The sequence below is a fragment of the Mesoplodon densirostris genome, chromosome 1, assembly GCF_025265405.1.
Source record: "Mesoplodon densirostris isolate mMesDen1 chromosome 1, mMesDen1 primary haplotype, whole genome shotgun sequence".
NCBI lineage: Eukaryota > Metazoa > Chordata > Mammalia > Artiodactyla > Ziphiidae > Mesoplodon > Mesoplodon densirostris.
Genome location: NC_082661.1, coordinates 228,432,310 through 228,576,488, shown reverse-complemented (window position 1 = coordinate 228,576,488; position 144,179 = coordinate 228,432,310). Strand labels below are relative to the sequence as shown.

Here is a 144,179-nt window from a genome sequence, read left to right as displayed (position 1 = left end):
TCAATTGTGTAAAAACAATTCTTGAAAAAAATAGAAGGAAACAGGCAAAACTACTTAATAGTGGTTGCGTTGGAGTGATGGGATTATATGTACCTTTTTTTTTTCCTGCTTAATATTGCAGATGCTGTTTTCAAATTTTCTATGAGAAACCATTTTATTCCTATTAAATTCCTATTTTATTCCTATATTTTATCAATATAATGATTAAGGAAGAAATAGAGAGAGGGACTTTCCAAAGTCAAAATACTAGTTAGAGATACCATTCTTGCCCATTTTTTTCCCCTAAACATATGGTTGCTAGGAAAAGATGGACACAGTGACCATCTAAGGCATAAAGAAAAAACACAGTCGTCATGTTACCTACTGGAGAGACAAGACACAGAAAGACCGTAGTTGACATGTATTCAACTGCAGCAAAGTTGATATGTATTTAGTTTGAAAGAGGTATAGGGAATAAAAATTTGACAGAGAAAATAATCTTGTTACAGACACTAACCATGTGCTTTACTCTTTCCAGTATCATTAGTTAGTGAAAATATTAAATATTCTAAAGTAATGTAAAGGAAAATGTCTTCAAATTCAGAAAAGCATAGGCTTAAACATGTTATCCCTAAGAAGATTCATATTCTATACCTGTGTCATTTGAATTAATGACCTGAAAAATCAAATATGAAAAAGAACCCTCAGATGACTATAATTTTAAAGATTGGTATCTATCTATCCACATGTCAACTATCTGTTTATGTATATCTTGAATGTTAGACCCGATGTATCACTACTTCTTTTTGACAAGGATCTATAAAATATGTTAAAATTGATATACATTAAGCCACAAAACACTCAGTAAATTTTTTAAAAATCTGAAACTAAACAGGTCACATTCTCTAAAAATAATAAAATACAATCAAAATTAATAATAAATGGTCAGGGACTTTCCTGGTGGCGCAGTGGTTAATAATCTGCCTGCCAGTACAGGGGACATGGGTTCGAGCCCTGGTCCGGGAAGATTCCACATGCCGCAGAGCAACTAAGCCCGTGAGCCACAACTACTGAGCCTGCTTGCCACAACTACTGAAGTCCGTGCGCCTAAAGCCTGTGCTCCACAACAAGAGAACCCACTGCAGTGAGAAGCCTGTGCACTTCAACGAAGAGCAGCCCCTGCTCGCCACAACTAGAGAAAGCCGGCGCACAGCAACAAAGGCCCAACGCAGCCAAGAAAAAGAAAAAAAGATGGATTCAGAGAGCACGTTTAAAAATAATAATAATAATAAATGGTCAAACAAGAAGGAAAAACGCAATCCTTTGGAAACTGAGGAAGGAAATTATTCCAAATAAGTCTTAGAACAAAAATGAAATCAAAACTACATAGATTCTTTACAAAAGAAAGATATGAAATAATAAAACTAATGGGATGCATACAAAGATGAACTCAAAAACAAATTCATTATTAAATATTTTCAATATTTTTAAAGAGCCTAAAAGTAAATGAACTAAGCATTCAAATCAATGTTAGAAAGAATTTTTAAAAAATGAGAAAGGAAATAAAGGTAAAACCAGAAAATAAAGGATTATGAAATAAAAACTATTAGAATTGTAAATAGACCAAGAGTTATATATTTGGAGGAAAAATAATACAAAAATACCCTGGGAATTTCTAATTAAGGAACACACACATGCAAGCACACATTAATATATTAAGAATGAGAAAGGGAATAGAAACACAGGTTGAATATAATTTTTTTTTATTATAAAAGACCTCCATTTCCCATAATATGCAAGGCCACATTACTTAGAACAACCCTCCCAGCTGGAGGGAGGAACAACTTAAAATGATGGATAGCACATAAAAGCAAGTTCTTTAAAGCAACAGGCACTTGATGGGATCATAAGAAATTTCCAGGCCAAAATCTAAATAGAGAAGGGACCCCGGAAATATAAGCAGGGCACTTGAACGGCTTTTGCCTTAGGAACATTTGCTAAACCAGGGAAATTTTGGCTTTAGTAGCTTTGTAGAGCATGGAAAAAGAAATGAAAGCCAAGGGTTTACCCAAGGTGAAGATCTAAAAGGAGATCCTTACCCCATAAAGCCAAGATACCAAAGGGAAGGACGAGCCAGCAGTGAACATGCCCACTTCTGCAAGGAAAGTTGCCTTGGCTCTGACCAGAGCAGGGATGGGAAATAAAAACCATTTCTGAAAAGTTGTAACCATATGAATGCTTCAGATCAACACTGATGGATCACAAAAACATAATATTTAGTGAAAGAATCTAGATATAAAATACTTTATGCTATGGGCCTCCCTGGTGGCGCAAGTGGTTGAGAGTCCGCCTGCCGATGCAGGGGATACGGGTTCGTGCCCCGGTCTGGGAGGATCCCATATGCCGCGGAGCGGCTGGGCCCGTGAGCCATGGCCGCTGAGCCTGCGCGTCCGGAGCCTGTGCGTCCGGAGCCTGTGCTCCGCAACGGGGGAGGCCACAACAGTGAGAGGCCCGCATACCGCAAAAAAAAAAAAAAAAAAAAAAAAAAAAAAGAATGAATGATAAAAGTTATCAAATGTCTTTCTATCTAAAAAGATGGTCATATGGTTTTCCTCCAATGATCTATTTGATTTAACATTTTACATTATATTTATAAGGTATAAATACTGACAAGGTGTGACCAAACTATTTTCATTTCCTGATAGTATTATTGTCTACCAAGAAAATTAATTTTTTTTTTTTTTTTTTTGCGTTACGCGGGCCTCTCGCTGTTGCGGCCTCTCCCGTTATGGAACACAGGCTCCGGACACGCAGACTCAGCGGCCATGGCTCACGGGCCCAGACGCTCCGCGGCATGTGGGATCTTCCCAGACCGGGGCACGAACCCGTGTCCCCTGCATCGGCAGGCGGACTCTCAACCACTGTGCCACCAGGGAAGCCCAAGAAAATTAATTTTAAAACTATTAGTTAGAGAGTATCATCTGAGACTCTCGATAAACCTTATCAGCATCAGGTTAGTCTTCATTCTTTCCCACAGGAACACATGGAGTTAATAAACTGTGACACATTCTTAATTAAGTCAAACTAAGATTTGTGTGTTCCTTCCCAGAAAGTAAATTATACGTAATGCAACATGAGAAGATCATTTAATGTTTAAAATATTCTTGTTAAAGATTTTATTTGTCTAGAAATTATGCTTCTTGCTATTTAACGCTTACAGTTTAGGTATACACGTTAGCCCTAATGAGGTTAAGGTTGTTTCTGGAAATCACCACTGAACATGTTTCACTGGTAAAAGTCTTGAGACTGAAGGATACCTTGAGCACACAGGTTCTGACCCACAGGCCGTAGTAACAGGGGTCAGCACCACCCCTTTTTGTGATGAGTAAGGCAGTGGTCCTAAGACACCGCTTCTTCACAAGAGGACTGGAAGCAAGAAAGGGATTGTCTGAACGTGCTTGATCGTATTTGATGAGGAACGAAAGGGGACCAGAATCCCTTGATTGGTCTCCATTTCTTGGTGTCATAAAATTTCCACACACTGTGACCAGATTTTAGAGCTGGAGTAAGGCCTCACCCAAGAAGGGGTAGCAGTTGGTAAGTTTGACAAGCTTTTTACATAGAAACTTTACTCAGGAAGCCAAAATAAAACAAATTGATAGACATGGATAACTTTCCTTTATAACAGCAAAGCTAGTTAGTAGGCATGATAAAAAATACCTTATTCACAATATCAAAAAAATTTGTACATAATAAAGATGGCATCACAAATAAATGGGGAAAGGAAGCATTATGTAATCAATGGTCTCGGGAAAATTGGTTAATTAGGAGGGGAAGCAACAGCAAGGCCTTATGTGAAGCTAGGTTGTCACTGCTCATCCTCTTTGAGGTGCCTGGTAGAAAACAGAGAAGACGGCAGGTTTTTTTTTTTAATTTTTATTGGAATATAGTTGATTTACAATGTTGTGCTAGTTTCAGGTGTACAGCAAAGTGAATCAGTTAGACATATACATATATCCACTCTTTTTTTAGATTCTTTTCTCATATAGGCCATTACAGAGTATTGAGTAGAGTTCCCTGTACTATACAGCAGGTTCTTATTTGTTATCTATTTTACATATAATAGTGTGTATATGTCAGTCCCAATCTCCCAATTTATCCCTCCCCTGACTTATCCCCTGCTAACCATAAGTTTGTTTTCTATATCCATGACTCTACTTCTCTTTTGTAAATAACTCATTTGTACCCTTTTTTTTTAGATTCCACATATAAGCGCTATTGTATGATATTTGTCTTTCTGTGTCTGACTTACTTCACTCAGTATGACAATCTCTAGGTCCATCCAAGTTGCTGCAAATGGCATTATTTTGTTCTTTTTTATGGCTAAGTAACATTCCACTGTATATATGTACTACAACTTCTTTATCCATTCCTCTGTTGATGGACACTTAGGTTGATTCCATGTCCTGGCTATTGTAAATAGTGCTGCAATGAACATTGGGGTGCATGTATCTTTTTGAATTATGGTTTTCTCAGGGTATGTGCTCAGGAGTCGGATTGCTGAGTCATATGGTAGTTCTATTTCTAGTTTTTTAAGGAAACTCCATATTGTTCTCCATAGTGGCTGTATCCATTTACATTCCCAAGGACGGCAGATTTGAGAGTCTTCTGCCTCAGTTATCAAATCTGCCAGTAATGTGTGATTCCTAGATCTACATCTATCTAATTTAGTTATTTAAAGGTTGGAAGGGAATACACAGTGTTAGCAGTGGCTATCTCCCAGTTTCATAATGTTTTCACTTAATATGCAAAGAGCACTTTTTTACTTTTTTTCAATGAAAAGTAACATTTAATAATGACAGCAGAGACATACTCTGCTTCTGGTTTCAACAAGATGATGATGTAGCCTTGTTTCTCCCTGCCCCTCCCTGCTAAGGACAACTATAAGCCCCAGACACAAGGCAAGACACAACCAAAGGAAAACTCTGGGAATGTAAAGAGGGGATGAGCTGATTTAGGACCCAGGAGAGGAGGACATCTAACACCTTTCCCCAGTTTTTCTTTGTTTTGTTTTAAATCAGAGAAGTCTGTTTCTAAGTAGCTCTAAGAGCAGGTAAACAAATTTACTGCAAATAATTTTTTTTTTTTTTTTTGCGGTACGCGGGCTTCTCACTGTTGTGGCCTCTCCCCTTGCGGAGCACAGGCTCCGGACGCGCAGGCTCAGCAGCCATGGCTCACTGGCCTAGCCGCTCCGCGGCATGTGGGATCTTCCCAGACCGGGGCACGAACCCATGTCCCCTGCATCGGCAGGCGGACTCTCAACCACTGCACCACCAGGGAAGCCCACTGCAAAGAATTTTTAAGAAAAAAAAAAAAAAGCCTAAATTAGGGTTGCCAGATCCAGTATTTGTATTTGTTGTTTATCTGAAATTCAAATTTAACTAAGCATCCTCTATTTTATCTGGCAACCTAACCTCAACTTAAACGCATTTTGAATTTACAGAATTTTGATGGTTACGTTATCACAATTATTTCTTAGGACAGTAGTTCTTAACTTTGATATCAGATTATAATCAACTAGGGAGCTAGAGTCTCGGGGTGGGGGCACAGGGTATCAGTAATTTTAAAATTGACCCTTCCCCACCCTCTCCACCATATACCTCTCTCCCAACCAAGTGATCCTAATGTGCAAAGCTTAGAAAAACTGATCAATGTTTTCAGGTGCTTAAATATTCTCTAGTTTACAGAAAGTTATGAAAAATCAAATTTCCAAGATAATTACCGTAATCTAATTTGATGTCTTTAAGTACATTGTCTTAACTGGATAGTAATATATGTGATATATGTGACATGACCACATCACTCTATAGGCAGCCTGTTTTTCACTATATTTCTCTGGAAATTTCAATTTTTTTTCTCCTCATTTCGGAGAAAAATTGCTAAAGATGATGGTATAAAAGCAAGTAAAAACTCTTCCCTAAGCGGAGATGAAAAGCAATTCAATGTAGTATTTTTTAAATTGTATTTGGTGACGGACTTTTATTTCAAAGGAAAAGGAAAGAAATTTATAAAAAGCAGATTATGTTAGAAGTATGAGCCCTTGCCTTCTAGCATAATTCAATATTTATCAAATTCTTTGTGTATTTCTGCTGAGCTTGGAAAGAGTAGCTTTGGTCTCATGACTAATATTCAACTGTCTATGATAAATATTCTTAGTCCCATTTACACAAAATTCAAGCGTCCTTATTTTCTTTCCTTTCAATTTCACAAGAAAGGGAGACAAGACTGAACTGCTGAATGTTTCTTTTTTTGATCTTATGTACTATTTCAGCTTGTTGGAATAAATGAGAAATGTCTGCATTCCATTGTCTGTGTTAGCCTGTCTTCCTACTGCTAAGTGTAGGCAACTACACTTACAAAAGGATCAAAAGTTGTGAGTTCAATTGCTCCTTCATTTTCTAGTCTATTGACAGTTCTTGGGAATATCAGCCAATTTTGTTGAAAATGGTTTATTATAAACCTTGAAATAACCCTTTCCTATCTCACATCCTAAATCATTATTTCCTCCCTAGGGATAGTTGATGAGGTGTCTTCCAAATATCTCATGATCATTGGTTAATGCAAACTGCGGATCGGAAAGAGAACTTACCCTAAAACTGGTGGTCTCATGGAGAAAGCCTGGGGCCACCCTGAAGGGTAGGTACTGGGGCACCACCTGGGGTGAGTGCTACACACTCCATCCAGAGCCAGCCCTTGACCTCACAGACTTGATTTATAATCTCTCAGGTGAAGACTCAGGTTAAACACACTCTTACAGATTAATGTGTGTGCCCAGAATGCCAATTTATTGATCGGTTATAAAAATATAACATAGACTTGTCAACAATTCTCTCTACAGGCAAATTTCCATTTGGGTCCAAATTTCAATCAGAGGAGGAGTAAGATGATATTAAAACCTGAAATGCAGCTCCATTTGGGGATTTTATCTTCTACATTGCTAGTCACCAGATTAGAGCCAAGTGTTGTCAGATAAGGGTATATCTCTTATCCCTGTGGTGATCTTGCATTATTGATGAACTGATGCTTTATAAGCTTTTAAATATTGGGCTGGTCAAAAAGTTCGTTTGGTTCTCCCATAATATCTTATGGAAAAACCCAAACGAACTTTTTGGCCAACCCAATAGTTTACTCCAGAGTTTAGCTATATTTTTAACTTTTTTTTTTTTTTTTTTTTTTTGCGGTTCGCAGTCCTCTCACTGTTGTGGCCTCTCCCGTTGCGGAGCACAGGCTCCGGACGTGCAGGCTCAGCGGCCATGGCTCACGAGCCTATCCGCTCCGCGGCATGTGGGATCTTCCCGGACTGGGGGCACAAACCCGTGTCGCCTGCATCGGCAGGCGGACTCTTAACCACTGCACCACCAGGGAAGCCCTAGCTATATTTTTATCTTTTCATATTCTGAGGAGCATCTCGACTCTAAGCTGCATGAGAACAGAAATCTTGTCTGTCTCAGTCACAATTCTGCCCGAGAGCCTAGAACAGTGCCTGAAACATAGTAAACACTAACAATGATAATAATAATTGAAAGAGCAAAGCCTGTTGTCTCTTAGGTGTTCTTACACTACACAACTGTTGTTAGAAAAAAGAGCATATACTAAGTACCCGTGGATTATTCTGCTTTTTGAGAATAATCTCAAAGAGAATAACTCACAGAGCATTTGCCCTTGAACGATCAATTTAAATTAGACTTCCCCTCCCCCACCCACCCCTTTATTATTCTCTCTCTCATCCTTCTTTTCCTTCAGCACTTACCGTAATCCGTAGTTTGCCATTTATATGTGTTTATTTATTTAAGGTCTGAATCATAAGCTCCAGAAGGCAGGGACTGTGTCCGTTTCATATATCACCTGTATCTATAGCCCACCTGTATGCTGTGGGCTTCATGATATTTAATGAAAATCGCCTTGAATTTTATGAGCTGCATCTATCTTGCTTCTAGGAGAAATCACTAATGACTTGAGGACTTTGGATATCAGGCTAGTTGGAGGATGAGCTATTCTGGAAGGCAGGCAGCCCTCCCAACACCCCGAAATGCCACCCTATAGGGAACTGCTGGTCATAGGCAGACTGTGGATCGTCAGTGTTCCCAAGCTATCTATAGAAGGAAAGAGCAAGGAAACAATTTAGTTCATGTTCATTTTATAAATCGGAAAGTTAAGATTAATTTATCATTTGGATAGGAATCTAGCTGCATCCTTAATAATCACTAAAATTTGTTCATCTCAACTAACATTCAGTTAATGGTGCACTTTTGCCTTGACTATTAAATTTCATATATTTAAATGCTATTTACATCTAGCTTTACATTTTTATTGTGTGTTATGATAGGCAATTCAGTGAAATAAATCACGTGCTTAGAGGTAGTTAAGTAAAATATAAAGGTAGTGATAAAAACGGTAATGTAATAGAACAACAGTGTAAATGTAAACAGTGAACAGGAGTCCAATGCAAATATTGAATGTGAGGCTGTATATGTTAGAACAAGTGAATCTTGATGAATATGTGAAAATTGGATTTTATCAGACCAGCAATCAATTTGCCTCTAGTTTCTATTACATTGTCTCTTACAAAACTTTGTTAAAGAATGGCAAGAAGCCACAGAGGCTTTTGCATTGCTTTCAAAGTATCATGACCTTTCTGATAAACCAATTGAGTTTTTCCTGAACAAGCACAAAATAATGCTTTCTAATATGAAATTGATAAATTTTGTCATTTAAAGGTGGAGAAGAGACCAAAACTAAAGAAACATTCATCAAAGTTGTACACCAAACAAAACAAAACACACCAACCAACCAATAAACAAAAAAACAAATATAGAAGTCACATATTGCTAAAAAGTTTACAAATCCAGCTATAAGGCTAATGATAATTACCATGCTCAGGAAGAAATTTTAATTAGCTACTGGGAATTTCATGATCCAAGTGGAGTGTTGAACATCGTATAATATTAATGGCATTCAGCAAAGAAGGGCCATGTCTATCATGAGTGCATACTGGTAGATATTTGGCCTACATTTGGAAAGGATCAGATGTCCTGAGTATCAGTCAATGCTTGGCAGAAATGTGCAGAAATATATAAAAGGGAAGTGCTCAGTGACCTACTGGTTAGTTTATTGCTCCACCCCCACGCTAGAGGAGATTTTTTCATGTAGTTGACAATTATTTTGTGAACCATGTTGTAGGCTGGAAGGATACTGCCAGCACCAGTTATGAATTCAAGGAGGAAGTGCTTACTTATTTGGATAAAATGCTTGTATCCTTATCCCTTGCTTCCTCTCCAGAACATAGTTGGTGAAAGTAGTTAATACGTTTAAACTGTGGTCACCAAGTGTTTATCTTTTAAGCATGCTTTGTGAAGAAATTGGCAGTAAGTACAAGCCTTCTTTTCCACACAGAAGTAAACTGTTTATCAAGATGAAGGTGTTTCAACAAGCTTTTAAAATCAGGGAGGCAATAAAAGCATTTCTTCATGACACTAGTAATGCCATTTTTTAAAGTAGTTTTTCAAGTAGTATATTTCAATGATATATTCTGTTTTTAAGAGCCTTAGACTATCATGTCAGAGTATAAATTTTTATCATTTTAAATATTGTGGTGCTCAGGATGTCTTAAGAAGATCATACTATAGTATAAATATCTTAATCAACAAGTTTGGTTTTAACACGTGATTTTTTCATTCATCGGAGAAATCCAAGACATTATGGGATGTGCTTATGTGTTATATCTGTAAAAATAAGATAAATAAAAGAAACTAATTCAAATGCTATCCCCAAGCCTGGAGAAACACTGTGCAGAGCCAAATGAAATCAAAGTGGAGACCTACTCCATTTACCATCATCTCTGACATTGCAACAGAGAACCTTCCAGGTATTACATGTGGTGTTTTTTTTTTTTTTTTTTTAATTCTAAAAATTTTTTTTTATCCTAATGACTGACTGCTGAGAGAGAAACCACAACATACTTTCTGGGTATATGTTTGAGCCATAGATTTAGAAATATCAGACAGAGGTCGTGAACAATTTTGCGAGTTCTGATGACCAGTAATTATGGTTAGGATTTTCTATTTCAGTAGAAATGAGTAAGAAAAAAATCTGGAGCGTTCCCTGGTAGCCTCGTGATTAGGATTCTGGGCTTTCAGTTCCGTGGCCCGGGGTTCCATCCCTGACTGGGGAACTGAGATCTTGCAACCCTCGCAGTGTGGCCAAAAAAAAAAAAGAATCTGACTGGATGTGGGCTCTAACCTGTGCCTCCTGTGCTCCCTCTTTTAGAGGGTTAACGAAACCTTGGTGAAAGATTACAAACAGTATTGTCCCTTTCCCTGATACAATAATTATTATTATTCGCTGAAACTATTTTGTTTGAGATGAACCTTACAAACATTACGTGAAGTGAAATAAGCCAGACACAAAAGGACAAATATTGTATGATTCCGCTTATATGAAGTACTTAGAATAATTTATAGAGACAGAAGGTAAACTAGAAGTTACCAGGGATGCAGGGGTTGGGGGAGGGCAGTGGGGAGTTCATGTTTAAGGCTTCAGAGTTTCTGTATCAGGTGATTGAAAAGTTCTAGAAGCGGATGGGAATGATGGTTGCATAACAAAGTGAGTGTACTTAATACCACTGAACTGTACACTCGAAATGGTTAAAATGGTAAATATTATGTTGTGTGTATTTTACCACAGTGAAAAACAATGTTTTATTACTATTTTAGATCTTTTTTTTTTTTTCTTTTGCCACACTGCACAGCTTGTGGGATCTCAGTTCCCCGACCAGGGATCGAACCCATAGCCCCTGCAGTGAGAGCACAGTCAGACCACTGGACCACCAGGGAGTTCCCTTATTACTATTTTAAAACTGTAATAAAAATGCATTTCAACATACCGCACATGCTTAGTCTCGCGTGGAGCAAATGCCCAACGAGCAGCCTGTGCTTACCGGAAGCCAGCTCTGGAAATTCCCACTACGGCCCTTTGAAACATCAGTGCTACAGTCTAAAGGAAGTGAGAACTGATTGGCAAAGGCCAAGAGGAGGTGGCCTTGAAGAATGAAGGCCCGGAGGTGAAAGTTAGAGCCCCGGGTAGTTTGCTGTGGAGAATCCACTCTCCTCTGGAGTCCAAAGAGAAACTGAACGTTTGGTTTCCTCCCCACTGAGAATTCTGTGCAATGTCAGGCAACAGAAGCACATTTGTTGCTGTTTGTCTGATAGTTTATTTTGCACTTTAACTCATTAGGCATATTCAACTGAAGGCCTTTGGCTGTGGAATTTCTTCTTTAGGCAACTGCAGTCATGGAAACAAGAGACCTTTGAGACTTAAAGAGGGGCATCTCCTAGGCCTTTACTGGAAGACAGGCTCCTAGAGTGAGCCATGGAATGCTAATAAGTGTTCCATGAAAAAAGGTATCTGTGGTCCAGTAAGTAATTGCTGCTGCAGGTTTCTCCACTGCAGAACTTTCCAAAGTGGTTTTCGAATTGACAAATGGGTTAGTCCTTTCTTTTTGTTTTTAAAATTTTTATACAATTTTTAAAAGTTACTTTCCATTTACAGTTTTACAAAGTATTAGCTATATTCCCCATGTTGTACAATACATCCTTGAGGCTATCTTACACCCGATAGTCTGTACCTCCCACTCCAGGTTAGTCCTTTCTTAAATGTTGCTGACATTGTGGTAGGTCTTAAAGTCAACCTCCTTTATTTTTTTCACAGGGTATTTTGTGGCACGTGTGTTCTGGGGAACACACCCTGGGGAAGGTTGGCCCTAAGGAATTGTGATACTGTGATGAGAAATATGTATTTGGCTTTCCTCACCATTTCTGGTGCAGAGCTCTTAAAGCCCCTGGTATTTTCTAAGTGATAAGAATGATAAAGGTGTCTTTTAAAAAATTTAAGTACAGTTGATTTACAATATTGTGTTAGTTTCAGGTGTACAGCATAGTGATCCAGTTTTTTTGCAGATTATACCCCATTATATGTTATCATAAGATAATGGGTATAATTCCCTGTGCTCTACAGTATATCCTTGTTACTTACCTATTTTATTTATCTTATATAGAGTAGTTTGCACCTGTTAATCCCATACCCCTAATTTGTCCCTCCCCACCTTCTATCTCCCCTTTGGTAACCACAGATTTGTTTCCTGTAGCTGTGAGTCTGTTTCTGTTTTGTAGAAACATTCATTTGTATTATTTTTTTAGAATCCACATGTAAGTGATACCATATAGTATTTGTCTTTCTCTGACTCATTTCACCTCATTCGCTAGGTCCATCCACGTTACTGCAAATGGCAGTATATCATTTTTTCAGGCCCACCCCTTGACCTCTGGAGGTCGCATCAGTTGTCAATGGCCAATGATTTAATCAACCCTGCCTATGTAATGAGGCCTCAAAATGATAGGGTCAGGGCTTCCCTGGTGGCGCAGTGGTTGAGAGTCCGCCTGCCGATGCAGGGGACACGGGTTTGGGCCCTGGTCCAGGAGGATCCCACATGCCGCGGAGCGGCTGAGCCCGTGAGCCATGGTCACTGAGCCTGCATGTCCGGAGCCTGTGCTCCGCAACGGGAGAGGCCACAATGGTGGGAGGCCTGCGTACCGAAAAAAAAAAAAAAAAAAGATAGGGTCAGAGAGCTTCCTTGTTGGTGAACATGTGGAGATTTGGGGATAGTGGTCCTCTCGGAGGGCATGGAGATCTGCATCCTTTCCCGGTCTCTTGCCCTGTGCATCTCTTCCATATGGCAGTTCCTGAGTTATACCCTTTTATAATAAATCAGTAATATAGTAATTAAAATGTTTCTCTGAGTGCTGTGAATTGCTCTAGCAAAGTAATTGAATCTAAGCAGTGGGGTCGGGGCGGGGGGTCACTGGAATCCCTAACCCCTAACATACAGCTGGTCAATCCGAAGCACAGGGCACAACCTGGACTTGCACTCGTGTCTCGTGGGGCAGTCTTGAGGAATGAGCCCTTAACTTGTGGGATTCTTGGTAGATAAGTGTCAGAACTGAGTTAAATTGTAGTACACACAGCTGGTGTTGGAGAATTGCTCGCTGGTGGGTACAAAACCCATACGCTGGACCTGGTGTCAGAATTAAGAGAATCATTTATACTGTTATTTCTTTGCTTCTCGCTCCTGTTTTATATGATCCCTGCAGGTTATCTGTCAGTGGCTCAGTTGCTCTCAAATACCTTAACACTTTTTGTTATATCATAAGTTTAAAGTAACATTTACTGTTTTTTTCCTTATTAGAAAAAGCAATGCAATCTTATTGAAGAAAAATTGTAAAACACAGATCAGCAAAAAGAGTAAGTAAAACACCCACCTAGAGGTAATCACTGTTAACAACTCTTAGTTATCAAATCAGCTCTCTTCTTATTATAAATATATACACATTTATTTATTACAGAGAGGCCATTCGGTATACATTTATTTAAATCTGAATTTTAAGTTAACTGTCTACCACAAACTTCTTCCCTTTCCAATAAATAGCCATCCACAGTATAATTTTTCATGGCTAAAATATTCCATATTTATAAATGTATATGCATAATATTAAAATGCATTTCTGAACTATTGGCACAGAGTTTGTAGGTTTAGGAAATACATAAATGCATTCATTTATTTTGTCTCTTCTGTGCTGCACTTTAATGCAATTATAAAGAGAGGATTTGTCCACCTTTCCTAATCCCTCCACAGATGCATTTTGACTGTTTGGATATAGCCACAGCTGATCAAGGTTTTGTATGTTGCTATTTTTGCCTATACTGTAGTTCTCAGATGAATCATGGAAAGTGACTATAGTTTCTAGAGACACCTGTTAGCAGTTCACATGTATTTATTTATGCACTGATCCTCATCTCGTTGTACACTCAGGACTATAGATGGTGGTTAGCAACTGAAACGCAAAGTTCAAAATGGAAAATGGGGAAAATATAAAACTTCTGCCAGGAAAGGAATTTGGCTGTTGAATTGAAACCTGTAGAGAGCACCAGCACTTTTCCAAAGATGATGCTACCTAAGTATATTTCCACTTGCTACCCAAAGACTATCTGTAATTATGTTCATATTTCAAAGGCCCTCAGAGATCAAAAGGGATTGAGGACTGCCTTCTGCTGGCAACCCCCTGTTTCTTGGGAAAGAAAGAATGTCGGTGAAAGGAGCCGCTTCTCTCTTGACTTTTTTCAGTGACCCAAGTGAGTCTCCTCCCCTTGACAATCATGTCTCCTCTTTTCTCACTGCCTCAATACCATGCAAAGAAATCACAGTAGAGCAACGTTTCCTGTGAGTTCAGCTATACCACACCTGAGTTCCCACTCCATCCTTGGTGAGAGGGACCGCTCCGCTGGTGAAAGAAAAAGTTCCCTTCGATTTGAGGACCAAGTCAGCCACCAACTAGAAGCTCGGAAGTCTAGAGCATTTAGTCTGATGTAGAAATTAAAATTATGAACATAATCAAAGATATTTTGACATTAAATTAAATTAAATTAAAAATGGAGTGTATATCTTTATTTTTTAAATATATAGGCAATAGATTCACTGGGAGATATCACCGTTTCTAAACCATAAGCATTTCTAATCACATACCAGACTAAGCACAAACTGATAAACAAAGGACCAAAGATCACACACTTCAAGAAACAGAGCTAGTCTAATTCTAAAATCTATTTTGGTTTATTTATCACATGTAACTTTCCCCTTTCAATTTTCCAAATCATGCAGGCCATTTCTAAGGGTATTTCTATGGACTTAGAAAATAGATATTGTTTTTCCCCCAAAGAGGGTTTTTGTTACCAGTAAATGAACTACACACACACACACACACATATGCATGCACACAAGCACACACAAGCTTCCATCCAGTTTCCAATAATATTTCCAGAGCAGTTGTTAACACTGTTGCATGCTAACATTTTAGAAACTTTCACAATTTAAAACGAAGCCAGGATTCATTTAAAAAGTCCCAATTGAAAAAGTCCCAAAGGAATACTTAATTAATGCTCCAAAAAGTAATTGTTGATTGAAACCCTGTTCTTCAGTTAACGCATCTCCCAGAAACAATGAAAAATGTGTATTTGCTGACATAGAAATATATTTCTATTTTCACTTAAAATGACCCATCTTACTCACGTGTTTAGTCATTTTTTAAAAAATTAATTTATTTACTTTATTTATTTATCTTTGGCTGCATTGAGTCTGTTGCTACATGCGGGCTTTCTCTAGTTGTGGTCAGCGGAGGCTACTCTTCGTTGCAGTGCATGGGCTTCTCATTGCAGTGGCTTCTTTAGTTGCGGAGCACGGGCTTTAGGCACGTGGGCTTCAGTAGTTGCAGCATGCAAGCTCAGTAGTTGTGGTGCATGGGCTTAGTTGCTCCGAGGCATGTGGGATCTTCCTGGATGAGGCTCAAACCCCTGCATTGGCAGGCAGATTCTTAACCACTGCGCCACCAGGGAAGTCCCACATGTGCTTAGTTCTCTCTCTTTTCTCTCTCTCTCTCTCCCCCCGCCACACACACGCACACACAATTAGATAATAAGTACCCCCCAAATATTTCTGGAACAAATGATCCTTTCTTAGGGTAAGAAAGTATATGCACATGACCTGAGCAGAATTATTTCTTAAATCAAGACCCTTAAGAGAGACAAGACTTTTAATGAAAATGTATAAATTTTGAGAGACCTTTAGAGCTGGGAAGGACCTAACAGATCCTTTCATCCAACTCCTTCCCTGTATAGATGAAAAATGCTGCCCAGGAAAGCTAAGTTGAGCTGCCCAAGGCCATACAGCCATCTGTTGGCAAAGCTGACACTGAAACTCCCCAGGCCTCCCAGGTGTCCCAACACCCATGCTGAACACTTTTCACTCCTACTGTATCATCTTTCATGCAGTGTATGTTTCATGAAATCTATATATGCAATAATAATATACATACATGTTTATAAAATATACAATGTCATTTATTGAAAATTATGCTACTCATGAGTCAGTTCCTTAAAGAAGCCTTCACCTACCTCTCAGACTTTGTCAGCAAGCCCCTATTCACTGTCACAGATTGACATCCCACTCCTTCAAAGCACTAACCACAGATGTAATTTTACATTTACTTGTCTGATCATAACAGTGTAAACTCTATGAGGGCAGGAAATATATCTACTTTTGCTCACCTTTATATCCCAAGCATCCAGCACAAAATAGATCTTAATATATTATATGGCACAAAATAGTTGCTTAATTAACTACTTATTGAATGAATGGTGATCATTTGTGCTAATGATTAAAAAAATTAATGCTGACTTAACATATACACACATAATTATATATCTATATTCCTCTCTCTATATATATGTATAAAATCTTCCTATTTTATATATAATATTCCTATTATATATAAAATAGGAAGATTTTATATATAAATATATATACATATATAATAGGAATTGGCTCATGCATTATGAAGGTCAAGAAGTCCCATAATCTGTTGTCTGCAAGATGGAGAACCAGGGAAGTTGATGGTATAATTTGGTCCCAATCTGAAGATCTGAGAACCAGGAGCACCAGTGTTCAAAAGCAGGAGATGATGGGGCTTCCCTGGTGGTGCAGTGGTTGGGAGTCTGCCTGCCGATTCAGGGGACACGGGTTCGTGCCCCGGTCCGGGAAGATCCCACATGCCGCGGAGCGGCTGGGCCTGTGACCCATGGCTGCTGAGCCTGCGCGACCGGAGCCTGTGCTCCGCAACGGGAGAGGCCACAGCAGTGAGAGGCCCGCACCTCATAAAAAAACAAAAACAAAAGCAAGAGATGATGGATGTCTCAGCTCAAGAAAACAGAGCATATTCACCCTTGCTCTGCCTTTTGTTGTATTCAGGCCCTCAACAGTTCAGATGATGCCCACTCAGATCGCTCTCTCTTACCTCTGCTTCCGTTGTCACATCTTCTTCTCTGATTCTTACTCTCTTTCCCTTATAAGAACCTTTGTGATTACATTGGGCCCATCTGAACAATCTCTCCATTTCAAGATCTTTAACTTAATCATATCTGCAGAGTCCCTTTTGCCTTGTAAGATAACATATTCACAGGTTCTAGGGATTAGGACGTGCCTAGCAAAATTGATGGAATCAATTTAATAACTCCTAGAACTATCATTGTGAATTTAGCACAACAAAGATAGAAGATTCCAAAGGCTTCCAGTGGTGAAAAATAACAGGTCATCTAAAAAAGACTGATATGATAATCAGGCTGGCACCAGTTTCTCACCAGCAGTCCTAGATAACAAGGAAAAACTCTATCAGTGCTTTCAAAGTTTTTAGGGGGAAACTATTTTCAACCTGGAATTCTGTACCCAAACTGTCCATCAAGGGGGAGAGCAAAATGTAAAACATTTTCTCAAAGTTTACCTTCATTTTTTTAAAAAGGAAATAACTTGTAGTAGAACTCCAACAAATTGAGGAAATTAACCAATAGACAGGATGATATGAATCCAGGAAACATAAGTTCAACTTGAGAGAGCAGTGAAGGGAAGTCCTGAGAAAGTGGCTGTCTGTTAGGAGCTAGAGAGTGATGTCTGTGGATTGGAAGGGGAGGGAAACAGCTCCAGGAGGGAGGGCTCCAGAAAACACGGCATTTGGTGGACTAAACAGTCTGATGAAAACACTGGTAAATTTTGAAGTTGTGATAAAGGAACAGAAGGGTTCAAGTAGAAAAGCAGAACCAGTTTGAGATGATAGAAGATTGACAGATGACAGATTAGACAGATAGATGGATAGATAGATAGATAGATAGAGAGGTAGAAAGAGAGAAGGATAGATAGACTGATTACAAAGGAATTGGCTTACATGATTGCAGGGGCTGGTTACAGAAGTCTCAAATCCATAGGCCAGGTTATCGGGAAGAAAATATCATGGCAGGCTTGAAACCATAGGCACAGACTGAAACTGTTGTCCATAGGTCCAAAGAAATTCTTTTTCTCTGAGGGAAACGGCACCCCACCCACTTTAACCTCCCTTACTTAGAATCAACTAATTGGGGACTTTAATGATCAAAATCCCTTCAGAGCAACACCTAGATTAGAGTCTGAATAACAGAACTCCAGCCTAGACAAGCTGACATATCAAAAACCTCATTCCATGTAGGCAAAATAAAAGAGAAGAAAAGGAATCAGAAACTACAAGAAAAAAATTCATATCATCAGAAAGTTATCGTCTACTACTGTACAGCACAGGGAACTACACTCAATTTTCTGTATTAACTTATATGGGAAAAGAATCTGAAAAAGAAGGGATATATGTATATGTATAACTGAATCGCTTTGCTGTGCTCCTGAAACTAACACATCATTGTAAATCAACTATACTCCAATAAAAATTAAAAAATAAAATAAAATTTTGATTATCTAAAAAAAAACCAAAGAAAGTTATGGTCCAAGTAAAAATCATACTAATATTAACTGTTATTTTGATTACACTGGTAGAACACAGAAAAGGAGAATCCATTTGAACTTGACTGTAGAAACATTTTCCATTCAGGGGCACAGTTGTTGTGATATTGGAGGAAGCCTGGTGATCTAGGCTCACCACTTGGCTCTGGATGGATACTATTTACCTAGTTATGATAGTAAACATTGTTTATTGGCTTGGAACATGTAGAATCAACCTGTGGGCAAATCACAGGAGACTTGACTCTGTTTAAGGAACACAGTGTAAATGCCATCAACCTTGACATTTTACCAACAGAGGTTCAGGTAGCAAGGCTGGGAGGAGAAGCTAAGGGCGAAGTGAAGGAAGCAAGAATCGTGAAATTGCTACACTGGGACTGTAATAGGGAAGAACAAATCTGACTCCATATTGGATCCATTTCTTTTACTTTAACCTTTGTGTTCTATTGCTTCCGCTACAAGTTAATCACTAAATGGATGTTGCCTACAATTTAAAGTATACATAATGGCCCATCTCCTGGAAGCCTTCCTCCCTGTGCCTGAGCATTAAGCTAAAATACCTTTGTTTAAGCTCACAGGAAACATCCTCACCAGGCTCACCTGCTAATGGCTAATTTATCAGCCTGTCGTGTGGGCGAGCAGTACGAGCTTGGACTCAGTAACAGGAGGAGGCAGGAAGGGGTTGTGGGAGCCATGTTGACTAGCCAAGTCCTCTATTGCAGTGAGAGGGATTCAGGAGGATAATCAAATAGTCACCTTGGAAACCCCATTAGGGGATTGCAGATAGGGAGGGAACGTTAGGGGGCTTTGGGAGACCACAGTAAGATTAACGATCACTCAAGAAAGTAATGGAAAAATCCTGAAACAATGTGGGCTTGCTTGACTCATAAAGCAGAATAAGTCGCTTAGCATCAAAGCCAGATTGGCTTGCTTAACAGCAAAATAAAGCTAACTTGATTAGCAACAAAATTGCACAACAGAAGCACGAGACATGCCCCCAAACAATAAAACAATGGTGGCATGAGACCTACATCCTGCCCAGTGAGCTCAGTAAGTTAATGACCCCCAGAACATGCTCTTTGACCCCTAGGACATGCTCTTTGCACACTGCCCTAAAAATAATAAAACAATAGTGGAGAATAAGGCCTACAGCCTGCCCAGTGGTGTCATCAAGTTAATGACCCCCAGGACATGCTCTGTGCACACGAAAAACAATCATTTATGGAAAGGTGACATTTCAAAGTGAAAGACCCTCATTGCACTGAGACCTGAAATAGTTTTTCCAAAGTGCCGTGACAGTCCTGGCCTGACCATGTAGGGACAAAAAACCCAACCTGGAGGAGGAGCTGATGTTGAAAGCATGATGTCTACTCAAGAAAGACAGGGCTTCCCGGGTGGCGCAGTGGTTGAGAGTCCGCCTGCCGATGCAGGGGACGCGGGTTCGTGCCCTGGTCCGGGGAGACCCCACATGCCGTGGAGCGGCTGGGCCCGTGAGCCATGGCCGCTGAGCCTGTGTGTCCGGAGCCTGTGCTCCACAACAGGAGAGGCCACAACAGTGAGAGGCCCGTGTACCGCAAAAAAAAAAAAAAAAAAGAAAGAAAGACAAAGAAGGTCCTCTCCCCCTCCCCTCTCTTCCTTTCTTATAAAACTGTAACCCACTAAGTACTCGGGGGCAGTGCAATGCTTGCCTGCCCCCTTATAAGCCTCACAATCATCCTATTCTAATAAATCACTTCTTATCCATCACTTTGTCTCTTGCTGAATTCTTTCTGCGCTGTGACACAAAGAGGCTGAGCCTCAGCAAGTCCAGACATCAGGTGAGTGATTCTAATTAAAAGACCATGGGTTCAAATCCCAATCTGGGTTTTGGCTGGGTTCAAGTCCCAATCTAAGTCACATCAGTTTCAACGGGAGGGAATCAATAAATGAGGTCTAGAATTGATTAATCAAGACATAGAAGTAGAAGCTTATTATTTAGAGCTGTGGAGATGGCAACCAAAAGAAAACAACAGATGCAACAGTGGTTACGCCTGGGCAGCAAAATCAAGAAACGGGAGGGCAGAGTCCAGGATAGTTGCTTTGCAATGATGAGTCCTTCTGGACTATTTGATTGTTAATTAATCATGTGCATTTTAACTTTATGAAAAATCTAAACAATTGTATCTGTAAACAGAATCTCAAACCAAAACAAAGGGCCATGTGAGGTTTGTAAGAGATGAAATTAGACACAAGAGAGCACTGTGGTGATCACAGTATTTATAACAGGAATCTAGGATGACCGCCCAGTCTTCTATTGCCTGTGTCCTCAGTAAAGTCCCCCAGGATTGGTGTTTGGGGGTGAAGGTTCAGCATGGTGGTGCACACACACAGCCTGGAGAATGGGGAAGAACAACAGAGAATAAGTCAAGTATAATGTGGTAATAACATAATATCTGACCCCTAACCAGTATCGGAGGGCGTTTCTCCAATCTCCCGGCTTCTCAGGCCATCTGCCTTTTGGCTGCCCACACAGACAGTTACCTCAAAGCAAACAACTACTTGACTACCGTGTGAAGGAACCTGGGGAGAGGGGACCGTTTTGGTAGTGACCCCAATTCTATTAGCGTGTCACCCCACACTGCAGGTGATTAAGGCTCTCCTTGAAACTGTCCCAGGTTTTACTTCCTCTTTGCAATTTCCCGGCAGCCCTGCTCCAAGGCTTGATGAAATCTTGACTCTTGCCAGAAGCCATTTTCAGTAAACATTTGCTGGGTAAATGCTCACATACATGAATGAGTGAATGATTGATTCGAAGCTAGAGGAAGAAGCTTGCAAGAGGGGTTTAGAAGCAAGCAGGGTAGCAAGTGGGCACCTGAGTCTCTTTGAGGCTGTGGGTACCTGGTGGGCTCGTGAGGCATGTGGGGAACAGGCAGCTGGGGGCAGACAACAGTCTTCTCCTTTTCCTCTTTCTGCTGTCAGCTCTGAACTCAGCTCCTGTTTCTCTCCTGCCTTGGGTGGCTTTGCCCCTGGCCTGGGCTTCCAGGGCCCTCCTGTTCTACTCCATTCTGTTCTGCATTTGCAACGTCCACGCAGCTGTCCCTCTTACATAGGTGATGCTAACTTTATTTCTCCATATTTACATAAAGTTCCTATCATTTCCTTTCTGGCCTTTCTTCTTCTGAAACATCTAGGCATTTTTAGGGATCCCTAGAGAGAGAGGACAGGTGTTTCAGAATGATAGTGACATATCTCATGGGAGCTTTTTCTCCCTCTCTCTCTCCCTCCCCTGATTGATTTGAGCCCTCTGAGTGAGACTTTTGTAGCAATAATTCCAAGTTTTCAGTAGAATCAGGCAGTTGTGCAACCCGGGAAGAAACTCCTGTTCTTTAGTATTATTTAAAAGCCAAGGGAAACGGGGTTGGGGGAGGGATGGAGTGGGAGGTTGGGGTTAGCAGATGTAAGCTATTATACAGAGAATGGGTAAACAACAAGGTCCTACTGTATAGCACAGGGAGCTATATTTGATATCCTATGATAAAACATAATGTAAAAGAATATTAAATAAGAACGTATATATATATATATACATATATGTATGTATGTATAACTGAATCACTTTGCTGTACAGCAGGAATTAAACAACATTGTGAATCAACTATACTTCAAGTAAAAAAAAAAAAGCCAAGAAAACCAGCATGTGACAATAGACCATTCTTGTCGCTTTTGACAGCAATTGCACCAGGGCAGTAATTCTAAAGAGGGTCCCATTCCACGAGGAGCAGAAACACAGAACCTCTTTTTTACCATCCCCAGCCAAAGAGCCATGATGCTCCTCTTTCTAAAAGCATAAAAATGGAGTCAAAACAAGAATTTTCCTGGGAACTTCTCATGGTAATTTCCAACAGAGAAAACAAAGTAATAAAATTCATAGTCCCTTTCAAAGAGTTAAATAGCTTGGCTCATGTCTAAATAAAGCAAGTCATCACAATTTTAGAAACCAAGAGCCTATGAAACTGCAATTTTAAAAGCTCAAACACAGCTCAGTAATTTTATTATAAAATTTGCATTCTGACCTGTAGGACAAATATAAATGAAATTTAAAAGTGCCTCCAAAGTTTGTGTGGGGAAAAAATGGAGGTATCGAATAGCACTTAATGGTAGTACAGTTATATAATCTTGGTGAAAAACAGAGATCAAATGTAATGAACATATTATTTACCCCCAGTTTTAAAGTGGTACCCCTTGATATTACATTTAATTTAGGACAAATGGGATCCTGCCATCAGTTGGAGAAGCATTGCTAAGGAAACTCTCAGAGCATCAGGCCTCTCTTAAGGGATGGCAATATGGCTAAGGGGAGGGAAGATCCCAGAGTCTGGGTTCTAGATGCAGGTTATGACACCAAGGTGCCGTGAGGCCTTGGACAAATCACCCAACTGCTCAGGCCTCAGTTTATTTCATAAAGGGAGAGGGGTTGATAGTGGGCTGTATCTTAACCTTTTACTGGTCACAGATGGTTTTGAGAATGTAGTGAAATCTACAAGCCCATCTACCCCCAGGGAAAAGACACCCTTCCAGGAAAAATATATGTTGGTGCATACACAAAGCATTTTCTACACGATTTCAGGGGTTCATCACCGTACACCTAAAGCCCATACTTGGACCATCTGAGGGCCTGGGGGCTACATGATCTCCCGGTCCCTCGAGCTCTCTCCCCTGTGACTGTCTGCTGGGCTGCCTCAGCTTAGCTGTGAACCAGGCTGGGCCACAGCCCCCACTCTTGGAAACCCCATTATAGTGTTATGGTCACAAACACCCTCCGTAAAAGCTTGTTGAATTTAACATACATAAATAGTCACTTGCCTCCATTCATGTTTTTACTGAACAATATTCAAAAGAGGTAGAACATATGAATCCCAAGGAAAGAAAGTCCAGCTCTCACATTCAGACTCAGTGAGCTTTCCCAAGGGAACTGAGTTCAATTCTCAAAGGATAAAAATGCTATTTAAAATAACAGCTTCTGGGATACCAGTTTACTCCAGCAAGAAGAGTTATGAAGCTTTCGGTGAATTCATTCTCTCATTCAGACAAGCATGTACTGAGTGGCTATTATATTCCAAGCCTGGGGATAGTAGCCCCGGGTGGGCTAATATAAGTAAGATACAGTCCTGTAAGCAAACAGCAGCTAGATGAGTGGAGAAGTATGATGAAAATTACACTAGAAATGTTGACTGCTTAACATGGGGGTCTGCTGAGGGTAGTGCAATGGGAGAATAAGAGAGGGGCACCCAGCACTGCCTGAGACAGACATCAGGGAGGCTACACAGAAGAGGTGATGCCTCAGGATTTCTTGATGATGAGTTAGGATTTTCCAGGCAGCAGAAGGGCCTCTCAGGGAGGGGCTGTGTAAGAGCAAGCCTCTGTCATGAGTGAGGATGACAAGTTTTCCAGTGTGACTGGAGCTTAGGGCCTGTGTGGGGACATACAAGGGAATGGGAGGGCCTGTGTGGGGACATACAAGGGGCTGGGAGGAGCCAGACTATGTAGGGTCTCTGCCTGCTCTGCAAATAGTGGCACTTTATTGCTTCCATGATTATGCACATCATATGCAGCAGTAAGGACCTACCGGAGGATTCCGTCAGAGTAGAGAGGTGACAGTGGTATTTTAGAAGGTGGAGAGGATGGATTGCAGGTGGGGGAGGCTGGAGGCAAGTTCATTACCACCCTTCACACACAGCTCTCTTCGCATACTCTCTGGATAAATTTTGACTCACCTAAGCCCCATGCTTTTACTCCAATTATTGATGCTGATAATTTGTTTGTTAGTAATAGTTTGCTGGGAGTCATCTGACCTCATGTTCATCCATTATCATTTTGTTTTAACCCCAGTTTGAACAAGATCTCACTTTTCTGGGCTTTTATGCCCTACACACATGCCCACAAATAAATAGTAGTTTAACTAAAACACCACACCTAATCGGAAAAAAAGAGCTTGCAAAATATTGTGCATATCACTTTCAGTTAGCACTAATTTGCAGACTCTGAAATGGTGAGCACGTATGCCATCCCTGCCATGGTATTGGTTCAAGTGTCTTAATATATATATATATATATATATATATATATATATATATATATATATATATATATATATTTTTTTTTTTTTTGCAGTACACGGGCCTCTCACTGTTGCGGCCTCTCCCGTTGCGGAGCCCAGGCTCCGGATGCGCAGGCCCAGCGGCCATGGCTCATGGGCCCAGCCGCTCCGTGGCGTGTGGGATCTTCCCAGACTGGGGCACGAACCCATGTCCCCTGCATCGGCAGGCGGACTCTCAACCACTGCGCCACCAGGGAAGCCCTCAAGTGTCTTAATATTTTATTTCATAATGCAAAACCTTACAGTTTTAGATACGCTCAAATGATGAATGCTCTTTACATATCACCAACCAGATGCTTTACCTTGCCTTATCTTATGCATTCTTTCATTCCACAAATATTTACTGGGCCCCTAGCATATCCCAGGCAATGTTCAAGGCATGGAGGATACACTGTGGCATAGACAGAAAAGGTCCCTAATCAGGTGGTGACAAGCGCTAAAGAGAATTCAAGTAGGTGGTGTGACAGCGAGTGCCTCCGGGCCACGCCTGCCAGAGAGGTCAGCAAGGACCCTGGAAGTAAAACTCAAGAAGGCGCCAGCCTGCAAACAGCAGGGAGGAAGCACTGGAGCAGGAAGCGTTCGCGGAAGAGGAGGGGCTGGTGCAGAGGAGGTCAGGGGGACGGAGCTTGGTGTGTTTGAGGATTTGGATTGGGGTGGGATGAAGTCAGGTGGGAGACGTAAGCAGAAGCCAGTGCATGCAGGACATTGGCTCTCAAACTCGAGACCCAATGCCTCCTTAAAAATATATACTTCTGGGCTTCCCTGGTGGCACAGTGGTTGAGAGTCCACCTGCCGATGCAGGGGACATGGGTTCGTGCCCCGGTCCGGGAAGATCCCACATGCCGCGGAGCGGCTGGGCCCGTGAGCCATGGCCGCTGAGCCTGCATGTCCGGAGCCTGTGCTCCGCAACGGGAGAGGCCACAACAGTGAGAGGCCAGCGTACCGCAAAAAAAAAAAAAAAAAAAAAAAAAAGAATATATATATATATATATATACACTTTATATTGCCCTTCCTCCTGCCTTAAAATGAAGTTCTCAGATAATATGGGGTTTTTTCCACCTTAACTGTTTTTTAAGTTTAAAAACATATTAAGAAGACAAAAGCTATCTAATTCTCCTAGGAAACAAAATTGATGTTAAAACTGAAATTCCAGCCCCTAGTTTGTGGGTGGTCCATAAATTAATGGACCTCATCCACAATTTTTCTCATGAGTAAGACCCCTCCTACGTGACCCATGTCAGTTATTGGTTATTCTGTTATAAGGTTGTTATGACAACCATACTCCATGCATTGGGAAATAATTTGTGCTTCATATCCAAGGGCCCTCATCTCATCCCTCAATGGATGAATATGATTAGTCCAAAATTTTTACTCTTAAGCCCAGACTGGTGTCATCAACCAATGACTAATTCATGCTAAAGGAATAATTTTAAAAAGCAGTTTATAACAAAGTACTACTTTTGTATCATAAAAGTAGCAATTAATGTTTGCATTAAGGGCAGGATACATAAGGGACAGCTTGGGCTCCTGTTCTCATGAAAAGCTACAGATGAAGTCCATTAATCAATACTTACTGGTCACCTACAGAATAGGCCCTGAGATTTTTTGGTTTAAAAATCACTTGTGGGCTTCCTTGGGGCGCAGTGGTTAAGAATCCGCCTGCCAACGCAGGGGACATGGGTTCGAGCCCTGGTCCAGGAAGACGCCACATGCCGCGGAGCAACTAAGCCCATGTGCCACAACCACTGAGCCTGTGCGCCACAACTACTGAAGCCCGTGTGCCCTAGAGCCTGTGCTCCGCAACAAGAGAGGCCACCGCAATGAGAAGCCCCCACAGGGCAACGAAGAGTAGCCCCGGCTCGCCGCAACTAGAGAAAGCCCGCGCCCAGCAACGAAGACCCAACGCAGCCAAATAAATAAATAAATAAATAAATTTATTAAAGAAAAATCACTTGAATGTTTTCTAAGGGAATGTGATAGATCCCCTTTTCTAAATTTTAAAAATCTTTCTTTTTTGTACCTTTATTGAGATGTATATACAATTTTCATACCATACAACTTTAATATTTTTGAATTTGAAGGCAGTTACAGTGAATTTTCAAACAAACCTAAATAAATTAAAAAATAAATCACCCCGCCGACTCAATCAAACATAATAATGGTAACTACTGTTTATTGGGCATCAACTCAGGTGACGGGTATGGCAAGCAGCACTTTACATAATCATTCCTAATCTTTACGACATCCCTGAAGAGTTTGTTTCCCACTTTACAGAGAGAAAATCTGTCCTCAGAGGATCTGGAGAACTTCACAGAGGTCACCACAAAGGGAGCTCTGGGGCCAGGATCAGGATGCAATTCTCTGACTCAAAGCCTTTCTCTCTCCCTTACTTCATCCTGCACCCAGTCTCCCCCAAAACAGAAGCTAGAGGCTGGAATATATATATAGAAATCCTCCACCCATTTTAAACATAGCTCAATGTCACTCCCCATCAGGACTGGCTTCTCAAGGGCTCAAATTTTAAAGCATTTTAGTGTCCTACAGGGATTAGCTTCAGAGACATTTCTTAATGGTGTTACCTTTAATGCCTTATGCTTAAGCAGAATTACATATCCTATAAAGGTTAAATTGGTTTATCTTGTCTCCTTCCTCTCAAAAGGACCTATGTTAATTGAAGTTTCTAAATATATTTAGGCAAGCAAGGGGGTGGGGTAGGAAAATTGGTAGGGCCCTGAGTTAATGGATTTTACTAGATACAAGTGAGCTATTAATATCTGATGACTGGTAAGGGTAGAATCTGCTGTGTACTTAGGCAGACACCCAGGGAAGAGTGACTGCCAGTTCACCCAGTTAGGAATCATACCCTTCCAGAAGTAGAACAGGAGCCTTCCATGTCCAGACCAGTGGAGACAAAATTACACTACCAAAATAAATCCTTGCCTACAAAGGGATAAACAAGAATCTGGAATGTGGCACTACACAGGAGGACAATGGCTGAAGTTGTGGCAGAGGATGAGAGTGTACCTAGGATGAGAATGCCCAGGGGCGTGTTCTTGCAGCAGATGAAGTAGAATCTGGGTGAAAGCAAGCACGGAAGAGTGGCTTGAATCCTTTGGAGTTAGCAGCACCCTAAGACTGGTGGTGACAGTTACAGGTCTGAGGTCAGGTGTGGCCAACATTCAAGTAGAAATGGAACCAGGAATAAAGAAATGTTTTTAGAATTAGACATCACCAGGCTAAGAGATGTCCTACCAAGGAGTTAGTCTCTAAATGAGGGGTGACATAGGGAGTGACGTAAATGAAAATCAATATTTATAAGCACCTTGACAGCACAAGTATTTAGCAAATAGAATAAAACTTTCCATAGAGTCACCTCAAGCTTCTTCAGTCAAGAATCCACAGATGGATATCACTCATTTGGAATCTAAAATATACAACAAACCAGTGAATAAATCAAAAAAGAAGCAGATTCATAGATACAGAGAACAAACTAGCAGTTACCAGTGGGGAGCGGGGAGAGGGAACATAGGGGTGGAGGAGAAAAGGGGGTCATTATGGGATTATATGAAATCATGTGTATGAAACTTTTGAAAATTGTAAAGCACTATAGAATTTAAAGAATCTTTCATTTGGGGCTTCCCTGGTGGCGCAGTGGTTGACAGTCCACCTGCCGATGCAGGGGACATGGGTTCGTGCCCCGGTCCGGGAAGATCCCACAAGCCGCGGAGTGGCTGGGCCCATGAGCCATAGCTGCTGAGCCTGCGCATGCGGAGCCTGTGCTCCGCAACGGGAGAGGCCCGCGTACTGCAAAAAAAAAAAAAAAGAATCTTTCATTCAATCAAAAAAAGAAGAAAAATGCAGAAGAACAAAACAAAACAAAGACTCCACAGATGGGATTCTTGTTGGAAGCATCAGGGGGAAATGGACAAGATTTATGTTTTATTAACATTAGTTATGCTACACCCTGGGCATTTCTTTTTTTTTTTTTTTTTTCCTTTTCCAGAACTCACTGCATTTTTCTTTACTAGAATGTTTATCATTGTTATGGGGATTTGAAAAATTCTTACGGGTTTCAGGTCATCTACCAAATCCCAGAGGTACCAAAGAGCCTACCACCCCCCTTCATTGAGAGGCCTGCATTTATGAAGCCCACTAGGTCAGCATCACCAATGCCACCAAGCCACTACTAAGCATTCACAGCGTGCCTGGCTCCACACCAAGCATTCAGTGTGAATCACACAACCTACGAGAACATGGCTATTATTTTCCCATTTTACAGACAGTGAGACTGAAGCTCAGACATTAATTCACTTGCCTGAAATGACACAGCTCGAAAGTGATGGAGCCGGCATTAAAAACAGGTCCCTAGAACTCAGGTGCCCTGACTCAACAATCACATCCACATGGGATGGAAATAAGGTGGAGGCGACTCGGACCCAAGACCAAGGGAAAGAAGAACATTTTCTTCCTCAGATTCTCAAAGGGTATCTAGCCCTAAAGGGTAACAGCAGCTCAATTTCAATTTTTTTCTTCTCTCTTTTTTTCTTTTTTAAAACTTACTCTATGTTGAGGGATAAAGAGAGCAGAACTGTGTTACTTGGATTTATTTGGTTTTCCGATCAAGGGGGGAATTTACACATTGTCAGCTTTTCACAAAGTCTTCCTTAGAGAAGTCAGTCCCGACCTTTTAAATATAATACAGCCCTGCCTGTTAAATATCATGTTACGTTTCAACTGGAGTGGATTATGGCCTCTCAATTGCCAGCACGGAGCTTCCAGATCTGCCGAAGAGGTTTTCAGTTCCACTGCTTGCAAACTGCAGCCCTCAGGATTCCCTACAGCACCCTCTTTGGGGACCACTGCCTTGAAAATCATTTAAGAATGATAAAAGTCACCAGACTCAATAAAAATAGACTTTTCAGTAAACTGCCTACAATTTTTCCAATCCCACTTCTCCCAGAAAAAAATAAGAAATGTATAGGGAACAAATAAATCAACTAACATGGAGGCTAACAGCTCATCTAGTATGTTGGGGGAAACGTAGTAGTGAAATCTAAATCTAGTACAATAACTTGCAAGGCTTGGGCAAATTCTTTCTTTTTAATAAGTTCTGCTAGTGTGAGAAAACACTGTAGACCCAATGCAGGCAATACACGAAACATATTCTTTTAAGAAAAACCTACTGCTCTAAATGATTCAGCTGGTATTGTATCAGCCCAGAAATTACCCGAAGTTTCCACACCCATGGTCCCTAGAGCTGGCAGTGGGCAAGCACCTCTTCTACTTTCCTCTTCTTTCGCCTGCTGGAAATCTGGTGTGCTCTGGGAAGTGGAGGAGACTGCCCTCACATTCTAGAGCAGCTAGGATCGCCATCTTCCTGTCCTGCTATTGTGTCCGTCCCACTGCCTTCCATTCATTCCGCTTGCTGACCCTGCTCTTATTATGCACATTACCATTGACGTCATATCATCTGGGGAAGCAACTAGTCTATAACCTGAAATACAAGAAATAAGACACCCAGGAGCCCAGAATTCTATCCCATGAGCTTCATCAACTTCATTCCTCCCCACACCTGTTTCCTCTTTCTTGAATTCCTATTTTATTTAACTGTATCACGAACCCTATGAACTGAGCAAGAAATTCTTCAGAAATCCTTTCCAAAACCTCAGGCACAGGGAATCTTTAAAAGACACAGATGACGTAAATTTGTGTGTGTGAAATATGCCAAGCACTGGGGAAAAGGAAGCTTTTCACCTTTCGCTTTGCTCCCTCTCGGATCCTGGGATGAATCGATAGAGGCTCCTAAGTCTCTCTGGCTTTCTTTCCCATTTGTCTTCCCTTGAAGACTGATGTTCTTCTGGATTTTTTTTCTCACTACAATAGTTCTGCTGGTCCCTTGCCCTAATTCCACTGTAAGCCCCTACACTGTCTCCTCCATCACCCTAAATGACCTCAGTATCCATGCTGTTAGACCATATCATTCATTCATTCATTTTTTACGGAGTACCTATCACGGGTTAAGCAGTATCTGGTGACACAATGATGGGCAAAAACACTTGTTACCTAGTCCAAGCTCTTAATTGCTCACCACACGACAGGCCAATCGAGAGACGAGGTGTTGGGGCAAGGAATAGTGACTTTCGTTGGAAAGCCAGCAGACCAAGAAGATGGTGGACTAGTGTCCCAAAGAACCATCTTCCCCAAGTTAGAACTCAGGCTTCTTTTATACTAAAAGGGGAGGGGCTGTGGCTGGTTGTGACAAACTTCTTGGTGCCGGAATCCTTTGTTCTTGCAGCTGTCCATGTAGGTCCGGCCATGGTGTTCCTATAAACCTGCAGCAAGACAAATATTATTCTCTGCTCTGCAACTTTTTCTCTCTATGTGAATAGAAAAGTGTTATCCCTTTAAAGGTCAGAGCCTTGAGGATGAGCTATCCTGTATATTTCAGGCTCCAGGCAACATTCTTAACTCCTAGCAACAACAACAGAGTACAAAGTCAAAGAAACAGATCCAATATGGAGTCAGATTTGTTTTTCCCTATGACACACTTAACTTCTCTCAGCCTACTTCTTGGTTCCTTGATTTTGTTTCCTCCAACCACGTTCACAACTCTACCCCACAAAGCACCCTTTATGAAGGGCCTTGGTTCAGGATTTATTGTCTGAGATGCAGCATTTTCAAATTTCTCTGAGTGATGGAAGGAGAGCAGGCTGTGGTCATTCACACCAAACATGCTCTCTGGTCTCATCCCAGTTTCCCAGCGACTCCTGCTTGGTTTTTCGTTCCTCATTTGCTTCTTAGCCTGGACCACCTAGGCCACCGTTCCAATGATGGTCATTAGTCCCCTTGAGTTTCCCAAGGACTGCCTTGTCAATAATCAACTCTGGGAATTTTCCCACCATCTTTTTCTCTAATCCTGCCCCCGATTCCAGAGCCTTTATGGAATCATGAAGATGGGATTGACTTCCAGGCCATGTCCCCCACCTCGGCTTTGCCAATGATGCTCTCCCAGGGCTCGAGCTTATTGCTGGTTGAGTCCTCTCTTCAGCACCTGCCGTGGCCTTTCCACTCTTCCTCAGCCCAGCTTTATCCTCTTGTGGTGGATGACCTCACCGAAGAGGCACACATCATCTCACGGGTATGCGATAGCTCTTTGCTCTAACACAGCCTTCCTCACATCCTCCTCTCTCCAGCCACCATATTCACTTCCTTGTCTTCTCCACACCACTCAACTTTTCTAGATTCAATGCTCTTTGCCTCCATTTTTTTTTAGTCCAGACTCTCTAACACTTATCTGTTGGCTTTGTGCTCCACGCCCCAAAACTTCTAAGGTCGCCAGAGACTTCTTAAGTACCAAGCGTAAACCTTTTCTAAGTTCTCCCCTTTCTGCATCTGTTCTCTTCATGTCGTTCTTTAAACCCTTATTGACATGCTCCCCTTGGTTTCTATGATTCTTTTCTACATCGTTAGCTCCTCTCTGCTCCTTGTGTGTATGCCTCACTGTAGATTCTCTCCTGGACTCTGGACTGTCATCACCACTTCTAGGTTGAGATCTCTAGGAGCTAACATTCTAGGGGGGAAATCCCATTTTTAGTGTTACGTACACAAGATCTTCAATGACCTGGCCCCTTCTTTCCCCTCCATTGTTTCCTTTACCATTGCAAATTGCCCTACACTCCAGCTGCACTGCATTTTTGCCCCCAAAGGTGCCAGGCTCTCCCACCCTCTGCCCCTCCTGCCTGGCACACAACCTTCCCCACCCATCCCATGCCCATATCATTCCTAGCCAGCACACTAAGACTGAGCCTGGAGGCACCATCTCCTGTTCTAAGTCTTCCCTTACTCTTCTGGCCCCGTTTATATCCCCTTCTGGGCCCCTCGCTGTCACAGCACTGTGTCATTGCCTATTCACTTGTCTGACTCTATCAATAGAGTGCAGGCTCCTTGAGAGCAGGGCTGAGGATTCGTTTACTTTTATCATCCTGCATGGTGGCTGGCACAGGACTGGTGCCAGTAACTACTTACCAAATGGAGCCAATCGTCATCTCTCTAATAAGACCAAACTTTAGACCTGAATTTCCTATAGCCTGCTGAGTATCTCTCTGCCAGGTTATCATAATCACCTAGTTCAAGGATAAACTTACTTATCAAGGGTTAGTACAGGTGACTTTGTTTCTTCTGTTTTTCTTGGACTTTTAGAATCTTGCGTGAACAAGAACTGCTTTGGTTTAAATTACCTATAAAAATGATCTATCTTTAAAAAGTCAAGTGTGTTCTTACTTGTATTGCTTAAGTCACATTTGCTTGCAGGTAACAAAAATGCAAATCAAACTACATGAAGCAGAAGAGGGGATTCTCCCTAAAGGTTCTGGTGTGTCCCAGGATAGCCAAGAACAGGAACATGGCAGCACTTGGGAAATCCTAGACCTAGGAACCAGGATTCCCTGAGAACCCTCTCTCTCTCACTTTTTGTCTCCAGCACAGGTAGCAGAAGAGATGGCAGGAGACAATTCCCAAGGTTTACCAGAGCTTCAGCCAGGCACAGAAAAATGCTCTTCCTTATTTCCAGTCCCAGAACAGGCCCCTGCCTGGACCACATGACAGTAGCCAGAAGGGACATCACATTATACTGTATGGTAAATCCCACAGTAACCCTGTGGGTTGGAGATGGGTCTTTAGAAATTGGTGGGCAGATGCTGGGGTGTTCCAAACAACAGGTGACTGTCACACGTACTTCTACTCAGACTGTTCTCTTGCCTCAAAGTTTCAAAATGCTTCCGTCCTTCAAGGTTCAACCTTAAACACCACTCTCTCTAAAACCTTCATTGATCTCCACTCAGCCGTGTCCGAACATTTTTCTCTCCTCTGTTCTCCTCTATGCTTTTCATTTTGCCTTATTTTATTATTACAATTTTTAAAATTTTTATTCATTTATTTATTTTTAGCTGCGTTGGGTCTTCATTGCTGTGCATGGGCTTTTCTCTAGTTGTGGCGAGCGGGGGCTACTCTTCGTTGCCCTGCGTGGGCTTCTCATTGCGGTGGCTTCTCTTGTTGCAGAGCACGGGCTCTAGGCGTGCGGGCTTCAGTAGTTGTGGCACATGGGCTCAGTAGTTGTGGCTTGTGGGTTCTAGAGTGCAGGCTCAGTAGTTGTAGTGCACAGGCTTAGTTGCTCTGAGGCATGTGGGATCTTCCCTGACCAGGGCTCGAACCCGCGTCTTCTGCATTGGCAGGTGGATTCTTAACCACTGCGTCACCAGGGAAGCCCTTGCCTTATTTTATAGTAAGTTTACATGTCTGCAAACTGACAAGAGTAAGAATATAATGGAATTAACTCTAGATTTTAATTTTTTTTTTGGCTGTACTGCGTGGCATGTGGGATCTTAGTTCTCCGACCAGGGATTGAACCCGTGCCACCTGCAGTGGAAGCGCAGAGTCTTAACCACTGGGCTGCCATGGAAGTCCCAACTCTCGATTTTTAAATCAGATCAGAATTGAAATTGTGATTCCCATACTACCTAGCTAGGTGACTTTGGACAAGTTATTTAGCTTCTGAATTAGTTTCCTCATTTATTAAAAAAAAGGACATGAGTCAAGGACATTGTAGCTGACACATCCTTGTGAGGATGAAAGACAATGTGTGGAAACTTCAGTCACAGAGCCTGGCTCAGTGGACACTCAAAAATTGCTAGTTTTCTCCCTTCGGGTTTCTCTCACTGAGCTGTAAAATCCTTTAGGTCAGGATTTCCCACTGTGCTTATTAATAATTGCCTTAAAGGTAAGTAAGTCTTCCTCAAATGTCTGTTGAATTGAACTCCTTTTGGATTGTCTCCTGAGCCATATTTAATCAGTAGTATTAATACTCATTGAGAGGTCCCTAAGTGCTTTGAATGTATGGACTTAATCTCTGAGATAACCCATGAGGTAGGCTTTATTGCCTGTTTTTTAAAAAATAAATTTATTTATTTTTGGCTGTGTTTTTTTTTTTTTTTTTTTTTTTTTTTGTGGAGCGTTGGGTCTTTGTTGCTGCGCACAGGCTTTCTCTAGCTGCGGTGAGCGGGGGCTACTCTTCGTTGTGGTGCATGGGCTTCTCATCGCGGTGGCTTCTCGTCGCAGAGCACGGGCTCTAGGTGCACGGGCTTCAGTAGTTGTGGCATGTGGGCTCAATAGTTGTGGTTCACGGGCTCTAGAGTGCAGGCTCAGTAGCTGTGGTGCATGGGCTTAGTTGCTCCATGCTGTGTGGGATCTTCCTGGCCCAGGGCTCGAACCCATGTCCCCTGCATTAGCAGGCAGATTCTTAACCACTGAGCCACCAGGGAAGTCCCATTGCCTGTTTTTACAGATGAGGAAATAGGTGCAGAAAAGTTCAGAAACTTGCTGGAGGTCTAATTCTATGAAGCACTGAAGTGAAGCAGTGGCTTCAGGGCCTCCACTTCTAATCATCCCACCTAGTGCCTTCTTAGGGGCAGAAAACATGTCTACTATGAAACAGTTCACATTGCCTTTTTTGTTTGTTTGAACTAGCTTCAATTTTTTCTAGTAATCCAAACAAATGGTTGCTTTGACTTTTTCATTCCTTTAATTAAAAACTTCCAGGAGACTTAAAAGCCTCCTATGGCTGATGACAACAGTCCTAGGATTTCACCAAAAATACAAATAATTGCAGTTGTATGAGGACCACACTGCCAACTCCTAGGGTCGTGGACCCAGTACGTTTCAATCTCTTGGACAATCTGGGGGTTTCACCTGGTAGATCTCCAAGCTGGCTGCCAGCATAGCTACACCAATTAACCCCTTGCATAACTGTCCTAGCAGGCAGCCCTAGGAACTCGGGGAAAGCAAAACATAGCTGTCCACCAGGAACAAGGTGAGAAATCCTGACCTGAGTTCTTTATTCTTAGACAATTTCCAGTTATACTTCATTGCTGAAGCCTGATAGTTTTATTAATCTCCTTTTATCACAGCTCACCAATCACCATTGTGTATCAGATCACCTGTGCCAGGAATGGTAGCAGGTAAATGAGAAAACAGAGGACGGGGGTGGGGTCAAAGGAAAGAGTGAGCCCATACTTGCATGGCAGTTATGTTTGCCAGGTATATTCAAACACATTTTTCTTCCAATAGATCCTCCCCTCAACCTGTGATGAAGACACAAGGACATTATCTCCATCTTACAGATGAGGGCACAGAGGTTCACAGAAGTGAAATGCCCTAGCAAAGCATGAACGTGTGTTATAACAGAGGTCCTCCATTCAGGGCTTTCTACACTTACACCGTGATGCTTTTGGAGACAGCAAGATGTAGCAGAAATTTCTGCTTGGCCATAGTTTGGGAAGTAGAAGGGGCTGATAAATACCTCTGGGAAAGAGGTACAAAAATGTACAGGAGCAACAGTGGCATCTATGTGGCCAGGGAAGAATCTGAGTCTCCCCAAATCTGTGTCCTTCGTGGGCAAACTCCATTTTGGGGGTGAGCTGGGGCTGAGAGAGAGAGAGGATGGGCTCATCCCAGTCACAAGTAGATGCAGATGCGATCATCCTGTCTTGCTGCAGTTTTAGTTCTCCTTCTTGGCCCAATGTTACATCCTTTCACATTCACCCTTGCATCCTCATCTGAAGTTTAGAAATTGGGACTTTTGGTGGACTGAGAGGCATCCACCAAGAATGGCTGCTGCTGACACTGCTCACACGAGAAAGCTTGTATGTTTAGATCTAGAATTCCAGGTTGTGCAAGTTAGCTTTTCCTTAATTTTTAAAGTTCCATATGTCTTTTCTTTTCTGATTGAAAGTGACTCTGCTCTTTTCATGATTCAGCCTGTCTCTGCAATTTAGGTTCTCAGTCATCTAGTTTGTTATGTTTGGCAAAGAATATTTGAGAAAAATCTCTCAAGAGAGTGGTGAACTTTATTAATCTTAAAATCTTGTGTGTGAAGAAAGGAAACAACAAATTTTTAATCAAAGTAAGCAATAATGACAGGTTTATTTAAAATTTCCAGTAGAGAAAACCCACTAGTTTTGGAATAAAAGTACTCAATGTACGAGAGCGTAAGTGAATATAAAAGATTAGCAGAAGAAAAATAAAACCAAACACAGTACAAAAAAACTTAAAAAGTTTGAAATGGATTTAAACTGAGATGTTCCTTAAATCCTCCAAATATTTAACAGAGTTACTAGGTTTGGCAAACAATTCACTTGAAAATTAAAGCCTATTTCTGTATTGTAAACTCCATAAAAACCCCTTATTAAATTCAAGCACTCCATACAATTGGTACTGAAACATACAGGTAGTCAGTTTCAGAATAGTAGGAATTATTCATTTGCTCTCACAGTTATATGAATTAACCAGCTGTATAACTGTTTTTTGGAGAGGATAGGACAGAAGATGGAAAAAAAAAAAAGGTAGGATAAAATCTCTAAAAAATTGAAACACAGCAAAATCCAGGCATCAGTTTGTTTCTTTAAAGCAACAAACTGAATTTTTACAGTATATTCTACATTTGTCATTTCCCTCTCCCCCCGCCCCCTCCAATACTCCTAAATCCACTAATCTAATCAATTCTTAACCTCCAAATATTCTGTACATATATATTTAGCAAAGAGCATATGCCTAACATTATTCTGACAGCATTATGGTCAGCATACAATTTTAGAAAGATTACTATGTATATCACCAAGATTAACCTTTACTTAAAAAAAACGAACAAACAAAAACCATTGCTAAACAAATAGTTTTAAAATATTATGAACACCCACGCGAGAAGACCCCACGTGGGCTCTAAACCTGATAAAAACACACGTCAGAAAGACTATTAATGCTCAGCTTCTGCCAAACGATGACCTTAAAGTGCCGACCACAACAGAATCTCTTAGGACCGTTTTCCCAAAGGATGATTTGTCCCTGGCTTGGCCATCTCTCCTTTAACTATACACGAAGTCCTGCTAAAAGTATGCATTTTAGTTGATTTTACAATAGAATGTTACAATGTAAACTAAACAGGTTCTTGATATCAACAGCATGTTACCCAGGTTTTGAAATTTCTGAATCCAACAGTTGGTCACAGAGGTCAAGTATTATCAAGGCTCCTTTGTCAGTTCAGATGGTGTCTGACTCATCCATCCTTCAAGTACATGCAAGGCTCAATAGTTCTCAAGAGGCAGAAACCCGAGGCCGTTTTAAGACACAGAGGAAATAGGATTATGAGGTGAACCCATCTGGGTAAGAACTTTATCCAGCCACTGGAGCGGGCCATGCAGATGGATCTCAATCCAGCAGGGGGTGCTAGTAACATCCTGGCGGTGATATTCTGCTCCCCAACCCTAGAAACAACATGGGAGGTGGTCATTTAACTTGTTTGACTCAGTGGTTACACTTATGAAGTAAAAAGAGCTCACATAACCAGACACTCCGATTAAAGATCCGGTTCTCTCCACAAGACAAACGTGCAGAAATGTGCACACATGATTTGGCAGGCAATTTCACGGCTCCCCAGAGGCCATCCATGGGTTCCAGATTAAGAAGTACTGGTCTTGGGGAATGAACGTTTTAAACTACATTATAAGGCTGTTGTAATAAAGACACTTTCTAACTTTCATTTTTATTGCCCATTATCTCACCGATAATATTGTGACAGATGTTAAATTCTCATTTCAACATCAAGAAAATAAGGAAAAAGGTATGTAAGACAAACTGACATTCTGTTTCTTCCTATTTAGCCACTGAAGTCTCTATAAACACAGAGCTTGACCTTTCAGTCTCTAAGCAAAACTGGCAGGAGCACGTAAGTTTCCAAAAATCTATTAGCGACACCTAACCATTGCCTTGAATCAATTAGTAACACCTAGCCATTGCCTTGAATCATCTGTACAAGAGGGTAGCTTGCCAGGCACCTTCAGGATTACTGAATTAGGACATGAAAGCTGACAGAAGCAAGTCCCTGTACAAAAGAGAAAAACAGTTTTGCCACTGCAGAGATCAAAACCTCACTGGGATGGTGGAGGATGGCATACAAGGTCCTGATAAACCCTTGTTTCCTGAGGGTGTCAGACAAGGCCAGGTTCTATTTATCTCTGCTATCTACCTACCCCCAGAATTTCAAGAAATGTATCTAAATATCAGAACTTTCAGGAGAAAGTTGTGATACATGAACTGCGTATGTATAAACATCCATGCATTTGTACATATATCAACAAACTGCTAAGCTTAATCAAAAGATTTATGTGCATGTTTCCTCCATTAGATAGTAAGTTCTTTGAAGGCAGAGACCAGATCTTATTTATCTTTGATCTCAAACATCTAGCACAGTGACTGGCACAAAGCAGAAGCTCTAGAAACACTTGTTCAGCTGAAATGACTTGGGTTTTTCAGATATGCGGAGTTTACTGTGCAAATAATTTATAAAGTATGTGTTTTATATTAAAGTCCAAAAATGATCATCTTTTAAAAATAGTACAAAATTGGCTATTAATATTAGTAAAACGTTCTATATCCTTTCTCTAAGATGCTAAGTGTGAAAGGGCAAAGTATGCAGTCCTTATGATAATAAAGAAAATGTTGTACCATGTGTAAATTTTTTGTTGCTAACGTACAATAAAGTAGCTGCCCGTTATCATGTCAGCAGGGGGTTTAAAATAACATGTTTATCTTTAACTCTCCAAATCCAGCTTCCTAGCTGTGTCCATTATAGCCTGTATAACCCTTCCTTCCAATACTTACCACTTTATATTATAATTAAACACAGACTGGGCCATCAGCATCTTGAAGCTAGAGACTTTAGGTGCTTTTTCATTTTGTATTAATTCTCTGGAATGGTGCTAAAAATGTTCGCTGAATAAATGAAATCTAATACATTTTTAATGCATATCTTTGCATTATAAACACTTTTTAATCAGCGTAACGGTGGTTTTTACTTGTGTAAAAGTCAATAATTAAAAATGTGTAAAATTGATTGGGTAATCCATAAGAAATAAGTTTGAGGAGAAAGCCAATTGGAGCATTAGAGTCATAAATTCTCCTAGAGTGGTCCTTCAATAACAATAGACTTATCAAGGGACCTCAGTAATGATCACCACAGTTCCCCAACTGCAGCCACCCATTTTAAAGATAACGAACGTGGGGATCAGGAAGGAATCCCGGGGCCTTAATCACACACACAGAACTAGAACCTGGATCTCCTGACTCTCAAGAGGTCTGCTTTCCTCCGTATCAATGAAAACAACAAACACGGGCTTCCCTGGTGGCGCAGTGGTTGAGAGTCCGCCTGCCGATGCAGGGGACACGGGTTCGTGCCCCGGTCTGGGAAGATCCCACATGCCGCGGAGCGGCTGCGCCCGTGAGCCATGGCCGCTGAGCCTGTGCGTCCGGAGCCTGTGCTCCGCAGCGGGAGAGGCCACAACAGTGAGAGGCCCGCGTACAGCAAAAAAAAAAAAAAACCAAAAAACAAAAAACAAAAAAAACCCAAAAACAACAAACACAAACAATGCTGGCAAGTCACTGTCCTCATTTTAAAATTCATTTCAGTCAAAATGCTAAGTCAAAAATTAAACAGTGCACATTAGTAAAGGATGAGAAAGCTCTTTGTAGTCTCATAGGTACATAGCATATAGGTAAACCTCTTGAAAAGGTAAAAAAAAAACCTCCTTCAATACTAAAAAGTTCCGGACTCAGCTATAAGAAACTGTTGAATTGTGTTTCAAGAAAACACACTGAAAATCTGCTAATGTGACTCAAAGAAGTAGGGAAAAAATGATATTCGGGGAAAAATATCTTTGACGTAAAGGATGATTAACAAAGTAAGGTTCCAAAGTTACCCTCTGTAATAAATACATCACAGAACAGGTTTAACAACAAGTTCTGTGAGCTTCTGAAGAGAGGATAGGAAAGACGATTGCCTCGCCCAAATATATAATTAGTTTTGTTCCTCAGAGTAACAGAGGAGGAAAATCTATCTTGGAGGATTCAGAGCCAAGTCAGTCAGCCACTAGAATAAGTTTCTGACTCATAAATTTAATCAGACATATGAGTTTCTTTTTTCCATTTCGATGGCATCTTAAAACTTTTTACTTCTCAGAGGCAGAAGAGGAGGCAAAAAAGAGATCAATTCTTGTGAGCAATGTCCGTAACCTTCACTCTCCTCGCACCTCACAGCACAATCCTGGCGCTGAGGCAAGGGCCTTATTAACTCTTGAATATAAGAAAATCGGGGGAAGGTGGAGGCTGGGATGTAGTGAGAGAGTAGCCTTGCCATATATACACTACTAAATGTAAAATAGCTAGCTAGTGGGAAGCAGCTGCATAGCACAGGGAGATCAGCTCGGTGCTTTGTGACCACCTAGAGGGGTGGGATAGGGAGGGTGGGAGGGAGGGAGGGGATATGGGGCTATATGTATACGTACAGCTGATTCACTTTGTTGTATGGCAGAGACTAACACAACATTGTAAAGCAGTTATACTCTAATAAAGATGTAGTTAAAAAAAAAGGATGAGTGTCATATAGGAGAGAGCCACCCCCAGTGGCACTCATACTAGATCAGTACATCCCTTGCCCACCCATACGTACCTGAGAATAAATTACTGTTGTTTGGAAAAAAAAAAACAAACAAACAGAAAATCACAAGCTTTACTGGAACCACTAAAAAACTGACCAATCAAAAATAAATCCCAGTGTGATGAACTTTTACTTTCACACACAAAAAAAGACCACTTGCTTATTGTTGAAACAAAAGTAACAAGTGTCACCATCCTAAAAGTACTAACAGGCATAGCATTAAAAAAAAAGAGGGGTGCGTTTACAGAACTGATCTCTGGGAATTCCCTGGCGGCCCAGGGGTTAGGACTCTGCGCTTTCCCTGCCGAGGGCGAGGGTTCAACCCCTAGCCAGGGAACTAAGATCCCTGAAGCCACGTGGCACAGCCAAAAAATAAATAAACAAAAAAATAAAAAGAACTGATCTCATAAGACAACCATGCATCTAAAGCATATACTTTATATATATACATAATAACATATTCTAATAGTATTACAATAGCTAAAATAGTGCTACTTGAATAAGGAAAAGTTATTAAAGCCTGCTCCTACTAACATTTAACATAAACACTCCTATATTCCAATGATACTGTCCTCAGAGTTGACATCCTTGTTAAAGGTTAAAAATGTCTAGATCATAAGTTGGTGTCTATGGACACATATCAAGAGGATACAGATTTACATATAACGTGGAAGTGCGTTAAACCCTGACCAGAGGAATCGGCGCTCACTTACCTTCACAAAGCTCATGCGAATAGTACACATTTTTGTGAGCTCATAGACTGTCTCGAAGCCATGGTTCACAGACTGTGCCAGTAACTGAGCGAATTCTTGGTTGTTAAAAATTTTCAAACTACACCCACTAGGGATCTTGCAAACAGTAGTGGGATGAAATCCGTGATGGTAGTTGCAGTTCCGACTCTGCACAAAGATACTACTGTCACTGAGGCATTCGGCGTAGACCTCGCCTCCGACGTAATAAAGATGAACTCCTGCAGGGAGACAAAGCACACAGTGTGGTCATTATCGCTTTTCCCGGCTGAAAAGCATCCGCGTGGCTTCAGAATGTAAATTTACATGGTTGATTCGATAAACAGACATTCTCCAAGTCTTGCACAATTGATAAAATCTTAGTTAACTGTATTAGCTAATACAATGTCCATATGTCAACATGCATGTCTAGAAGGTTGTAGGAAACAACAAAGTCTCTTAATGATAAGTAACAGAGTGCAGCAATTTCATTATTATTATTATTTTTTTTTGCGGTACGCGGGCCTCTCACTGTTGTGGCCTCTCCCGTTGCGGAGCACAGGCTCCGGACGCGCAGGCTCAGCGGCCATGGCTCACAGCCCAGCCACTCCATGGCATGTGGGATCTTCCCGGACCGGGGCACGAACCCACGTCCCCTGCATCGGCAGGCGGATTCCCAACCACTGCGCCACCAGGGAAGCCCAGCAATTTCATTTTGAAAAGCATTTAATGCCTATTTGGCCATGGATTCAGAGCAAATTCTCACTTTAAAAACATGGCACGGGCTTCCCTGGTGGCGCAGTGGTTGGGAGTCTGCCTGCCGATGCAGGGGACACGGGTTCATGCCCCGGTCCGGGAGGATCCCACGTGCCGCGGAGCGGCTGGGCCCGTGAGCCATGGCCGCTGGGCCTGCGCGTCCAGAGCCAGTGCTCCGCAACGGGAGAGGCCACAACATTGAGAGGCCCGTGTACCACAAAAAAAAAATAATAATAAATAAAAAAATAAAAACATGGCACAATAAAGCTGAACTTGATTATGGGATCCTACGCATATTTGTTACATAAGCTCTCTTGTATTTATTTTGCAGCTAAGCTTTTCGAAAAATTTTAGGGGAGGGGAAGGGAGGATCGAAAGGAGTTAAAGAATTAGAAAACCACAGGTGGAGGAAGTACTGCTGAGAAGTGTAAGATGTAAGGTCCAGGAAAAAAAAAAAACCTAGAAAAAATAATTCATACTGTGTGGAATCTGATCTCACTCAACTATTATCTGCTCCAAACTTCTTCCTGTGAGACCCAGAGTGCCAGGAGTGTAGGAAATTGATCTTACCCAGCCTTTAAAAAAAATGAAAGGGGAAAATACCACTCTGACAAAACCCCACACCATTACAGGCCACCCAGCAAACAGAGTCACATCCCATGTGGCTTTCAGTGATGGACCTTGCAGGTAACTCTGGCAAAGCTTATTAGTCAATGCTAGACCTATTGTCTCATCCCAAATACTATGTGCTCATATATGGAATCCAAAAAAACCAGTACTATGAACCTAGGGGCAGGGCAGGAATAAAGACGCAGACGTAGAGAACGGACTTGAGGACACAGTCGGGGGAAAGGGAAGCTGGGACAAAGCAGGGGAGAGGCATGGACATATATACACTACCGAGCGTGAAGTGGATAGCTAGTGGGCAGCAGCCGCAGAGCACAGGGAGATCAGCTCGGTGCTTTGTGACCACCTAGAGGGGTGGGATAGGGAGGGTGGGAGGGAGGGAGACGCAAGAGGGAGGAGATATGGGGATATATGTATACGTATAGCTGATTCACTTTGTTGTACAGCAGAAACTGTGGAAAGCGATTATACTCCCATAAAGATATTAAAGAAAGAAAGAAGGAAAAAAAATGCAAGTCGAGCTGCTGGCTGTGTCTACAGGGCTGTCATGATTTGAGTGAACTAAAGTATTTTAGAAAAATGAAAAAAAAAAAAACTATGTGCTGTGTTGATATGTATACACAATGGCTAAGACTGCTGTAACAATTAAATAGCCGCTGGAGCAGAAGCCCATTTCTCTGTCTGATGTAGAGAAAACAATTGAAGGGTGTGTGTGTTTGCTACTTTTTTCCTGATTATACAAATGAGGAATTTTCATTTTAGAAAATTTAGAAAGTAAAGCAAAATATAAAGAAGCAGAAAACATTATCACTCCTTTAGTGGCCCAGAGGCAGTAACTGTGAATACACATCGTATTCGGTCTTGAGTGTCATTAAACTTTCTTTGCAAACATTTAACATATCTCCACCATTGAATGACTACAACAATTTATTTAAAGGATTCTCCCATTATTGGACCATTCTGTTGATACTAATTTTCTGCTATGATAACAATGCCATGACAAATGCCTCAGCATAATTTTTGATAATATCGTTAGGAGCGATTCCTGGAAGTTAAGTCATTGGATCGAAGGCTCTCGATTCACTTTGCCAGAGTGCTTGTATCAATGCACACTCTCTCCAGCAGCAGAGGAGTGCCTGTCTCACTTCACCCGTGCCAGTACTGAGTCTGAGTTTAAAACAACAACAAAATTCCCCTAATTTATAGCTGGAAAACAATATTGTTTTAATTTGCACGTGAGCCTTGATATGCTCTCCTCTGTTTACTAGCCATCTGTGTTTCCTCTTATGGATTTACTGTTCATATTTCTTACATATTTATTCCTCTGGGGTTCTAGTATTTTTATTATTTTTTTAATGAGCTGTGCATATAGGAAAGATATAAATAATTTATGTCTTATTTGTTTCCCCGTTAGTCCTTTGTCTTTTAATTTTGTTCACGGTATTGTTTTTCTTTAACCCACAGAAGTTTGAAATCTTTAAGTAGACAGATCTCTTGCAATCTTTCTGTTGCTTTTTATGCTTAGAAAATCTCTGCCACTCTTTTTTTTTTTTAAAGCATTTTCCAGTCTATCTCATCCTTTTTTTTTTTTTTAATTTATTTAATTTTTGTCTGTGTTGGGTCTTTGCTGCGGCGCGCGGGCTTTTCTCCAGTTGCGGAGAGCGGGGGCCACTCTTCATTGCGGCGCATGGGCTTACTGCGGAGTAGTTATGGCACGCAGACTCAGCCGCTCCGCAGCACGTGGGATCCTCCCGGACCAGGGATCTAACCCGTGTCTCCTGCACTGGCAGGTGGACTCCCAACCACTGCGCCACCAGGGAAGCCCTCTCTGCCACTCTTGATCAATATATGTTCTTCTAGCTTTTCAAGAGCTTGCCTTAAAAAATAATTCAACTCATTAATCCATTTGCATATGTGGAATGAGGTCAGGGTTTCTACCCCCAGCCTCCCCCCAAAGCTAAATTTGTTATTGCAGGACCACTGGAAGACTCCACTAATTTGTTACGCTTCACTTATCAGACATTAAATTTTTAAATACAGTATAGTCTGAGTTTACTTTATTCTACTGTTCTGTCTACACACCGATTTAACTGTAGTTTCATAATCTTTCATTAATCCTCACCTTCAGAATTTTTTCTTTACTCTTCCATTAAAAAAATGTAGCTATTTTCACTTATTTATCCTTCTGGGTAATATGCAGAATACATCTTCCAACTTTCAAATAACAAAACATTGTGATTCTGACATGGATTGTTTAAACTATGAATTAAATTAGGAAGCATGAATATCCTTAAAATGTTCTCACAATATTAAGCCTTTTCTTTAAGGAACACAGACCACCTGTTTATTATTCAAATTTTCTTTCACTCTAAGTGAAATTTGGTTTTCTTTACATAATTCTCATATGTTGCTGGTTCAGATTATTTATGCATTCTGTTGCTAATGAGAATGTAATTTTCCTCTCCATTACATTTTCTAACTGGTTATTGCCAGATTAAAGAAAACTGATATATAATTTCTAAAAATAGAGTCGAGGCATCTGGAACAATTTGAAATAACAGTATTCCCAGAATCCTTATTTTCTTCCTAACTGTTAATAGGCATGTTCCGGAGTACAATGGCTTTTTACTACATTGGAGTAACGGTCAACTTTAGAATAGAATGAAAACTATGTCCCTGTGTCCCAAATGTATGCGAAATTGTGTTTATACAATTTCAGGGGTTTAGAGACCACAGAAAGATACCCAGACGATATGAACCTGAGTTCTGACATTTCATCATTAGATGTGCAGTTTAGGCTTATTTTTTTTCCTTAAGCATACTAAGGAATTATCTATCAGTTCCTGTTTTAAGAGTTGTTGTTTTTGTTTCCAGGATTCAATGTTAAACTTCATCTCAAATGTCTTTTAAGCACCTATTGAATAACCTTTTAATTTGTTCTAAATTTCATAGTAGGTCATTTAAAAAAACTTTGACTCTGGAAATAATTTCAAAACTTACAGAAATAGAACAAACAACAAAGAGAAACAGAACCAAGAACAGCCACACAACCATTCTCCAGATTCACCTGTTGGGACAGTTCACTCCATGTGCTTCATCACGGGCACCTCTGTCCTCTCTATTCTTCCATACACACCCTCATATACACACACATACGTACATACGTGTATACATTCGGACACAGGATTGTTCTAGGTGGATAGATATCTCTATCTATAAGCGTAAGATACATATATAATTTCTTCCTGAACCATTTCGTCATGGTCCTTTACCCCTACATACTTAAGTGTGTATTTCCTAAGAATAGGGGTCTTCTCTTACAAGCCACAGCATAATCAGCAATGCCACTGCATTTAACACTGATGTAATACTTTTATCTTATCTACCACTCATATTCTAATTCTGTCTGCTGACCCCAGTAATGCTCTTTGTAGTATTTTTCCCCTGTCTGCTGCAGGATCACGTCCAGGGGCAGATTATTACAGAGCTGTCATGTTTCTTTAGCCGTTTTAACGTGGAACATTCTCACACCTTTGTCTTTCGGCATCAGTATTTTGGAAGACTACAGTCCCTTCTCACCCTTTGTGTCTGGGGTCTGTCTGAAGGCACCCTGAGATTCGGTTCAGATCTGCATGCTCAGCTGGATTTCTGTGTAGGTGACGTTACTCCCTCCTCAGAGCACCACAGCTGGAGGTTCACGACCTCCATCTGCCTCTCACTGGCGATGATAATTCTCAGCGCCTAGTCAAGATGTTGTCCAATTTCTCCACTAAACAGTTACTGATTTTTATTCTCCCATGACAGTAATAGGCAGCCTGGGAGGAGATACTTAAAGACCATGAAAATATCTTGATTCTCATAAAAATTCTCTCTATATTTAGCATCCTGACTATTCTTGCCTGATGGCTGCAAAATGGGGACTTTCTAACTCCACCAACTCACTCTGCATTTACCAGTCAGCCTTCCCCATTCATTTCTCTATTATCGGTACGGACTTATGAATTACTATGGTTTTCCAGCGGTTTAAAACTCACTACTGTATTTAATTATTTTGGTGCTCGAACTGTCCCAGAGTTGGCCAGTGGAAGCCCCTCCAAGTTGGGTCCTGGGAAATGCCTCCATCATGTGCATAAGTATTTGTTTACTTTCGGACATAACAGAATGTCTCGGCTCATCTTGCGTCTACCCGTCCCAGCCTTGGAGTCAGCCCTTTCTCCAAAAGCCCCGGTTCCTCTTGGCAGCCATGGAGTTGAGAGATGATGGTCTGAGGACTGTATGTGCTTATTACTACTGGGTATCTTTGCCTCTTGGCCCTCTCAGCAGACAGATCAGAAACTAGATGCATGCAGAGACACACCTACATATGCCTTCATACACGTGCATACATACACGTGTACAGTACATAAACATGCATATACACATGATTAAAATCATGATCTCACACTGATACCTCCACAGGGTTTATTTTTTACCCTCCTCCACACTTGTATGTCTCTTCTTATTCCACAGTGAAAACCCAGGTTTCCCCCAACAACCACACATTTAGTCATTTGCTTAATAATATTATAATACATCTTAAAATTTCATAACTGTCTCCTTCACACTGCCCCTAAATAATCAAGTCTATTAAAAAGAGTTCAGGATTTGTTTGCAGTCGCTCTACCTTACCTGGCTCAGGCTGAGGTTCTATAGCCAAATACTATATATTCATAAGTTATTTTGAATTAGTTCTTTCCCCAGTGGGTCATGGTATTCATTTGAAATACATTCGGTTTACTTGTTTTCATTTGCTTTTTGCTTTTAGTTTTAGGTTGTAAAGAATTTTTTAACAGCTATTTCATTCTTCGGCAAAACACGTGATAGAATGGTGTCCCCAGATAGCAAATCACTATTCCAGCTATAATTATTATGAGTCAGGAGACCGCAAACATCGTTGATTGGAAAATGAAGCACTTCCTGATAATATACAAATTGAAAAAATATTTATAAACCGTAGCGGCAAGCGTATATCATCTGGTATTGACTCCAGGAACGACGGGTGAGTTCTGGGGGAAGAGGGACACGACAGACAGACACTTGAGAGAGGTTCCAGTGAAAGCTCACCTTTCCCGATGTGTCGCCTAGTGTTTTCGATAGTGGAATTCCGGTTGACGTTGGAGAGCAGCCCAAGGCAGAAGCGGTTCTTGTTGTTGGAAGGATCGGTAAAACCATCCACCAGCACGCTCGTGGAGGAGGCGTGGAAAGCTTCGCCCACACGGTTATTGAGCTCGTAGTAGACAATAGAGCACCAGTGTTTTGGTTCCTCGTAAGCAACTGCTTGAACATCTTTAAGAAAGATGAGCTTAGAGTCAACCGCGGTGAGTGCCCTGGGCTCTCAAAAACTGAAACTGTGTCGTGAAGTTGCCTCAGGGTCCCGGAATGAAGATGTGAGAAAGCCACTGCTATTATAACGTATAGAGTTTATCCCTGATCTCGGAAGCAGGTACTCCTTGCTAAGTGTGACATTCACCTTTCGTTGGAAGATATTTTCTCCAACGGCTATCAGATAACCAAGACGCTGGCTAAGCAAGCACACACGAGCAGCATGTGCTGAACGCTCTGTAATTCACCAAAATGGAAATGACCCCACCACTGACCCTGGCTCACCATCTAAAGAAACGCAACAAGTGGCAAGTGAAAAAACAAGTGCGGAGAGAACAATAGAGGACAGGAAGTGTGCCAAAGGTGCCGGCACAAAGGGGAATTGCTTTGGACAACGCCTCAGTATGCCGACGCTTTTTCAAAGCAGTGAAAATCAGTTTCTAATTATTGATAAGAAGTTACCTTACTTCACATTCGGTTGCCAATAACTCTCACAGCTACAGCTTTGCTCCAGTCCTCAAGCTCAGGAAGAAATCCTGCCAGCTGGCCATTCTTACAGGATGAATCATATCTCTCTCATCCAGATTTCATGCTAACTTCCTTATATTTGCTTTAAGTCATGCAGAGCAGGTGTGTTTTGTCTCTCCATTCCCAGAATGGGCCAACAATGGAAATTACCCAACTTTACTGACAGGATGCAGCTTGTTAAGTCAAATCTCTTAAGACTAACAAATCTCCAAACAGAACATGCTTCTAAACATTTGCAACTAAAAAGTTCTAAAGATAAGTTCCTTCTGCAGTAAAACCTCTTATACCACTGCTTTAGCAATTCCAGGAATACAAACCATATATATCTAGTATGCCAATATGTAATGATCTGAGGTTTATGAAGACTTGAGTGTACAATCTTAAAAAAAAAAAAAAAAGAGAAAATCCACATTGGAAGCACGAACTCTAACTGTTAAGGGAGAAGGACCCCTGTGTTCTTAACATCAACCTCCACGAATATTAAAGTGAGCTTTACTGTAGAATTCGGTAAAGAAAATAAGGAAAATGATCATTAAGAAAATCCACACATAGAGTAACTGCTTTATACACTTAAGCAGGTAAGCTGAACACAAACATACACCATCTTCCCTGTTTGCTAAGTGTTATCCCATGTCAATAAGCTGTATTTCAAAGACCAAAGTTTCAGTGATTTACAGGTGCCAAATCTTAAAGACTGCAACATCATTAAGAGAAGACTTTTTTCTTTTTCTGGCTGTGCCTCACGGCATGCGGAACTTCCCCGACCACGGATCAAACGCGCACCCCCTGCATTGGAAGCTCGGAGTCTTAACCACTGGACCATCAGGGAAGTCTAAGAGAGGGCTTTAATCAGTTATCAGGATTGCTCACAGGACTATTCATCCAGGTTGGAGGCTGACAGTTTTTTTTCTGTAAAAGGCCAGAAAGGTCTTGGGGGCCACGTGGTCTCTATGGCCCCTATTCAACTGTGCCCTAGCTGTGCAAAAGCAGCCACAGATGATATGTAATGAATGAACACAGCTGTGTCCCAATAAAGCTTTATTTACAAAAACAGGCAGCAGGCTGAAGTGGTCTGTGGGCTGCAGTCTGCTGACCCCTGCTCCAGGAAAACCACCGAAGTACAACAACCACAAGGCCAATAGCCCGTCCTCATGAAAATATTAAGTGTAAACTTATTCTAATGGGGAAAGAATTTTAAGCCATTTAAAGGAAAAATTTTAAAGCAAATTGAAGGTCTATTTCCTCAAATCAGACATTTTGGGCTTAGCCACCATGGCTGCAGGTCCACAGGCTTATAACTGTTTCACAGTGCTGTGCCCATTCTCTCCTGCTATTCTGTTCCCCAAATACACATTCCAAGGACGTGTGAGACAGGAGTTATTTTCCCCAACCAAAATCTTTGTCAACTCATAATTTTATGTTTGAGAGTATATTCTAGAGATTATCAAAATACAGAGCTACAATAGCAAAAAAACAAACAACCCAATCCAAAAATGGGCAGAAGACTTAAATAGGCATTTCTCCAAAGAAGATAAGATATACAGACTGCCAACAAACACATGAAAGAATGTTCAACATCATTAATCATTAGAGAAATGCAAATCAAAACTACAATGAGATATCATCTCACACCAGTCAGAATGGCCATCATCAAGAAATCTAGAAACAATAAATGCTGGAGAGGGTGTGGAGAAAAGGGAACACTCTTGCACTGCTGGTGGGAATGTGAATTGGTACAGCCACTATGGAGAACAGTATGGAGATTCCTTAAAAAACTAAAAATAGAACTACCATACGACCCAGCAATCCCACTACTAGGCATATACCCTGAGAAAACCATAATTTAAAAAGAGACATGTACCAAAATGTTCATTGCAGCTCTATTCACAATAGCCCAGAGATGGAAACAACCTAAGTGTCCATAATCGGATGAATGGATAAAGAAGATGTGGCACGTATATACAACGGGATATTACTCAGCCATAAAAAGAAACGAAATTGAGCTATTTGTAATGAGGTGGATAGACCTAGAGTCTGTCATACAGAGTGAAGTAAGTCAGAAAGAGAAAGACAAATACCGTATGCTAACACATATATATGGAATTTAAGGGAAAAAAAATGTCATGAAGAACCTAGGTGTAAAACAGGAATAAAGACACAGACCTACTTGAGAATGGACTTCAGGATATGGGGAGGGGGAAGGGTAAGCTGTGACAAAGCGAAAGAGAGGCTTGGACATATATACACTACCAAACGTAAGGTAGACAGATAGTGGGAAGCAGCCGCATAGCACAGGGAGATCAGCTTGGTGCTTTGTGACCGCCTGGAGGGGTGGGATGGGGAGGGTGGGAGGGAGGGAGACGCAAGAGGGAAGGGATGTGGGAACAGATGTATATGTATGACTGATTCACTTTGTTATAAAGCAGAAACTAATAACAAATAAAAATAAATAAAAAATAATACAGAGCTAATAAAAAAGATGACATACACAGCCAATAAAAAAGATATAAGAAATGTTTACAGATTAAAAAGGTGTAAATTCCAATTTATTACACTGCACACCGAAGGAAGGTTCTTTGAGTTCATCCACAACTTTTAAGAAGTTAAAAAGTATCAGCAACTCTGACAACGTCTGAGGTATCTCCAGACCTTTACTAAAAAAGTGATAGGAACGAGATAAGACATACCTAGTAACGAAATGGCATTTTAACTTCAATTTGCATTAAATGAATACAAATGGAATGATCCATCTCTGCCGCTGTTGAGCGGGCCAGTGAAGCACTTTCCTCCAGGGGAGGTTAGCTGGGGACAGTTTCATTCAATGTGTGGTCATGACTTCTTACAGAGGCTCAGGGATTCTCCCAACGCTTATTTACCCGAGTTCCCTGCTCGCTTAAGCCTCTGTGGACCTGGCAGAATGAAGGCGTCCTCCTCTCAGACACTGCCAGGGATCACAGAGACCCGCCCTCTGCTAGAGAGGAAAAGAAGCCAGCTCCTCAGGGTAAGAACAGGAAAAACACGTGCCTCCCGTCCCTTCTTGTACCAAGAAACAAATAAATAGAGCAACAAGGGAACTAAAGCTATTGGTTTGTTTCAGCTGCAGCTATACACAGATGAGGCCTAGAAAATAGATGGGGCTTATGAATATCTATTCCAACGACCAAAGAACCTTCTGGAAAGCCTTGTTACGTGAACTTTAAATTCTGGAAATCACCAGTGAAAATTCTAGTTTTACGTTCTTTTTTTCTCCCTCAACATCCTTTGTCTTTCACTTAAAAATACTCTTTTATCCCCAATTCAAAAGTACTGAGTATTGAAGTTATAGACAGATGACTGCACAACTGTATCCAGGCCTTCATTAGTTAGATCAGTGCGCCTGTTCCTCATATAAAAGGCTTATCTGTAATCCAAAGAATTCTTTCTATTGAGCTTCTCTTACTATAAGTGCTCTATCGTTTTCAAATAGCTATCTTTTTAAAGACTAGTAAAAATCTGTGAGAGAAAGCAACACTTGGACAGATAAACTTCAGACTCTGAAAGGGAATAAGCAGCAATTCATTTTACCTCCTCTGTTGATTTCTGAGGGCAGTGAAGGCGCCATCATATTTGTGTCCATGGGCTGAGAGCCATCCTGGGTTATGGGATCTTCAGGAGGCAGATAAGCAGGTGGAGGTGTATCGGCTACAAAATTTGAAAAAAAGCTTTAGTAAACACACGTGCTTAAAACATATATTCTCTTCGGTGCCGAAATTCTTAAGAGATTAAGTTGCCATTTCAACCTCCCCATCGGAAGATTAGATGCTACAGGCGCTGGACTTGGTGTACACTTTTGGAAAATGACTACCATCTTATGCAATAAATAATCTTATACAATTGTAGTGAAGATTCAGTGGGACGAAAGCACCATATGCCAGTTCTAGAAGTTGTCTGCCTACCGAGGATCATGCCATTTTAAAACAATCAGAAGGGCATTTAAACATGCTTTTACCCAACCCACTTTAAAAGGGCCTCTGCATTTCATCAGTTCTCTGGTGGACGGAAAACCTTCGAAAGCTACGCAGGACTTCTTAAGAAAAGGAGCTTCAGGGTCTCTTGCATTAAATCTATGGGCTCTTAGGGATTTACCAACTGAGTTTCATTACAGCCAACTTACTGACTCCAACTGTGAATTTCCCATGACTTCAAGAAATCTGCTAGGACTACCTTCTCCCTACCCACTTAAATATATAACAGATTCACTTTGCTGTACACCTGAAACTAACATAATGTTGTAAATAAACTATACCCCAATAAGAATTTTTAAAAAATATTCTGTACCCATATTAAAAAAATAATAATCACGAGTTTCAAAATCCCTAGTAGCAGAATAATAGGAAAGAAATCCGTTTGTCACAACTATCTTCTATTTCAGAATTTGCATACATGTTTCTCCTGGAAAACTCACAGCTAACTGGCAAATTAGAGGCAAACAGTGTGATTTTTGAAACAAAGAACACTAACACAAGTCTTGTGCTTTCTTAAATAAGGATTTCCCACAAACAATCCTTTGTGATGGAAAAACAAGTTCCTCATGGGCTACGGTGAGCTCACCTCGTACCACTTAGCACATACAACAGAGCAGGGAACAAAGTTTCACCTCAAAGAACCACCAATAGCTTGGATAGGTACTCTAGACCACTCAGGGCAACCACCAAACAGAAAAAGCGAACACTGCTCTTTCAGAGTTTCTCAAGAGATTTCCCAGACTGACTTTCCAGCTGAATCACAACCTGGCCACTTCTACCGTCCAGGTGTTAACAAGCCAGGCCTCAGAGCACAAAGACAGGACTATGGGGACCTGATCTGGATGTATTTTCCACCCTTTCTCCAGCTTTTTAAAATTCAGCTTCTTCCCTGCAGCTGTAACACTGCCTCTGCTTTACTTCCAGCCAGGAATGAAGACAAAGAGCCTCCTCTGAGACCAAATCCAATACCATTTCTGCAAACAAGCTGGTGAAAACTTCATCAACGACTTAAGGCATCAGCGTCCCTGGGAGGCACCAGATACTCTGGGTGATGCTCTGTTCTCCCCACAAGGTCCTCCTCCCACCCGTTCAGCTCTCTCTGTTCCATATTTCCTCTACTTGGCCTGTGCCTTAATCCCTGGCAGCTGGGGACACGGTGTAAATTCAAGCAATAATCTTCCGTTTTTTCACTCTTGGGCCCACCCTGGGTCTGCCACGGCTCCACAGCTTTCCAAAACAATCTCCTTACCACTAACCTGTTCCGGGTCCAGGAGGGAGTGCGGTGGATAGCAGATTACCAGATGATACTAGTTTGATTTTGAAACAAGTCTATCCCTCGCCCTCATCTTAAACCATTTTCGACTGAAAAACAAACAGTGCAAAACCATACGCTAAAAATGTAAAAAAGCAATAAATATATAAATAAAAGATAGGAATATCAAGTGTGGACCACTCTTCAATTTTTGAGGACACACCAGCTCTGCTGTCGAATTCAAATCTGCCCAAAAACATTTCAAGGGATACATTAAACAGGCTCGCCCACGCATTTTCCCCTTCCCGCAGTGTTAATAGATGTCAAGTGTATCTTTGCTCGGCGTATCCTTTGTGAGGCCTGCTGGCGAGAAATTGGGCACTAATCGTTTTTTGAGGTGCTCACTTATGAACCTGTAACTCGAAAAATATAATGTCCTAATTAATCATTTAATTTGACAAACATTACACCACCAGAGAAGTCTAAAAAAGAAGGATAATGGGTTTTTTTGTCTTTGTTAAACAAGCAGATGGTTTCCAGTGCTCCTGATGCAAGTCTTTTGTTGTTAAAGTATGTGTTTCTTGGGATTACATCACCACTTAAACGAATTTAATTAGGTTGTGTGGTGGGGCGTGATCCCCCAGGAAATATCTTTTCTGCGGCTGCACTTACAACAGGGACTTTTCCTTGCATGGGAACAGCAAATGGGTGCAGCATGCTACTTTTTCCCTCTTTCTTTTATCAAGCGCAAAGGCTGGAACAACTATGCCACTCCCAGAAGGATGCAGCTGTTTTAAAACCTTTCAAAAATCAAAAATGAAAATGTATTCAAGCATCTGTGCCAGACAAATAAAACACTGGCTTACTTGGCTAGAAGTCCCCTTTCATTCAAAGTTGCATCCTGAGTTCTAGAGGCGCAGTGCCACGTACCAGGGCTGGAAAGCTCTCTCCATTCCAGGCGAACCCAGCTTCGCCTTAACACTGTGATGACAATTTGGATCTGACCACAGAACATCCCTGAACACTGCAACCTACCTGGCATCTGAAAGGGGCTTCCTGGGTCTGAGCTGGTCGGAGAGTGAGGGTAGGTGCTACTGCTGCTCCCAGGAGAGTTTGGGTAACTGCTATTGGGAGAATGAGGAAACGGATGGCTGCTGGGTTGCTGGAAAGAATCCGGGAAAGTGGCGTTGAGCGGCATGTGAGGCTCATTTTGTCCTAAGTTCCGGAACTGAGCTAAGAGGCTGTGCTGAGGATTATATTCACTGTGTCTTGGAACCAGTACTGGAGGAAGAACTGGAAAAAGGGAAAGAAAAGGAAAGAGGGACGAAAATGAGAATGATGAAAATCATTAATAACGTCACAATAAAACACAATAAAGTTGAAACATAATCTGTAAGTAACAACAAATTATTCGAACACTGTCGTGCTCCCAACTCAAAAGCACCATTCAAATGAAAAGACATTTTTCACTCAGGAATAAATGCAGTAAAAAACTACGGTCTCGGGCCTCCCTGGTGGCGCAGTGGTTAAGAGTCCGCCTGCCGATGCAGGGGATACGGGTTCGTGCCCCGGTCTGGGAGGATCCCATATGCCGCGGAGCGGCTGGGCCCGTGAGCCATGGCTGCTGAGCCTGCGCATCCGGAGCCTGTGCTCCGCAACGGGAGAGGCCACAGCAGTGAGAGGCCCCGTACCGCAAAAAGAAAAAAAAAAAAAAACTACGGTCTCCTTAGAATCACTGATGGCCTATGCCTGAGACCTGCAGCATTGACAAACTACCCAAGGAAAGTCTGCAAAATACATTCTTTTAGGTTAAAAATGTTAAGGTTCCCTTATTCTCAATTTTTTCTTTCACTAAAAACCAAAGCACAACTAGGAACATATATCGCCATTGACAATTCCAGTTTACATCCCTGGCTGATAAGATTTCACATTTAAGAGTTAATAATATTTATTGAATGCTATGAGTTATTCACCACAACTGCTTTAAATGGACACATTAACTCACTTTAAACCAAAGGAAGTGTAGTACATAAAGTTGAGAGGGTAAATACAGTGAGCTGTATAAAATCCAAATGCCAGGAAAGACAGTTAATTAGATAAAATAGGATTTTTTGTGGGACAGACTTTATGTTGTGTCCTAGCAGTCATACGTTATGAACATTCTTCCTCTAAGGATCTTAATGTATTTACCCACTTCTCAGTAATCCTTATCACTACCTGATAGGCAAAGAAAGAAACAGGTCATGCAATCCCATTTTGCTCACTGAATGAATACTCAAGGTACAAAGGCCAAAAAACATACACACCAGTAGAGAAGGAAATAAAACAACTTAAGCCATTCCTAAAAGCTCCATATGTTAGGAACCTGAGGAGTTAATAATTAGCATGGTCCTCAACCTCCAGAAACCTCCAGAGGCAAAGCCACTACAAAGGCAATGATAAAGGGAAGGGCAAGCTGGCTTCCTGAGCCCTAACTCGGGTTAGATCCTAAGCTTCTTGCCAGGGTCACCAGATGGCTCCTCCCCATAATAAAGGTCCTTGGAATCCCTACTGCTCTTGTGGCCTTGGCTGGAAGGAGAAAAACAATCCATCTGGTAAACTACATGGGAGGAGAGAGGAGATTTAAAATCTGTTATTGTTGTTGAGAGTTAGGCCTCAGAATACATTTTCCCAAAGAAACCATATTTTGTGGCATTAGCAATAAAGTAGATTTTTGAGGGCTTTCCAGGGAATCTATCCATGACTGATACCATTTCTACAGGAAAGAGTACTCTTAATGCTTGGATTATCACTAATTTATGAGCTGAAAATTGTTTAAGAAAAAAAAAGGTTTTTGAAGGTATTAAAAGTTCTCATGTGCTATATCGTAAATTTCTCCATAATCCTGTAGCAATAAGATTTGCTGATTCCCCTACTATCTGATTCCTTAGAAACAAATCTTTTTAGTAGAATAAATGTATTTCCTTTTTCACACAGTGATGGAATCTGTCCAAATCAAGTCATCAAAAGCATGATTCCTACCTATAGTGGAAAAAGAATAAATACATATATATCAGAATGACTTTGTTGGATGCCTGAAACTAACCCAACGTTGTAAATCAATTACGCTCCAAAAAACCCAACGCCCCCCCCAAAAAAAACCCAAGAAGGAAAAAAGTGGGGGGAAGGGAAAAGAAGGCCTAATTCCTCCTACCTTTCAGTAGTCATTTGAAATGTAAACCACTTTGCTTTGTTGTCGACAAAGTTCCCAACTGTCACAAAGGCTCCCCCAACACCAAGAGAAATCTATATTCCAAAATAAACACATGCTCTGAAATAGTGCAATGTCTTTAAATTACCTATGCAATCAAACACTTTTCTTTTTCTTTCAACTGTCGCAGCTTGAATTACCGCTTCCCAGCTTGCCTTTTATGGTCATCTAGCTACAGCCTCCATTCTGATCCGTACCTTTAAAAGGTGGAAAATACTGGCTTCTAAACCCCTCCTGCCAACTACAGCACCAGACAGCAACTTTAAACAATTCTCCGTCTCTCTTCTCTCTCCCTCCCTCTCTCCCACCCACACCCCCTTACTGGAGCCCCTGTTTTAGCGACTCTTATCGTCTAACAGAGTTATAGAACTGGGAATTTACTTCTTCCCACTGCTTGCAGATGACAGTGGCAGCAGAAGGCAATGTATTTCTGTACCTCCGGCTGACACTACGCACAGGTGTTCCTGTGTAACTGTTGCGTGGTGTGCAGCGGTCTGGCTCTAAAGCGCCGGGCTGCCCTTAGTGTACACCAAAGGTGAGATCAATCAGCTTTTGTACATGACCTGGGACGTGAGCCACCAACTACAACAAAGCAGCACTCTATAGATGAACTTGACGAGATCGATACCTTTGTCTCACCTCTGATTATTAAGATGAGATGATTTTGCTGCTGCTGATATAGGTACAGGTATATTTTAATGAACTTAAAAAGGGTATTGAGGTATCACACACCTATAATAAAATGCAGAAATCTTTGTATAAATGAAATCGTATATACTCTTGTGTCTGGCTTCTTAAGTTCAACATTATGTCTGTATGATTGATTCGCCCAATGTGTGTAGCATCTCATCATATGTATATATTACAATTTATCAGTCAGCCCATCTAACTTCCTCAGAGGATAATCAATTTCATTTTTTTCTGTTTTATCCTTTCTGTGTTTCTTCTTGAAGAAATTAAGCAGATAAATGTTTGCTTTCTTATTTAATCTTTATTACTAAAAGGAAAGGCAGCCTCCTATACAGCCTTCGCAGTTAGCTTTTTCAACTATATCTTAGGATTAACTTCATATTAGTTTGTAGAGATTGACCTTATTTGTTTTAAAGCTAATAGCACCATAGTTTATTCAACCAATCTCCAATGTCTGGGCATTTAGGTAGTTTACAATATTCTACCATTACATACTATATTGCAATGCGTAACTTCAGGCATATATTGCAGTATTGTTAAAGGTGTATGTATCTTCAGGGTAAATTCCTAGAAGTGGAAATACTGGGTGAAAGGGTAAATGCAGGTATAATTTTGTTATCGTCAAGTATCCCTACATAGGGGTTGTACCATTTTGCATTGCTACCAGCGACAAATGAGAGTGACTTTTCCCTCAAAGCCTCCTGAACAGACTATTCTGACGGGTTTAAAAAAATTTTTTTTGACAATCTGATGGGTGGAAAATGGTAGGTATGGTAGGTATTGTGGTGCAATTTTAATTTATATTTCTATATTTTTAAGGTGAAAGTTGATCATCTTTTCATGTATTTCAGAAGACGTATTTTTATCTTTATTTGGTGAATTGCGTGCTTGTGCCTTTTGCCCATTTTTCGTCTTCCCATTTTTCATTTATATATATATGTATGATATTAGCCCATGATATATTACGTTACAAATATCTTATCACAATCTGTCAATTTGTCTTTTGGCTCTGCTTATGTGCAAGTTTATTTTTTGGTAGTCAAATTTATCAATGTTTTCTTTTATTGCATATGGATTTTGAGTGATAAAAAGCCTTCTTCTACACCCAGACTGTAAGGAGGAATTCATCCATGCATTCTTCCAGTGCATATAAAGTTTCATATTTTACTTAAATCTCTGATCCATTTGGAGTTCAGTTTATTTACAGTATGAGGAATAGATCTAACTTTATCTTTTTCCAAATGGTTAGCCAGTTGCCCCGATACCATTAATTAAAAAAAGCCCAACTCTGGGGAATTCCCTGGCAGCCCAGTGGTTAAGACTTAATGCTTCCATTGCAGGGGGCACGGGTTCGATCCCTGGTGGGAGAACTAAGATCCTCCAAGCCACGTGGTGAGGCCAAAAAAAAAAAAAAAAAAAAAAGCCCACCCGTCCCAGTGGGTGGAGAATACCACCTTTCTCATAAATGTCCATGTATGTTAGGGTCTATCTTTAGACATTCCATTCCATTCTAGTCTATGCCCCAGTATCACTCTGTTTTAATTACAGAGACTTTATAGTACATGCTAATATCTGTAGGGCTAGTCCCCCCTCACAGTTCTTCCTTTTCAGTGTTTTACTCATATGCTGACTTTTCCATATGAACTTTGGTTATCACCTTGTCGACCTCCAGAAAAGAAGATTACTGGTACTTTTATTGGGATCACATTATAAACATTAATTGGGCTTCCCTGGTGGCACAGTGGTTGAGAGTCCGCCTGCCGATGCAGGGGACACGGGTTCGTGCCCCGGTCCGGGAGGATCCCACATGCCACGGAGCGGCTGGGCCCGTGAGCCATGGCTGCTGAGCCTGCGCATCCAGAGCCTGTGCTCCACAACGGGAGAGGCCACCACAGTGAGAGGCCCGTGTACCGCAAAAAAAAAACCCCAAAAAACAAAAAAACACATTAATTTAGTAAGAATATATTGATGATGTTAAAATATTCTATTCGAGAACTAGGAAGGTCAACTCTACTTTTGCAACTTTCAGGACTGCCCCATAGCTACTGTCTGTATTAATTTGCCAGGCCTGCCCATAACAAAGTACCACGGAACTGGGGGACTTAACAGAAATTTATTTACTCAAAGTTCTGGTGGCTAGAAATCTGAGACCGAGGTGTTGGCAGGTTGGTTTCTCCTGAGGCCTCTCTTCTTGGTTTGCAGATGGCCACTTTCTTGCTGTGTTCTCCCGTAGCTTACTTCCCTGGTGTTCCTCTGTATGTCCTAATCTCCTCTTCTTATAAGGACACCAGTCAGTTTAGGGTCCAGCCCAATGGCCTCATTTTAACTTTCTAAAGACCCTACTTCCAAACACAGTCACATTCTTAGGTATTATACTTATGATTAGGGCTTCAACAGATACATTTTGCGGGGGACATAATTCAATCTATAACACTGCATTAGGTTTTAAACATTTCTTATAAAATTAAGTATTTTATCTTTTCTGTTGCTATTTTAAATGGAGTTTTCTATTCCATTATATCTTCTATCTGGTAATTATTTATATATATGGTTATTGATATTTCCATGCTATTTTATATATTACTACCTGGCTGAATTCTTTTGTTGTCTGTGTTATTTTTATCACTGACCCATTATAGAGTTAGTTCTCCAGCAAATGATCATGTCTCCAACTAGTTTTACTTTTTTCCTTTTGAATTGTTTTCTCTTGTCTGACTGCACTGGCTAGTAGTGCCAATACAATGTTAAAAAGTAATGGAGATAGTGAATTTCCATGACTTATTCTTGACCTTGGTGAGAATGCCTCTAGTGTTTCCTCATTAAGTAAGATGCTGACTTTAGGACTGACATATATAAATTATGTTAAGGAAGTATCCATCCATTCCTATAGTTGAGTGTTTTTACTAGAAATAGGTGTTGAATTTTTGTCAGAAGATTGTTCAGCATTTCTAAAGATATTATGATTTTTCTTCTTATACTTATTAATATGGTGAATTATCCCTGCATTCTGGCATAAGACCTGCTTGGTGGTGATGTATTATTTTCTTAACGTGGGGCATTAGAGTCTTATAACTAATATTTTATTTCAGATCTTTATATTAATATTCATAAACTATACTGATCTGTAAGTTTCTTTGTGTGCTATCTTTAGCAGGTTGTCATGTCACTGTTACACTTGCTTCATAAATGTTTGTGTGTTCAGAAACAGTTTATGTTTCTAAACAGACTCTAAATGTTTGGTAGACTCCCTCTCTTAAACTCTCTGGGATTGGTGCTTTCCTGTGGAGTAGCTCCTTAAAACTTTCTCTATTTGTCCTCTGTAAATAAATGTAAGCTTTCTATGTCTACTGAGGATAATTTTGGTAAATTATACTTTCTTCTAGAAAATTATCCATTTCACCTAGGTTTTTAAATTTACTTGCATAAAGGTATGCTAAGTAACCTTACAGTAAAATTTTGTATTCTCTTTATCAATATCTATTTCCCTCTTATTTCTTATTTTATATTTGTGCTTTCTTCTTGCAACATCTTTTTCTTCCTTTATTAAATTGACCCTTGGGTTGTTTTTTTTCAAACCAGGATTTGGATTTGTTGACTTGATCTGTTTTTTTTTTTTTTTTTACTATTTCATTATTTTTTGCTTTTATCTTTATTATCTTTGTCCTCATACTTTTGCTTTTCCTTTGGCTTACTTCAGTGTTCTTTTCCTAGCCTTTTGATTGGGAATTTAAAATTTATTTTTATTCTTTCATTTTTACTGATATGTGTTCAACGCTATGAATTTTTCTCTGATCACTGGTTTAAATGCATCCCACAGATTCTAATATGTAGTTGTTTGATCATTATTTTCCAGAAATTATGTAATTTATCTTTATATTTTCTCATTTGCCAATAGGTCATTTAATAGAAAAGTTTTAAAATTCCCAGAGAGAAGAGCTTATTTGCTTCAAATTTCTAGGTTTATGGCATTGTGATAAGAATGCTGACTGCAGTATTTCTAACTTATGGAACTTGATATTTTCTTTGTGACCTACAATATTATACATTTTTGTGAGTGTTCCTTGCACACTTGAGAAGAAGGTATATTTTCTATTATTAGGATGCAGTGTTTAATATGTTTCCGTAAAAACTACCTAATTAATAATGTTGCTTAGGTCTCCAGCATGGCGGTGGGGGGAGGGCAGGCAGTCAGTGAACTTCTTTTGTAAAGGATCGGAGAGTAAACATTTGAGGTTTTGTGCACTACAGGGCCTCTGTCACAGCTATTCAACTCTGCTGTTGTAGTAAGAAAGCCATAGACAATATGTAAACAAGTGGATGTGTCTGTGTGTTAAAAAGCTCTATTTACAGAAACAAGTAACAGACTTGACTTGGCCTGTGGGCAGTTTCCCAACCTCTGGCTGCTATGATTACTTATGTTTTTTCCCACATGACCTGTCTTGTATTTAGACTGGTGTATTAAAGTTCCCATTATTGGTGTGTTTCTATTCGTTTTCCCTGCCATATCCTGCTTTACATAGGAGATTGCTGTGATGTTTGGTGCATATATGTTCACTTTAAAGTGTTCTGTGTCAGTGCTTTTTGGTCTTCTGGATTCTATTTTGTGTGATATTAGGATCACAATCCCCCATTTCCTGTTGTTTACAAGTGCCTGATATACCTTTGCCAATTCCTTGATTTTTAGCTTTTTAATCACTTTGGGGGGGCGGTGGATGGGTCTTCTGAATACAGCATAAAGTTTTGCTTTATGAACCAACTTGAAAACCTTTTAATTTTAATAGGTGATTAAACCCATATCTATATCTATATCTATATCTATATATAGATATATCTCTCTATATATATATAGATATGGTGTATATTTTTATTTTGGGCCATGCCACACAGCCTGTGGGATCTTAGTTCCCCGACCACAGATTGAACCCAGGCCCTCAGCAGTGAGAGCATGGAGTCCTAACCACTGGACCACCAGGGAATTCCTGCCCATTTACATTTACTGATATGACTGATGTTTGGTCTCAACTCTGTCATGTTATTTTTTATTAGAGTTATTGTAATATTATATTTACTATATTTCTCTATGTGATGTAATTATTTGTCTTCGATTTTTTTTAAAGGAAACTCTAAAGATAGTTTTATATTGCTGTGCTATGGTTATTTTTCTATTTGTATCTTTTAAGGTCTTCCATCTCTGTCTTTTTCCTTGTTCAACCTCATACCGCCTAGTTGGTCAGTTTTAAATGGTATGTTTTAATTCTCATCTATCAACTATACAATCAATGATCTTATTTTACTTTCCCCCTTTCCCTATTCTTCTATTCCATTTTTATAGTTGTACTCTTTCTACTTTGTCAGAATATCTAAAGTTTATATACTATTCTTTCATCCGTATCACTACACTTATTTTAGCCTTATCTCTATGACTGAATATATTAAATGCTCACCACCTGTCCTTTTGCCAAACTTTCCCCAGTCATATCTTAGTTGAATAAAATGACCCCAGCAGATGCCTCAGGAAGAGCTAGCTCATTGTTACAGTATTCCCTGACGTGTTGCACATTTAAAACTTTCTATAGCCCTGATGCTTGAAGGAGAGCTTGGCTTGTCCTTGATTTCCTTGTTTCTTGAAATGCTTTTTCACTGTTGCCTATTTCTAGATGATGCTTTTGAGAAGTTTGATTTTAGCTTTACTTTCTTGCCTTTACAAGTAATGTGCTCTTTTTACCTGGAAGCCCTGAGGACTTTCCTTTATCTTTAAAGTCTAATAGTTTTACTAGGATATGTCTCAAAGTTGATCATTTTAGGTGAATTTTCCCAGGGGTAAGCTGAGTTCTTTCAATATGTAGATTTAGGTCTTCTCTAACTTCTGGAAAGTTTTAAGTATTAGCCCTGTTCTACTGGCTCTGGGTACTTTGGAGCTCCAGTTATACGTATTTTGGATCTTCTTTGTTGTCCTTTCCAATCACTTTCTCTTAGACACTTTTTATCTCATTTTAAATTTTTTATTCACTCCTTTAGTTTTTTTCCTGCCTTTCTTCAATGAACCTTACTACATTTTAATACAAATCTACTGTTCTTTGGCACACTGAAATTTAGTCTTTATTTATGAAATGTTTTTCTTTTAAATTTATTTACTGAATTCCATCAATTCTCTTTTTCTTCCAATTTTTATCCATTTCTGTATTTAGTTTCTGAATTTCCGATTTTTTCCCCACAAATGCTTGTTTAAGGATATTTATTTTGAAGTATTGTCTTACACTTAATACATTGAAGCCATAGACTCAAAGGAAATATTTGCAATCACATATCTGATAAAGGACTTGTGTCCTGAATATATAATGAACTCTCAAAACTCATTAATAAAAATCCAAATAATCCAATTAAAAATTAGGTAAAAGATGCAAACACACCCTTCATCAAAGAAATTCTTAAAAGTATTATGCTTAGTGAAGTAAATCAAACACAGAAGGAAAAATATCCTACTTATATGAGGGACTTAGAATAGAAAAATTCACAGACAAAAAGTAGAATAGAGGTGACCAGGGGCTGAGGGAAAGGGAAAAGATGCAGTTATTGTTTAATGGGAACCAAGTTTTTGTTGGGGATGATGAGAAAGTTTTGGATATGAATAGTGGTAATGGTTGCACAACACTGTGAATGTATTTAATGCCATGAGACTGTACACTTATAAATGGTTAAAACGATAAGTATTACATTATGTGTATTTTACCACAATAAAATTTTTTAATTAAAAGTCTTAACCATATCAAGTAATGGCAGCAGGGATTTTCTCACACATTGTTGGCTGGAATGTAAAATGGCACAACCGCTTTGGACAATATTTTGGCAGTTTCTTGTAAAGTTGAACACACACTTACCATATGACCCAGCCATTCTACTTCTAGGTATTTACCCAAGAGAAATGAAAACACGTATCTACAAAGACGTGTATATTTTATTTGTGATAGCCAAAAACTGGAAACAAACCAAATGTCCATCAACACATGAATGAATAAACAAATATGGTACATCCATACAATGGAATACTACTCAGTAATAAAAAGGAATGAAACATGGATTCACACAGCAACATGGATCGGTCTCAAAATAATATGCTGAGAGAAGGCAGACAGAAAAAGAGTGTACGCTGTATGATCCCGTGCACACAAAATCTAGAAGATGCAAACCAATGTATGGTGACAAAAAGCAGGTCAGTAGTGGCCTGGGGATGAGAGTTGGGGCTGGGGGCAGAGAGTGAAAAGGTGCAGGAGTACACTTTTGTGGGTGATGGGTATTATGTTCATTATCTTGATTGTGGTGATTCTTTCACATGTATGTCAAAACTAATCATATTGTACATTTTAAACATGTGCAGTATAGTCTAAGCCAATTAATCCTCAGTAAAGCTGTTCAAAAAATGATTGTGAAGAGGCAATTTAAAATTGTCTTTTGCTAATCTAAAAAAATGGCTAAAATGTTCTATTATCTATTCCTTACCCAATCCCATCTTCCAGGTTTGCAAACCATTATTCTGAGCTCTCAACAGTCCTACATCCCCAATTAAAACAGTTTGATCCTACCAGCTCTTCTTCTGGGGCTATATATAAGATGTACCTCTCCCAATTCAGAATCCCCATTCAGGAAAGGAATTCCAGTTTGCTATCACAGATACACCAGATCCTACAGGGAAAACCAACTGAAGATACCAAAAGGAAAGAGCTGCAAGGAAGTCTCATGCTGAAGGGGGTGATAATCTTTAAGACATACGTCTTCTACGGGCTGTTCAAAGTTAATAAGCAGAACTGCAACGTAAAAAAATAAGTGGATATCCTCCTATACACTCTTGGAAGAAGACATTTCTGTCAAATTTACCTAAAGTTCAACTTAACCCTCTAACAATAGCAGCAACCAGTGCTTCAGACCCTCTCAAATTACCCGTAGAATGTTTCTGAAAGACATTTTCCCAGTATTTCTCAACATTCTCCACCAAGGTAAGCATCAGTGACAGAGGAGAGTGAATTCACCCGGGGGTCCCAGCAGCACCACTGGAACTGAAATTACATCGACATGTTGATTTATCTTAACTAACTCATATACATTTTACACTCTGCTCTTCACTATTTATCAAATATAAAAGTGATATCTTAAATAATTTACAATCTAGTAAAACTGATCCTCCAGGAAGATGTGCTTGCCATGTTACCTATGGCTTTGAGTAGCTGGTGTGGGACACTGTGCTGGGGTGGTTTGAATGTGTGGATTTCCTATTTACTCAGCGTCACAATTCTAATAAGTTACAAATTTCTCAGAAGATTACAGCGAAAAGTGACTGGTCACAGCAAGGAGGGAGGCAGATAAGATATAAAGCTAGACTCTAGAACTAAGAGCATTTATGTAGAAGCAAGGAGATGTTCATCAAATTGGTTTTCAGGTGATCACCAGAATCTACAGAATTCAGATTACCACCACTAATATTTACTTTAAGCCTGGAACCATGCCGATCACATTATCACACTTTGCAAATAAGAGTTCTAGAGGGATAACTTACCTAAGGTCACAGAGAAAGGGGCGAGAGTTGAGATTCAAACAAAGGCAATGAGCACTCTCAACCACTGAGGTTCTGATGTCTCGATTACTAACTTCCAAGAATGTTAAATTATGTCTGATATAGTTTGTTTGAGGGATGGGTGAGTAGAATAAAGTCTAGAAGTGTTTCTGAACAAATTAAAGGCCCGCTCAATTGAAAGGAGAAAACTCCAGTCCAGTTGAGTAAGTTCAGTTATGAGACAGTTCTAACTCCTTGATGATCCTAAGAGATGAATCATTATCAAAACTGATTTTTGTAGTTGAAGATTATAAGTAGAGTATCTGTATATTCTGGCTTGCCTGGGACAATCCCAGTCTGTACCTGTTGTCCGATGGAATTATTACTAGGTGACCCTGTCACTCTCAAAAGTGTTCTGGTTTAGACAATCAATAAGTTTTATGGTCATCCAAACTATAAACAATAGCTGATTAAATTAAGGAGAGGAATGATATGGTTCTGGGTCTGAAACAGCTGCTAGTCCTAGAAAGAAGTATTAATGTGGAAGAGAAGAGATGAGGCGGGGGGGAGCTAGTTAGGCAGGGTTAGGCCTATATACACAAATTGCTCTAAAACAACAAGGCCCAGGCACCTCGCCTGTGTGGAATCCTGAAGGACAGTGCACTTCCCTCCCAGCTGTCTTCCCCATCCCCCATCCCCAGTCCTTGTTCCTTTCATTTCAGCAATATTTCATTATTAAGGTATGTTTTCTACTGGGGGAAAAGGAAAGAATAAACATCTAGACCAATTATCTATGTGTAAGTAAACCTATGTGCAATTCTTTTTTTGGTCTGTGTTGGGTCTTTGTTGCTGTGCACGGGATTTCTCTAGTTGCGGTGAGCGGGGGCTACTCTTCATTGTGGAGCACGGGCTCTAGGCGCACGGGCTTCAGTAGTTGTGGCTCATGGGTTCAGTAGTGGCAGTGCGCGGGCCCTAGAGTGTGTGGGCTTCAGTAGTTGCAGCACGTGGGTTCAGTAGTTGTGGCTCGCGGACTCTAGAGCGCAGACTCAGTAGTTGTGGCACACAGGCTTAGTTGCTCCACGGCATGTGGGATCTCCCTGGGGCCAGGGCTGGAACCCGTGTCCCCTGCATTGGCAGACAGATTCTTAACCACTGAGCCACCAGGGAAGTCCCTCTATGTGCAATTCTTATTTCTTGGGTGAGAGGATGATTACCCAGCTGAAAGAAGTCGGATTTGCAAACTCTATGCTTGACTCAGGTCAGAAACAGGAAGCGAGAGAGGGTGAGGAATGCCTTCCTCTTCATATTTCTTTCCATGTTTCAGTCTATTCCATTTTATGGAAAACAGAAGTATGGGAGCACTGACGCTTCTGGGGACCCTTTTCCTCAGCAACTGATAAGGTTACTCCTACTTGGCAACTTGAGAGAAGTTTGCGGCTTCCCTTTAAGGGCTGCTCCTACTGGCTAATTTGAATTACAAGAATCTCCTTTGAAAGAGGGGCTCAGTGTTAAAACACTTTCTTTTTTTTTTTAAACATGGGTGAGGGCAAGGCTCCTAGGTAATTTCACTACACCTCCCTCCACCTACTTGAAAATCTCTAATAATTGCTGTATGTCTTTAAAAGGAGGGAGCTATCTTCCCCTCTTTTCCTGACCTCCCAGGAGGAAAAAGGTCAGATTTCTGCCTTTTCTTAGTGACGTATATCTCTGCTTTTCAAAGTATTTATGTGTCTCTTTTAGTTAAAAAAAAAAAAATCCCTTTTCCAGTCAATAGGGAAACCAAACTAAGAAAGTTTCAGGAGGTATTTTCATTTCAAGAAGCGAGTTTCAAAAGACATTTGTGATTCTGCTACTGGACTCAGCTTTTCTGTGTTACCAGGGCACAAGGAAAAGGAATGAAGAAGAAACAGCTAACAGTGCAGAGGGGGGCTGAGTTGTGAAAAGTATTCCTGTACACCCTCCAGATTTGTGAACATCTTCAAGATTTTGAAGTATTGTTTGAAATTCTATCACCAAGTCATCAGTGTAAAGTAGTCTAGTGACCAGACTAAGGCTGACGAGGTTGTGACCTGCCAAATGCTCGTGGATGAGATTTTTTTTTTTAAACACACAAGAGAGTTCTGATAACAAAGCTGTGTGTCCACACAGACATAATGGCAAATAAGCTGGCTGTGACCCACTGGTACATAAATGTCCTTTAGTTCCAAAGACCTGGAAAATGAATTGAGGTAACAGTCGAGACGCCTGAGTTCTAGCCTAGCTGTGATAATTATTAGTCTTGTGGCTTTTTTTTTTTTTTTTTTTTGCGGTATGCGGGCCTCTCACTGTTGTGGCCTCCCCCGTTGCGGAGCACAGGCTCCGGACGCGCAGGCTCTGGACGCGCAGGCTCTGGACGCACAGGCTCAGCGGCCATGGCTCACGGGCCCAGCCGCTCCGCGGCATGTGGGATCCTCCCAGACCGGGGCACGAACCCGTATCCCCTGCATCGGCAGGCAGACTCTCAACCACTTGCGCCACCAGGGAGGCCCTAGTCTTGTGGCTTTGAGCAAGTCACTTAGTTCCCCAGGGTCTCAATCTCCTCCCTCCGAAGAGCAAGGGGTCTGAATCCCGAGGGCCCTCCTTGCCCTGGATGAACTGTGTGAGTCTGCCGCGGCTGCTTGTGGAAATCTGGAGCCTCGCGGTGCACAGGTCTCAGGACAGCCAGTGAGGCCACCCAAGAGCAGGAAGGTGGCCCAGGGCTAATGGGAGAACAGCCTGAGAGCTGGTCCAGCGGCCACAATTCTCATCTGAAAATGGGGGGGGGGAGGGAAGGGGAAAGGGGGAAGGCAGCCAAGCTGCCAGAGCAGCTGTGCCCAGTACAATATCTATACTAGACAGATGTCCCTAAATATGGTGTGCGTTCATGACCTTCTAAATAGAAGCGTTTCCAGGAGAGAGTGGAGGAGAGGGTTAAGACTACTTAAAAGTTAATAGTATATGCATTTATGAAATAAAATTCCTCACCTTAGGATATGGCAGGGAAACTACACTGAAAAAAAGATTCTCTGTAACCTTTAATCGAGGTTAAATTTTAATGCAAATTTAGCCCCAAACCCCTGAGTGGTGGCCCTTTCTCTTTTTGCGTGCTTATTGGTGGTCAGGCTGCAGAAGGGAGGGTTTGAAGTAATAGCAGATACTGTTCACTGGGCACTACATACATGCTCATCGAATACTGACCTCAGGGCCAGGCTCTGGGTGGGACACGGTAGGTGCAGATGTCAGCGGGACAGCCACTGTCCCTGCCCACATGGAGTTTATAACAGATCCCTGAACCCTCACAGCAGATGAGGAAGCAGGCTCAGTCCAGCTCCATGACACGTCCGAGGTCACACAGCTGCTAAGTGGAGGGCCAGGGTTTGAATGAAGGTCTGTACATAATAACCACCAGACTATGTTACTCAGTACTGCCAAACTGTAAAGAGATTGTGGATTTAAAATTCTCTTTCCATTCTTCTGTTTAGTTTTTTGAGGGGACATCTTTTTAAAAGTTAAGATGATTTTGCCTAACGATAGCAACTTTGTAGTATTTGTTTTCTAGGAATGTATCAATTACTCTTGAGTACAAATACATGAACAGAAGATGAATATGTGAAAAAAAATTTAAATATAAACAGAGAAATGAACTGTATTCAATAAAAGTATCTGCAAAACAACATGAAATTGACTTAAAAAGAGCCTGAATTGAAATCAGCTTCTGAGAACCCAACTTCCTAGATAATTCCAGGCTGGGGATTCTCTCTTTTTTTGTCCACCATGGGTGATTCCTTTGAAATACATCTCATCTGAGAGATTACGTGCCCACAGTACGCCCTTTAGCCCGACCTCTCTTCTGGGGTAACTGCCCTGTCACTTCACCCAGCCACCCGGAGCTTCCTGAAGTTTCCACCTGCTGGTTTCATCCTCCTGTACCTCGGCTCACGTGACATCCTTCTCATCTCAGTTCTAATGTCATCTCCTTTATGGTATCTTGCTTGGTTTTTCTACTCACCTCCAGGAGAAATGAATTCCTCTTTTCTTTGTGCTCCATTGTGGCTTAGATCATCATGGCATCTGTAACATTTTATTGCTAATTTGACTTTACCTCTCCCAGACCATAAGCCCCTTGGGGGCAGAATTGAGTTTTCTTTCTTCTGTATCATCCAGTGCCTGGCATGTAACAGATCCCTAATAAGTGTTTTTTCAATTAATGTATGTTTGTGAATTATATTACTATTCTTAGATTGCTTATTATAATCTGATTAATACAGACCAGTCTTGCTCAAAGGATAGTCCTCGGTGAATTAGCAAGACACTTGTTTAAAGGCAGATATTCCTGTACCTCATCCCAGACACAATAAATCAGGCCTCCTGGAGTCTGGCTGAATGCAGCCTGGGTGGGGAAGATGAGGGGTTAGCATATTTGTGGGCAACACAGCCCCAGGCCTCTTGCCCTGTCTATGTCTCTAACTAGCTGTGGAGCTTGAACTTCAATTTTCTCACCTTAAGTCAGATTTCTAGAAATCATCCCTTTCACCTCTAAAACTTCATACAGCATCAGTCCCAGTTCTCAGGTATACAGATTAAATTAGAATGATACAGAAAAGACCAGCATGGCCTTATTATACTAAGTTGACAAGAAAATTCACGAAGTGTCCAGTTTTTCTGGTCAGGTGTCTTGGTGCCAAGGAAAAAGCACTGGCTTTGGATCAAGAAGCCCAGGGTCCTAGCTGCCATGAATCAGACAGCACAGGCCTTTGTCCCCCTGCAGGGCTAGTGGCCAAGCTCTGGCAGGTGGCATGTGGCAGCCTCTCAAATGCTGGCTCCTCCCTCCAGGTCCCCCTCCCATCCTTACCCCAGGTTCCTTTCCTTTGCCAAATACTTATTTGCTTAACTACCACAGAAGGAAGATGCTATATTATCAGAGACTTCATAGTTTGTTGGAGGTAGAAAAACTTCAGGGTGTCGGCTAAAAATACCAGGAGAGGAAAAAGTCCTTCATAAGGTACACCGGAAGTTTAGGAACAGTTAGAGGCGGGCTTTAGTTTTGGACTTCTGGATGGAAGTCTTGTTCAGTTATTTACTGGACGATTAAGAGGGAACTTACTCTACACTGAACTTCTTACCAGTAAAATGGGAAGAGCAGTACTTCTCCCAGATTTCCTTTCCATTTAACATTCACATCGTGCTTACATATGCCAAGGGCTGGACCAAATGTTCACTCATCTAATCCTCCTAGCAACTCTGACCTAGGGCGGATACTGAGGTAGAGAGAGATTGAGTGACTTGCCGATAAGTATACAACCAGGAACCAGTGGAGGGAGGCCAGGTGTCTCTCAATGTGGCGCAGGTTAGTTTTAGTAAGTTCCTGGGCTCTGGTCAGCCCTCGGCCTAGCGCGCCTAATCATCTAGCAGACGCTACTGATATGGAAACGGCCATCCCCAGGTGTCACACCCGGCAGCTTGGCTTCATTTCTAATTGCAGCTGAATGTAATTAGTTCTCTTTCGGCGTTCAAATATATTCTAGGAAACAGATACTTATCTAATGATGAAGACTGACCAATGGGAAATAAACACAAATAAGGCTTTCAGAAGCATCTGAAGCACAGGTGTGGACTCTCAATTTACCATTAGCAACCCCAAATTCAAGCAGCTGTTGCACATATGTATTTCAGATCAAATGCTCTACCACTGAAAATTTTGGATACCTTTTCCCTCTGTCAGAGAGAGAAAATTGATCAGGGTGGGTGGGGGGAACGACTGCTTTTGGGAAGCAGTGGTGTGGTGGGGAGCAGCATGGACTTCGCATTTAGACTTCAACTTGAACCCCGCCTCTAGCCTTACAAGCCATGTGACAACTTACTTAAACTGCACCTAAGTGGCCCTGTGGGTGGGGGGACGACTGCTTTTGGGAAGCAGTGGTGTGGTGGGGAGCAGCATGGACTTCGCATTTAGACTTCAACTTGAACCCCGCCTCTAGCCTTACAAGCCATGTGACAACTTACTTAAACTGCACCTAAGTGGCCCTGTCGGTGGGTACCTCTCTCTACCTTTCACAGCTCGGTCAGGATGAAATGAGAATACACGTGAATCCATAAGTACAGTGCCTGGCACACAGTAAGCATAAAAAGTAGCTATTTTAAGCACAGGGAGATCAGCTCGGTGCTTTGTGACCGCCTGGAGGGGTGGGATAGGGAGGGTGGGAGGGGGGGAGACGCAAGAGGGAAGGGATGTGGGAACAGATGTATATGTATGACTGATTCACCTTGTTATAAAGCAGAAACTAAAAAAAAAAAAAAAGTAGCTATTTTAATTTCTATTGTTACTATTATTAATACTGTAAAAATTGACCCTTGAATAACACGGGTTTGAACTGCACAGATCCATATACACGGATTTTTTCTCACTAAATATGTACTACAGTACTACACGATCCACAGGTGATTGAATCCAAGGATGCAGAACCACGGATATGGAGGGCCGACTATACGTTTACACGTGGATTTTCCACTGCATGGAGGGTTTGTGCCTCTAACCTCCAAGTTGTTCATGGGTCAACTGTATTATAGTTTTCTGAAGATCTGTTTAGTGAAAACTTAACATTACAAATTTTGTTTTTATTCTAAAGAAGATGTGCACAAAAGTTATGCTCTTTGTTTCACTGTTTCAGCCACATTATGTTTCCAGAATGCATAAAGCCTTTTCATGTGCACTGTTTAATTTAAGCCTCAGCACGACCTTGGAAGGTAAATACCATCGCTCCCCATTTCACAGGTTAGCAAACACAAGCTCAAAGAGGACAAGCAACTGGCCCAAGGTCAAATATACCAAGTGCCAAAATTAGTCCAGGCCTTCTCACCTGAGCTTCCGCCCCACCATATTTTAACCTTACAGCTACAGAGAAGTATCTCCTTTAATAGTCCCCATTTGTCCTGATTTTCCTGAAGAACTCCACTCCACATCTACCAGTCAGCAATCAGCATTCTACTGTGAGCAAGAGTAGATCCCTGTTTTTATCCCCCAGTGGCTGATAATTCATTTCTGCCCTTAAATATCTTGTTGATCAAACTGTCTGATTTAGCCAGAAGCAGCCCCTTCAAGCTGACCTCTGTGTCCCTGTGACATGCTCCCACCAGTTTTCTCTTTTAAAAATAGCTCATTTTAAAATCAGCTGTTCTTTTTCCTGTTTAAAAGCTGTTATGTTTGATGTTTCAAAAGCGTTTACCCACAACTGTTTCCTAACTTGACCATCGTACTTCAATACCTGTCCCGGTACACCACTATACCCTGGAGACACTTTTTAGATGCTCAAAGAAAGGGTACTGTCACAAAAAACACTGCTGAATCTGCTACAGAGCTGGTCAGATGTAACTGTCAGGAATTTATAGGGAAAAATACAGGAAAAAACATACAAAGGAATTCCACTCTGTTGTCATATATATGTTTACTACTTTCAGTTTACAAAAAGCTGCCCAAATACCACTCAAAAAATCACAGGCTGGGGGCTTCCCTGGTGGTGCAGTGGTTAAGAATCTGCCTGCCAATGCAGGGGACACGGGTTCGAGCCCTGGTCTGGGAATATCCCACATGCCGTGAAGCAACTAAGCCCGTGCACCACAACTACTGAGCCTGCGCTCTAGAGCCCGCAAGCCACAACTACTGAGACCCTGCACTGCAACTACTGATGCCCGCGCGCTCTAGAGCCCGTGCTCCGCAACAAGAGAAGCCACCGCATTGAGAAGCCCGCACACCGCAACGAAGAGGAGCCCCCGCTCGCCGCAACTAGAGAAACCCCGTGCGCAGCAACTAAGACCCAACGCAGCCAAAAATAAATAAATTTATATATTTAAAAAAAAATCACAGGCTATTCTTTTGCCTTCTTCTGACTGAAGATGCCATACAGGAGCAAGTGGGAGGTGGTCAGGTGACGTATGACTACGTAAGCCAGACACTCTCGCTTAGACAGGAAATGGCTTGTTTCACGTGAGAGCGGAGAACTAAGAACAGCAGCAGCTCGGAGAGCTGTTTTAGAACTGACGTAGTGTTGCACTAGAACGTAAACCTCATCTTCTGTTGTAAGGTCTGCTAAAGTGCCAGAGTATGAAAATGCCCATTTAAAGATCCGGGGGAAAAAGTGCCAAGCAGTCCTTTGTGGACCTAAATCTCTTTATTTAAACATAGTCTCTGTTTCCAGCTTCTCATTCTTTTCTCGGGGAGGTTACCGTTACTTCTAGTTACACAACCTATGTGGCTCGCAGCACAGCCGTCCCCAGCCCTTCTGGCACCAGGGACCAGTTCTGTGGAAGACAGTTCTTCCATGGACGGGGGCTGGGGGGATGATTCAGGCGGTAATGCGAGCGGTGGGGAGCGACGGGGCAGATGAAGCCTAGCTCGCCCCGCCCACCGCTCACCTCCTGCCGCGCGGCCAGGGGCACCGTGGTTCACGGCCCAGGGGTTGGGGAACCCTGCATTGCAGTTTTAGGAAGAGCAGACGGGGTGGAGTGAAACGGGCAGGCTTCGGTGCTAAAGGTCATGGGAATGGAGAAGTCCAGCTGAGGCACTGGTAATTAGGTAAGTGAAATGGGTAAGTGGCAAGTTCAGCGTTACCTCCCCACGGGGAAGAGCTGCTGTTGACACGGTGGAAGCCCAGACCAGGCTAAACGCAGGGGGGAAGCAAGCCTGCAGCCTTTCCAACTAGTCCTGAGACCAGTATCTGAGAGCAACGCATCCCCAGCCAAGCTAGCCAATTAACAAAATTTGGGGTTTTTTTTAGTTCTCCCCTTCTCCAGGCCCTCTGCGATTTTTAACACAGTGCTCAGGGTAGCCTCCAGCTGCCCGAAGTCCCCCAGCTCTGCTCTTTAAATTAAATAAATATCCACTGTTTCCCCATCTCCTCCCCAAACAAATCTCCTTTTTCCAAATAACAGGGCAGAGGTCTGATGATTTGGCTAATTCATGATTATTAGGCATGATGATGCTGGGTCTTTCAAGAGAATATTTGCATCTCAAAGTGGAAAAAGACAAGGGGATGGGACGTGCATTTTGGGAAAGAAACGCCCAGGCTTTTCCTTGAGCCTCTGAACAGCTAGTACCAAGGAGGCTGAAAGTAAAACCGAGAAAATCAGTCTGAGATCATTACAGAAGCCAACTTCCCCTCCATTTCTCTCACTTCTCGTGTCTGTCAAGAGCCGAGGGCACTACCAACCCGGGGCAAGTCAACTGTGGCTCCCCACCACAATCACACCGAACATTCCCAGACCGACAAGACATCACTGTTTGAGGATTTTCCACACGTGGGGATACAAAGCCAAAAAGCAGTACTCACAGGTCTCCATATTATTCCACCCAAACCTAGTCTTGGAAGTTATTAGCCAGGCTTTCCCTTTTGATTTGAAACATTATTTCCACACAATTGCAATCAGTGAGCTACTTTATTACGGCAAATGTTTTTCTGTGGTTTTCAAAATTGCTTTTTCATCAGCCATGGTTTTGTGTGTGTGTGCTTTGTTTTTAACAGCTGCCAGCCGGCTAAGTGTTCCTTCAGCCCTATAAACTAGCAGGGGTACAGAGAAGAGTGCTGAGCTTTATGTGAATCCAAAAGGTCTGAAAATATCTTCTCTTGCCCACCTAATGCTGCAGAGATAGAAAAGGAATGAAGTGGAGGATAATGGTCAGGAAAGCCAAAGTATGAGCAAGATACTCTGTATAACCTATGGAGTATGGTCTTAAAATTTCAGATTGGAGTAGACCTGGCAATAGAAAAATGCTACCCAGAAACAAATCACAGAATTATGGTCTCCATGTCTGCTTCAACTTATGAAATTTATGTACTTTTACAATTTATGTAAAAGTAACATATAGTAACTGCTAAAACTTACCACGTGTTCATCAATTAATAAATAACACAAAACCAGTTGCCCAAATCACGTACTAGGAACAGCTGCTCGGGGAAAAAAAAGATCGGAATAATAAACTTCCCATTTTGCCTTGGATTTGAGAAAATGGAATCCACTAAGAGATCTGGGTATAAAATCCCACACATGATTACATGACTTCAACTGTTTCTAATAATACTTGAGATGATAGTGATGAAATGATCAAACACAAGCCAAATGCCAATGATAATATTTGGGAAATAAGTTCAACATCTAAACTCCACGTCCACTTGGCTGTCCCTTGAACTCGGACAGGAGCAAAAGTAGTAACCAAATGCTCTTGCAAAACAAAACTTCCACATGGACAGGAGAACGGGGCCCTGAGTGGACTCTGGAAAAGCAACTGCAAAGTCAGGGGACGTTGCCCTCGCCCCAAGGATCCCTCCTGCAGGAAGTCTCTGCAAACTGCCTCGGTGGCGCTACCCACCACCCACCCTCAGGCACAAATGTTCTGAAGTACCTTTTACAGCTTTCAAAGCCTTCTTCCTTCTTTTCAATGTCATACACATCTCTCTCCCACACCAAAAGCAGGAGAGAACCATCCAGATCACAAACTTAAAGTAACTATGCACAGCAGTACATCTGTATCATAGTGAGTCATGGGACGCATATGTGCTAATTTTCCTTAGTCCTGACCTTCCTTTTTAATTTGTTTTCCCTGGCCTACCTTATTAGTTATACTTTCTACTTTACTGTAAGTCTTCTTATAAACCAATTTAAATCCTTTGTACAATGAAATGTACTATATACTTATATAACTGAACCACCACACAGGCTGGAACACAATGTCCAGATGTGCTGGAGTCCAGTGAGCTTTTCTGTGGCCACTCTCAGGCTTGTAAGAGTTGGCTGCATCTCCCGTCCACACTTCTATCATTCAATTTAGCACACTGTGCTGTACTCACATGCCCATCTTTCTCTGGCAGACCCAGTTCCTGAGGAGTTGTACATGGGCCCCAGAGGTTTGAGTGAAGAGGAAGTTAGATGTAGATGATGAACACAGGGTGTCAGGGTGAATTTTATGTGTCAACCTGACTGGGCTGAGGGATGCTCAGAGAGGTGGTAAAACAATATTTCTGGTTGTGTCTGTGAGGGTATCTCCAGAGGAGACAAGCATTTGAATTGGTAGGCTGAGCAAGGAAGATCACCGTCACCACTGTAAGTGGACATCACCCAACTGCTGAGCACCTGAACAGAACAAAAAGGCTGGATCACCTATCTTCTCCTGCCCGCGGATACAGAGCTCTTGGTTCCCAGGCCTTTGGACTAAGACTGGGACTTCCACTATCAGACTTCATGGTTCTACAGCTTGCAGACAGCAGATCACAGGATCTCTCGGCCTCCATACTCATATGAGCCAGCTCCCATAATAAATCTATAATATATAATAGACTTTTTAAAAAACTCTTTCTTTTTTTGGCTGGGCTGTGAGGCCTATGGGATCTGAGTTCCCCGACTAGGGATTCAACCCGGGCCCTCAGCAGGGAAAGCGCTGAGTCCTAACCACTGGACCGCCAGGGAAGTCCCAATAGTAGACTTATTAATAGGATAACTAATAAATTAATTTAAATTTAGTAGGATCCTATTAAATATATAGGATCTAGGTATATAATATATATGTATATATATAATATATAAGATCTATATATATAATATATGTGTGTGTATGTATATCTATATAGATAGATACATCGATCGATCGATCCTATTGGTTCTGTTGCTCTGGAGAACTCTGACTATAATATACATGTCATAATGCCTTATTTTAATTTTTATAGTTGATATTGTTGATAATTAATCCTAAATCTTCAAAACACTTGTCACCATCGTATCCTGGTATCTGGTTTACAGCATCAGTCACCAGACTCCTAGATACAGCCACTCAGATAAACTTGAAGGAAAAGTCACTACGTCCCCCCACCCATCACCATCCTCCGAATGGATGTACTAATACAAAGACTTTAAAAAAAAAAAGGCACTTTAATTAGATAGAGGTTTTTGTCATCCTTGGCTCATGTAAAAACACATTCACAACATGAAGAAACACATTAAAATTTTTCTATTTTAATTTTTAAATATTAATTTTATTAAATCTTGATCCTTGAGTGTATGTCTGTCTAATATTCTGTGTGACAATATAAAAGTACTCACAGAGCACCTCTGCTACATGTCAAAACACAATGGTTGTTGAGGAAAAGCACTCAATGTGACTGAGTCGCGAGCTGCACTAGCTGCTTTTTCAGGGAATCACCATTTTTAAAATTCAAATAATGGCAGATTCACATGCAGCTGTAAGAAGTAACAGAGAAATCCTGCCTACCCTCTTACCCAGTTTCCTCAAATGGTAACATCCTGCAAAACTACAGAACGTCATCACAATCACGACACTGACACTGAAACAGCCAAGATACAGAACACTTCCATTCAACCCAAGGGTCCCTCCCCCATGTTGCCCTTTTATAGCCACACCCACTCCCCTCCTGCCCCCAGCAACCACCAACTCATTCTCCATTTCTATGATTTTAAGGCCTTCTTCTTAAGGTAAAATTTACCAAGCCAGGAATTACCTGGTGACTGAGGCAGCCAAAGGGGCAAAACTTGCATTCGGTCAACAGGTGAAGAGGATTTTAGGTGTATTTTAAACAGCTGGGAGCCATGCTGCTGAAAATGGAAGAAGCATCAGGAAGTGAACAGCAGGGTATTACTTTAAAGATCAAACTGAAATCTCAGAATTTCAAGCTCAGGATCAATATGGCCTTGCAAGTGGATGAAGTTCAAAGTACAGATGATAATTCTCAGGAACCATGTGAAAAACATTAAAAAAAAAAAAAGGCCAAATGACAGGAAGTCTCCATGAAGACATTTTAATGGTGGCAGATAGCAACTGAATAGCCTTCTCATACCACACTGAGATGACTGACTTTACCCTGTCAGCAGTTGCTTTGGTAAAGAAAAAGAAAACCGCCATTTAACCCAACCACTAATAAGTAGCCTGGACTCTAAAGGCTACCAAAAGTCCAAGTAAACAGTCACCTGTTACATCATCAGCAGGGGCACAGTCTTCAGAAACTGCACAAACTTCCTCTTTCCTGTAACTATCCACACACTTGCAGAAAAAGAAATTCTTACCACTTTCTACTTTCCCAAAGATGCATTTTTCAGTAATGGCCAAGATACTTACTACCTTTCACCAAAAGGAAGGTTCATCCCTCTCACACTCTCTCCCATCATGGCCTATGATGAGCACAAGTTGTTGCAAACTGTTTCTTTAACTCTCGGTTTTTTCCCCTCCACAATGTTTAGACTCTTTTATTTATAACAAAATTAATGGCACAGGTTAAAGAAAAACTATGTTTACTTAAATCCATTAAAATTATTTTTGGTCAAAGAAACAGAGATAGTAAAAGATACCCCACAGAACAATTATAAAACTTCCACTGGGCCAAACAACGAAGCATTCCTTTCTCCCCTCACTCCCCCACTCCCTTTAAGACACCTTTATCACACTGTATCAGAATGCTAATCTTAATGAATATCAGCAGGAAGGGAAATTCTGGAAAGAGCAAGTCAGTTTTATACCCCTAACAAGATGCAAAGTTCAAAATGATGAAGGATTTCAAACTGTAACTCATTAGCATCTCTTTTCAATAAGAGACTTCATCTTGTCAGCTGGACTTGACCTGCCTGGATACCTTAAACCAGTGGTTCTCACACTTTAGCCTGAATCAGAATCACCTGGAGAGTTTGTCAAAACAGATTGCTGGCTCCATCCCCAGAGTTTGATTCAGTAGGGCCTGTGGAAGGATCTAAAAATATTCGTTTCTACCAAGTTCCCAGGTGATGCTGATGCTGCTGGTCTGAGGACCACACACTTTGAAAACCACTGCTCTAAATCTAGAGACTCCCTCCCAATTTCTGCTGAATTTTTCTCTAGAGATCCCAAAAGGGGCCTTAGCAGAAAATAACAAGTTTGGGAGACCTGACTATCTCATGCTTAAACTGTTAAATTGGTCTTTGAAATACTTTATCTGAGGTAAAATAGTTACAGAGTTCAAAGTAATTCAGCGTTGAGCTGCGTGTCCACAGCTTAGACTTCCAGACCCCTTTTTTCCTATTTCACGGAAACAATAACCAGGTGTGCTCCATGCTGCATTATAGAGGGAAAATGCCTACTTAACTCCGGGATTGTGAAGGGCTGAGGCCCCACTGCACTTTGATTTAGAGGGGCTTCTCCCCATGAGGTGCAGGGGCTGCTTCACAGTGGTCTCTGGAAGAAGTCCAGGTACTCTTATTCCTACCATATTTTCACTTCACAATATAAAAAATATAAGGGAAATCCTGGTATGTTCAAATTCAACAGATATTGGCCTACGGTTTTTGAGAACTGGTCTGTGCACGGCTCACCAGATTCCTGGCTAAAGGGGAGGATGGAATGATACTTGTGGAGTCTCAGAATGCCCTGTTTTAGCTGGTTTCCCACCTCCTCCCTATCAAGCCTTTTACATGTAAATTATTAAGAGCAACAAAATCACCTCAGCGTTAACTTTTAAAAAAATCCCTTCCATCTATGTCAGATAATAACTGCAATGAAATGAACACGAAAGGGAAGATGATGGTTGGAGGACATAAACAAATTCAAAGCTCATCTCTAAGCAAACAAACAAAAAGACCATACAGAGAAACTAAAAGAAGTATTTTCATTTAACAGCAAAAATGTATTTAACCACGCTCACTACTAAATGTAGAGATGTCAATAATAAACATGGTCCTTGCCATCATGGAGCTTGATTTACTATCCTGCCAGGAAGACTAACAGTGGTAAATATAAGTGTGAAGAACATCAGGAAGAAATTCAAATCGCTATGGGAAACACAGACAGGCCTACCGGGCGGGGGTGGGGGCGCGGGGTGGGGAGGAGGTATCAACAAAGGCTTCTCAGCAAAGTTGGCCTCCATTAAGCTTAGGCCTGAAGGATAAAGAAGAGTGAACTAGGCAAAGAGGAGGGAGAAACGAGGTACAGAGGAAGAGTGCACTGAGTGTCCCCATATGACTCAAGCACAAGAAGCATGGAAGGTGGGAAGAGAAGCTGGCGAGGTGGGTGAAGACCAGAACACAGAGCTGTGTGTAAGAGCAATGGGAAGCAGGACGATTACATGGCCACAGCGCGCATCTTCAAAGAACACTCTCTGTCGTGCACTGGTCCCCGACGGCTGCAGGGTAAGATGAAACGGAGCAGAGTGGTGGAAGGGGTGGCCAGAGACAATGTATCCACAGTGTTTTCTCAATCCTGAACCTTGGCTGTCTGACACACAGGTCACTTAATTGATAGAGACCTCAGTTTTACCATTTGTGAAGTGGGATTAGAACCTTCCCTGTGTACCTCTTAAAGTTACTATGGGGATCTAAAAACCAAGTACCTAAGCAATCCTGTTTGTACATATTACACGCTAAAATTTACGTCACAGTGGGTGTGACAAGCAGTAAAGAATGTCTAGATTAGAGCAAGGAGAATTCAGCAAGATGGCTGGAAAAAAGCAAGTATAGTCCTAGCCATGAACAAATGTAACAAGATGTAACTTTTAAAAGGATACAATAAAACCCAAACAGTTACCTAGGAATAAATCTAAGAAAAGATGTGCAAGAACTTTATGGAAGAAACTTAAAATACCTAAATAAATTTAGAAAAATACTGCGCTCAAGAAGAGAACTATGTCAATCCTTCCCCAAATGAAATTCCAATAATATCTCCAGAGGATTTTTCACAGGCCTTGACAAGGTAATCCTAAAGTGTGTAATATAGAAATCACACATCAATGATGTTGAATGAATATAGCAAATTGTAGAAGGATACTCCAATATCATTATATAATACCTTTAAATATACAAAATTGACAGTACATACTGTCAAGGATTCAAACACATACAGAATTGCTGTATAAAAGCACGCATGGGAATGATGAACTTCAAATTTAACCATCAAATTCAGGACAGTAGTTACTGAAGGCAACTGGGTGGTGGATACAAAGATGTTTATTATATTATTCCCTAGTCCTTAAACTCTTCTTAAACATTCCATAAGAAACTAGAATGCCTTTTGTTTGAGAGCCATGTTATTACAGGATCTAGCTTAGTAGTTCCCAAACACCAATCCAATAGCTCCCATCAGCCCCACCGGAGTACTTGTTAAAAACATGGATTACCAGGCTAGGCCAGAATCAGAATTTCCTGGGGGGAGCCACGTGAATCTAATGCACAGCCTCATTTGGGAACCCTTGGTAACCACCAGCTATTAATAACTAATCCATCAACAAAATTGGTTCCAATCTGACAATGAGATATTTAAGGTCCTGAGATTGCCTGATCACTTTCCAATTGATGCAACTGTCTAGAACGTGGACTCTAATCTGAGGGCAAAGCCAAGTAAATTTTAAAGTGTATCCTTTACTGTGTTTCTCCCCCTGCCCACCGGCCAAGGTCTTATATGTAAAAACTAAGAATATCTTATAAAGTAATAGTATCAAATGATTCCACAGCAGAACATAATTCCTTCATATCCTCCACAGGGAATATGCCATAGCGAAATTCCACTGGAGATGATAAAAATTGCTATTTTTAAGGATAAAGTGATTCATGTCACTGGCAACTGCCCTCCAGTAGGTAGACAGCAACGCCATGCTTCTTTCCTTTCCTGATTTTCTTCCCTCACAATAAAATCACAGCTAAATTTGTCTCGAGAAATGCACAGAGCCAAAGGGAAACATACAGAATAAATTTAGAAAGAAAACAATTTATTACAAGTTAGAGGTATGAGTACCGGGATAACAGTTTTCACAGACCTGCTCCTAAGAAATAAGATTAACTAGAGACTATGCTGTTAGAACGCATGACATATTCAAGGGCGGACAAACGTACCTTTTCCCCTAATATTTGAAAAGTACAACTGAAAACACGGAAAGGAATGATTTTGAGAAACAGTACAAATCTGCTAAACGCATCAACACCCAAGGGCTCACTTACCAGGGCTTTCTACTCGCTTATAGTGGTAGGGATTGATGCACACTTCCTTCTGCTTGGAGCCGAAAGGAAACTCACAGCATTCCAGTGGTTTCAGTTCATGGTGGCTCTGAAGGTCTGGCCAGCGCCACACGCGGCAGTAAATGACGTGAGGCAGCCCCTTCCGGTGGGAAACTTGCAGCCTGCCGTCCAGGGAGCGGGGAATGGTGACACAGTTACTGGGCTGCCCCGGACAGCTCAAGGCCTTTTCCAGTTCCTCCATGGCACCTTTCTTTTTCTTCAGTTTTTTCACCAAAGCATCCACAGCTTTCTCTGCCCATTTTTCTTCTTCATCACCCTGTTTCCACCCAAGAAGTCTCTTCACGGCTGGACTTGTGAAGGAAAACAAACTTGTCACGTTCATGACGGCACCACGTACACTCCTTGCGGATGGAGAAAGAAAGACGTCCCCAAATGTGAAAGGACAGCAGAAGAGGTTTCACTTTATTGACATAGGATGATCCTTAGCTTCTTCGTGCTGAGGTCCTGAAAAGGAGCAATCACCATTCCTAGTGTTTCCAAAAGTAACCCAAAGTCAGCACCTAGAAAAAAGGGAAAAAGATGTTTAAAATCATCTCTAGCACAAAATCACAATTTATGAAACAATTACCATGGGCCAGATACTATTTTAAGCACTTTTATGTATTACAGTATGCTATGGGCTGAATTATGTCCCCCCCAAAACTCACGTTGAAGCCCTCACCCCCAGTGTGACTGTATTTGGAGATGGGGCCTCTAAGGAAGTAATTAACATGAAATGAGGTCATGAGGATGGGGCCCTGATCTAATTGGATTGGTGGCCTTATAAGAAGAAAGGAGAGATTTCTCTCTCCCTCCCTACGTGTGCACCCACTGAGGAAAGGCCTTCTTCATAGAGAGAAGGCAGCTGTCTGCAAGCCTGGAAGAGAGCCTTCACCAGAAACCAAACTGGCTGGAGCCTTCATCTTGGACTTCCCAGCCTCCAGAACTGTGAGAAATACATTTCTACCGTTTAAACCACTCCGTCAGTGGTATTTTGTTATGGCGGCCCAAGCAGACTAACACAGTATTTAATCCCTTAAATAATTCTGTCAACTAGGTAATACCATCACTGCCATTTTATAGATGAATAAACTGAGATGCAGCTTTAAAAAGGAGTATGTTACTGTTTACATGAGTTCTGAGATAGAAGCAACAGACCCCTTAGTGCAAAAAAGGTTCAAGTTCTCAACAGATATTGTGATGTTTTATATTTAGATTCATTTATAGGCTCTAAGATATATATTTCAAAATACACCTCAATCAACAAAAACTGAAAGCAAAAGGAAAAAGTAAAAATGCAATAGTCTTAACATCTATTTTGGTTTGTTCCTCAAGTATGTCTTACGCTATAAAAAAGGTAGTTATATTTACACTATATAAATGCAGCAACATTTTAGGGTATTTATTCAGTAAACCAGTAAACTAGCCTATGCCTATGGGCTATCAGGCAAGTACGGTAAGAAATTTACCCCCTACTTTTTCAAATTTGCTTTTTATCGACATGAAAGGAATGAAGCACGTGAACACGTACTGTACCAAATACTTCTGTCAAGTTGTCTCATTTAAACTTTCTAGTTACTCTTCACCAGATAAAAACACAAACGGTGAAAAAGATTAAAGATGATAACTTTGTACCAAGTCTGGCTAAGAGTCAGTAGCAGGTACCAAACCAACCTCCTCCCCAAAATAACTATAAAAGCTGAATAAAATACAAATGAACAAATCAGAGGGGAAAAAACCCAACTTTTTAAAGGTATCAAAGAGCAACCAAAGTACACAGGACATGAGGGGCCAAGATGCTGGAGAGATGTGAAAAGCAATGAAATAATAAGCTGAACACTCTTCATTGCTTTTCTTCTCAAGGCATTTATTTGCCAATGCCTGTGCTGTGAGTAGCCAAGCCGAAAGAGGCTAAAGAACCAAACAGAGATTTCAGTAGTCTCATAGTGCTGAGGAGACCAAAAAAAAAGAAAAAAGAAAAATGGAGTTGAGGGCCTGGTAAACATACCAGGCTTTCAGTTGAGACCCCTGAAGAGGTATGCCCTAGTGTGCAAGGGCAAAACTGAAATGGACCAGTGTTTACAAACACTGAAACACAGCCTAGAATCATCTTAATAGAATCATCTTAATACTAGACTGGAACAAGATGATGGGAAAAGAGGAGAGAAAAACTGTGGGAGAGGAAATATTTGTAGATACTGGCCAAAGATTTTCCAAAAGTGACAACAGATGTCTAGCCACAGATTCATGAAGGCCTATAAATCCAAAGAAGGAGAGATAGAAAGGTATCCACAAGTTTTAATGTGTCATATCACAGTATAATTGCTGAAAACCTACCACAAAAGTCTTTAAAAAGACACAATACTTTCAAAATGAGTACAATAAGGCTGACAGCTGACATTTCAACAGAAACAATGGAAACCAGATGACAGTGAAATGACATCTTTAGCCTACAAATAAAAAGCTGGTAACTCAGAATTCTATACTTAGTGGAGAAAAATCATGCAAAATGACTATGAAATAAATATGGTCTCCAACAAACAAAATCTGAGAACTGGCTTCCAGCAGGAATTTTCAGGCACAAGGGAAAAGCAAGGAACTGAAGGAAAGAACGAAGAGCTCCAAAAGGGTACTGACTTTACAGAACAATTATAGGAATGTCTTGTGGTGTTTAAAATACAGAATTAAAATGCATAACAAAAAAAAGCAGAAGGGGTAAATGAAGTCAGATTTCTAAGGTCCTTGTCTTACCCAGGTTGTGGTAAAGCATTAAAGTATTGTTGGTATGTTATGAATTCATGTCATAATAAAGCAACAACTGAAAGAATTTAAAAACCATAAAAAGGTAATAGAGGAGTTAAAAATATGGAATTATTTTTTAAAATATGCTTAATCCAAAAAAACTTAAGAAAAAGGAAAAAAGAGCACATAATAGATGGGACAAATAGAAAACAGTAAGATTCATAGCTAATCCTCAAAGTCTCAAGAATTACTTAAATATCAAGAGACTAAATTTGCCAAGCAAAAGACAGGGGTAGGGGTAGGGACACCACTTAACTATACTGTACTTACAAGAGACACACATCATCGAATATAAAGACAGAAAATGGCTGAAAGAAAAAAAAATATGGAAAGAAATATACTATGCATATTCTAACCAAAAAAGCTCACACAGCTATCACATCAGGCAAAAGAAGCTGTAAAGTAAGAAGCATCACCAGGGATAAAAGAGGGACATTTCATAATGTTAAATACAAATACATCACAATCCCAATTTTTTATCCAAGTAATCACAGTTTTAAAACACATAAAGCAGAAACTGACAGAATTAAAATGACTAACAATCTTAGTGGGAGATTAACACAGTAAATGACTAAACAAGCAAACAGAAATCAACAGATATAGAAGAGTAACAACATGTTTAAAAACCTGACTCAATTCGTGTATGCACCCAACAACTGTAACATACGTAATGCTTTCAAAAACACATGGAATACTTATCCAAATTGACCATATAATAAGCCATTAAGCAAATCTCAACACATATCAAAGGAATAAAACCATACAGAATATGTCCTTTGATCATAGTATAACCAAGAATAAGTGCCAAAAGTATTGTTATTGAAAATAATTACACTTTTAAATAATGCATGGGTCAAAAAAGAAACTACAGGAGAAATTAGAAAATATTTTAAACTGAATGATTATAAAAATATGACACATCAAAGCTTGTAAGACGTAGCTCAATCCATGCTTAGCAGGAAATGTGTTGTCTTAAATGCATATATTAGAAAAGAAAAAAAGCTGAAAACTAATTTTCTATGTATCTATCAAAAGAAAAAAAAAGGAACAGCAAATTAAACCTAAAGACAGTAAAAGGAAATGAGAGCAAAATTAAATATATATAGATATACAAAATAGAGAAAACCTATAAAATCAAAGTTGGCTCTTTGAAAATATGAATAAAATCAGATATTCCTCTAAAAAAAACTATAAATCAATAAAAGAGAAGGCACAATTGACCAATAACAGGAATACAAGGGGGAAATCATTACTGATCCTCAGAACTCAAAGGGATAATAATTATGAACAGCTATCATAGCGAACTGTGCATGTCTATAGCTACTTTGTGGTATAGACATACAGCTGTGCATGTCTATAGCTACTTCCTCACTAGAGGAAAATGACTCAGGAATTCTATCTTACTGTCTTCCTAGCTTTGGGACCTAGCCCTGTTGCTGGCACATATCAGAGTCTCAATAAATGTCTGATGAATGATTTAGCTCCCTGAAGGAATCAGAAGGCCAAGTGTGGTGCTTTACTTATTCAACAGGCTGTAGCGGGTCAGTTGTTTCCTTTTGTAAAGTAGAGAGTTTTACCAGTGCTTTGAAGCTGGCGTTATTTTCATTGAACAGAAAAAGAGAAAACAAAACTATGCTACCATCAAAAGCCACACTTGGCCAGAGTGTACCTCCTGAAATGATCATTTACTTTGACTAAAGGTTAACTGTGCCAAAGAACAAGAAAGGCAACTTCTTTTCCTTGTCCTCTAGCAGCAATTTATAAAATGAATAAATACCTTTCTTCTTATTCTGTATGTCCTTTTCTTCGACTTCAAAAACTGCTTTTTTGTATTTTGGTCAATGGTTTTCAAATAGAGGGGGTGAGTTTATATCAAAGTCACCTGGGGCTGTTTCAAACTCTAGCACTGATGGGGGGTTTGTTATAGAACGTATAAGTATGTGGGGAGCTGGGGAGATTAAGGACCACCATTGCAGACCTTTGCTTTAACTGCTCAAAGTGACATTCATTCAGCAAAGCTGCACTGAGCGCCTGCTAAGTACCTACGGTATCCACAGAGGATGGGAGCAAAGATGTCTCCATCCTCAAGAGCCAGTGTGTAAACAGTGAACTCTCTTGAAGCAAACTGGTTCCCCTGCATGCCAAGCGAAAGGACTGTACTGCGGAGTCTTGGGTCAAGTGCAGACCTCAGCAGGAAGGAACGCCAGGACTGCAGCAAGGTGAACCCTGAGTGCAGGAATAGAAGAGGCGGCCCGTGTACCATGCATTTGTCCACCATGAACCAACAGTAACACTGTGGGCAAAAGCTCTACGACAGGTATAAACGATAAAGTGTAAAAGCAGAAAAGGAGAGAACAGTTCATTCCAGGGATTTCAGGAAGTTTTCCCAAAGAAGAACTATCAGACAAGCATTAAAGGATGAGTAGAATTTTGCAAAACAACAGAGCTAAAATTCTGAGTGATCGTTACTTGACAGACACTGTCCCAAGCACTTTATATCTACTAACTAGTTTAATCTTTGTGACCAACCCTCTTTAGTGAACACTCTTATTTTCCTCATTTTACAGGTAAGGAAAGTGAAATATACAATAGAAAAGCTAAATAACTTGCCCGAGGTTTTATGCGCACAGTTGTAAGTGGCGGGGCCAGAGTGAACCTATGTTGTCTGGCTCTAGAGCCTCAACTTTTAAACCACTTTTCTAAATTGCTCGTTCTCACCAACATCAGAGAAATGCTAGGGTTCACGGTTGTTGTAGATGATACAAGGCTGATAAAGGCAGGGCAAGACTGTGAAGGGCCTGTCATGCATCTTATCCTGTGGACAAATGGAAGGCTTTAAATCAGGACATCAGTGTGATTAGATTTATGTTTTAGAAAGACAGCTAAGGTGATATCCTCAATACAAAAGGCTTCTCCACACAGGGAATGAAAAATGAAAAAAAAAAACCCTACGGTCTCCAAACACCACAGGGCCAGTTGCGGGGTTTGATGCCACTAAAAACATTAAAGTGACAAGATCACAAACTCTTGCATATAAATGTGCATATGAAACAAAATACAGGCTGATGACTGATTTTTGCCTACTTGAGTTAAGCATTTTTTTATATTCAAGTCAAACAAGTAACCTACCTCCCATCAGGAACTCAAATGTGTCCATGACACTATGGCCTTGGCAAGGCAACTCATTCTTTTTCTGCCCCTTTTGGTACTTCCTGCTTTAGTTTATGTCAAAAGCTAAGTGGCATTATCAGTTTAAAGTGCAAAATAAAAACATGAGTCAGCAAACAGAGATTTCCTTCCCTCTTCTCCAAATACAAACATTTCACAGTGACAAAGAAGCAAAAGCACTCATCTGGTAAAGAACCCCCTAGAAGCCTTAAAAAATAGGGAGATCTTTGTTCCGGCAACTTCACTTCTAGAAATTTACTCTAAGGAAACACTGCACTGGAAGGTAAAAAATTTTTGCATAATGATTTTCATTAGAGCATTCTTTATTATAAGGAAAAAAAGAAATATCTAAAAGTTGGAAAATAAGTAAGATGTAGTATAATCCACTCAATAGAATATTATGTAACCCTTAAAAAATTATGTTCATAAAAATAACTGGGAAAACACCTTAAGCAGGATGTAAAATGGTATATACAGCATGAACAACTATGTAAATAGACCAAAATAACGGTATACATAACATGAACAACTATGTAAATATACCAAAGCATGTAACGGTGGCTGGGTCTGGAAGGGTAATAATCTCTCTCTCTCTCCCCTACTTGTTAAAACTTTTCAAACATTCTTTAATAAAAAACTGTTACTTTCAAATTTTTTAAAAGCCTCTATACACAAATATTTGCAAATTACACACAAAAAACAAAACAAATCAAAACCTCAATTCATTAACTCAAGCCCCATACAAAGTCTACTTATAAATCAGGTTGCACTTACAGTGTGACCCGATTTTGGAAGTAATAAAAATGCAGTTTAAAACAGAGTTCTAAAGTCAGGCCCTTTCCCTATGGAGTCTTGTCCACGGGAAGGATTTCTATTAGCAATGCCAGAACCAAATGAGAAAAATACTCTTATAATCGTCCTTTTGACATGGCTCTTGAATTCTGCAACTTATGTGGTATTCCTTAATGTTACAAGGAAAAAAGGAAGAAGTTGTAAAATACCTTTAACTGCTGTGAGACTTGCTCTATACTGAAAGGAAACCTCGTTAGCCAACTTCACAACAATGGCATTTTCTTCATCATCATCTAGCAGAGAAACATGTAATTATCCAACTGTGTGAATATCAACAAAATACACTCTCTGCCATGCCACACCTCAGATTCCAGATTCCCACTGAAAGTTTTAAAAGGAAATTATTCTAATTTGTATCTGAAGCACAATAAAAAGGCAGGGGGGTGTGCTACAAACCAAGTACTTTTTTTTTTTTTTTGCAGTACTCGAGCCTCTCACTGTTGTGGCCTCTCCCGTTGCGGAGCACAGGCTCCGGACGTGCAGGCTCAGCGGCCATGGCTCACGGGCCCAGCCGCTCCGCAGCATGTGGGATCTTCCCGGACTGGGGCACGAACCGTGTCCCCTGCATCGGCAGGCGGACTCTCAACCACTGCGCCACCAGGGAAGCCCAAAGCAAGTACTTTTAACAGAAGGAGGAGGAGAGGAGACAGACAATGGGCAGTCGCCCTCTACAGCTGCAGACCAGTGCTGTTACAGCTCCTGCACTGGCACGCAATGCAGTGAACTAGACAAAACGACTGATTCCTTTAAATACTGAGGGAATAATGAAATGATTCAATAAAATCAGCACGAAATACATGCTCCAAAAAAGTGACTGGGGGGAAAAACATCAAAGACTCCCTGCTAGTACCTTAAAAAAAGGAGATAAATGGTCTACTGTCAATGAAGCAAGCAACTCTCCCCCACCCCCGACTTCTTGTTCTTTGGTTCATTACTGTCTTAACTCTAATGGTAAAACATCAAGGCATAAAGATCAAAAGAATCAAGCAACTAAACGCACGGGTACTGATTAACTGATTAACTGTGCAAACGTTGGATGTGTTACTTAAGAAAAACGAAAACTTTACAAAAATTATCTTTCTGTAAAAAAAATGCCTGATCCATTTTGCGGGGGAAACAAGTATTTCCAAGTAACTAAATAAACTGTATGCATATTTCCTGACTTATACCACTAGCTCTTCTTAAACCGATGATCTTGTGAAGAAACAGAAAAAGTAAGACTATAGCTCCTAAAGAAGAGCTACTGTGCGGCTTCAGAGAAATCACAAGCAAACTATATGATTTCTGTAGTTCGGTAGTTGTATCTAAATTATTTCACCAAATACCTCACCTGAATGCCACGGAGATGTAAAGTACACCAGAGGTGTGTTGTATAAAGTGACTGGCCGCAATATTCATTAGTTCTGTGGAAAGGTATGTGTCGTCTAGCCTAACATCCGATTTCAGGTAGGATTCAAGGCCTGATGAGAACTCTTGCCTCCCCCGAGATGCTTAGCTAAATTAAAACATCAAAAAGAGTCAGAAAGCTAATATACCAGGGGATCTGTAATGTAACTTTTCGTTACTCCAAAATGGACTATTTTTTTTTTAACGTACTTCATTTCATTCAGGTACCCACATCAACCCTATGTATACCCCGAACCAAAAGCAGAATCATCAAAACAGATCATGATTCCCAAGGGGGATAAAAAAAAAGACACTCAAACATTCCTGACACTCATAGGAACCACAGAATCACAGACACACACTATAGATTCAGGTTAAAATTGCTTAAAAAGATGAAGGCTGCAAAGAAAAATATTCCAGAGACTCAATGCCAGCATGTATTTTAAAACATAAAGAGCAACCCACCATTAAGCCAAGAACTGCAATGAGCTTTGCTGGTAAGAGTAGGATGGAGAATTCACAAAAAAGGCAGGGTGGGGGGGTGAAAACCATAACCATATTCATTAGGCCTAAATAAAATTAGGCTACAGAATTAATCCAAAGTCCCGAAGAACTGGGAACGACCAAACTTTTGAAAAAGCTAAAATACTTATTACTTAAAAGTAGAACCGGGCTTCCCTGGTGGTGCAGTGGTTGAGAGTCCGCCTGCCGATGCAGGGGACACGGGTTCGTGCCCTGGTCAGGGAAGATCCCACATGCCGCGGAGCGGCTGGGCCCGTGAGCCATGGCCGCTGAGCCTGCGCGTCCAGAGCCTGTGCTCCGCAACGGGAGAGGCCACAACAGTGAGAGGCTCGCGTACCGCAAAAGAAAAAAAAAAAAAAAAAAGTAGAACCACAGACACCCCACATACTGGCTGAGTAGGAAGGCTCCCAGCTGGAGAACCAACCCTGTGAACGGTACCCAGGGAAACCAGTCATGAGGACAGGCAGAGACAGTACTCTGGATATACAGGACACAACCAGAGTGGTACCAACTCCAAACAATTCCTAATAAAGCATCATCAATGACTGATCGTACAGCTCCTTAAGGAAGATGATACACCTTTATCTACTCTTAGGGGAAAAAAAAGACTTAAAATTTGCTACACAAGTATAATGCCATCACAATGAAAATAAAAACGGAGATGGGTTTTCTCCAGCTAGTCTCAGAAAATATCCCAAAGCAACGATGGTCTGTGATTCTGTGATGTCCTTTCAACAAATAACCTGTTCAAATGTTTCTTTTCCCCGGTTACTGCAATTAGGAACTCATCTGGCTTTGAGATACTTGTCTTGAAGGGGAAAACAGGTGAAGTCCCTCTGCCTTTCCTTTTCCTGTTTTTTGTTGTTGTTGTTGTTGTTGTTGTTTTTGCGGTACGCGGGCCTCTCACTGCTGTGGCCTCTCCCGTTGCGGAGCACAGGCTCCGGACGCGCAGCCTCAGCGGCCATGGCTCACGGGCCCAGCCGCTCCGCGGCATGGGGGATCCTCCCGGACCGGGGCACGAACCCGTGCCCCCTGCATCGGCAGGCAGACTCTCAACCACTGCGCCACCAGGGAAGCCCCTCCTCTTTCTGTTTTAAACGAGCAGTTAGCCCCGGACCTTCACTCAACATTTCTCAATTTCAAACGGGTCAAATGTAGCTAAGTAAAGCTCACCGCTAACCAAAATAAAGGGGGAAAAAAATCCTAGAACAAGAAGAAAGTGAGGATGAATAAAACCTCTCTCCATTTCTTTTACAGACTTGAAAGCACTTTTAAACTACCTACTTCTTTGCTGGGAAGTTGGGCTAACAGGAACTCTACTCTGAGTCCTCAGAAAAAGAAAATCTATTTAAACCAAGTCCCTACACAAGAAAGCGAGATGAAGATGCACTGGCAGGTAGGGCCAGATTGGGAGTCGGGGATTGACGTGTACATACTGCAGCGTTTAAAATGGACAACCAACAGGGACCTACTGCATGGCAGAGGGGACTGTGCTCAATATTCTGTGATAACCTACATGGGAAAGGAATCTGAAAAAGAATAAAGAAAAAATTAAAAAACAGTTTTAATAATACTTTCTACAAAAAAAAAAAAAAAGATCCACTGGCGATCACAGAATTCTGCTGGTCTTATAGCAAAGTCCTGCTGTGACAAACATCCAGAAGGCAGACTTCACTTTCCTGAGCCTCTTACTGTAAAGCCTTGTTTCGGTTACTTCCAAACATTTCCCAACTTTCTAAATGTCAGTTTGATGACACAGAAGAGCTAGTTTGCCTCTTTTTCATTAAAAAATTCTTTTCAGAGGTTAGTTTTCCAAATCTGGAGAAACGAGGGGGTGAAGGTGGAAGAGAGGACCAGCTCTTGAAAGCTATTGTTCATAATGAAGTCATGCAGGTACCGGTGCCTTTAAAACACAGGCACTAACTGCCGGTCTACCATCTCTCAGGTGTGACCTGAGGGACATGCTAGCAAGGGCTGCCGGGATGTGGTCTCTCAACAGTGTTAAGTGAGTAGGAACCTTAGGAATCAGAAAGAAGAGCTTACCACCTACCAGTTGGAAGTTCATCGTGAGCGGTGACACTTCAACCAAAAGCAGCATCCCCCTGATGACAATGAAGCAAGGCATTTAGGGATGTCGCACTTAGATGCGTCTCTAAGGACAGGGCCGTAGTTTATGCGTTTAGTTGCACCAAGTATGCTATTTAATATATGTTCGTTGTGTTAGAAAATCCTTCAAGACAAGAACTCTTTCTGGTTCTGCTCTGCATACACAAGTCCTTCCATCCTGACAAATTCAGGCTGCTGACAGGGCACCTGGTCAATTTTTCTTAGTCACAGAGCTTCCCTTATAGAGTAACAAGTGTCAGTTCTGTTTTGTTGCACGAGACGATTACTTGTTTAGTTAAAGTAGACTGGAGACACTTAAAAGTTTTCTTGCTGTCCTCAACTTCAACAAACAAGCTTGGCTTATTTCTACATCTCCTTACCACTTCTCTAGAAGTTGTATAACCTTCCTTAATCCCCCTGAATCCCTATTCTCGAATTCATGCTTGTAATGGAAAGCTGTCCTTCAGCACGTGGTAGCCTTTCAAGATATCCAGGTCCTAAAGGCCTCACTCTGATAAATCTCATCTGCAGTCACCTCAACTCAAGAATTGTATAGACTCATTTGGCTCGCAAGTGCTTACTCCTCAGACACTGGGAACTGCAGAGCAGGGACATTTGCAAATTCAACTGTACAGACTATAAGCGGAAAAAGTATACAGTCGTTGTCTCTCAGAAAAAACTCTTTGCTTTGAGTCACTGTTATCGTAGTATAGCAATTTTACTGACTGCAAAGCCTGCTAAATGCAGTAAATTCCCAAAAGTGACCAGTTAGGAATGATTCCATCATTAACAAATGAAAGAAATTATTTTAATTGAGCTATTACCTTATGCAAGGATTCTATTGGTCGTTTTTACAAACAGGATCGTATTGACTTCTTAGAGCAATCTTTCAAGATGTATAGCATTCTCTCGATTTTAGTAATAAACCTAAGGATCAGAGGTTAAGTAACTTTTTCAAGATCATATTCTAGTAAGTGGTAGATTTACACTTGAAACCAGAACAGATTCTAAAGTCTATGAATCAGGTTTAGAAAAAAAAAAAAAATCAGTAATTCAAATGCCAAATTCACAAATGAAAATGGAATAGGCCGAAGGGTGGAAAAAAACTGTCCCTTTTATTTAAAAAAGAAGAATACTCTGCTGTATTTCATTTTTTGGAACATTCCTCCTTCTCCACTGATCTGGCAGGTGTTATTTATGACAACAAACACGCACATCTGTAGGGGTGAGCTGACACCCGCCAGGCAGGACAGCCTGAACCCTCTCCCTATATTTAGATCCTCCAACTCCCTGCTTAATTGAATAATTTAATCAGGACCCTCTAGAAGGGAAACACATCCATATTCATCACAGGCATCAAAGGAAACATCTTTACAAGTTATATCCTTTTACAAACCAACATATGGTCTCACGCCATTCTCCCAATTGTTGAACTCCTCCTCTGGGAAGAGCATGGAATTTTCTTTCTTTTTATCACTTGAAAAAATCACTTCCCTCCTAATTCAGTAAAACTGGGTGGAGGCCACTTCCTCCACAGGTGAGAGAAATAAAACTTGTTGCTCTGTCATTGTCAGGAATTTTTAAGTGAACCATTTATTTTATGTGCTTTCCAAATGGAAACAAAAGGCAGGCGAAATCTAGAGTAAGAAATCAGGGCACAGTCCCCAGGCTTTCAAAGAAGACCCCCACCATGTTTTTGTCATTTTGAGATGCTTCTAAATGAGAAAGCAGGAGTCCTTCACTTGGAATGAAAAAAGATAGGTCTGCAGAGCAGCTTTCCACTTAGCAGCTGCTCTGTGAACAAAACACCTCTCTGAGCCTCAATTTGCTCTTCCATGAAATTTTGATTCCACCGCCTACCCCCACGCTGGGCTGGTATCAGCCTTAAATAGGAATACGTAAAGTTGATTTGAAAATTATAACATGCTGAAAGGTGTAACATATTTACAGAGCTGGTTCACAATAAGCTAACTCTAATATTTTGTTTATACGAAAAAAAACAAAGTCTGTGTCCTAGCTTTTGTCTGTCCAGTGAAGTTCTAACTTTGTACAAAAAAAGGAAAGGAAACGATAAAAAGAAAGGCTGATAACCACTACAGTCATGCAACTCATTCGACAAACACCCACAACATGCCAGTCACTATTCTAAGCACTGGGACACAGTGCTGAACAGGAGACAGAAACAGCTTTTTCTCTTTTTAAAAAAGATCATGCCTTCATGGGACCTACATTCTAGTGGTCAGGGAAGGCCTCACGGAGAAGGTGATATTCCAACAGAAGCCTGAAAAGGTGAGGGACGGAGCCACGTGGATATCTAGGGAAGCACGTCGCAAGCAGAGGGGGAGCAACGGCAGAGGCCAAGAGGCAAGAATATGCCTGAAGTGTTCCAGGGGCAGCAAGGAGTCCAGTGTGACTGGGATGGAGAGAGCGAGGGGAGGGGAGGGGAGGGCGGAGCAGGCAGACAGGAACGCTGCAAGGATTCTGTAGCTTTCCCTCTGAACTGAGACGAGAACCGCTGCGAGCTGGGGGCAGAGATGCCAGCGTGATCTGACTTCTAGCTTAACAGGCTGACTATGGTATGGCTGGGCTGAGAACAGTCTGAAGGCATGGAAGGAGGAGGAGTGCTAGCAGCAGGAGTGCTAGTAGTGGGAAGGAGGAAAGAGACCAGCTACGAAGCTACGGCAATTGTCACAGCTCAAGATGATAAAGGTTTAGGGGCTTCCCTGGTGGCGCAGTGGTTGAGAGTCCACCTGCCGATGCGGGGGACGCGGGTTCGTGCCCCGGTCCGGGAAGATCCCACGTGCCACGGAGCGGCTGGGCCCGTGAGCCATGGCCGCTGAGCCTGTGTGTCCGGAGCCTGTGCTCCGCAACGGGAGAGGCCACAGCAGTGAGAGGCCCGTGTACTGCAAAAAAAAAAAAAAGATGATAAAGGTTTGGATCAGCCCAGCAGAAGTGGTCAGATCCCAGCTACTGTGTATTCTGAAGGTACGGTTATGAACAAATAACACTTTATTGCTTAAGTAAATGAGGAAAATAATTAACCACAAAGTTGGTGAAATCTGTAATTTTTAGAAGTGCAAAATCCCATATTATGGGCCTATGAGACTGAGTACCTGAGCTGGGGTCAAAGGTCACTGGAGAAGTAGACCAAGAATGATCATAGGAGCAGCAGGAAGGGAATAAAGACACTAAAATCCTGTAGGAATTAGGGTGGAGGGTGGGGAGTGAGGCAGTCAGTGAGTAACAAGGAGGGGAAGTGGTATAACCTGACAGGATAGCCAAAGGTGGGTGTTTTCATGGAGGATGGTGGGAGAATGGTCTGGAGGAGACAATTAGGAGGCCCCTACCTCCAGCAGGCCCTGTGGTATATGAGGGTAATGAGAGAAAACAGCCGCAGAAACAGCTACAAGGGAAGCAGCACCCTCAGGTGCGTTTGATCTGTGTTCAAGATCATCCATGTTCCACATAACCCAGGTATCTAACAATAATGGAATGATTAAATAAATTATAGTACATCTGACAATGATGTAACTGTCAAAAAAAAAGGGGGGGGGCGGGAAGGACAGCCTTTCATGTCTAAGATGGAAAGAAAACCATACTGTAATTGCTCAGTTAAAAAAAGCTAGAGAACCATACACATAGTACAATCCCATTTTAAAAACAAATAGAAACGAAACCTGCACATGTATAATATATGCACACCTTTAAAAGCCTGGAAGGAAATAAACCAATCTGAACAAGTGGTTGCCTTTAGGAGTGAGCTGGCAGGAGAGGAGTTCAGGAAAGCAGACCATTTTTGTTTACAACCAATTACGGTTTTCAATTTTAAGACTCTAACAATAAAAACAAATAAAAACTGAACGTAGGTAAGAGATTTATTCTACACGGCTCCAGGAGACAGGATTATGACCAACAGGTGACAAGATTTATCGTTTTACGAAGAAAAAATAATAGAAAGTGTCTCTGCACAGAATGGAATTATCACTGAACTAGGATTTTCAGAGAAATGTATTCGATATATGGGGTTGGGACATATGACCTAATTCTGGATGAATATGATATGGGTGGGAATGTACTTTTTTATTATACCATTCAGCCACATGATCAAAAATTCCAATTTTACAAAATGGCATATTATAACAAAAAATTCAGTTTCCTCTCCGTTCTAGTTCCTAGTCCCCTTTCCATTAACAATTCAAACCTCCTTCCAATTTTTCAGGGCATGAATTTCTTACCAAAGAAATGTTTTGTATTACTCAAATATCTCAAGAGCAATTTGGTCCTGTCCCTTTTCCAGTATGTAAATCTGTTATCTGGAAGAATAAAATAACTTCTCAAAATCAAAGTTTACATAACCACCGAAACAAACATTGAGATCAGCCAGATTTCACTCTCCTCCATGATCAGTGACATCCTGTTTTCAATCTGCCAAAAACGAAGCTGGACTTACATTCGCTTGGCCACCTCAGAGGAGAAACCGAACAAAGAGCAGCGGCCCCCTTCCAGAACAGTAAGAGCTCCCTCCAGCTAAGAGCGAAAAGCAGCATATGCTCCGTCTTTCACTGGGTTTAGGGAAACAATGCTGTGGACACAAGCAAGCATCACCTACAGAATTAGGGGAGACCAGCACCATCAATCTAGACCTCTTCTGCCTCAGATCACTTGTTCAGTCCAGTTTCTATCCACTCCCCTCAGTGAGTTACTGACCAATCGAGATGGAAAAACCTAATGAACAGTGTGCTCTTAGAAGGCTTCAGAACACAAGTTCTCCTCCTTTGTACAAGTTCAACTACTAAGAGGCGTTAGTCTCCACCAATTCACTATGTAACTGAACAGTACTTTAAGTGCTTATCCCCAACACAAAGGTGCAGTAGGAAGAAAATGGGTATGAAACAGTTCCCAGCATCACCCTGCTCACCGTTATGGGGGGCGGGGGGTTGAAGAACCATATTATCGGGTTGATTGTGAGAGTCACAGGACGTGTTCAGGCTGTTTATCTAAAGGGACAGTGGCCAAAAACCTGTGCCATTTCTTTACCACAACTACACCTCCTGTGCATCTTGGGCTTTGTGTTGCCTACCCTGATGTGGAAATCCAAACGAGTCCAGCTGACTATCAACCACTTGCATCAGTGGGGATGAACCACGGAATGGATAATCCAAAGCAGCCTTAATAAAACGTAACCATTGCTTTTCGAATATGTATTATGCTTTTATCAAAGAACGCTTTTAATTCCTTACCACATGTTGCTTACACTAACCATAAAACTATTATATACTCTGAGAATGTAGTAAATTCTAAAGAAATACCTGCTCAAGATTCAAATATTGCTGTGGAAAATCTATACATGGATGACAGAGACTTAACTGTAATGGTTTTATTATGTTATAAAAACTTAAAAACATATTTCATCACATAAATCACTCTATCCTCCTCTGGAAATTCATTCTATTGGCAACAGTCTTTACAGAACGTCTGAAACCCCCCAGTTTGAGGACCCCACAAACTCTCAGCCTCATCACCACCCACTTCAAAGGGAGAGAGGGCTGTCCTGCAGGTGGCTCTATGGGAGACATCCCACAAGAGTGTATCCATGGTCTCTGTCAGTTTCCAACACAGCTCAAGTATTCAGAGGGAATAAAAAATCATTCTCATATCGTCATCATCATCATCATCATCACCATCACCACCACAGTGAAACACCCAACACTGTCCTGAGCACTTTATACCTATTCACTCTCTTTAATCCTTATGGGAATCCTATGATGTAGAGACTATTTCAGAGATGATGAAACCGAGGTGCAGAAAGGTTAAGGGCTTGCCAAGGCAGCCCCTCTACCACCCTGCTTCTCCTAAATAACCTCCTCCTTGGTCTCATGCATAAAGTAGAGGGACTGACAAGCAAGGATGTGCTTATGGTTTTACTTTAATCCCCCTGGTTCCTTCTCTCCCCAACTTATTTTTGGTTTCGTTGTTGCTTTCCTTCTTGGCATCTTGCCACTTTCCTAGAACATGAAAAAACGGAGAGTTTTATCAGGGCAGCGATGACAAAATTAAATTCATTTTCATCTAAACAGCCTAGAATAGGGATAAGTAGTTGTAAGCTGTAACTGAACAAAGACACAAGGAAATTGGCACCATTACCTCACACCAACAGCCCACGTACGTGTTCAACTCTTAATACTCTTTTCTTATGATGAGGCTGTGGAATATTAAAATTAAACTCCTTTTAAGAAATTCATTTTCTTTACATTCCCACTGATGGTTCTTTTTTTAAAATCTAGTTTATTTTTACCAGTTACCGTGTAGTGGTTTTAAAAAAAAAAAAAAGACGTATAGACTGTATTTTCTCATCCATTCCTAAACGGGAGACAGTTGTACTGCCGCAAACTCCTCCTTTACAAAGGATGCTGTAGGAAACAGCAGTTTAAAAAGTAAGATTTTAGTAGATAGCCTTTGTTAAGATCGGAAATTTTCCTTTTATTCTGGTTCTCTCAGAGATGGACTGATTGATTGCTTTCCTGGATTTACTTTTTTAATTTTTTTTTCCCATTTTACTGATCGTTCTTAGTATCCTTTATTGAAAACATAAGCAAAACAGAACAAAAATTACTGGCTCATTTTGTGTGTGTGATTGAATACTGTCCCGTGCAAGCAAACGTAGAGATGGAAAATAACTGAAGGACTCTTTCAAGTATATTTTATTATAGGTAAAGTATTAAAATATTCATTGTTAACGGCTCATACACAGCTGGCAGTCACAATCCTATCTACAGATAAGGGCAAAAAAAACAGTGCTCTTGACTCTAGAGGATTTGGGAGAGGGGATAACACAGCAAACAGCAGACGGGTGTGGCAGAAACAGCCATCTGTGACGCTACTGCTTCAGTATCCTCTCTGCCTTCTAGTCCCCTCCTTATCCCCTATTCCAGGGTTTCTCAACCTCGGCATTACAGGACATTTGGCCGCATCCTTGCTGGTGAAACAGCCCCGCCCTCCCCCCAGCTGTGACACCCAAACATTCCTCCAGACTCGGCCAGATAACCTCCGCTAACACTCCTCTCTCCTTTTCTCTTCGTGCTCTTGGTGTCCCAGGTCGCAACAGCTTTATTTATTAGCTCTACTTCTAGACTAGGACACAAGGAACTGCTGATTCCTTCAAGAAGGGAAAAGCGAAGGCTCTCAAACACACATATCCTTTCTTTCTATCTCTTCTCTCCTCAAATTAAAAAAGGGGGAGCAAAAGTTAACCCTCAGAACTACCTGGGTCGTCTGGAGCACCTAGAACAGGTATCACCCGGCACCAAGTGCTGCTGGGTATCAAAGACACAGTTCATATTCACAACAGACCTACAACATACCACAGGTCCTATTTCCCGACACGTTTTTAAACACATCAAAATGAAAAAATTCACTCATCACTACCATGTGTCAGGCCGATGGTCCTCAATGCTGTTGTACATTAGACTCACCTGTGGTGCTTCTTTAAAAGCTCCCCAACCGTAACCCTGGAATCAGACCCCCCGCCAGGGGTGGGCCCTGGCATTTTTGCGGTGGTTGTCATTCACAGGATTCTGATGTGCAAAGTGAGAACCACTGTGCTAACATGAAGATCGTAAAGATACTGTCCACATACCCTCAAGGAACTCAGTCTGAAGAATGAATAAGATAACTGTAATAAAAGCTATTAAAACAGAAGCTACATTAGACAAGCACGTTGGTATTTTTCCTCAAAGTTACAATCTCAGTGCAAATCCTACACTTATGACCCTTATCCCAACTTTATCAAGCTCTATAAGAGACACTATGAACAGAAGTATACATAGAGATGCTCAAAAACCTGCTGAAAGAATCCACTAAGCTGGAGGTGGGCACAGTGCAGGAGCTCTACCAACTACATTAGATTTCCTTCCTAATCCCTTGCTTCTGAAAGGCGATCCCAATTACTGAAGAAATACACTCAAAGTAAGATGCTATGACGTGAATAACGATGGCTTGTTGTTTAGCTTTTCATATAATCATAGTCTCCTCTTACCAGTAAGATTGCTTCTGCACAGCAAACACTGACTTAGATGTTTCTCTCTCCCTCCCCGAAACAGAGCCCAGCACTGGATGCATGAAACGTTTGCTGAATTGATTAATATTGGCTCAACAAAAAGCAGAACGGCTCAGTGAGGATGCACCAATTTTATAGGAGGCTTTCCTGGAATACAGATCAACATCTCAGCCTGCACAGTATGACAAGACAGAACTCTTCAGTGTTTCCATGCAAATAAATGCTACAAATACAGCTTGGATGCCAATCATTTCAAGGATAATCAAATTAATTTTGCTCACAGTTTAACAGAAGGCCATTTGAAACCAATCAAACGTTCTCTCGAGCTTGAACAAACTGAATAGAAGTCCTGAGCGCACAAACACGAACACTGGGAAAATAAAGAGGTTGTTATTAATTATGCAGACTGCAAAGCCAGCAACGGACACAAAGCAAAACAGGAAGCCGTAACAGATGGGACGGCAAGCTATGTACAGGCAGCTGTGCTGAGCTGTCACAGGGCTAAAGGTGTAATTCCTAAAGCAACACTCACTGTAGCATTACCACTCCCTTCCACACAAAGCTACCCATAAAGGGCTTCCCTGGTGGCGCAGTGGTTGAGAGTCCGCCTGCCGATGCAGGGGACACGGGTTCGTGCCCCGGTCCGGGAAGATTCCACATGCCGCGGAGCGGCTGGGCCCGTGAGCCATGGCCGCTGAGCCTGCACGTCCGGAGCCTGTGCTCCACAGGGGGAGAGGCCACAGCAGTGAGAGGCCCACGTACGGCAAAAAAAAAAAAAAAAAAAAAAAAAAAAAGCTACCCATAAAATTAAAGACCCATTTTGATAAAATTAAGACTCGTGTTGCCGGCATTCATCCTCCCTCCCCAACTTTGCTTAAAGAGTTTGAAGGACGGCTCTGACCAATGCATACCAGTTCCGGCCCCCTACTCCCAGTCACCGTCCTCTGAAAGGACTTAAGAAAGAAGAGGCGGGGGTAACTGGTCTGTGGCTGAAATTGGTGGTAAGCCTGTGGGTGAAATTCAAAAGCCTTTTTTTCCCCCAACTCTGAAATATTTGCAGATCACTTAAGAGAGAGGAGATGGTGGGTCAGAAGATGCTGATGAATCCTCTTCTGTCGAGTGGCCAGGTAAACACTCAAGGCTGAGGTAAGACTGAGTGTACTTCGGTTAGGTAAGGACCCTACCAATAACCACCTTACGGGCAGCACACGAGAAGCCTTTCTTACGCCCACGACCTTAACTATTACCCTTAAGAGACAATCTGGGAAATCAAATGCTAATGCCTAACTTTACATTTTCTTCACTTTATAAGAGGTTTTACTATGTGGGAGAACTTCTTATTTCAATAACTTATGAACCAGTCTAGCTCAATAAGAAAAACCATGTTCTAAGACCATCACTGTGTCTCATATGAATAAGAAAATGCCACTACAAATCAAATCTAATACTGTAACTCAGATGGGAGAGAAAGAGGCCCACTTTGATGTGCTCTATGGAGCACTGGTATCCTTAAAAGTTCACCCATCATGCCAGCTGGTTGAGAACCTGCATAGAACTGAGAGGCCCTAAAGCGCTGGGAACACCTCACATTCCAATGAGGAGCCTCCTAGCCCAATGTCATGAGGGTAGTGGGGCAACATCAAGGAAATGGGATGGAGATGGCCTGTCTCTTGTAACTCCAGCTTACATTCATTGTGTACCTCCTTGTGACCCCAGCTTCTCTTAGGAGGCAGGGAAATTTTGGCTTCCTTTCCTTCAGTGGGAAAAGCCCAGTTTCCCCAGACTGATCCTTCCCGCTCCACAAAGAATGATACAATAAAGTAAAAGAGAAGACATTGTCCCCATTCCAGTGAAGAGTCCACGTCTATTAGTAGTTTGCATTTCATTCATTTGTGAATTGTTCCTGTCCTTTACTAATTTTTTTAGGAGCCCAGAATTTCATTTTTTTTTAATTGAAGCATACTTGATTTACGTTTCAGGTGTATGTATACACACACACACACACACACACACGCACATATTCTTTTTCAGATTCTTTTCCATTATAGGTTATTCCAAGATATTAAGTATAGTTCCCTGTGCTATACAGTAGATCCTTGTAGTTTGTCTATTTTACATAGAGTAGTGTGTACCTGTTAATCCCAAATTCCTAGTTTATCCCTCCCCCGCCTTCCCCCTTGGTGACCATAAATTGGTTTTCTACGTCTGTGAGTCTTTTGTAAATAAGTTCATTGTATCATGTTTTTAGATTCCACATACAAGTGATATCATATGATACTTGTCTTTGTCTGCCTGACTTCACCTAGTATGATACTCTCCGGGTCCATGTACCAATTTTTCTGTAGGGGTGGAATTTCCTATTGATTTAAAAAGTTTTTTTACAAGAAGAGTAACTTGCTGCAAATTTGAAAGGTTGTATTTTTGTGTGTGGTCATTCAAGAGTGTGTGTTTGGTCACATAAATGTTGTCAAATCTATGAATTTTTCCTTTATGGTTTCTGCCTTCAGAGCCATATTTAAAAGAGCTCTACAGGGACTTCCCTGGTGGTCCAGTGGTTAAGAGTCCACACTCCCAACGGAGGGGACACGGGTTCGATCCCTGGTGGGGGAACTAAGATCCCGCATGCCACACAGTGTGGCAAAAACAAAAACAAAAACAAAAACAAAAGAGCTCTACAGGCAGCTATTAGTACTACCCCCGCCCCCATACCCCCATCTCTTGAAAATGACAATTCAATCAATGACAATCGAGAATCCATCTCCCCCTTTCCTTCTGACACTATGACAAGAATCCACGCCAGTATCTTTCTTCACTGAGTGTGTATTCTCTAATGAAAAAAAATTTTTTTAACACTAATGAATAGTGTAAGAAAAATCCATAGATAAATTCACAATACTTACTTTTAAAAGCTCTGGGCAACTTTAAATAGCTTTTTAAGATCATTAAAGGGCATTCTTCTCTTAGTTCAAATACTTTTCTTAAAAACCTTTAGCTGGCATTGTCAGGGAGACACTCCATCTACAAATTCCCAAACTTGATATTCCACAATTTCATTATCGGGATTCCCATTGCTTAACCCTTCTCAGTTCATTTAATCCATTAGACTCCTTATAACGTGTAACCCCTTATCTAGATTGGATCTGATATTGCTCTCATGAACATTCTAGACTCTACAATCATATTGACTCTTACAAATATTAAATAGCTAACATTTTCCAAATGCTTATTATGTGCCAGGTCCTAGGCTAAGTCCTTTATGTATTCTGTACTTCTCTGACTGCAAGATGTACCCTCTCCTAACCAGGAAGTTTACAGTCAGTGGTATGTTGTGCCTAAATGATGGTTTTTTCCTCAGTAGTACATGAAATAGCACCTTATGATGAACAGCATCTTAGATGAAATATGGAAGCATAACTCATCTCATCGTTCTATCAATCCTGAGGCTGATACTATTATCTCTATGTTTCAGATGAGGAAAGTGAGGTTCAAAAGTTAACGGTCAAAAAAAAAAAAAAACGTTAACGGTCACAACACTGTAAATCAACTATATTTCAATTCTAAAAAATTAGAAAAAAAAAGTTAATGGCAGCTTTCCCAAACTTGCCCTAAAAAAGCAAGTCAGTGTTGGGGACTGGGACTTAAACCCAGGCAACCTGACTCTAGAACCTCATTTCTTAGCCTATTTTCTATCCCTCAGCCAGAATCATCTCTGCCAACTTTTCTCTCCAGTCTTACTTTCAGGCACCAAGTTACACTAAAAAGCAACGATTACTAGTCTACTCTACAGCCACATCAAACCTCACCCCAGGCTTCCTCCGACTGTTCAGCCTCTGAATTCACCATAGATTTCCTGGCACAGCACCTACAATGGTTCTTCCAAAACTTCTCCATTCCTCTTAAACTTCCAGTACCATTTTCTGATTCTCCCGGCTCACCATCCCAGTGAAGGGACTGACTTACCTCCGACACTACTGGGAAAACCAGCGCAAGCTGGCATGAGCTCTGTGCCATCTGCTTTCCTCTCTCGGACCCCATTCCGCTTCCTTCTCAGACAATCTCCCTCCTTACCATGACTCATATTTTGTCACCTGTGCTCCAGATCACTAACTCCATCATCTCTGATTGCTTTCTGTCCATTAACTTCTTTCCCTCAACCTTCAAATAAGAAGTCGTCTCATCAATTTTGGAACATAAGTCACTTGAGGGCATAGAAGACACTGCTTCTCATTTCTTAATATATTCAGTCTCTTCACCTCAGCTGCATTCACTTGATTACCCTGACCTTCCCTCCTTCACCCTGAACCATTCAACATGTCACCCTTTGAACCTTCCTCTGGAATCTCTCTTCCCTTGGCTTCCTGGTTTAACTTCTCCTCTGACCCCATACCTTTCTTCCAGTTCCTTCTTTTGTCTACTTCAAACATGCCTCTTCTTTCTACCACTTCCTAGTTGTGGGTATCAATGGAAGATTCAATCCACCAGCTCCCTGTTTCTCTGTTCATGATCCTCTCCAAATACCCATCCATTCCCGGACGTTCCACCATCATTCCCAACAGATCACTTCTTGGCATCTACGTAAAGCTCCGAGCCCTCCCCTAGGCTTTAGCTTAGTTATGTATCTCCAACTTGCCTGTAGAATACTTAGATACCCCACCTTAAATTCAACCTGTCAATTCTAATTTATCATTCACACAATTTTTATTCCTTCCACAACCAGCTCTTCTCTATTCTTAAGTAAAGGCTTTATTAATTTTCCAGCCACTCAGGTTGGAAACTTAAGAATAATCTGACACCCCTCTTTCCCATTACTCTATAGCCAAATAACCAGCGGGTGTCTTTTCACTCACAAAACCCACCCCATCAGAGAGCGAGAACTCAAAGCGGTTTCTTATCAGTCTCCTGGCATATGGACTCTACCCTCTCCAAACTGCAAGTTCAAACACCTTCTGTGACTTCCCAGTGCTTCCTCATTCTGGCACGCTGAGGTCCTCAAACGCTCATCCTCAACGTAACCTTTCCAAACACCTCTCCCAGCTCACCACACGGGACCCCATCAGGAATACCCTCTGTGGTCAGTCAGAGCTGCAGACTGGCCTCCAGATCTGTGCTGTCCAACGTGATAGCTCATTGTTAAACAGGTGGCTATTTCAACATAAATTAATGAAAATCTAAAATGCAGTCCTCAGTTGCACTAGCCACATTTTAAACGCACAACAGCCACTCGTGGCTAATGGCTATGGTGCTGGACAGCACAGATACAGCGCATTTCCATCACTGCAGAGAGTTCTCTCGGACGGCGCTGCTCCTGTTGCCTCGAGCCTTCCACGCCGCGACTCTGCCCAAATGTCTCTTCCTTCTCCCAGTGCAAAGCCACACGTCCTTCCACATCACAGTGGGCCTCACGTGAACTGTCTGTACAACTTACCCCTATATTACCCTGCAACAACTCTTGTGATGTTGCATTTAGTTTTTCATTTTTGTGGGTCTCCTCACTAATTACTGAGCCCCTCTGAACTAACAGATTCACTAAGTGAAGCATATGCTCATTACCACACTGCACCAAAATGATCAAATAAGGAGATATTTAATACCCCTTTCCTCCATTAAAAAGACATGTTTTCCTTCAGTCTAAACAAAAGATCTTGCATTTAGCTAACTGAATAATGACTTAATTTAATGCCTAATTATAATACTTGAAAGATAATGAGTTCCCTTTTCTTCTTGTGGTATTCGAAACTGAAAGAAAAAAAAACTATAAAGGTCTGAAATACTTCCACTTTGCATAAGCACACCGCAAAGAAACCACAAAAGATAGACACGGAGAGGAAAATGAATGAATAGTTTGAGTAACTATACCCTAACTATCTGGAATTGTAGGAAAACATATAGTACAGCTGCCCTAAAATTAAGGGGAAACTACAAATAAAGCATTAAAAAATTACACGTATAAATATATTTTTGAATCAAAAGCTAGACCCCTCTATCCTCCTTTTCACAAACATGACATAGTGAATATTTATTTTCACCGTGAGCTCAAAAGCATATAGATGCATAAGTAACTGCTGTGTATGTTGTATGTGTTCCTTGAAATCCAGGCTTGTCTGTCTCAAGAAAATTAGTTAAGAAATCAATCCACCAACCATAGACCTGGGTTCTATATAAGGCTCCTATGTGAACACTAGGAACCAAGCAGAGAGATTTGAGAGAATTGCCAGGTATGGATTCCCTCAAACCTTAGAGAGTTTGATGCTTTATCTTCAAGAGGGAATGTTCTCTAAAGTTCTGATTTTAGCTTATTAAAAAATCACAGGGCTTCCCTGGTGGCGCAGTGGTTAAGAATCCACCTGCCAATGCAGGGGACACAGGTTCGAGCCCTCGTCCAGGAAGATCCCACATGCCGCGGAGCAACTAAGCCCATGCGCCACAACTACTGAGTCTGCATGCCACAATTACTGAAGTCCGCGCACCTAGAGCCTGTGCTCCGCAACAAGAGAAGCCACCGCAATGAGAAGCCCGCGCACCACATCGAAGAGTAGCCCCCGCTCGCCACAGCTAGAGAAAGCCCGCGCACAGCAACGAAGACCCAACGCAGCCAAAAATAAAATAATAAATTAATTTAAAAGAAATCACAAAGATGTTAGATTAAACTGCTCCAACACTGCAGTTCCCAGTATCAGCCTAAAAGCCCAATGCAGTCATTGGAGTTGAACTGTTTTTGAAAGATTGGCTTTTCCCATCTGAAAGACAGATTTCCTTATGCAAATGAATTCTACAGGGCCCGCTCATTTCTGCAAGTCAGCCAGCAAGAGCTGTAAATGTTACTTTTTTGCCTAGGACTAGTAGTACATCTCTAAAACTGACATTATTTTAATAATGAACACCATAGTGAAGATTTTGACTTAGATTTTAAGTAAGTACATTCATGCAACTTAGCTTTTTTTTTTTTTTTAAAGGCAGTAACTCCAGAAGTATTAAAAATACTTCAGGTATTTTTGCAGCAAATCAGATGACAGGTCACCAGATTAGCCTAAATAGTTGCAATACGACGTAATAGCAGAAAAGGGGGATAAAGAGTCAAGAAATGTCAATTTGAGGCAAAATGGAGATGCCTCTATTTGTTACCAACGCACTTCCCGCTCATCTTGGTACCAAAAATTAAGACCACAGCCTCCAGGCTGGTGAACACATCAAGGTGCTATGCGGGTGGGGCGCCTGGAGAGGGCATGGAGCTCGTGGCGCCCTTCCCCCATACCCTGCCCTGTGCATCTCTTCCATCTGGCTGTTCCTGAGTTGTATCCTTTCATAATAAACCAGTAATAGTAAGTTTTGAAAAAAGAAAAGAAAAACCACATACAGAAGTACAATTACACAGAACACTTCATCAGCCTCAATTTTATAACTTTTATAACTTTATATTTCATTTTATAACTTTATATTTCATTTCTAAATTTTTATATTTAAACTATCCCTTTTCTCCTTAGACCTTTCCAATTCTCTCCCTAGTACCTCCTAACTCCTTCCCTAAATACCCCAATCTCTGACTTTTGGTTAGGAATATGATTTGTTTTTGAGAGCCAAAAGGGGAGATTTGTACAGCAGACTTGCCTAATTTAACTTGAACTTCGTAGAATCTCAGATCTACCATTTTCTAGTAAGGTCCCATTGACTAAATCAGGCATAAGGCGTTTCTTTTCCATCTCTAAAATTTAAAAAAAAAAATCCATTTTACTCTGTAAAAAACATCTCTCTGAGGTTGTCAGACTTGATTCACACTCAGCTCAAACAGTGTTGGGTACAAAAAGTTAACATCACGCCAAAAAATTCTTCTTTCCTCCCCTCCCCGATTAACACTGGATATGCTCAGACCAAAGGCCCAGGAGCACAGCGAGTGAGGAAGGAAAAAACAAACAAATGGGAACTTGACAATGACAGTGATCCAGGTGCAGGCTTTCCCTCCTCCAATCACTGGATGGGTGACTTCAGGCAAGTCCGCTATCTTCCCTGGGCCTCGGATTGTTCAACTTGATAGGAACATCAAAGTAGCTTTTAACACTCAATATCTCTATTCTTTGTAAAGGAAATTACAAATCAGTGTTTATGAACACACTTGGCAAGGCAGTCCCATGGATGTCCTTCACCTGAAATTTGGGTACTTCTGTGCACACACAAGTTTAACAGGGCATATAAGCATTTTTGGATTAGAGGATGGGAGCGTGACAGGGGATCCAGGGTTTCATCAAATTCTTAAATAGCCCTGACGAAAGAAAATAAAAATAAAAATGACTGAACTGTAAGACTATACAAAAATAGACATAAATGTAAAAAAAGAAAAAAAAATTCCAAGGAATTTGCAATGAACTATTTGCATCTCAAAGGTGCAGTGTTTACCAGCTAAAGAAGACTAATTTTAATGAGATAAACTGAACTACTAGAACTTTCTTTTTAGTACCATCAGCTTGTGATTATACAAGAAAAAAGCAAGGGGAAAGTGACAGGAATTACCCAGAAAAGCAGAGATAAAACCAGTTTGGCTTTGAAATGCATTACTTTTATGTCAGATTTAGTCTTCCAATTATGTTCTGCTTAGAGAGGTGTTAACATTATGTTTCCTTTCTTAAGCACTTAAAGGAAGACAACAGAAGATGGCCCAGAAAAGCACAATAGAAGGCAAAGTTGTCTAAAAGACTAAAAAATAAAAGCAAAGTCATGTCTATACCAGAATAATAAAGCCCAGCAGAACAGTGATTATTCAGGTATTCTCTCTCTCTCTCTCTCTCTCTCTCTCTCTCTCTCTCTCTATATATATATATATATATATATATTTTAAAGTGAGGGGCCTTCCGTAGTGGTGCAGTGGTTAAGAATCTGCCTGCCAATGCAGGGAACACGGGTTCGAGCCCAGGTCTGGGAAGATCCCACATGCCGCGGAGCAACTATGCCCCTGCACCGCAACTACTGAGCCTGCGCTCTACAGCCCACGAGCCACAACTACTGAGCCCACGCACCGCGACTACTGAAGCCCATGCTTCAGCAGAGCACGTGCCTAGAGCCCGTGCTCCGCAACAAGAGAAGCCACCGCAAGGAGAAGCCTGCGCACCACAATGAAGAGTAGCCCCTGCTCGCCACAACTAGGGAAAGCCCGCGCGCAGCAACAAAGACCCCATGCAGCCAAAGATTAATTAATTGTTTAGAAAAGTGAGGCTCTAGAGTGAGCTTGCCTTGTTCACGTCATGGCTAAGAATATAATCACTAGTTATGTAGCCTGAGGCAAGACAATGAATCACTCAGAACTCAGTTTCCTTACCTGTAAAACGTGACGACAACAGTACTTAGGGAAGTTTTGACACTTAAATGAGACATGAGTATTAAAGACAAGGACACAGAAAACAAAAATCAGCTACAATTACTTCTCCCACCCAAAGCTCTAAATCAAATCAGAAGCCATGACATCAATGATAAATATGACTGACAGGACAGTCAGCCTCATTCTATGCAGCAGCTTCAACTGTCACTTCCAAACTCTTTTACTTTAACAAGAGCAACTAGGAAGTAGCAAAATTAATGGATGTATTTCTTTCTCCCTTCGACCTCACACACTCATCCACAGAGGTTCCAGGTAGAGAAGCAGCTGAAAGGTGAGTAGAAAGTGAGGATGAGGAGAGGCGAAAGGTCTAGAGCAGCACTGTCCACAACAGAACCTTCTGTGATGATGGAAATGTTCTATATATACATTCTCCATGGTGGGTGCCGCTAGCCACATTAGCTACTGAGCATGTGAACCGTGGCTAGTGCTACTGAGATGAATTTTTAGTTTAATTTAATTTTAATTAATTTCAACTTAAATACCCACACATGGTTATGGCTACCTAATTGGACAGCACAGCCCTAGATGACCCATAAATGGAATAAGGATTGCCAGAAATTTAAGCAAAAAATAAGAATCTTCTTTCCCTGAATTGTTTACATGTTCAATTCAAATATCTCTGTTTCCAGTGGAGACCTGGTAACTATGATTAAAGAAATAACGGATCAGCGTTTGCATCAATACAGTGCAACTCAGTGTTAATAAAAGGATCAGAGATGTGAAATATGTGGTCCTCTGATATTTTATAAGGTCCCTAAGGCCAAGTTAAATTCAAGCTCACATGAAGCATGATTCAGTGCATGGATCAGAGCTGGAAAGGTCCTTATCGGCACCCTCAAAGCATCTGTTTCTCCACTACCGAAGGGAAAGCTACTTAGACAATGCAGACTGAACATGCCTTAATTTAGCTTCAATTTTTTCAGAAATTCAGAGTTCTGTAAGCCTTTCCCCTTTTCAGAAACACTAGCGTTCCTTGCCAGTTTGGCCTTTCCACTATAAACAAAATCCATGTACCACCCATATCTGAAGGATAACGCCAGACTCCTGCTTAGCTGCCCCTGTAATATGGTTTAATTATGATGACTGAACTAATAGGCTGACATCATAGACTTTTACAGGCTGACCCCATGTCATCCTGATGTATCATTTTGCACCAGTTCAGTGCTGTAAATCAATTTAAGATCTCAAGCAGGTTGAAAAGGCTGGTAATGATGCTTTCTCTGCCGTCTCTGGAGACTCTACATTATACACAACTTACATTATTTATAAAGCCTCAATGATGCTTCCATTAGCCTTGTAAGACTACACAAATGAGATCTTTTATACACACACAACTTGGCCTTGATTATGTAGGCGACTGCAGCTTAAATATACTCATCTAATTACACTCAAGTTTATTCTTTTTCCACTGTAACCAAGTTACTAAACCCAGAATTACTAGAAATCAAAATTACAACCTGCAATTTAGTTTTCAACTAATAAATGTATTTGGAAAAATGAGACTTACTTCCTCTTAATGCTTTAATGAACTTAGTAGAAAAAAAATTAAATTCCAAGAGGTGTAAGAAGTTAATATTTTAAATTGCCTAAAAACTGTCATTTCTCTAAAACGCAAAGGTCATCAGCTCTTCAAGGGTATAAAACCAAAGGATACTGCAAAAAGGAAAAATGTATTTGGTTACATACCTATGCTTGGAGGGGTCAAAACTAAATCAAGGACAAATCCCTACCCTCAGAAGCAACCTGATCCTGCCTGGATCCTCCAGAGGCTCTGACATCGCCCACCTCTAGAAAATCATCTCCCACGACCCTGGTTACAGTTTCCTAAGAACTGCAATATTACACAAATGTACACCACCTGCACAGAAATATCAAATTACTGCAAATGGGAAAGAGGGAGAGAGAGGGGAGGACAAACATTTAAATCAGTTACAGCACATTTAGGCCTGGCACCTCCATCAGAATTAACACTGATGCAAAATATTTATACTAATTGAAAATCCCGGGGCAGTGCACACTGATTCTGCCCTGATTCTTTTTAAATCGTGGTTCTAATACAGCTCAGCTACCTCCAATAAAGCGTCAAGTGGTAATGAGAAACAAGATGAAAAATCAACGTGGGCAGAGAACAGTTTTCTCATTGTGCTACTGAATGCATGTTATCCACGGCAGGTAATGAAAGCGAGAAACGTTCTGAAATAAAGGCATTTGGCGATTGAGCTGCTTGCTAGGAGTTTCAGTAAGAGGAAGCATATACAGAGATCAGGCAACTTCTGTATCATTCCACCTACTCTGAAATTTCAGCTACAATGGCAAGAGAACCTCAGCGGAAAGAGGCCGGCTGTCACAACACTCACGACAACGATGTTTTCTCGGGAGAGGGTTCGGAGACGCGCCTCGATTTTCAGAAGGGAAGCGCCCGGCCGGGGATCTTGCAAGTGCACTGAAACATCGTCCGCGCCGCAAAATAAACAAAAGCCGCAGCTACTGTAGTTGTAAGATCCGGCAGGCATTTGTTCCCCCTCCCTTACCAAAGTACATCAGGGAAACGCTCTCTCTGGAAGCCTTCATATATATTAAGCAACTAGAAAAACAAGCCCACGTCTGTCTCTCTCACACCCAACACCCGCCCCCCCGTTCCTGCAGAAACAACCCCGAGAAACACTAACAAAGACCGGGCGCAGAGTAAATGAACAGTTGCTGCACAGCGAACTCTCAAATACACATGCAGTGAGGCAATCAAATCCGGGAAAGGGAAAGGAATGAGACGACACTCGGAGACTCCGGGGGGTGTAGGCGGAAGAGAAAAAAAAAAAAATTACGCGCGCCGCCTCCGCCAAACCTTTGAATAAATGAGAGGGAATTTCAGTGCGAACTTTCCTTGACCTCGACCCCCAAGACGCTGCTGGGGGGCACAGGAAGGAGCCTGGCCCGGACGCAGAGGGACTCAGGGCACCGGGTGTCCCTCTTACAACAGCCCCGCTCCGCGGAGAGGGCAGCGCCGGCGGCCGCCCTCCGACTCCCGCAGGGGTCGCCCGGGCCGGCGCGGGACACAATGGGCCCGCGGGCCGCGCCGACGGCCCAGGCTCGGCTGCAGGAAGGGAAAGGGAAACGGGCGGCGGGCGGAGGGGGAGGGTGGCCGCGGAGGGCCGGCCGCGGGCAGGGCCGGGGACCGAGGAACGCGGCTTCCCCACCGCAGACCCAACAAAGACGCGGGGGGCACACGGGCCCGAGCCTTGCCCGGCTGCCCAGGCGCGTGAAGAGGAGGAGGTGGCAGGCTTGCTCCTCCGAGCGGCCGGGAGGCGCCATCATGGGGGGGGAATCCCCGGTCCGCCCCACGCGGGGAAGAGCCCCCTCCCCGCCGCAGCCCGCGCCGCCGGCCCCGCGCGCGATCGTGGCCACCCGGCCGGCCCGCGCCCGCCCCAGCCCGCGGCGGCAGCGGCGGCGGCGCTGGGAAGCCCGGGGCGCCGAGGGGAGGGCGGGGACGCGACGGAGGGGAAAGTTGGGTTCGGGTCTGTTTCGTTTTACCGGGTTGGCTGCGCGCCTGTCCACGCGGGCGCACGAGTTGGCCGGGCGAGCGGGGTGCCCCGCGGCCCCGGTCCGGCCGGCCGGGCGCTGCGCTCGCAGGGTCACTCCCCGCGCCTCGGCCCGGGCTCAGCGGCTCGGCCTCTCCTTCCTCCTCCCGCCCGCCCGCTCGCACACTCGCTCGCTCGCTCCCGGAGCCTGGATTGATCTGGTCGCGCTGGCGTCAGGGAGTCGGAGCCGCCCAGCCTCCACTCCTCAGCTGCCAATACCCGGCGCACTCGCCCGCCCGCCTGCTCTCTAGCTCGCTCACACGCGCACTTGCGCGCGCCGCCGCTCCCGCCGCGGCTGCGCGACCAGGGATCCTCTCCAAATTCCCGGCCCCGCCGGCGCGAGCGCTGGGCCCGCGCCGCGCCTCCAGCCCCACGCCCCTCTGGTTCCAAGGAGAAAACACCACAGCCCCTGCCTCTTTTAGTCCCGGGGGAGCGGTCTCCGTACTTTACCTGCCGGTGAAGTTCCGCGTTCAATGTTTATTTTTTTGAAATGTTCCTAGAACACGTCCACCGGGCCCACCCAACCGCTCTATAAACGTGGAGTGCGTTTTGACAATTACCTTTCGAGCCTCGCCTTTTTATGTCTAGTTTCATTGCCCCTCGCTTACTCCTCAATGATTTGCAAGCCCTAGAAATTGCACGTACCCCAAAATGGATAACCTAGTAACTATTGCATGTGCTTGTAACAAACCCTGAATCAATACGTGTGTTTTATGCCAATTCGGGATCTAATGATTCCAGTTGGTTACCTCGCTGCTCCAAATAATGACAGATGCCACAATAGAACTTAAAATTTTTTTGATCGAGTTTCTACAATCTTCTAGATGACACCAACTTCCCAAAATAAAACCGAACTAGCTCCCAGATACCTGATCTGCGTAGACATTGAAAAATTTTTTATAAGATTTCATTTTTCTCTTGGCCAGCTCTCTGGAAGCTGGCATGAAATCTTGGATAATTACCATAATGCTGAGTTATGTTAGAGGCGAATAACTATTCTGAGGAATAAATTTCACATGTACCAAAAGAACCATTACCAGCAATATTTTTTTAAAAATCCAATTAATGGTACTCTCCAATTGTTCATGTACTTTTACACGTGCACATTCCATTTAAAATTCTTATTTATTAACTATTTTTAAATTTCTGCATTCCATGTTTAATTATTCTAAGGAAATGCAGCAAGTCCTCCAAAGCACATAAAATACTGTTTATATATAGGTCAGAATATTTCTGCTAATTTCTTCTTTAAATGATTTGAGCACTTACAGGTCAATTCTTGGGCCTCATCTTATTTTCCCAAAAAATCAACTTCTGATATAGTTATTCATTCTCTGCTCCTCAAAACAGCAGTTGGAGTGAGCCTTGTTAAATGCCGCTCCCATCAGATCACTCCTCCGCTCAAACCCTCCTTTGATAAATAGAATGTGCTATATCCATACACTGGAACATTATCTAGTCATAAAACGGAATAAGTACTGACACATGCTACATGGATGAAGCTTGAAAACACTATGCTAAGTGAAAGAAGCCAGACACCAAAGACCACAAGTTGTAAGCTTCCATTTATACAAAATATCCAGAATAGGCAAACCTATAGAGACAGAAAGAAGAATGGTGGTTGCCTTTGTTTGGGGGAATTGGAAAGGTGTGTGTGTGTGGGGGGGGGGGTGATAGCTAAAGGTTATGGGGTTTCTTTTGGGGGTGACAAAAATGTTCTAAAATTAGTTTGTGGTGATGGTGGCCCAGCTCTGTGGATATACTAAAGCCCACCGAATTGTACACTTTGTGGGCAAATTCTATGACATGTGAATTTTATTTCAATAAAGCAGTTTTAAAAAAAAAGACATGACAACTAATCCTTGTTTGGATTCTGGATTGGGGGAAAAGCTATAAAAAGATGTAGAACTGTTCATTTTTTTAAATCTATAGATGACCTATCCCAGTGCAGCCCAGTAGCCCCAAATGATAATTACTAATACTACACGTGCTGTGAAACTGGATGTTGCCACTCGTGCCAGCTATTTCTTTCAATGGTAATAGAAAATTGGACTGTTTTCAAAAGGACATTATTGGGACAGTTGTGAAAACTTGAATGTGGGTTGCATATTAATATCATTGTATCCAAAAACATCCTCCCTTGCTTCCCCATTTCACTCAAAATAGAAGTTCTCACAATGTGTACCAGACCCTACATGAACTTTCCTTCCCGTCTTTCTTTACCACTCTGACCTGGTCTACTCTCTCCCTTGCTCTTCCCTCAAGTCTCTGTGGCCTCCTCACAAGTCCTGGGACCGCTGGGACACACTCCCACCTCAGGACCTGTGCACCGGCTGTTTCCTCCCTGGAAAGCCCTTTCCGCTGATGCCCGCATGGGCCTCTCCCTCACCTCCCTCGGGTCTTCACTCAAACATTCCTCTCTCAACGAGGCCCACCCTGACCACTCTATCTAAAATCTCACACCCCACCCACCCACCATATCCCGCCCAAATACACACGTTTTATGCCCTCTTTCCCTGCCTGGTGTGGATGCTTATCACTACCTAAGTACTTTCTTCACCAAAACAGCAGGATTTTTGGGTCTGTTCTGGGCATCGCTGTACCCTCAGTGCCTGGAGCAGGGTCCGGCCCCTGTTGAATAAAGGAATGAGTGAATGAATCAATCTAGCACTGTTCAAGTCACAAGGGATATGGTGCAAACAGATACAAATCCCTCAGGGGGGACAAATAATGAATAAATACACAAATATGCCAGGTACATGGGATGGAAGCCAAAGGGTAACAGGGATGGGGAATGGGGGCGGTTGCTGCATTCATGCGGGTGGGGAAAACCTTACTGACAAGAGGTCCTAGAGGAAGAGGGAGCCTATCACATGATCTGCAGGGAGGGTTGCCAAGTGCAAAGACCCTGAGGCTGAGTCTTCTTCCCCCTTTCACAGAAGAGCCGGGGGCCAGAGCCCTGAAGCAGGGAGAAGCTAGCACAGAAAGGAAGGCAGTGTGTGGCCCAGATGCACGAGGGCTGGTGGCTGCGGAGCTGGGAACACAGGGACCTTCTCTTCTCTCTGCTTCTCTTTTCTTGGTGAAATAGCCCCGGACCCTACTTCCGGAGAAATGGTGAGGGTGGAAGAGATGCTGGAGGTTGGAAAAGAGAGAAGCGCATATGAAACGGTTATCTTTTGGGAGAGTTTGAGAGCAAATGAACCATGGAAATGTGGTAGGATGCCAGGCAGCACTATTAAGTGCCCATTTGAGGTTAGTGGTCATGAATTTAAAGCAAGGCCAGTCAGCATGGCTGTGGCTTTTCCTCCAGCCTCGGTTGGCCTAAAGGGGAAGAGCTGGGATTTTGCAGGTGGGTGTGATGGAGGGAAAGAGGGTCAGAGAGCGGAGGGTGTAGGCAGGGGAGTGACTCTGGGGAACTGTGATAAGCAGAGAGGTGAGGACACGGGAGAGTGTGATGATGATGGAAAGATGAGAAGATCAAAGGAATGAAGGTGGGAGGAGCGGAATCCAACAATTGCTGGAGCAGGGAACCACCCCCAAAAGCTGGGGAACAGTCTGAGAATGGGATGCTGGAGATTAAAATCATGGACCTGGGACAGTGTGGGATAATGCCAAGATCTAGCAGTGTGATCAGAGAAAGTGGATGGGCTGAGCTAGGGAGGAGGACAGGATCCTCAGAGAAAAGGAGATATCAAGGGACCGAAGGCAAGTTAATTATGCTACTTAAGCAGTTTGTCTCCCCCTGCCCCAAATCAATTACTAATCATTTACAATAAGGTGAGCCCTTAAAATTGGCTGCAAATTTTATATATGCAAACTGTAAACCCAAAAACTTATTTTAAGAGATGGTTCTACTCAGAAAAATAAATGCAATGTAGAGTTTGTGTATCAGCTCCTTAACTGAATTTAAGTGAATTAGTTTCCCTGGAACAAGCCTGCCAAGGATCACTGGTGTGGTATTCTTCACATTAAAAAGGGGTACTCCTTTTATTTTGTATCTAGGTGAGAGGATGGATGTTCACTAAACTTATCATGGTCGTCATTTCATGATGTATGTAGGTCAAGTCATTATGCTGTACATCTGAAACTTGTACAGTGTTGGATGTTAATTATATCTCATTAAAACTAGAAAGAAAAAAAAGGCAGGAGGCAAAAAAAAAGGGGGGGTTGTTCCTGTGATAACTGTGGTGGGGGGAATTATATATTTTTGATGTTGAAATCCCTTTATTCTCTCATCACACCCTTTCCTCCAGAGAACTTTGAACTGTTTGTAATTATAGACGTTTTTAGGCATGTTGTTGACTATTCATGGGAAGACCCTATCAGCCTTCTAAGTTGTGTGTAGGTGGGAGCTCTATCTAGTTTGTTTCCCACTACATCCCCAGAGTTTCCACAGACCTATCACAGTAGACACTCAGATATTTGCTGAAGGAATACATCTCTAATAGGACGGCTGTGAAAATTCCAATTGGTGTCTTTCTTAAAGCAGAGCATACTTCACAGTAATGGTTCTCATTATTATCCTCACTCTCAAGTCTAAATTTCAGATCTAATTATAATTCTAAGAATTTGCAAAAAGTTGTTAGACTTTTTTCTGAGAGTTTCAAAACAGCCTGTATACTATGTAAAAAGTTCTATGTGAACATTTGATGGTAAGTATCATGGTGACAGTAGAATTTTAGATGAATTTCAACAGTCTCTGAAGTCTGTGGGGCGTTCTATAATCCTTGCTTAGAATTATTCTCTGAGACCACATTTCCAGTCAGGGTCAGGTAGTATTTGCAGCATGTAGACACAAGCCTTTGAGGACTGTTCCCTCCTCCATTTTCCTGCCACACAGAACTTCAATGTTGTTATTCCCCAAAACTCACAGTGAATATTCAAGCTACTGAACTCCTAAACTGTAATAAATCGACAGCATTCTTTTTGCTTATCTGACCTCTATAAATTCAACCATTAGTAACAAGGCTGATCCCCAATTTTGTGAGCTTACTACCTACCATTCACCTAACAAATGTTCAGACCCCCAGTTTCTGCCAGGAATGAATGGCTCTGCACTAAACTGCTGAACCGTCACATATACTCCTTGCCAATTAAATCATACTGGAGAATTTCCACAGGTTCATCCCTTCCATGAGATATTCACTTCCCTCTTGAAACCCTATCATGTCCTTCCTTTCCCATGCTCCTAGTTACTTTGACCTCATGCCTGGACCTCTAGGGTGGTCCCGCAACCCTCCTCCATGCCTCAGGGAACCCTTATATCATTCTCGTTGCTGAAATAATCTCCCAAGGGGAGTGGTTTGAGCATGTCATTCCCCTGCTCAGAAAAGTTCAATGGCTTAGCAGTGCCCCCCTAATAAACTTCTAACTTCAAGGCCTGGTACCTAAGGTTCTCAAAGTATGACCCTGACTCACATTTCCTGCCTGGTCTCACTCATACACTCACACAGACATGGGCAAATTTGCAATGGTATTCCCCCAAAGCATCTAAATAGTATATCCTGTGTTCATACTTTGGTGTATGAACCAGAAGCTCCAGTTTTCAAAATCTGACCTATTCTTTAAGGTCCAACATCATCTCTTAGATATTAAACAAACAAAATTACTTTTTAAAGTTGGGATAGATGATGTATTGAACTCAGAATTCTCATTTTAACAAATGAGGGAAATGAAAAGTTAAGTAATTTGCCCAAGGTCAAAAAACTAGTAAATGGCAGAATCAGGTCCAACTGCATGTCTCCTGGGCCAGAGTTCTCTCTTCTCTATACAAAACCCCATCCCAAGGCTTCCTCTGTTCCTTAGCTCTTGCTGTGCCTCATATACTTGGTTTTTATCTATTCCATGTCAAATATCACTCATCCTTTGACATATTAATTATATATCACAAGGCACCATAAGTACATTATAGGGATGGATGAATAACACTAGCCTTCTCTCCCACAAAAAAAGAGCTAATTTTTTCTCCACACTGACACAATATTTCACTAAATTAGTGACACAGATCTCACTAAAGGGCCTCATCTGACTGCTGTTCTGTATCGAACTCATAATAGCCAGAGCTTACTGAGCATTCACCTGGCACAATGCTAAACACTTGAGAGGAATCATCTCATAGTCTCAGAACCTCCCTATGAGATAGATGCTCTTACCCTCATCTGCTGGTAATAACAGTGCCTAACCATAGGGTTTGTGGGGAATAATAATCATGGTAATAATAACTAACACTTAGTGTTTCCTATTTGCCAGGCATTGTTTTGAGCACCTTACATATATACTGTTAACTCCTTTATTTTTCAAAACCCCTCTATTATATAACTATTGTGTTATCTCCGTCTTATAAATGAGATGAAGCACCAAGATGTTGAGTTGCTCAGGGTTACACAGCAAGTATACTGATGCCTCTACAGTGCTTAGCACAGTATCTGGTACATTGCATGTGTTCAGTAACAGTGGCCAAAATTCTCTTCACTGGTGATTCATAGTGCTGTGCTGAGAATACAATTTCTGCCTCTAGAGTCAAGTATTTTAGGTAGACTCATTCCAACAAAATATTTAGTAGATTGGTCAGTTTTTTTTTAATATATAAATTTATTTATTTGTTTGTTTTTATTTTTGGCTGTGTTTTATTTTTGGCTGTGTTGGGTCTTCATTGCTGCATGCGGGCTTTCTCTCGTGGTGAGCAGGGGTTACTCCTTGTTGAGGTGCATGGGCTTCTCACTGCAGTGGCTTCCCTTGTAGTGGAGCATAGGCTTTAGGCACGCAGGCTTCAGTAGTTGTGGCACATGGGCTCAGTAGTTGTGGATTGCAGACTTTTGAGCGCAGGCTCAGTAGTTGTGGTACATGGGCTTAGTTGCTCGGTGGCATGTGGGATCTTCCTGGGCCAGGGCTCGAACCCATGTTCCTTGCATTGGCAGGCAGATTCTTAACCACTGTGCTACCAGGGAAGCCCTGATTGGTCAGTTTTTTAAAGTTTTAATGACTATGTGATTTCCAGAAAAAATAAATTTAAACAGTTTTGTTTCTGGTAGCAATTTCTCTTTCCTAGGTCTGCATCTACTGGTGAGTTTGCCCAAGGTGAAAGGCTGGCTTTGGCTGCCTTTGACACAAAACCTAAATGACAGTGGTTTAAGCAATATAGGAATATATTTTATTTCTTATTTTAAAAAAGATCGGAAATAAGAACTCCAGAGGTGGTAAGGCAACTCAAAGATGTCAGGGCCAAGATCTCTGTGAGTTCCTTGTCCTCTCTCCCTAATTGTTGATCATAAAATGGCTGCTGCAGCTCCAGTCATCATGTATGCATTCCAGCCAGGAAAAAGAAAATGTAAGGGTAAAAAGGGTGACCTGAGTCTGAAGCTCCTTTAAGGAACACATCACTAGCACCACTCCCACCATGACTTGTGCCTACTGCTCATCAGCACATGCTGTCTTATGGCCTATTTGCAAGAATGACTAGGAAATGCCTTTCTTTTCTCTTTAATCATAGAAAATTGCCAGTGCAACAAAATGGAATCTCTGCTAGTGATGAAGAAGAGGAGGATGAATGCAGTGATGTGCTCCAAATGGCTCACTCCGGCTTGTGAGAGCCAATGGTTAAATTTTCAGGTTTTTTTTTTATAGGGTGGTTGTTAAACACATTGGTAGCCTGAAATTTGTCACAATGGGAGCATTTACAGCACAAAAATTGGCAAACACCAAAAAGTTTTGTCTTCCTTTTTTTTTTTTTTCTAGAGCCAGTTGTTAGACATATACCATACCACTGAATATTGGATAAGTAGCTAGAAGACTGTGCTACAGAAGGCTTTTCATCTTCCTTACTACACTTATCATTTATCTCTGACCATAATGGTTTAGGCTTGTGAACACTTAGGCAGGTAATCTTTTGAAGTACTTGGTATATTAACAATCTCCCTCTTTTTGTTCTGTAAAGATGTTAGGCATATCCGTTTATATTGGGTTTTAGTATTTTCCCAGAGATTGTAAAAGTTGTTCTTTGGTATTAAGCTAGGGATGTCATAAAACAATCAAATTTCTGTCCCGGCACTTGAAAAAGTTTTATGTAAAAATATTCTGTTCTGGTAAGACTCATGCATGTGCAGAAACATCCCCTGCATTTTGTATTTGAGGCAATTGTCATATCAAGCTGTGGCTAAGACTGACCAGCTTTTCTAAGTTAAGGTATAACTTTCCTGAGATATAAAAAATTTCTTTAAAATAATTTCTTCTTCCAAAATGTATTCCTGGAAAAAGTGTACAGTGGAACATTTTCTTCTCCTGATTATAAGGAGGAATTGATAGTTTTTCACTCTTAAGGAGGAGAATCCTTGGTGGGTTTTGTTTTGGTTTTGCTTTTCTTTTGAACACAACCAGACACTTGAAAACACAGCACTGAAGGGACAAAGAGTGCCTTCCCTCTGGAGGGATAAAATAAGAAGAATGATTTCAGGAGTTGAGCCAGAAACTGAAAAGTAAATCTTAAGGGCTTGTGAACATGACCCCATCTAAGGGGTTTCACCTCCAAAATACAACTTAGGGTATTTAGAAATGAAAACCAGAAACAAAGTCACATATAAATTAGAGTTGCCAAATGTACCTTTAGATTTTTCTTTATCTTTTTCTTGTGATAAACTAACAAGACTGACAAAGAGAAGCCTTTGAAATTTTGCATTAAACTTTCCTTTAGCTTTTATTTCTTTGGATGATATCTTTTATGACTGGAATTTTTAGTGTTGTTTTATCACCTTTAGAGTCCATTGTATAAACATAATAAAGCTTTTGCTTGTACAAGAGATTTTTCTTTTAAAAATCTTGCTTTTCTTTTTTTTTTGCGGTATGCGGGCCTCTCACTGTTGTGGCCTCTCTCGTTGCGGAGCACAGGCTCCGGACGTGCAGGCTCAGCGGCCATGGCTCACGGGCCCAGCCGCTCCGCAGCATGTGGGATCTTCCCGGACCAGGGCACGAACCCGTGTCCCCTGCATTGGCAGGCGGACTCTCAACCACTGTGCCACCAGGGAAGCCCTAAAAATCTTGCTTTTTATGATTTGCTTTAGCTAATGTTATCTGACTGTAGCGGTTATGATGAAGAATCTTATTTGAAAATAAAAACAATGATCAGTAGTAATCTATCTCTAAGGCTTGGGTATCCAACTGAATCAACCACATTTGAGCCACTGTCTGTTCAGGGGTTTTTGGAGGATGGTTGACAAATAACACTTCCTTTGCCTCTTGAGTATGGAGACAAATAATAAACAAACCCCAAAGTCAGGCAGATGGAATTCAAAACACCATCTTTATTATCTATAAAGTAGCTTGGAATATTTAGCCATAGATCTGTGGCTAAATTGGCTTGCTAATACTTTACCTCCAAATTAGACAGTCTTAGGCACTAGCATAGTGGGACAAGCCACAGGCTGCAATTTATTTGTACGACTGGATAGAAGGGGTCAGTCCCTCACAAAAAATACCCTTCTTCTGGTTTCCTAAAGGATTCTTCCACTCTGCATCAGCATATACACTGAGTTATCTCATCTTTCAAAAGAAAAGCTAATGTTGCACTTTTCCCCCTGAGACAAGGTGATCAGGTTTTTTTCCAGTTAACTCGGGGATACTCCACTTTGCCTACATAAACTCCTGAAATTTGCATTTTGTTTTAAGGAGTTCAAACTCAAATTTTGTCCGTTTCAAAGTTTCTGCAGTTGTATGTATTCCCCAAAGTCATAACTGTTAAATTGAAATGCTTTGTGTAAAATAAAAGGAGAGAAAATAAGAGGTAAAAGGATGTGAAGATTACTCTAGCAGGTCCTTGCAAAAGTCAAAGAACAATATTAATACAGTTACCAAATGTATATTGAGTGGCTACTGTGTGCTGGGCATTGTTTAAGGCACTGGGTTTACTGCAATGAACACGAAGTTTTCCTTTCAGTTGGCACATATTTTAATTGGGGAGACAATGAACTAAGGAACACAAGATAAGTGAAGATGTGATCATTTAAGCTGTGAGGACAATCAAACAGGGTGCTGTGACAGACAGGGACTTTAAGGGGTAGGCAGTGTTCTGTTTTAGGCAGGGCAGCCAGCAAAGGTGCCTTTGAGCCAAGTTATGTACAATGAGAAGGAGGCTGAAGAAGTTACAGATCATCATTTGCAGACCCTCATAAGGACTTTGGAGTCTTTTCTAACTGCCACAAGGAGTCACTGAATGGTTTAAAGCAGGGCAGAGACAGGATCTGAGTTATAGTTTCCTGGTTTCTCTGTAGAAAAGTGGGAACCACAGAAAGGTCATGAGTGAAAGCAGGTAGGCCAGTTTGGAGGCTACTACAGTGGTCCCAAGAGAAGATGGTGGCTTGGACTAGGCAGTCGTGGTAGTGATGGACCAAAAAGGATAGAATGCTGTAATAAGGATAAACGCCTCTTATACTATAAGCTTCAAGGGGACAAGGATGAGGCCAGTGAAAGTTGCCTTTTCATGGTGACTTGAGTTCCTATAAATTTCAGGAAATTTATTTTAAAAAAGATGCTTGTTACATGTTATATTTTCTAACCATACTTCCAACAACCTGAAGAGTCTTCTCCTCAAAAATTAAGAATTACAACATCTCTCTGCATTCAACCCCTTCTTTTCCTCTCATTTTAACTCTTTCTCTTTATGGCTCCTCCCCCAAACAATAAACATGCTGTAATATCTTCTATTCTACAAACACATTTGCACAAACATTCATAAACATATAAAATAGAGCCTCCCAAATAGAACCCCTCTAGTTTCCAAATACTTATCTAGTTACACTTCTGTGTCCCTTCTTGTCCAACTTCCTCAGAGAGTAGTTTATGGGCTTCCCTGGTGGTGCAGTGGTTGAGAGTCCGCCTGCCGATGCAGGGGACACGGGTTCGTGTCCCAGTCCGGGAAGATCCCACATGCTGCGGAGCCGCTGGGCCCGTGAGCCATGGCCGCTGAGCCTGCACATCCTGAGCCTGTGCTCTGCAACGGGAGAGGCCACAACAGTGAGAGGCCCACTTACTGCAAAAAAAAAAAAAAAAAAAAAAAAAAGAGTAGTTTATACTACCTTTTGTCTCTTTTTTCTCACATTCACCCAGTGACCCACTATAATCTGATTTCAGTTTGCACCATGACATTGAAACTATCCCTGCTAAGCTAGGTTCTGCATGCAGTGACCCACTATAATCTGATTTCAGTTTGCACCATGACATTGAAACTATCCCTGCTAAGCTAGGTTCTGCATGCTGCTGGGTAGGTTGTGTGTATACATCTTAGCCTTGGTTAAGATTTCATTGACCTTCGTATTGCCAAATCCAGTGAATACTTTAATATCTTCTATTGGATGGCTCAGATTCATTGGGCACAACTAGTCATTCCTTCATTCTCAAAAACTTTGGCTTTGTAAAAGATCGGAAACAACCCAAATATCTGTTCCTCAAGGACTAGTTGAATTAACGTAACGGAATACTTTGGAGCTGAAATAAGGAATCAGGACTATCTTTTATATGCTACATGGGGTAATCTCCAGGATATCTGGTTAAGTGAAAAAGTAAGGTGGAGGGAATTCCCTGGTGGTCCAGTGGTTAGGATTCTGCCCTTCCACTGCAGAGGGCGTGGGTTCGATCCCTGGTCGGGGAAATAAGATTCTGCATGCCACACGGTGTGGCCAAAAAAATAATAAAATTTAAAAATAAATAAGTAAATAAATAGTAAGGTGGAGAAAATTATGTATAGTATGTTATATCTATTTCAAGGAAGTGGAGAGCTATGAATATATATTTAGAGATATTTGCTCATAGCAAAGCAATAATGCAAGGATAAACCAAAAGTTTGGGGGGTTTTTTCTTTGTTTTTTTAAGCCACATATAAGGGAGAGAAAGAATAAGGTGGTAAAAACAGGGATATAAATTAGATTTCTCTGAAAATACCCTATTTGTGAATTTGGTTTGGGAACCATGGAAATGTTTTACCTAGTTATAAAGCAAAAGTAATTTTTAAAAAAGAATCAATGAAAATTAAAATCAAAATGAGACAAATGAACTTAAGTATAAATCAAAACTGTGACATAAACACACAGAGGTGAATTATTTCAAATGACCAAAAAAAAAAAAAAAAAAAAAAAAAAAACCCAGTAATGTAACTATAAATCCCTACTGGGATATAATTTAAGGACAAAAAGAACTAAACAAAAAAACTATTTTCAGTAGTCTTGTTATTAGTAATAATATTGGGCATTTTTATTCTGAAATTATAAAATATGTGATTCTGAAATATATAAAATATATGATAGAAAAAAGCAATACAAATACTAATTTAACTAAAAATGCTTAATCTTAATTTGGAATTGGGAATATCAGTATGAACTCATGATGAATTTTGTCTAAAAATACATATTCCTGGCTCTTTTGAGGAAAAAAATCCTAGAATTACCAATGCAGTAGCAATGAGCACCTTCATCATCCAGATTGTGGTCTCTAAAATACCATTCCCCATTAAAAGAAAATAGAACTTTTTGGAGAAATAAGGAAATCCAGATCTGGAACAACAAATGCATGAAATGACTATGGAATATCTTGTCATACCAGAAAGCAAGAGTGAGCAAATGCTCCTGGAGTTATCTTAGAAAACTCAGGAACCAAATTTTTAAAGTTCCTATGGGCTAAAAATGGGACAATTTGTACATTTATAATAATTGCAATACACTGAAACAAAAAATTTAAATAAATGACTTTATGATAATACTTTGAAATATTCCTTGTTAAATGCTAGGAAACCAACTTATTGTATTAAAAATGGTTAATACAAAGAAAGGATGTAGCAATTATCCTGCCTTTCTTGTATAACTTCACCGTGGGTAACCAAATAGTTGATATGGGAAAGTTTCTCCCTATAAAAGTATTTCAATTTATAAATGAAAAGAGGAATAAAGGAAAAAGAATGATAGAATCAGAATATTGTAATTTCTAATAAAATTATGTATGTAGATCATGACCATCAATGATTGCTATATCACAAAAAGAGAGATAACCAGAAGTGCACAATATCTCCTGTGAAGCTATTCTTGACAAAAAATGGAACTTAAATCAGTCAAGCCTCACCTCCAGATCTAAATTATGAAAGCACAGGAAATAAAGTAGAATCTGCAAAATCCAGAAAATTCTACAGGGCCCAGTTTTTTTCAATAAATAAGTAACCAAGAAAAAGAATAAGGGGATAGGGTGAAAACTTGTAGGTTAAAAGGGAGCTAAGAGACATGTCAACTAGTTGCATTGTTTGGACCTTATTTGGCCCTGCATCAATCAAAAAAAAAATGTAAAACCCCCCAAAAAATTATAAGACAATTGGGAAATTTTGGATATTGACTGAAAATTTGATGATATTATGGAATTGTTGATTTCCTTCAGTGAGATAATGATATTGTTGTGCTATTTTTCAAAAGAGGTCTTATCTTTTAGAGATGTATACTGAAATATTTGCTAATGACCAATAAGATGTCTATTATTCGTTTAAAAAACAATAGGATTTAGTTGGCAGGAGGGAGTGTGTGGAGATGTAAGTAAAATAAGATTGGCCATGAGCTGACCGTTGTTGATGGCTCTATGGGAAATCACTATGTCATTATTTCCACTCTTTTTTTTATGTTTGAAATTTTATATAATAAAAAGTAAAACAAACAAACAATAAAACCCCCTGGTTCCCATGACAGTGCACTCCCCCAGCTCTCTCCTACCTCTCTGACCATTACCTTTGTCCTCTTTCTTCTTTACCTGTTCCATAAAACATGGTGCTTCACTCTTAGCTCACTGTTCTTCTCACTCCACCTGCTCCCCTGGAGCAATTTTATTCAGCAAACTCCTGGCCCTATCCTGGCGCTAACTACCACCTATCCACTTGGATTCCAGTTTAGAATCCAAACTGGTATCTCTGGCCCAGAGCTCTCATGCTCTGGGCTTTAGATTCTCGTATCCAACTGTCGAATGATTTTATTCTCCTGGGACTCTCACACATTCTTCAAACGCAATATATCCAAAACAAACCACCATCTCTACCCCAAAGCTGTCCTTCATCCTGTAGTATCTACCACTATTCATGGTATCACTCATAGTTATCCAAGCTAGAAACCTGGAACTCGGTCTTTTTTCTATCTCACGTCTACATCATCAGGTAATGTCGATTTTATCTCCTGAGTATTTCTTGAATCTAGTATTCACGTATTCATTCAGTGAATGTTTATTGAGCACTTGCTATGTGCTACACCTAATCTAGGTGGTGGAAATACAGAATTAAATAAGACTGACAAAATTCTTGCTCTAAAAGAGCTTATATTTTAGTTCTAGATTTTGCTTTAGATGTTCCTTTTTTTTTCTTTTTTTTTTTTTGCGGTACGTGGGCCTCTCACTGTTGTGGCCTCTCCCATTGCGGAGCATAGGCTCCGGACGCGCAGGCTCAACAGCCATGGCTCACGGGCCCAGCCGCCCCACGGCATGTGGGATCTTCCGGGACCAGGGCACGAACCTGTGTCCCCTGCATTGGCAGGCGGACTCTCAACCACTGCGCCACCAGGGAAGCCCCTAGATGTTCCTTTTAAAGCGCTTTTCAAATTGCTGATATTAGTCTTCCAAGTGGTCTCCAGCCTTGCCCCCTTCAAATACATCCTCTGTAACAGTAGTGGCGGCCTCAACGTGTGGTGCCAGGAGCCACGGCAGCATCACCCGGAACTTGCTAGGAATGCAAATTCTCAGGCCTCACACCAAGCCTACCTGATGAGAAACTCAGGGAATGTGGCCCAGCCATCTGTTTTATTTTATTTTACTTTTTAAGATTTTTTTTGATTTGGACCATTTTTAAAGTACTTATTTAATTGGTTATAATATTTCTTCTGTTTTATGTTTTGGTTTTTTGTCCGTGAGGCATGTGCACACCCCCAGCATTGGAAGGCGAAGTCCTAACCACTGGACTGCCAGGGAAGTCCCCAGCCATCTGTTTTAAAAGTCCTCAGGGTCATGCTCATGCATGTGCTGAAGTTTGAGATGCGCTGCTGTGAAAAACCATCAGAAAAGATGTATCTAAAACATGTTTGGCCATGTTGTTTCCCAGCTTAAAACCTTTCGGTAGAATCTCCCCGAATACAGAGAAAAGTCCAGACTCCATGGGAAGGTACACAGGGCTATCCATGACCTGGTTCCTGCCTACCTCGTCTCACCCATCAGCTTAATGCTCATTCATCTTTTAGGGCTTCCTTCTGGCCTGGCTTCTTCTAGGAAGCTTTTGCTCATTGTTACCACCACTTCAGTCAAAAGCCCTACTTCTGTGTTGTTATAATACTGTGCGTGTGTCCATCATTTGCATGCCCATCATTGTATATACTACACAGAAGCAGAGGAAAGCTTCAAGGGCTCTGGAGCCAGATTAGCCATGTGAATTTGGGTCAGAAACTCATGCTCTTTGCTTCATCTATAAAATGGATTAATACGCCCTCCATGGTAAGATTGTGAGATTATGTATAGTGCTGGCTGGCACTTGGTAAGAGCTCAGTGTCACCTATTTTGTGAATTATCTTTGTGTGAGCAACTCCTCGCTAGATTATGAGCTTCTAACAAGGCAGTGCCTGGGTGTTATTCAGCAACATGTTAGAAAGACCTACTACAGGATCTGCCACATAACCGGTACTCAATACACATTTGTAAATGAAGTAATTTCCCAAGCGTTACTTTAAATTCAGATAGAAAACTCAATAGCTGGTCTCTAAGTCTCTGTTGTTAAATGATCAATATACTATTTATGGTGAAACATTTATTAATAAAGCAATACACAGAATCAAAACTGAAAAATATGACAAATACATGTTATCATTTAGTTGACTCAAATACATGTTATCATTTAGTTGACTCAATTGAACTTAAGTTTCCTAAATGTCAATAATGCTAATTGTACAAAACGATCTCACTACCAGTTTATTCTTTTGGCAAAATTGCTTTTCACACATTTAAATGGTCCTTTCGCTAACAAGGAAATGCATATAAATTGTAAAACTTTGTTGTCCACTGTCTTACCTCTACTTTTACAGTAATGAGAACCCAGCCCTGCATGAGTAAGTTTTCTAAATGCGTTTGTTTTTCCACTCAAGATATCTGGAACCTGTAGCTGTTTCAGTCTTTCAAACTGTCATGCTTTGAAATTCTAACTTTTGCAGAAAGCCCTTTTGTCTGAATTAGGTATAAGCTTTTCAGGCCAGAGAAGCCTTGTGCCTTTTCAAAATTCTACATTTTTCAAAACTCTTCCCATGCTACAAGTAGCAAGACACAGATGATTTACTAGATCATTTTCTACATTAGCATAACGAAAAAAGCATGGTACAAGGTCCCAGGAAACCTGCAACAATAGAGTTTCCTAACAAAGTAACCAATTTTTTTAAAAAGCAAAGATAAAATATTCTTCTTTCCCAGTAAGTAGAGGCTACCCTGACCTTTTCAGCCAATCTGGGGGGAATCAAACCATTAGTACACATTCAGCCACAAGCATCCTTGGATAAGTTACATCTTAACCATCCTCCCATTTCTTCTCACATAGTCTAGACATCACAACATGACTTAGACCTCAAGCCTCACAGTGCGGCTCCTAGAATTACAGAGAGAACAGCAGAAAACATCTTTCCCCACATTCTCTATTACTTCCTGGACACACATTACTCAAGGCCGGCTAACCCACAAAGGGAGGAAAATATACAGTCTGGAATAGGTCTTCAGGTGTCGTCTCCTTTGTCCGTCCTCTTTAATGTGCTGGAATATCTGGCATCAGGCCCAGGGTATTGAGATTTACTTCCCCTTCTGTGAAGCTCTCTATTTCCTCCTGGTAGGGACACTCATCAGTAAACAAATGTTCTCTGGCTCAGTTTAGCTCTGAGGGACATAGACTGAAGCCCCCCATCACCAAGCTTTCTCCCCAGCGTGTTTGTATTAATGTGTTCCTGCCTCTCACCAATCCTCCCTGAGGAAACTTCTCACTCCCTAGTAGTGTTTTCAATGGACAGAAATGAACACTCATCCATCTTCAATTGTACATAGTAATGTTTAGATACTTTCATGTCCCTTAGCTCACTAGATTCATTTGTTTGTTCAGTAAATATTTACTGAGCTTCTACCTGTCCCTCTTATAGGTCAATAGGCAAAGCAGAACTCTTGCTTTTGTGGAATGGCCAACCTAGCAGATCCTGCAAATGTCCTTGTGAGATGGTTTCAAACAGGCAGCATGCTGGGACTTAAGGAAGAAGAAGCATAAAGGACCAGACTAGCACATGCAGATTTCCTTCCTCAAAGCGCTCACTAGGACCCTCTGGGTCCATTTTTCTCAGAGGTAGGCTGTGTGCTTTGCTTCTTATATTCCCAGAAACACTGGGCTTAACGGCAGGTGTTGTGGGAATACATTTAAGAAATTTAGAGAAAGACCGTAAGGGAAATGACTCACTTGGTAAAAATCCATGTCAACGGTGTATCTGGAATGATCCACCGCTACTAGCTTGGTGTACAAACACAGTTACCTCACTTTTATTTATTCAGTGTATTGCTCAAGCACCCACCTGCCCTCAGTGACGGGACGTCCTCTTATTCCCCAAGGCCTCCCCCAACCACCCTCCTTGGGCAGGAATACTAGGGACTTAGTTCAAAGAAGATCTGTGCTACTGCAAGAAGCCAGGAAGAGAGAGAAAACCAGGAAGCGTGACCAGTTCACTAATGCCGTGGCTTGGGACTCTGCCACGTGAGGTTACAGGTGGTCCTGCACATTCTGATGGTAGGAAATTTGTTCATGGTTGCTAAGATACTCCTATTGATTCATCTCTTTTCTTCCCATCACCCCAGCAGCGTCCCCCTGAGCTCTGAGGACACTTCTCTTTTCTCACACGCTCAGCCATTTCCCCCTAATGCTTAGAATAGTGCCAGGTGGGCCATGCTGGAGAAGAGCCCAGTGCCAGCCTCCCTGCGGTGCCTGGTTCGCTGCCCCTGCATGGGATCACCTCAGCACATCCCAACAAGGGATCTCCCCCTTGCACCTAAAGGAGAAAGGCAAATGTTGCTAAACAACAAATACACACCTATTTTACATAACCACACCTACACCTACACCTACACCCAAACTTTCACTGGCAAGGATTACCTGTTTGCTTACATTTTCATAACTCTGAGGGTATTTTAAATCCATCTCTACAATGAAGCAATAACCTCCAAGGGACTGTTCTTGGCTATAGAGTAGAAGTGGCACCCCATTCCAATACTAATTTTTCATAAAGAAAAGTCTGTTCCAAGACTATGGCTATTGGGTGAGGCCAAGTAATGGGCTTGAATGCTCATTGAGGGAGAGTTAATCAGCCATTTGCATCTCCCCCAGTATCTGGTAGTTTTACCAAGCATTAGAATTTTTTTCTAACACATGTAACTGCAAAGGATTAATATCCAACATATACAAAGGACACCAATGGTCAAGAAAGAAACAGTGTAGTAGAAAAATGGGCATTTCATGCAAATGAAATCTAAATGGCTAATAAGCCTTTATTAGTAACCTTGGAAGTTCACATGAAAACTACGAGATCCATTTCACGCCCACCAAAGGGGTAAAAAATAGAAATTGGACAAAACCAAGTGCTGATGGCATGTGGAGGAATGGAGATGCTGGTGGGAGAGGGAGTCGCTTCAACTCCTTGGGGAGACAGTGGTGCTCACGAGGCACCACGGTGTTCAATTAGCCCCAAGTGTCAGTGGGTCAGTGACCTGCAGTGCGTTCATCCGACGGGCGTCTGCAGCAGGGGACCAGCGAGGCCTTTCCAGGACTGGCCGGAGCGAGCAGCCCACTGCCCTGAAGGAGGCCCCATGCCACCAACACCAATGAATCTCAAAAACCTTCCCAGCCCCCACGCATCAGGGCTGTGAGCTCGGGGAGAAGCTAGTGCTTCCCCAGCTGTAACGGGCATGGTGGGCAGCCTCACGTCGGTCCCAGGGAGCCTGCCCATTGGCAGTCAGGGCCTCAGTTGTCCCTACCAGTCTGAATGAGGGCAACCTGTGTAACGACACAGGTGACTTTGGAGGCACTGGGACTTCCTCCTGCTTCTCCTGGACCACTTGCTGTGGGACCCCAGATGCCATGTTGTCAGGACACTCGAGTTGTCCCGTGGGGTGGAGAGGCCCCATGACAAGGAGCTGTCACCTCTGGCCACATCAGCATTCACTGGCCGGGCAGTGGGTGGGCCCTCCGGCCCCAGGCAGGCCTCGGCCAAGTCTTACTGCAGCCTTAGGAAGGACTGAGCCGGAGCTGTCCAGTGAAGCTGCTCCCTGACCCTCAGAAAGGGTGTGGAGGGGTGGGCGGTGTGGGAAGGAAGGATTGGGAGTGTGGGGTGAGCAGACGGAAACTCGCACCTACAGGATGGGTAAACGACAAGGTCCTACTGTACAACACGGGCAGCTATATTCAATATCCTGGGATAAACCATAATGGAAAAGAATAGTAAAAAAAAAGAATTTCTGTATGTGTATAACTGAGTCATTTGCCATACAGCAGAGAGAGGCACAACACTGTAAATCAACTATACTTCACTAAAAAAAAAAATGAAAAAAACAGGAAAGGGCGTGAGATCATAAATGTTTACTGTCTTTAGCACCTACAGTCTAGAGTGATTGGTTATGGAGCTGCAGATTATTGAGAAACCTTGTCAAATGCAGATTCTCTAACCATCCACTGCCGAAGGCTAGGATTCGGCACTTTAACAGGATCCAGGTGATGCCAGTGGCCCAGCACGTGGTCCGCGGTGAGGAGGAGGATTCGGCTCCTGCCCGCACTGCAGTGAGAGGCAGCGACACAAAACAGTGCAGGGTCAGCAGCCCCAGGGCTGCAGGAGGGGTCAGAGCAGCCAGGCTGCGAGGTCGGGCGAGCACAGCCCAGCACAACGGCGGTGACCAACCTGAGTGCCAAGCCTGATGGGGGAAAGATGCATGGTGGACTCCTGAAGGTTCTTTGAGCCTGGAGCCTCCCGATGAGTTCTGGTTCCATTTAATTCAGAGTTTGCTCCGTGGACTCCAGAAGGTTCTATGTGTTCTGGTTCCATTTAATTCAGAGTTTGTTCCGTGGACTCCAGAAGGTTCTGTGAGTTCTGGTTCCATTTAATTCAGAGTTTGCTCCGTGGACTCCAGAAGGTTCTATGTGTTCTGGTTCCATTTAATTCAGAGTTTGCTCCGTGGACTCCAGAAGGTTCTATGTGTTCTGGTTCCATTTAATTCAGAGTTTGCTCCGTGGACTCCAGAAGGTTCTGTGAGTTCTGGTTCCATTTAATTCAGAGTTTGCTCCGTGGACTCCAGAAGGTTCTATGTGTTCTGGTTCCATTTAATTCAGAGTTTGTTCCATGGACTCCAGAAGGTTCTGTGAGTTCTGGTTCCATTTAATTTAGAGTTTGCTCCATGGACTCTGGAAGGTTCTGTGCTCTCTGGTTCCCTTTAACCCAGCATTAGCCTTTTAATAACTGAGGAAAATATGATAGGGAAAATGTTACTGCGTTATTTGAATTGCTTTTCAGGGAGCCTGGTGTTGAACAAGCACAAACGAGTGATGACATTCAAGCCTCTCTGAGGAGAGAGCACCCATTTCAAGGCTCAGCCCTGCTCCTTTCTCCTTCAAACACCTCACCACCCTCCTACATTCAGTGACTTACATGGACCGCAGAATCCAAGTCCAAAATCTCTAGCCGGGCATGCAACGTCTTCTACGATTTGGCCCCTTTCCCACCCATTCATCTGAATTCGCCACTATTTTCCTAACAGAATTCTGTGCTTCGGTTATATTTGTTTACTCATGGTTTCATGAACTCCTTTTGAAAGATAAACTTTCATTTGGAATAATTTTAGATTTACAAGAAAAGCTTCAGAGATGGTAGAGAGAGTTCCTATAATATGGTTCGCCCATTGAATTTGGGGGTTCTGCAACCGTGGATTCAACCACCCGTGGATGGAAATATTTTTTAAAAAAATTCCAAAAACTTCCCGAAAGCAAAACTTGAATTTGTCCCAAGCTGGCAACTATGTACATAGTATTTCCATTAGATGAGGTATTACAAGTAACCTAGAGATGATTTAAAGTATATGGGAGGATGTGCACATGTTATGCGCAAATATTACATCATTTTATATAAGGAACTTGAGCATCTGCAGATTTTGGTATCCACAGGTGTTCTGGAGCCAATCTCCCTGGGTTACTGATGAACGACTATAGTCCTCACCTAGTTTCCCTTAATGTTAACATCTTACATTATCATGGTCCATTTTTCCAAATTAAGAAAACAACATCAATATGTTACTCTTTTTTATTTTTGCGGTACGCAGGCCTCTCACTGTTGTGGCCTCTCCCGTTGTGGAACACAGGCTCCGGATGCGCAGGCTCAGCGGCCATGGCTCACAGGCCCGGCCGCTCCACAGCATGTGGGATCTTCCCGGACCAGGGCACGAACCCGTATCCCCTGCATCGGTAGGCGGACTCCCAACCACTGCGCCACCAGGGAGGCCCTGTCCCATCTCTTTACACTCCAAGTGCAGGGACTTTATATCCTTGTGTCTGGTACTAAACACTGAACATCATAGAATGCAACACCAACTATTTGTTTTTCCTCTTTGTGACAATATTTTGAAAGTTCTAAAAATTTTTAATTATAAAAGAAGTTTATGCACATTTGAAATTCTAAAGTATAAATTTAGAGAAATAAGTGAGAGCTACCTTCTTTTCCTTCCTATTCCTCAGGGATAGAGTGTTTAAAATTGTGGTCTTGACACCGACTGTTAAAAATTATGAATATTTTTAATTATAAATGAAATACAAACTCATAATTTAAAAATCGAAAGCTTTCCAAATGTACAGAAGAATATGCAAAAATAAAATCTCCCTAAGTCTTACTTTTCAGAGGAAACTGCTCTTGAAAGTTTACTACTGTAAAAGCTCCAGAAGTTTTTCTCTACCTAGATGCTTTTTATGTTTTGTTTTTGTTGTTGGCAGGAATAGAATCCCTAGATTTCTGCTGCCTTTGACACTGTCACACATTCTTTTTTTTTTTTTTTCACATCCTAGCCACTCATTTTCTTGACACGAATCAATACCTTTCCTCTTTTTAGACTGCTTTCCGACTCCAAAGAGTGAACTTATCTGGGATCTCTGCTCTTTCTCTGAGTATCTTCATCCTCAGAGAGTTTCTCCATTCTCTGAGTGGGCTACCATCTTCTCTCACTCTGTTCTCTTGCTGCTAAACTTCTTTTTAGACTTTCTCAGCCCACACGCATCCTCTTGTGATCTGACTCACATCCACCAACTCCAATAAAATTACATTTCAAATTTCCGGAAACATCTCTTAATCAGAGAAATTCCCTTAGGCCCCCAACCCTATAGGCTTCTGGGTGCCATTTACTCTCTTTTGGAAGCACTCCCTTTCTGGCTTCTGAGACATTGCAAAATCCAAGTTCTTCCTCTGCCTTTAGGACCCGAGCTTCCCTCACCTTATTGTTGCCCCTCTGGGTCTTTTGCTCCCAATCTCTATCTCTCCCAGCGTCTCCCTGGGGAATGTCTTCATAATCTCAAACACCACTCAACTCCACATGTCCAACCTGACCTGACCTCTCTCAAATACCAGTTCCACATTTCCAGCTATCTGCTTGTCAGATTCACAATGTTGCCCCAGCACTAAAGTGTGAGAGCTTAAACTCACACCACCTAAAAACACAGCCTCTTCCCCACTTCCTTACTTCTGTTAATGGCACCACCACTCTCTTGGTCAACTAGGGGACACATTGGTCATTTTCCTCTCCAGTGCCCCTGGCGTCCCATCAGTTGTCTCGCTCATGAATCCTACTGCTATATCCCTTTGCCTGCTTCTTCTACCTAATCCCACCTTCTCACTGCTTCTCAACAGCATCTTATGGCCTCCTGATTGTTTTGTCTTCAGCTCCCCCTTTATTGTCCATCTACCCACAGATAAGTCTTCCCCAAAGCCTGACTCTAACCTTGTACTTCCCTGTTCAAAACCCTTCAGTGAAAGCCACTGCCTGTGAACGAAAGACAAATTCTTCAATGTAGTTTTAGAAATCCTCTATAACAGTGATTCTCAAGCTTTTTTGTTTTAGGATCCCTTTTCACTCTTAAAAATTCTTGAAAACCCCAAAGAGCTTTCATTTACACAGGCTACATTTGTCACTATTTATTGTGATTGGAAGTTAAGGCTGAAAAAATTTTTAAATATTTACTTATATATGTAAAAATAATAGTAACAAACCTGTTAACATAATGTTAACATAACACACTTTATGAAAAAAATAACTTTAAAAAAAAAATAGTGAGAAAAGTGGCATTGTTTCACATTTTTGTAAATCTCTCGAGTGTCTGACTTAATACAAGGCAGCTGTATTCTCCTATCTGCTTCTGCATTCAATCTGTTGTGATATCACAGGTCATGTAGCTCCTGAAAAATTCTACTGTATACCTAGAGAGAAGGAGAGTGAAAAGGGAAGTAACATGTCGGTATGAATGGGGAATAGTTTTGACCTCACAGACCCTATGAAGGTGCCTCAGGTCCCCAGAACATGCATTGAGAACCACACTATGTCTTCTCCCTCATGTCTCCTCAATCAACCTCACACTCCAGTTAAACTATTCTTTACCCCCAAACATATTCACATTTTCATGGCTCATCTCTGAAAGTATTTCGGTCAAAAATATTTGTTTGTTTATTGGGAGTACCCTATGGTTTGCCAGGGTACCGGGATTTAGTGAAAAAAAAAAAAAAAGAAAAAGATTTTTTTCTCTGACTTACTGGAAAGTACTTAAATGCTAGTGGCAATTCTGTAACTAACATTTTACATCACCTTGGACAAGTCATTTAACTTGGTTAATGCCTTGGTTCTCAGTTCTTATATGTATAACCAGAGGACACAGATAAAATGATGTCTGGGAGTTGTTCCAAGTCTAAAATCATCAATGATCTGGAATTAAATCACCTGCAGTCTATCCTGAAGAAGTAGGAAACACCGCCATTTCCAATCTTCTGTATATCCCTGCCCTCAGTTAACTATGAACTGCTGTCTTTTTATGAATGCATAAAAAAATCAGGTTCTCTGTGTTTGCAGTTTCTAATGATTGTCTTGAAGGGTTTCAAGAAAGAACCCAATGGAACCTTTGTTGAATTGTTCCTTTTTTTAATATTAAGATATAATTGACAGATAACATTATACTAGTTGCGGGTGTACAGCACGGTTCAATATTTGTATATATTGCAAAATGATCATCACAATACGTCTAGTTACCATCCATCACCACACATGATTACAAATTTTTTTCTTATGATGAGAATTTTTAAGATTTACTCTTAGCAACTTTCAAATATACAATACAGTATTATTAACTATAGTCACTGTGCTATACATTATATTCCCAGGACTTAAATTTTGAAATATCTATTTTTGTGTTTCTAAAACAAACAAGGCTTTGTACCTTTTGACCACCTTCACCCATTCTGCCCACTACCCATCTCCACCAATCTATTTCCTATATTTGTGAGTTCGTTTTTCTTTTTTGGGTTTTCTTTTTTGTTTCTTTTAGATTCCACATACAAGTGATATCATGCAGTATTTGTCGTTCTCTGTCTTATTTCACTTAGCATAATATCCTCAAGTTTTGTCCATGTTGTCACAAATGGCAGGATTTCCTTCTTCCTCATAGCTGAATAATGTTCCACTGTATTAATACATCACATTTTCTTTATCCATTCATTCATTCATGGACACAATGAGTTTCTTAAATTGAAGGTATTTGGATGAAATTTGGAATAATTTTTTGATATAGTTCATGAAATCTGGGATAATTTCAGCCATTATTTCTTCAATTCCTGTTGATGGTCCCCTTTCCTTCCTCTCTCCTCTCCTGCAGGACTCTGATTACATATTGTCACACACCTGTGATGTTCTGTGGGGGTTTTTTGTTTGTTTGTTTTTGTTTTTTGCCTTTTTTCTCTCTGTGTTGCATTTTGGACAGTTTTTATTGCCATGTCTTCAAATTTACTAATCTTTTCTTAAAATATGTCTATTCTTTTAAAATCCCATCCAGTGTATTTTTCATCTCAGATTTTGTATTTTTCATCTGTAGCAGTTTTATTTGGGTCTTTCAAAAAAACCTCTTTCATGTCTTTTCTTAACATCTCATGATTTCCTCTATTTTCTAGAATATTTGGAGTATATTATGATAGCAGTTTTAACATCCTTATCCACTAATTCTGTATTTCATTTCATTGAGTCTGTTTTTATTAATTGGTTTTTCTTCTCACTATAGATCATATTTTCCTTCTTCTTTGGCATATTTTTCTTCTTTGCATGCCTGGAAATTTGCTATTAGATGCCAGACATGGTGAATTTCATATTGTGCAAGCCAGATATATCTTTATATTCCTTTAAGTAGTTTTGAACTTTATTCTGGGATGCAGTTAAGCTACTTGGAAATAGTTTTGTCTTTTCAGAGCTTGCGTTTAAGCTTGTCTAGGTGGGACCAAAGCAGCCTTTAGTCTATGGTTAATTTAGCCCCATTACTGAAGCAGTACCTTTCTGAGTACTCTGTTGTCCTATGTAGTATGAGGTTTTTTGGGCTGCATTTGCCCTGTGTGATCTCGGGAATTATTCCAACTGCTCCTTTCTGGTATTCTTTCTCTGGTTCTCAGCACATGCATGAGCTGATCAATAATCAGCTGAATGTTCAAGGCGAAACCTCTGTGCATCTCCAGAGCTCTCTTTGCAGCCACCTTTCTGGCACTCTACCCATAAATCCCAGATGCCTTGGCCTCCCTCGATCCTCAACGCTGTCTCCTTAACTCTAGGAGCTCTGTTTGGCTTCCTCCTTCCTGCACTGTGACCTGGAAACTTTCTTTAGGCACTAAATTGGGACAGTTCCAGGGCTTACTTTGTTAATTTCCATCTTCTCAGGGATGGTGGACCTGTGCCGCCTATGTCCAATGTCTGAAAACTGTTACTTCACACCTATGTTCACTTTTAATAAGTTTTAAAGTTTTGTTTTTCACATTTAAGTCCTCAATCAATCTGGAACAGATTTTTCTTTCTAATGGTACATGGAAGGTGTTATGGACTGAATTGTGTCCCCTCCAAATTCATATGTTGAAGCCCTAACGCCTCTCCCACCACATCATGTGACTGTGTTGGAGATGGGGCCTTTCAGGAGGTAGTTAAGGTTAAATGAGGTCATAAGGGTGGGGCCCTAATCCAATACGACTGGTGTCCTTATAAGATGAAGAAAGGACGTCAGGAGAGCATGCACACACAGAAGAAAGGCCATGTGAGGACACAGGGACAAGGTGTCACCTGCAAGCCAAGGCGGGGGTGGGTCTCATCAGAAACCAAACCGGCTGACCCCTTGATCTTGGACTCCAAATTGTGAGAAAACACATTTCTGTTGTTTAAGCCACCCAGTTTGTGGTACTTTTTTGTGGCAGCCCTAGCAGACAAAGACAGTAGGTATCTAACTTTATTTATAGATGACCAGCCTTACTTACAGATAACCAGGTAATATGTTTACTGACAGTCACATCTTCTCCCCACAGAACTGCTTTAGAACCTCTGTCATGTAGCAGATGTCCTGTTTTTGAACTCTCTATTCTGTTCCACTGGCCAATTGGTCTATTCTTGCACCAATACGTTACTGTGTTAATTATTAAAGTTTGATGATGTCTTAATATCTGGTGGGCAAGTACATCCACCTCATTCCTCTTCATCAGAAGTATTGATGATTCCTAGCATGTTGCTCTTCTGTATGCATTTTAGAATCAGATCGTCAAGTTCCACCAAAAGCAATATAGGGATTTTAATTGTGCTAAAAATGGAAACTAGATCAACTTGGGGGCATATTTACATATTTAGAATATTTGAATCTTCCTGTTCATGAATACGGGATCTTATTTTTTTTAGTTCTTTAATGTCGTTCAATAACATTTTATAGTTTATCCATAAGGATTGTAAACATTTTTTGGAGTGACATTTGTTCTTCAGTATTTTTGGTTCTTGTTGTTGCCATGGTAAATGGGTATTTAGAGTACATTTGCTCTTTGTGGGCTGGTATATATAAATGCAATTGATTTTCGTGTATTGATCTTTTGGCCAGCTACCTCATCAAACTCATAATTTCAATAATTTATCTATAGATTCTTTTGGGTTTTCTATGTCTGTATAGCATCTGTGGAAAATGACTGTTTTTCTTCCTTTCTTTCCATTCCTTGTATCCCATTTCTTTCTCTCGATTTATTGTACTGGCTTGGTTTTCTAGCACAATGTTGAATAGCAGTGGAACTTTTTGTGTTGTTCCTGATTTTAAAGGGAATATTTTCAATGTTTCCCATTAAACTGATAGTTTATGCAAAATTTTGATAGTTATCCTTTATTAGTGTGAGAAAATTCTCTTCTGTTTCTAATCTGATAGGGATTTTAATAAAAATGAGTGATACCGTTATACAATTTTTATTCTACATCTGTTGAAATGAACACATGGTTTTTTTCCTTTAATATAGTTTATGTGGTAACTGACATATATAGATTTTATAATATTAAAGCACTCTTGCATTCTTGGGATAAACATACAACTTGGTCATGGTATATTTTGTTTTTCTGTACATGCTAGATTCAGTTTGATAATGTTTTATTTAAAAATTTTGCATCATGTTCCCAAGTTAGATTGACCTATAATTTTCTTATACCATTCTTTTCTAGTTTTAGTATCAAAGTTAAAATGCCCCATAGAATGCATTCCTAAGTTTCCCCCCATTTTACATTTCTGTCTAAGTTTGTATGAGACTAGAATTATTTATTTCATAAAGTTTGGTAAAACTTGCCTATTGCATATATAATAGGTATATACTTATTTTGAATCACTTTTTGGGATATATTTTTTTAAGGATTTCTGCATTTTGTCTTTACTTTTAAGTTTATATTAATATAACCTTGTTCACAGTACTTTTAATATTATAACCATGCATACAACAGAGATACAATCTTTTCAATGTTAGTATTGATCACTTGGGCACACCTTCTCTTTCTCTCCCTTGCTCAATTTTACAAGAGGTTGACCTTTTAATAAATATTTTTAAAGAACCAACTTTGGTTTTATTGATTTTCTCTTTTGTAATTGTTTTCTAATTTGTTCATTTCTGCTCTTATCATTATTATCTCCTTCCTGCAGGCTTATCCTGTTTTGTCTAACTTGTTAGTTGTTGGACATTTAACACATTCATTTTCAATCACTCTTCTTTTCTACAACACTCCCTCATTTGAAGGGTAATTTTTACCTCACTCCACAAGTTGTGTTTGTTTTATTCATTTCTAAGTGTTTTAAAATTTAATTTTGATATTTGAACTATGATTTAATAGTCTGTTTTTAATTTCTCAGTGTA

The 144,179-nt window shown here is 41.2% G+C and overlaps 1 protein-coding gene across 2 annotated transcripts; it reads right to left on the bottom strand.

Moving 5' to 3' along the window:
- Window positions 1–36,568: 36,568 nt before the first annotated feature.
- SMAD1 (SMAD family member 1) lies at window positions 36,569–115,960 on the bottom strand. 2 transcript variants are annotated; one of them, XM_060115889.1, is made up of 8 exons: window positions 115,685–115,960; window positions 90,872–90,955; window positions 83,844–84,421; window positions 55,426–55,683; window positions 52,699–52,815; window positions 48,349–48,570; window positions 41,848–42,104; window positions 36,569–37,907 (listed from the first exon to the last, which is right to left on the bottom strand). In XM_060115889.1, exons 3-8 carry the CDS (start codon window positions 84,241–84,243, stop codon window positions 37,764–37,766), a joined length of 1,398 nt encoding a protein of 465 aa, XP_059971872.1. In that variant the 5' UTR covers window positions 84,244–84,421; window positions 90,872–90,955; window positions 115,685–115,960; the 3' UTR covers window positions 36,569–37,763. The 2 variants fall into 2 exon arrangements, with proteins under 2 accessions (XP_059971872.1, XP_059971863.1); XM_060115880.1 differs by lacking the exon at window positions 90,872–90,955.
- Window positions 115,961–144,179: the final 28,219 nt, after the last annotated feature.

Excerpts from the sequence above, each read along its gene's own strand:
- SMAD1 (XM_060115889.1), bottom strand. The coding sequence starts at position 84,243 with ATGAACGTGACAAGTTTGTTTTCCTTCACAAGTCCAGCCGTGAAGAGA. Across the intron at positions 55,684-83,843 it reads TAAGCGAGTAGAAAGCCCTG|TTCTTCCTCCAGTACTGGTT; the intron begins GTAAGTGAGCCC and ends CCCTTTTTCCAG. Across the intron at positions 48,571-52,698 it reads CTCAGAAATCAACAGAGGAG|ATGTTCAAGCAGTTGCTTAC; the intron begins GTAAAATGAATT and ends TCTTTCTTAAAG.